Source organism: Atractosteus spatula, chromosome 2, assembly GCF_055471065.1.
Source record: "Atractosteus spatula isolate fAtrSpa1 chromosome 2, fAtrSpa1.hap1, whole genome shotgun sequence".
Taxonomy (NCBI): Eukaryota; Metazoa; Chordata; class Actinopteri; order Semionotiformes; family Lepisosteidae; genus Atractosteus; species Atractosteus spatula.
The window spans coordinates 41,307,023-41,451,201 of NC_142707.1; the positions used below are offsets into that span (position 1 = coordinate 41,307,023).

A 144,179-nucleotide genomic window follows, 5' to 3' on the forward strand; every position below is an offset into this window, starting at 1 on the left:
GTCATACTCTAGTTTTGGTCAAAATACAGTGCCTTGCAAATGTATTCAGATATTTCATGTGATGTCCTATTTTGTACATACATATTTAAACATATTTTATTCAAATCCTGAATAATTCTAAGGGTAATAATTCTTCCGTAAAGATAATTGCTATAAGTAAACATTTAGATCTTCATGTTAATTTTAAGTTAAAAAATTTAAATTTAACTTATTCCCATTGACATAACAGATAAAATGGCCATTATTCTATAACTTATTTGAATAATCTATCTGCATTCTTAATGTCAATTTTTGTCATACAATGTTTATTGTATAACTAAATTCAGTTCCCGAAAATAGAATATAATAGTTGGTATCCAAGCAGTAGAAACAGTAGAGTTGTGATATGATAAAGACATATAAAAGCAAGTACCCACACTAACAGAACCTTCGAGAATTTTGAGTGTTTTAGCTCTCTTTTGGACTGATAAGTCAAGTAAAAGCCAGCACACATCATTGTGTAACATACAGTTCTCCAGAACCTTGCCATGGACTGGGATGAACTACCTGTTCCATCTCCAAGATACTCAACACGCCGACTGTTTCAACATTGTTATTATTGGACCGCAACCACAGGAAGGAGAAGGGGTAGGGTCCCGCAGTACATAATCACTTCCAAAAGACTCCAATAAGAATGTTTTCTTTAATATACCCTTACATTTCACTACATAAAATAACACATTTACTGTAGCCCTATTCTTCAACATCCCTGTTCCCAGTAAGAACCACCAGTGTGGAGTCCCGTCTCAAAAGATAACAAACTCAAATTACACTCAGATGTGACTAAACACAAGAGTTACAGTATATCCCATTTTTTTAGTTGCCTTCCCTCCACACAATCTTTATCTCCATATACATACATGTATATATACACATTAGACCAGGATGGCAAGGTGGTGCAGTGGTAGCACTGCTGTCTTCTAGTGCTGTGGTCCTGGGTTCAGTTCCTAAGATCCTATCTGTGTGGAGTTCATATGTTTTCCATGTTTGTGTTGGGTCCCTTCAAGTTCTCCAGTTTTGTCCCACAGTCCAAAAACATACTGGTGGATTAATTGGCTTCTGGGAAAACTAACCCTGGTGTGAATGCGTGTACGTGCCCTGCAATGGACTGGCGTCCCATCCTGGGTGTATCCTTCTTTGCACCTGTTGCTTGCGAGGTAGGCTCTGGCTCTGGCTCCCCCGTGACCCTAAACTGGATAAAGGGGTTAGAAAATGGATGGATGGACATTTATCTAAAAAAAGTACATTGTTCAATATATTAGATTTAATATATATATATTTAAAATATTACTTTATAAAATGTAAATAAATGTAGAAAGAGAAATACATTACAACAAATCTGATAGTGAGGTGTAATTTTGACTCCAACTATAAATATTGATTATTAATATGTAATATGGTATCTTTAATGATTATACAAAGGCAACATTCCTAGACAAAACAACAGATTTTAACTAAGCAAAAGGTAGGATAAATATGAAGCACAGACCCCCCACAGAACTGATTCACGTTGTTGCAGTTTTTGCTTGGGTTCAAAACTGTTCTCGGAACCTCTAACATATGATTTAAAGATTATGTTAACTTTAGATAAAAGAGCTCAACACCCCACCTATAAATATAGTATATTTACTGTTTATAGACAAATGCAAATAAACACAACTCTATTAAGCTTTCATCGTGTCAACTCTATTCTTGCAAGAAAAATATCAGCTCCTGAGGCTAGCACACCAATCTGTCACAAATGTACAGTAAAATACTTTACATATAAATGAAGGTTAATTCTACACTGAAAATCAAAATTTTTCAGATAACCTTGATCTTACTTGTTCCTTTGCAGCCGAACTCACTCACGTTAGATACAGGTTTCAATGTAGGAACATAGATCTAGAAAGGCGTTTTATAAAGTAAGTGACATGTACTACACTTTAAATTGTATCTTAATTGTATTAGTGTAACATTTGAATGTACTTCTTATTGGTAATAATCACAGTATACAGTACAAAACATATTTTTATCCTAAATGATTATGAAGTCATAATGAAATGAAGTAGATGAAAAATACATCACTAAAATAGTGTGACTTGATAATTCCACAAACTGTGTGTGTTGTAGCAAACTGCAAAATTATAAAGCCGAGATGTAGTTTTGATTAAATCTGAGTTAATCGAGTTCTGCCTTCTTGTAATAGAGTACTCTCAAGGTGCACGCACCTGGAATTAACTAAGGGCGCGTCAGTAACAACTGTACTTAGAATGGCGCAATTGTGACTGTTTCGCAAACGTAATAACTTGTAAGAAAATGTTTCTTATCCTACGTGACGCACAATAAATAGCTGTGCCATGAAACTTTTGTTCCGTTGCTGTTTCCGCAAACTCCCCCTTACCTCCTCCTGATGACGTGCCTCCAATGACAAGCCTCTAGACTGCAACCTTAAACAGAATCGCATATTCATTATTTAATCATTATTGCTTATATTATATACAGATAGGAATTGACGTGTCACAGAAAATTCATTTGAGAAGAAAAATGGCATCGGGAAGCACAACCCAGGACCCATGTAAGTTTCTTTTATTGTCTCTGTATCTCTGACATTAAACAAACACAACTAGCAGCCGTCATATTTAACTTGCATTCCCCGGAAAGACGCTGATGTGGTCAGGAAGAAGTTGCATCGTGTAAAATAGTTTCATTTTCTGTTGCGTTGGCTGCTTTCTTTAAATTGTTTATTCACTAGAAATAGTTAACATAAAAACTCCAAAACAGTTACAGTAAATTAGAGTTATTACAGTATGTTGATATTTAAGTGGGAAAACTGCAGTCAGTGCTGAATTTCAGTCTTTAGCATTTACACCATCTGGCGAATTTTACCCCCATTTATGAATTTTTGAATCCACTGCTGTCAATAAAAAGTTTTTCAGTTTACTAACACATATTCAATATGCTAACAAATATGTATAGACTCTATAAAATACAATCAGAGAGGAACTGTTACCACTCCAAAAAATAACCAGAAATTGCAACAGAGTGTCAAACGATAAAAAAATTAACTATTAACATAACTCTGTTAATCCTCTATTTTCCCACTACAATGCTGTGATTTATAGTCAATTTCACATCACTCTTTCGCTTTGCCTGCTTACACACTCTCTCTGCATGGGCTCCTCCATTCTGTCTTTCCCACCTTTCCATTCACGTATGACAGTCTCTTAATAGAGCATTCAATAAACAAGAAAAACTATACCGTCATGGACCAGTTATGTTGCCTGAAAAAAGTGAGTTAAAAATAAGGATACTTTTCAGGTGTAAGAAAATTGGAATGCCATGCAAATAGCATTCATTTTTTTTTTTTGCAGTGTGCTGTCTATGTTAAAACAACATAGTTCTGTTAATGTCTGTACAGGTCCTGTAGACATCTCTGCCACGTAGCAATTTTAAAAGTGCTAAGACCCTTCTTCCTGCACAGTTACTGTACATCCCCCAGAGCCACCAATGTCCCAACAGACAGGACAAGCATGTTCACTAATTGCAGTTTTATTTTTATTTTAATGTGCTACTTGCAATCACCATAAGGTATCACAATACACATGCCAAAACAACCCAAAACAATATCACAGACCAGTTCCCAAATACCTGAAGAAGAAGATAGAAAAATGTCCCATTTTGCACAGTCCCATTTCTTTCTGTGATTTTCCTAAAAAAGCTTCCAACAATATCACTTTCCTGAATCAGCTATTTGGAATCCTGGTGCACGGTCTTCTGCCACACCAAAAGAAGAAATAAAACTCTGCTTATTCCTTTGATTGTGTTTAGCACCCTATTCAGTCCAAACTTAAAAAAAAAACTTGCTCCTTATTCTCCCCTTACCTTGCTTCCTGCAACAAGTGGGTGGGTAAAGAAGACAGAGCATGAGCCCCTGGCCTCCAGTGACTGAGGTATATCTTCCTTCTGGCCAGGACCTCAGTGAGTGTCAGGGATGTTCTGGTGATCACAGTGGTAAGCAGACATAAACAAGTGGGGGCTACCTTAGGAACTGACTGTATGCAGATGACCAGATGTCACAGTGCATACACTGTCTCTTCTTCCATTCCCCTTTGTCTCTTCTCTGTGCCTCTGTGTTCCAGGTCCAGTTTCAGCCTGTCCAGCACTCCCATAATTGAATGTGTCACTTGCAAGTGTGTGGTCACTCTGTGACAAGAATTAATGCTATTTTCCCACCATATACACAAACAGTTGAACATCATAGTTAAAATTCGTTGTGTACTTGTACTTAAGTACAATGTAGTTATGTACTTAAGTAACAGCACTGAACCACTTCTCAAATTAGAAAAAAAAATCTGTCCCCAATTATAAAAGCAGTTTGATTTTCATAAGTGCAGTAATCATGAATAGTGTTGTCCTTAAAAGTTGATTGAAAGCAATTTGTTGCTTCTGCTGTTTAAGAACTGTTTAATATATATAACAATTTCTGATAATCAGAAAAACTTATAAATGTGAAATTCATTGAAACTGAGAGTCAGCCCATACATAAATTCACTAAATGTAAAATATATGAAATCTCACAGTATTGGCTGTGACTGAATTGGAATGATTCCATAATTGGAATGATCACTTCCCATTTGAAAATTAATTTCCATCAAATCACCAAATTTTAAATGTTAAGATTATTCCAAAAAGGTGCTTTTACACATTATAAATAAAATTATGAAGTATTTACTATAATAAAAAGTAATGACAGTAGCTTAAAAAAGAAATAATGTGAAAAGAAATCTTAATTGTGCATTGTACAATTTTAACATACTGTAAGATCATTTTTTAAAACTTTACACTTTTTACTATACTGTATATCCTAACATTTTGTTTGTTTTTTGTTGTTCTTCAAATTGTCTAGAAGATGAAACAATGTGTCAACATTAACAACTTTCTTTTTCATAAGCTTCCATTTCTATCACAGCAGTTCCCATTTACCATGTATCCATAGTTTATGAACAACAATAAATAAATAAATTCTTACACTTATATAGTGCTTTTCTGGACACTACACTCAAAGCACTTTACAGGCAATGGGGACAGTCCTCCACCACCAATGTTTAGGCCCTCACTTGGACGATACAACAGCATCTTAAGTGCGCCAATAAGCTCACCACACATCAGCTATCCGTGTGGAGGAGTACAGGGTAATGAGACCAGTTAATAGTATTGATTATTAGTAGGCCATGATTGATAAAGGCCAGGGGGAAAATTTCACCAGGACACTGGGGTGAACAGCCCAACTCTTTTTGGGAAACGCCCTGGGTTTTTTAATGACCATGGAGTGTCAATACTTTTTTTTCACTCATCTGAAGGATGGAGCCTTTTTTACAGTATAGTGTCTCCTTCACCATACTGGGCTTTAGGACCCCACACAGACTAGCAGGGGTAAGTGCTCCCTACTGGTACCACTAAATAAATAAATATGATTGTGAAGAAAAAAAGATTACATTTGGTCTCACTGTGAACTAATCACAATACTCTGATTTTACATTATTAGCTCTGTTAGGACTTTTTGTCAGCGGATGCTTATGATTCATTCTTTGAGCTTCCACAGAAGAATTGACAAATTCGTCTTGCTCTGGCAGGTGAAAGAATCCAAGGAATGGAAAAAGAGGAAAGTGTTTCAGAGCTGAAGGTTGTTCTGCTGGGATTGAAACAGGCTGGGAAAAGTTCTGCAATAAACACCCTCCTTGGTGGAGAGGGGGTTGAATCAGAGAGAGAAATTGTGGGTGAGAAGAGGCAGGGTAAAATTAGAGATAAACTGGTAACTCTGATCGACACACCAGGATGGGAGTGGGATTCGGAAAAGGTCAATTCAGAGATTAAGGAGGAGATTATGCGCAGTGTATCACTCTGCGCCCCAGGACCACATGCCTTTCTACTGGTAATTCCTGTTGTCTCATTCAAAGACTCACACAGGAAGGCAGTGGAGGAACACATGCATCTTCTCAGTGAACGAGTCTGGACACACACAATAGTTTTATTTACCTATGGGGACAAATTGAGGGACTTAAGCATTGAACAGTATATTATGAAAGAAGGGGAGGGACTCCAGGGGCTTGTTGCAAAATGTGGGAACAGGTATCATGTTCTCAATAATAAGAATATCAGTGATCATGCTCAGGTCACAGTGCTTCTAGAGAAAATAGAGGAGATGGTAGCAGAAAAGGAAGGAGAAGCTTTTATAAGCGAGGAGGTCCTTCAAGAGGTAGAAAGAAAACTGCAACAACAGAAGGAGATGCTGGAACAAAGAAAGGATGAGATGGAAGAGGAAATAAAGCTGAGATATGAAGAAAAACAGAAAGCCATAGAAGAAGAGCTGAGACATAGATATGAGGATGAATTACGAAAGAGAGAAGAGGAGATGAAAAGGAAGTTACAGGAAGAACATGATAGGAAAGAACTTGAATTAAAGGAAAAGATGCTGATGGAAAAGGAACTTGAAAAACAAGTTGAGACATCCAGACATTCTATCAAGGGAAGGAACAGCATGGACAATATTCCCCCTAAAAGTGAGTGTGATTAATTATTTTGTTACTACTGTATGTTGCTGATCTTAGAATGGTGTTCACTTACATAGCTAATTTTGAGTAACCATATTTTGAACCCTAAATTTGTATTTATATTTTCGTGTTTTAGAGGTGGTTAACAGCAAAATAAGAAATTAGTTAAGAAATAATCAAACATTCAGCTCAGCATAATATTAGACCTGACACCAGCTTGAGTACAACTAGTTTGTATCATTACAATAATAACTCATTCCCACCATTCAGGGATACCAAGTAAAGTCACATGGTCTCTTTAATCATACATGAACAATTTGGTGGTGGATAAATAAATAGGCATTATGCATTACGTAAGTATGTAGGCAAAGAACTATTAACAGTTTAAGGGAAGTCTTGTCTCATCACATCACATCCTACATTTCCTCCTACATCCCAACATAAAACTTTTAAAAAGAACAGGTAGGCCTGCTTGCACAATCAACACAGATGAGCCTTCTAAAGCAATCATAAAAGGAAGACAAACTTTAGCCCGTACCAAAAATATATCTAAATAAACAACAACTCTGGGAATAAACAATAAAGAAACTCAGGAAAATCAAAAAAGGAAATAGTTTCACAAATATAAAAACAGCTCCATTCCCTAATAAAGGAACATAAGAATGGTTGCAAGTAAGAGGTTGCCAGTAGCCCATTTTATTATTACCATGACAGTAGCTACTGAGGATAAGACTTTAGCAAAACTCCGACACTATCCTATCAGGAACTCACTGTGGAAAGTCTTCATTCCATCTGATATCAGGAGCTCATCTCAGGCTGCCTCAGCCTCATCCTTAGTCTTAGTCTTAGTCCAGTTCTCTCAGGCTCCACCTGGGAGCTCTGCCTGTAGCTGTGCTACAGTACCTGGAGGCTTCCAGTAGCTGAAAGGGAACCAGAAGACGGGATGGTTGAAATGGTGCTTGGGTCTCCAGTTCATCCGCATCCAATCGTTTCCTCGGAGGAGATGACTCCTCCATACAGAAAGCCTACTGGACAAAGCACAACTGTGGTCGTTGGTGGCTCATCCCTGTCCTGCACCAGGTTTTCCCATGCACATCCTTTCCCTGCGCATCAGTCTGCTACTGTAGTCTGCCTGCCCACACGCTGGGCAATTCTAGAGCGCTGTCCGCCAGCACTGTGTAGCCTCTTTCTTAGGACCTGAGCCTTAGGAATCCATTCTGAAGCCAAGAGAGCAACACCCCAGAGATCCAACCTCCCTGACTGCATTTAGTGGACTTTGGCATACAGATTCTCTTCAGGATGGCGCTGTGTTATGCAAGCCTTTTTTTCTGCTCAAGGTGCAGTGAGCCAGCTTTTCCCTGGATAGTTGGGACTTAGCCTTTTGTTTTGCTTGCTGACTGTCTTGGCCTATCCAAGCTCCATCAGCCAATATGTCATCATTTAATTATCACCTTTTCCCCTTTCACTTTTCCTCAGTTGTCTGAAGTGCTACTGTAGATCCCTGTACAGTAGCGTCTCTTTGGGCTTCTCTAGAACTCTCCAGTCTCTTGCTCTTGGATTCTGACCAATCACACCTGTGGCTGTGCACTTGTGTAGAGCCTATGTAAACTGTTGGCCACCTTTTGGGAAATTACTTTCTGTTAAGTTGTCTTCATTCAATTTGGTATCTGCTTAACAAAGAGCTCAATACTCCCTTCAGCATATTTGAGCCACCCCCAAGCCCCAAGTAAGGGACAACCCCTTTCTAAGACAAAGTGCACTAATTATATAAGTATTTGAAGTCCAATAGCACACAGCAATGTCAGTGGTATCATGCAGTTAACACATGCAATTCATATAAACATGCAGTTTTTCTGACATTTTGCAGTGAGTGGAGATGCAGATCCAGGGAAAAGCACAGAGAAAACCCCAGTCTGTTATGAATCTGAAGATAAGTGAAGTGGCATAGATCAAGAAAAGAACATGGACTCTATTAATGATCTTGCTGAGTTATAGAGGGTCTGAGACACACTGATCAAAGGAATCATCTACTTTACCTTGGATAATTAAGTTTGTAACTCAGTAAGAGTCATCAACTGTCCAGAGAAGACTGTTGAAGGAGAGATGCATAAAAGACAGAGAAGGAGAAAAGATGAACACAGAAATGGGAAAAGGGAGATGACAAGTCCTTGTCCAGATTAACGTTAGGGAACAGAGTATTTGAACTTTCTGTTGTTTATAGGAAAGTCTGCTTTCCTGTACAGAGAATCTCTGAGTAAAAATGGTCTCTCCTGGTTCCTGGATGCATTTTCTACACTAGAAAGGTAGGTTCTCTTTCACTTTGTAGTATTCAGATTTAAGATCTAAGTAAAGAATTTTCTTTCCAGCGTCCGTTCTCTGGAGAACAAGCTGGACTACCTAAGATTGCAAGGGGCTGCTCAGCAAGAGATGAAGGAATGCTGCATCTTTATTTTTACCGAAACATAGCTAAAGGACAATATTTTGGATACAGCCATTCAGCTAGATGGACTGACTTCCACTTGGACAGGAAAGTTTCAGAGACCGGTAAGTCTCTCGGAGGTGGTTTGTGTGTTTATACAAACAAAAAATGGTGCAGAAATGCTGCAGTAGTCTCTAGTTACTGCTCACCGCTAGTGGAATTTATTATGGTTAAGTGTCGGCCCTACTATTTACCAAGGAAATTTACTATGGTTATTTTTGTGGCTGTGTACATCCTGCCCAGCGCAGGAAAAGAGGTGCTAAGAGTCCTTTACGTGGCCATCAGCAATCTGCAAACTGCTCATCCTGACGTCTTTGTCGTTGTTGCCAGTGCCTTCAATCACGCAGATCTTAAGTCAGTTCTCCATAAATTTTATCAATATGTTAACTTTTCAACACTAGACTTAGTTTATACAAACATCCGTGATGCATACAAGGCTGTTCCCCACCCCCACCTGGGCTACTCTGACCACATTTCTGTTATGATAATCCCAGCATACAGACCACTGCTCAATCGTGCCAAACCAGTTGTGAAACAGACCAGAGTATGGCCAGATGGAGCCATCTCAGCATTACAGGACTGTTTTGAGCACACAGACTGGAATATGTTCAGGCAGGCTGCTACCTATGAGCATCTCATCAATTTAGAGGAGTATGCAGCATCTGGGACTGGCTACATCAGTAAGTGTATAGATGATGTCACTATTTCCAAATCCACCATAACATGGGCCAACCAGAAGCCACGGCTGACTGCAGAAGTCTGTGTACTGTTAAGAACCCGTGATGTTGCATTCAGATCAGGTAACAAGGCAGCCCTCAGGACTGTGAGGGCCAACCTGTCCTGTGCCATCAGGGAGGCAAAGCGCACCTATGCACGAAAAATCCATGGCCACTTCCTGGACACCAGAGACACGCGGCACATGTGGCAGGGCATCCAGACCATTACTGATTACAGGACTACCCCACGTGTCAGTGACAGTGATGCCTCCCTCCCAGATGTGCTGAACAACTTCTATGCACGATTTGAAGCAATGAATGTTGTTCCTGTGAGGAAAACCACACTTTCTCCCGACGATCAGGTGCTTTGCCTGTCTGCAGCTGATATAAGGAGGACACTAGCCAAAGTTAATCCACGTAAGGCTGCTTGACCCGATAATATACCTGGTCGTGTGCTCAAGGAATGTGCAGTACAGCTAGCCAACGTCCTCACCGATATTTTTAATATCTCCTTGTGCCAGTCGGTCATTCCCATATGCTTCAATTCCACCACCATTATGCCAGTGCCAAAGAAGTCAGCCGTGTCCTGCCTCAATGACTATCGCCCCGTGGCACTCACTCCAATTATCATGAAGTGCTTCGAGAGACTAGTCATGAGCCACATCAAGTCCAGACTCCCTACCCCTTTGGACCCCTTTCAGTTTGCATATCAGTAATAACATCTCCAGCACCCTCACAATGAGCACTGGAATCCCCCAGGGCTGTGTGCTCAGTCCACTGCTGTTCACATTGATGACTCATGACTGAACTGCCAAGCACAATTCAAACTGCATCATCAAGTTTGCCGATGACACGACAGTGGTGGGTCTCATTAGCAACAACGATGAGTCATCATACAGAGAGGAGGTGGAGCAACTAGTGGACTGGTGCACGAACAACAACCTGTCTCTTAATGTAAACAAAACAAAAGAGATAATCATTGACTTCAGGAGGGCCCACACTGATCAATTTCCACTGTACATCAACTGTACATAACTGTGGAGACAGTTAGAAGCACCAAGTTTCTTGGTGTACACATTACAGATGACATCACTTGGTTCCTCAATACCACCTCCCTAGCCAAAAAAGTACAGCAGCGTCTCTATTTCCTGCAGCGACTGAGGAGGGCAAACCTTCCCCCGCCCATTCTTACCACTTTCTACAGAAGCACCATTGAGAGCACCTTGACCAGCTGGATCACTGTTTGGTTTGGGAATTGCAATGCTTCGGACCGCAAGACCCTGCAATGAATTGTGGAAACAGCTGAAAAGATCATTGGAGCCTGCCTCCCTTCCATTTCTGTCACCTATCACAAACGCTGCTTACACAGGGCGTCCAGTATAGAAGATGACGTCTCCCACCCCTCCCATAAACTCTTTGCCCTCCTACCATCTGGGAAAAGGTATCGCAGTGTACGGGCTAGCTCAGCCAGACTCTGTAACAGCTTCTTCCCACTGGCTGTCAGGCTTCTCAACACCCTGTAATCTACTTGCTCTTGCCCCACTTCCAGAAACAGGGTTTAAATCCCCCCAGTGTTTTGTGTATATTGTATTATTTCCCTAGTAATTTGCATTATCTGCACTTTGCACTATGTGTACTCCATCTACGATGTCTATGTCAGTGTCCTGTCTATCCTGCCTGTATTTGCACCGTGGACGAGGAGGAACGATATTTCGTTCCACTGTATACTTGTACTGTATATGGCTGGAATGACAAATAAACGTGAACCTGAACTTGAACTTGAACTTTGTGGGTGCATTTTTAGAATGGGGAGATAGGCTCTAATTTATTTTATGGCATCTGGGCTTGCAGAGAGATAGATAATAAACTGCAGATTGTATTGCATTTGAAATAGAAGGCAGCTAATCCTTATTGTGACCTGCTGTATGTAAGCAATATTTAAGAGTTGAATACTTGGTAGCAATCTGGGGTTTTTCTGGGTAGTCTAGGCATAAACTTTTGTACAGAGAAACTTGTGTTGTATGTTTGTTTTATATGTTTATGTTGTGTGTAGTGTGTGTCACTGTCATTGTTAAACTGTTAAAACCCCAATACTGTACCTCAATGGTCAGTTCCACCTGGAATGTACGTACGAGCTAGGAGTCAAAAGCCAGAAGGGTTCCAAGGAGGCGAAGTACAAAAACAAAAACGAGAGGCGAAGTCATGGTCTAGAACGAGAGAGAGGAATCAAAAGCCAGAAGAGTAGTAGAAAAAACGCTGGGACAAGTAACAAGTAACAACTGAGCTCAAGGAGGAGACCTCAATAGTGAGCGAGGTAGAAGAGGAGAGTGAAGGTTTAAATAGAGTGTGGTGTTAATTGGTGCGTGGGCGTTTAGAGAGACTAGAGCTCGTGAAAATGCGGGAGCTTGCATGCTTGCGTGCGGTTTGTGACACCAACTCAGCTTGAAATGGTAAGGATCTGATGAACTATAAGAAAAAGGGCCGTGCACAATCTTGGATGAGCTGCCTAAGTACCACCAGGAGGGGAACATTTTCATTGTACATTAAATTATACTTTTAACTTTAATACACACTTGGAGCGGCAATCTTACCAATACTTGATGCTTCATTAAGAGCAAGAGAAAACAAGCTGTCCAGCAGGAATTGCCATTGTTGGTTCTCAGAAAGGCTTGTATCATTAATCACTTGTTTAACACTCAACCCTCAGAAACTGAACCTTATTAGAGTGCTTCAGTGACTCACCAGAGAACACCTGCAGTTTATGCTGGATGGGCACATACATTTTAGAATTGTGCATCACAATGTGTTCTACTACTACCTTTTGCACCTAAGCTGGAGGCAGCAAAACACTGATGACGTACAGTATCAGCGCCCTGAATACATATAGCACCAAAGGTAATGTTCCCATCTGTATTAGTGGGGGACGTTACAGAAACGGAGGAATTGCTCTGGCATTTGCAGTTGATGTCAATTGCTCTGTACTAGGATTTTGATGTTCAGCAAGCTGTTTTAAGACTAGCAGATTCAAGGTGGACTAACATTATAGAAAGTGTCCAGCTCTTCAATTTCAAGTATCTGTCATATCTGCAATTACACGGGCTAAAGCTCTGGCATTACTAGGGCTTGGTAAGACCCTGCTGTTTGCTGCTGAATTGCACTTATCTAACTGAATAAATTTCCAAGTGGGGCCAGAACCATTATGAGCTACTTGTGCTCTAACAGTAATGGTGTCACTGCCACCTCAATTTGACACTTCCTGACAATTTTCCCTGTAAATCCAATTTTATAAATTGTGAATTACAATAAATCAAAGAAAAATTACACAATAGTTCTATGTGTTTTGTTACACAGAGTCATTATGAGTAGGCCTAGTCACTGAACAGAATAATGTACATATAATAATAATAATTCCTTACACTTATGTAGTGTTTTTCTGGACACTCCACTTAAAGCACTTTACAGGTAATGGGGATCCCCTCCAGCATCACCAATATGCAGCATCCACCTGGATGATGCAGTGGCAGCCATAATGAGCCAGAATGCTCACCAGCTCACACCAGCTATCAGTGGGGAGGAGAGCAGAGTGAAGAAGCCAATTCATAGATGAGGATTATTAGGAGGCCATGATTGGTAAAGGCCAATGTGAAATTTGGCCAGGATGCCGGGGTGACACTCCTGCTCTTTTCGAGACACACCCTGAGATTTTTAATGACCACAGAAAGTCAGGACCTCAATTTAACATCTCATCTGAAGGACGGAACCTTTTAACATTATAGTGTCCCCGTCACTATACTGGGGCATTAGGACCCACATAAACCGCAGGTGAGCACCCCCTGCTGGCCCCACTAACACCTCTTCCAGCAGCAACCTTAGTTTTTCCCAGGAGGTCTCTCATCCAGTACTGACCACGCTCACACCTGTTTAGCTTCAGTGGGTTGCCAATTGTGAATTGCGTGGTAATATAGCTCCTGGCATATAAATACTATATATACTAAACCTTTCTACCTTTTACTATTGCACACAACCAAAAAAAAGTCAATTCAGTACGATAGCATAGTTCATTTACTGCAGAATTCCAGATGCACAGAAAGTCCAGGTATCCACCTTTCATGCAATAGCCTCTAATCTTTAATCTTACTTAAGAAAAAGCAAGTAGTAATGTGACAGTCTGGCACTTTCCTTTCTTTTCTAACCTTTGCAGAACAGTTGGTTCTTGCTCCCATGATGATTCTTCAGTCTTGCCTCAACACCTATGAAACAGAATATTATTTAAGCATGCACATGCAGGCTACCAGAGAGAGTTTAAGAAAACTGAGAGAGTTGCTGGTTGCTGCTGCACTCAAGCACCAACCACTCCTTAGTGACTCAGCTACAGAATTAGTGCACTTTACACTGCACCTACAAAATGTATTACCAATAAACAATAACAGCCACCATACAACTTATTTTACATTACTCTAAATATGTATTTCCATTAGTCCTTTTAATTATGTCATTCATATATACAACCCAAAAGAGGTATCTGTGTGTGTAACTAAAGTCGCTGCATTATGCGATAAGAAGAAGCTAAACAAACTGCAATATCCTATTTTAAGAAGAAGAATTCCATACACTTATATTGTGGTTTTCTGGACACTCCACTCAAAGCACTTTACAAATAATGGGGACTCCCCTCCACCACAACCAATGTGCAGCACCCACCTGGATGATGTGATGTGATATAGTGATCCAGTATGCTCACCAGCTATCAGTGGGGAGGATAACCCACTGATGGCTGGTTGATGAAGCCAATTCATAGATGGGGATTTCTAAGAGGCCATCATTGGCAAAGACCAGTGAGACATTTGGCTAGGATGTTGGGGTAAGACCTCTACTCTTTTTTAAAAACACCCTGGGATGTTTAATGACCACAGAGGGACAGGACCTCAGTTTTATGTGTCATTCGAAGGATGGCATCTTTTTACAGTATAGTATCCCTGTCACTATACTGGGACATTAGGATCCACACAGACTGCAGGGTGAGTGCCCCCTACTGGCTCCTAATATCGCTTTCAGCAGCAACCTTAGCTTTCCAAGGAGGTCTCCCATCCAGGTGTCCAGGCTCACATCTACTTAGCTTCAGAGTGTTGCCAGGTGTGAGTTGCAGGGCGATATGGCTGCTGGCCATATCCTCAAAGCATCATTAAAATTTGTTACTGTAACTGCTTACCTCATGCATATACAGGCTACAAGAGAGAGCTTAATAAAATTGGTTGAGTTCCAATTCCTCCTGCACTCTGGCATTCTTGTTTATTCTTGTATATGTATACACTCCCAATATGATTTGAGTCAGTTGTGAAGTCTATCACTGCTGCAAATCAGAGTAGCTTACCCATTACGGCAACACATCTTTTGAAGAAGTACCCTATACTGTACCTGCACATGGGTTACATAAACATGAATAAACATTCATAAACCCTGCCTTAAATCTCTAAATGGTCAGATTGCACTGATTGATAGCAATTATTACCTATCAGAGAAGCAAAATGTTGGTATGAAGACCACAGTTTTTCTTATCTTTCTGTTTTTATTTCTGTATTGTTTGAATACTGTAGCGCATTCGCCTGGTGCTGCGGCCGAAGAGCGCCCGGCTGGGGTACGCGCGAGGGGCAGGACGGGAGTAGTAGTGATCAGGGCGGGGACGAGGAAAGCCGCTGACCAGTGCAGCTGACCCACTGCGAAACAGGTGTACAGTGTGATGAGATCGCCCGCATTCTTGTAAATAGTTCCCTGGTTTCGCACCCCTGTTATACTTGTATCCAATCGCCACCCTATCCCTGTGTAGCTACCCGAATAGACCCCAGTGTGTTGCTCTCTCTCTTGTCTCTTTCTGGTGCTTGCTCGTTCTCTTTCACTGTCAATCTGTCTTTTGCTCTGCATTAGCGGGAGTGCTGTGCTGGCTGTACCGAAGCTCAATTAAAGCGCTGTTTTCTTTACTCAACCAGTGTCTGGGTCACTGAGTCCATCCTCGCCGAACCCAAAACTGTTACAATACAATACTTTGGACATTTCTTTGAATCTTCAAAGTAAGGATGATAGGTTTCTAATACTTCAGCAAGTTTTTGCTTTTGCTTTTATATTTTTCACAATGCAAGCTTAACTTGAGGGTGTTATAACCATGCTGAAATCCCAGACAGATGCTGGCATCCAGAACTTTCAGTAAGGGGTTTAAAAGACGACTTATCTACAGCCATGAAAATAATTCTGCCTTGCTGTATAAACGACAGATTCTGTGCATTTTCAGTAATAGATTGACAACTTTCCTAGAAAGGTCCAGTTTAATCACAAAAGTTTTAGAATAGTTCATTGTGTATTCAAGGAGTTTTAGTTAAGATGTCAATTTAGTTTCAGTCTTATTAAGATTAGAGGGAAATATGTATTTCTAGTAAAATCCTGTTACTAATGGATACTAAACTTAATTGTGATGAAATGTAAGAAATCCATCACATTTTGACTGAAATAAAACAAGCAGTTATGTAATAGCTTAGTTTTAAATTTTGTGACTGTATTCAGAATGTCACCCAACACCATCACTGCTTTACAGTCTGAAAAAAATAATGGAAGAATATTTATAGACTTCAACAGAGAAAACAGATTGATTAGAAAAGCATCTGAAATGGAAACAAATGTTAGTTTGCAGAAGTAGAGGCAGCCACACAATATTTACATTAGTGAGTCTAAAACATATTGCTTCTAAGACCTAGAATCCTTTATCATGGTAGTATTTGTTCCTGCGTAAAATATCAATTGTTCTCACTTACACTATTTACAAATTAACACACAAGTCTATCCCCAGATTGTTACCAAGTATTCAACTCTCATATAATGACTACAAAAGACAAAATAAGAGATAAAGCTACCTTCTAAACCAAACAGAATATGTCCTACAGTTAGATCTCTCTCTCTCTGTAACCTGGATGCTACAAAATCAATGAGAAACTATCTCCCTTTTCTAAAATGCACACACTAACTAGGCCGAGAGGCCATTTTTAACAGAGGGATTCTGTACACAGGAAATCGTAGTTCCTAACAACAACAGAAGAGCAAGGTCTCTTAACAAAGTTCAAATACTTAGCTCCAATCTGGTCTGGTAATCTGGACAAGGAGCTCTCGCTTTCTGCTTTTCTTCTCTTGTCCTCCTCTTTTTTTCTCTCCCTATCTGCCTGTTTTATGCTGTCTTCCTGGACTGTTGAATGACTCTTAATCATTTACACAAAACTTAACTAAAGTAAACCAAGGTGTACTGGCAAAGCTTGTTAATAAGACAGAATTAAGCGTTGCTGTGCTTTCCTAAATGAGGCCCCATCTCTCTCTACCTCATCTCTGTGGTGCAGCCACAGAGAAGCTATTCATGCAGTCTGATTTAAGGTTTTCTTTCTGATAAGGAGCAGCTCCCAAATGGGGATGCACTTAGCCATGCCTGGCCATCATGATCAATGGTGATCCCTGGCACCTATCTGTCTATGGAATTCCTGGGGACATCTGGATTGCAGTCCTAGGTGTCAGGGATCAGTGATTCATGTCTCACCTTGGTCAACCAATCAGGGACTTGCAGGGAGTGACAACACCACGTGGGTCTCTGATGCCCGCCAAACTCTCAACCAATCATCACACATCTGTGTCTTGGTTAAAACGGTGGCACAAGCTCAGGTCTTTGCTCTCCTCGGCCATTTTCGCGTACCCTCAGAGACAATCACGTGACTACCGATTTTGTCTGCACTGGGACTTGGACTTTGTTCTAAACGCAAGGCTGGGGATCCCGTACATACTCAGACAGAATTCCGACCAATGTGAATACTCTGCTTGATCAACGGAAGCCTACAGTTGGACCCTTGTCGACAATCTGGATAGTTTTATTCAGAAGCAGCGCTTGACCGGGAACGAACCAGTCTTCTCCCCGTCTAAAGAGTGACTTGGGAGGACCCACGGTCACCCTCTGTGCATAGAGACTTTCTACTAGTCAGCCAGACTACTAGTAGACCTATGGGAGAAACGACTGCACTGCACGCTGTAGTTAGATTCCTCCCTTCGTCCTACTCTGAGCTGCACCTCGACTGGTTGGCCAGTAGCCAGAGGACGCCGGGACGACGCCTATTGGACGAGCGCTTCGACAGAGCCTGTCAGCTGGTTTTGGTGTTCGTGCCAGGAAATCCAAACCAAATCCAAATCCATACACAGTGGATACCCAATGTAAACCCAATGTTCTACATTACATCTCAAGAATTTAACTGTAACCTTAACACAAGTTGTTATCAATTTAATTCATGAGTAATGTATTTACTTTTAAATTTAGTGAAACAGTGGTTAATGAGACTAATGATATGGTATAGCAGAACGGTATACTAAAGTATATTCTCTGTTGTGTATGTCTTTGTGTTTGAAGCTCTTTATGATTATATACCTGAATTTTTATAAAACTCACAGTAAGATCTGCCACCTGTAACCAGGCAGACTGATATATGTATATGTTTGGCGCACAATTTACGTTCAATAAATGTATCTTGTGTATTGAATCTGTGTGTGTGCGTTGCTGGTTGTTGTGACGATTGATTGTCTAATAGCCATAACGAATCACCTCGTGATTACTGCTACAATTCATAATTGTCCCAGGAAATTCACAAAACTCCTACAAAGGTAAACCTTATGACTGCTTTGAACACTGAATCCACAGACCCATATGTCTCTGCATACATCTCCTTACTTTGCAGCCCACTGAAAACTGGAAATATTGACACCAGTCAGATTATTGACACTATTTTATCAATATCTATTGACACTAATCAGGTTATTGACACTATTATATCTATATTCTTAAAGACACTTCATTATATTATTGATAGTGTATTTCATTTTGTGTTTTTGTTATTAAACAGTACAGGACAGAGTAATGAAATGTTCACTATTTACAAATGATGTACAGTAAAAGTTAATTCTCTCTGATTTATTTACTGGACTGAATATATAGTGTATATACTATAACAGCCATTTATTCTAATTATAAAGTTATAATATGTTTTTTCATTTTTCATTTTCATTCATAATGTATGTTTTCCTTCTCTAAATCATGGACTGCTAGCTGTTGCTACATTGTGTTTCATGCTCAGTACCCTTCTACTCTTAAAAACATCAGTGCATGCACAGAACAGCAACAGATACTGGTATGGATAAAGTGCCTTTTTATTTTCTAGTAGATAATAATATTCAACACTGTCCTCTCAATATCGCAGAGCAGATAAAAAACACAACTCTAAAACACAGACATTCCAGACTGGCCACAAGCACCCCATTAGACCCCAGTTACCCAACAAATGTTCCAAAATACTGCAGTCCTGCATTTCTGTCCCCTATGTAGTGCCTTAGGTGGTTGTTACGTCTCCGGTTTCTCACACGGCCACTTTAAGAAGGTGTAGACTTTTCAGGAATACCTGACCACTCACCTGTCCCATTTAATCAACACACCCTCAGCTCTTCTTGATTTTAGGATGCTCTGGTCATTCATTCTCTGCTCAGTATTTGGAAGCTCACTCCTGATACTCGGTGTTCATCATTTGTCTTGATTCTCACGGTTTTTCGGCTTGTTTTCTCTTTGACCCTTTGGCTTTTGAAATCTCGGACTAGCTTTTGATTTGGCACCCTACTCTGCACAGGATCTCTCTCAACTAATCCGGCAACTGTAACAGTGATTCTTATTCACCTTCTCTGGTCCTGGCCATCCCAAACAATGTGGTTCCCTCATGCTCCAATGGCAGGAGGGAGATGATGCTGGAGCTTTCCTCAGCTGTTCCCTGTAAAGTCCCTAGTGTCAGCATCCTCTCCTAGGTCCAATTCTGTGATCTTTTCTGCAAAACTTTCTTTTTCCTAAGAGTCCCAGTTCTGCTTGAACTGGCTTCTGCCTTAATTTTTCATCACAAAGGCTCTTGACTTTTCTCCTGGGTGGTGGAAACATCTCTACAATGCTTTTTATTGACAGAGCCAACTAACCAGTGCTAATTTAGGTAAATGGCCATACACAGATTGCTAGGTGTAATAATGCATTGTTCCATCTCATCCTTTACAGGTACAATCAAACATGCTTATCAACCCACACATTTTCTATGAAATTGTACTTCTGAATTGCCCTTCACTTATGTTAAGAGGGCCTTTGTTCAGGGCAGGAAAAGCCAAGAACCTAGAGTATCACTTAGGTTCCTCTGACAGGAAGTTCCTTTTTTGTCGCCAGCAATTGTCAACTTCACAGAGCTCAATAATAAATAGTTTGATACCTGGCTCTACCCATAGCCGGGAAACTAGATCTAAAAGAATAAGAAGTGATTGAATTAGCAAAATCTAAGGCAAGAAAAATAGTTTTAAGAGCACAGAGTGATTTTTATTTTCTGTTCTGTAAATATATGTTAAAAATCATTGAAAAGTTTTCTTTCTAGACCAGGCGTGATGGTAATGACAGATAAATAAAGATCATTTGTATTGATTTTGGATTCGTGCATGGATCAATGCATCCAAGATAAAGATGGAAACTTCTAGATGTTGAAAGGCAGATGTACGGAATGAGTTTTTCACTCATGTGTTCAAGGAAAAAGTCAATAACATCCATTGGGCAGCAGAAGAAAGTTCTTTATTATACTGTACAGTATTGACACAGAAGAGGTAAGAATTTTAGGTACTAGAAGGTCTCAAACTACTCAAAAAATTGTAAATGAATCTCCAGGTCCCAGTTGTAGTATTCAAGGAAACTATAGACATTCAGAAGGCAATTGATGCAACTCCTTCAACAGTCTCTTAAGATGGGGACCTGAGGTCTGGAGTAATGTATTATCCATTCAAGAAGTGTGAAACAGCTGAGTCAAGTAATAAAAGAACAATAATTCTTGCTTTGTAATAGAAATGTAATATAAATGATTATATGAACTAAATTAGAGGATTAACTATATGGAAATAATATCCTACGGAACTGTCAAAATGTACTTAGAAAAGGAATTTAGATCTACAGTAACTAACTTGAATTCTTTGAAAATGAAATGACACTAATGGATACATACAGAGCATATGATATGGTACACTAAGCTTTTTAGATAACCTTTAATAAAGTCCTCCATGAATTATTAATTTTCAAATTCTATGTGGTTCACATTTGCATTGAGAATTGGTTAAGTAAATGAAAACAGAAAGCAACAGATGTGTTAATTTTCAAATTGGGGTAATGTAATTGGTAGATCATCACAGAGATCTTTTCTAGGACCACTGCTCTTCCTAATTTATATAAATGATCTTGATGCTGGTATTGTTGGTAAAATAACATTTGAAAATGATATTGCTGCTCTGGACCTTATCCATAGAAGAATAAGTTTTCTTATATTATTAAAATGCCAGATCAGGGTTCTGCACGATTGAGTAATATTACTGTTAGATTACATCACTTTTGTACTCTTCAAACACCTACACATCTGATGTAATCTGCCCTATGATATGACTAATTTTTACTCTTAATGCACTTCTGAAACAATTGGTTTTCTGAGTCAAACTGCGGATGACATACTGTAGACTGACTGCATTACAGTCATAGAAGATATTGTTATGTAGAAGGTCAGTGAGCTGATAGTATTGTGATTTTATTTAAATTCTAATTTTATTTCTTTCAAAAAGTTGTTCAATTCACATTACTTAACAGTAATTAAAATACAGTCATTAATATAAAAATATTATGTTTTTGCCTAAAAGTTTATGTGGTATGATCCTGTTTTTACTTTAGTTACAAATATTTAAATTGTATGAGTATATATCAGATTGGATATTCAACACACTGTGAATAGATAATAAGGTGTTTGGACATTAAGCCTATAGTTTCTGGTGCTTATATGAGCAATAATATTTTTCACAAAGTTCATAGTGTGTACAGATATATGCAGAATCTGTCTGTTACAAGAATGGCATGATCACTTTGGTTTTGACTGGATTGCAAAAACAAGTACTAAGAGATTGAAACAATAGTGATCTGAAAGGCCTGTTAAATTGGCATTTATGATCTTACTAGAACAGTGTACTGTAAAAGGGTTGTAAAATTTCTGATAACAGCTAAACGTGATTATTTGTATACAATTACACTGTACTTATTTATTGGACATATATAATGAGAGTTCATGGATTTAATAACATAAAAAAGCAAGTGGGACCTTTTAAACAAAATAAGTCAATGACAGTTTAACATTCATTAATAAAGGTTTTGTGTTTTATACTGTTGTTTGTATAGGGCTAATGTGATTAAGAGAAAACAATACAGTACTAGCAGACGGTCACTGCTTTATGCTTCAGTACTTCATCAATGAACTGTTCTAAACATTTTCACAAAATTTAAACTGATTAATTTATCTATATAATTTGTGTTATTGAATTAAGTATTGATGAAAGACTCTGTAGCAGACTGGCTTGAGGATGTGGCTTCTGCAACATTGAACATCCCTGGAATAAAGGAATACATTTCACATTAAATATTGGAATTTTAATAGCTGCTATTTAAGGCAGATACAGTACTGAGGTAGTATCAGTATTGTATTGAGTATATATCATTTTTGGTTTTCTTATTTATTTTATCCATAGTAGACTTTGGACCATATTTGTAAAACTTTTACAGTTGTGCTATGTTACAGTAACAGCCTATTATTCCTAGAGAGAAAACGACACCAAGAATCTATAACACAACATGTAAACATTTCAAGAGTATAATATTAGACTGCCTAAAACAATTTTAAAATTTTGTTTTTTCTCCTAAAGTTGAGTATCCACCAAATGTTCATTTTTCAAAGCAGGATGGTAAACATAATGTAACAGTTACTGTATTAAGACAAAAACACCCACATTCTTCACAGTCATCACAACAGATTTCAATACATGTATACTTCAGCTACTTATTACCTGATAATGACTTACAACTCAACGTTTATAATGACCAATGCAAATATCCTGGCAATATTGAATCCTAATGTTTCAGTATTTACATATTGACTGACTTGATGGCACTAAAAGGGTAAAGTGGAATCTCAGAAGCTTCAAATGTCTTCAAACAGCCACTTTTTGAATCATTATAATATACTTCCCTGACAGCGGCAAAACAAGAAATTACTTTTCTTATTTGAAGATAAAATAAATGCCTACTTACTCCTTCTTCGTTTGAATACATTGAATCTGTTTCCACTTGAAGACGTACCACCACTTGTGCTCTGCAACAATACATGACATTTTAGGTAACTTGGCCATCTGCATTTGTGTTGAGCTCCTAAGAAAGGACATTTCCAAGTGCATGACAATGCTTGAGTCTAGCAACTGAATGGCTTTTACCCATGTAAAGTTCTGTTTTCTGCAATTCATTTAGGTTTTGGTGCTATGTTCACAAATCTTCTTACATGAACAACTTTTATCTTTCTTATAAAGTATTTGATTAGTACTGTATATCCAAGTTGACTTATAATGTTTAAAAATTACACTAAGTTTAAATACAGGGACCAATGCTGCAGGTAAAATAAAATAAGTGAATTAATAAAATGATAATTTTGTGAAATTTGATGTAAAATGCATGAAATGTGTGTCTTCAAGATACATAGTGTGAAAGATTAGGGAATTACGATTTATATGAAAGATAATCATTGTTTAAATATTTAAATTTGTAAGACTTGATTAAAATCATATACCGAAGAACAAACTCTTTCGATGTTTACTAAAGCATTTAAAGCATCATAACTCACCCTTGTCTGTTGAGAACCTCTCTGAACGAATGAAAATCTGCGGAAAATGGCTGATCGTATCTGTGGGTGAATTACATAAAAGCATGGAACATAGGCAGTTGATTTACAGTATGTGGTATATTAGAAATGAAAATAGGAGTGCACAGCAACATGTTAACTAAAGAAATAATACTGAAAATTTTAAAAAATTAAATTAAAAATCTATTTAATTTATTAATATAATGTTATAATACAGATAAAATTTAGTATTTAATATGGATAAAAGAAGTGATAATATTTAAATACATTTCAAATAAACTTTAACACAGTTTCATGCAATACTGTATATAGAAAGAAAGACTGCAAGCTTATTTTACATATCAATAAAAAACACTTTTAATAGTCCAAAGCCCTTATAAACACAAATATTCGAGGTCCCTCACTGCATATACTGTATATTTAAAGTAAAGGACAAATTGATAATGCATCAGGCAGAATCAGAACCTTCAACCTGTAGTGAAAAGAAAATCTTAAATACTTACTTTGCTGTCTAGAAGTATTCCAAACACTAAAATAAAGAATCCCTTAAAATAAGAATAGCACAAAACCATTAGGCAGTAGTCTGTACAAAATAAAGATATCAAGAATTATTTAAGATGTTTGCATTCTATTTCTATAGTTGGCTGTATTCTATAGTCTTAAAATTAGCTCTAGGCATTCATCTACAGTTTTAAGAACAAATTATTTCAGATTTTGAAAAATAACTGGATTTTGAAAACCCTAACTTTCTATGCCCATTGTGGTAATTGTGAATTAATCGGTAAAACTATTATAACATCAAAAGCATACAAATATAAGTGTTTACCTGGAATGAGTTGAGGACAGCAAAAACAACATTGAGCCCTACGCTTTCAGGAGAAACCATAAGTCCAATTCCAAACCCCCAAGTAAGACCAAAAAGGGGTGTTAGAATGGCGACGCATCTCACAATCACATGCAGGGCATTTTTTTCATCAGTATGAGAGCCTTCTCCAACTCCCCTTCTCAGCATTTTGAAGATAACCACAAGCAGAATGAGAAAATTAATGGCAACAATGGCTAAGGCAGGAATGACAAAAGCGAGCAGTGCCTTTGTCTCATTCCAGTTAAGCCAACATACATTCTCAACGGTGTAGTGGTTCTGAGGGGCTGTGGCTATGATTGTGGTCATAGCTATGATGAAAGGGCAACCGTATCCTAAGCTGAATGCAATCCCCAACATGGCTGCTTTGGACAAGTGCGAAAAAACCAGCACTGTTCGGTAGAAAAGCAGGAGAGCAGAAGCGAACATCCAAAAGAACAAGGCCAGGTAAAAATAGTGAATAAACCAGGTGGTTGTTCTGCAGGATGGCACAGGTATCACTTCATAGGTGTTAATGGCTGCACCTATCATGAACCAAATGTCCGCAATCAGAAGAGATACAGCAATGTTCACAATTGTTACATGCCGCATATATGATGTGCTGTTTTTAGTCACAAGAGTCCACACAAATGCCTCAATAAGAAGGCACAAGACCAAGCTTAGCATTGATATGCCCACTCCAATATAAGTAATGAAATCTAAAAGTATACGAATTGATTCAGGAAAATTAAAACTAGGTGACATTAAAATTGAAAAAGAGGTCAGATGATTGCAGAGACAGGAGACAGTTCCATCTTTGCTGGTTTGTAATTGACATCCTGTTGAATCCCACCCTCCTGTTTTGTTGAAAAGAAGAAAGTTCCAAAAAACACAGAGAGGATTGTCCAGAGATCTGTTATTTACTTGAAATGTTAAAATAGCTTTGTCTATTGAAACATTGGCATTTTTGTTCTTAACATTTACTGACGTAATATCTGCATTTATAGTCTTGTTTGTATCTTTGCTATTGTTGATGTTTCTTGCTGGTAAGATTTCTGAAAGGGTGAAAAACAGAATGCTGGTAACTGTAGTGTCTGGGGGAAGAACTGTATCTGGAAGCTCTATCTGATTTGATGTATTAGTGAAGGCGGAACTATAAGTGCCATTGTTAATTATTTTGCTCTGCAGGTCAATATTCTTTCTTGTGATGCTGACAGTTGTATTTGAAGAAAGAGATCCTGTGAAACGTTCCACTGAAAACAACAAATTAGAGCTAGAATTCAAAGTTTCATTTTGGTTATTTAAGGAAATCCATGAATTCACTGATTCTGGGGATATGATGACATCCACTGTTGCAATGAAATTCTGAAAATAATAATAAAAAGAAAATTAATTTGATTAATTCATTTATATAATAGAAAAGATTAAATATAAATATAAAATATTACATTGAAGTAATCTGCTGTAACATTTTAACATAAAAGTAAAAATTATTGGTATGAAGCATATTTACATATGTATAAAATGTTTCATCTTGCCATCCTTACAATGGAAGTCACAGAAATTGTTAGAGACAACTTGGGGGTGCAGGGTCAGGTTTTTGTTTGCTGTTTCAACATATTTTATTTTATGCATGCATTTAAACTTATTTTATTTTAAAAGGATTATCACTCATATGAAGCATCCACCATGATTATAGAGTTAAACAATACAGTTTCACAGTTTACATTAGATACTGCTTATGTTTCTAATTTTATAAATTAAAGTGCAAAATGAGTCTAATTTTCTAATTTTGGCTTAAGTTGCTTAGCATTCACAAAATTAGTTTAACAATTACACTGAAACGTACTTAGGCAAAATAGGATTGATCTTTTTTTTTTTGCTAAAGCCACCTGATATGAAATAGCTAATTGTGTGTTTTTCATGTCCACAGCTATGAGGAAGCGTGGGCAGACTCTCCTGACCTTCCTTCCCACTCAGCTTTAAACACATCACAAGCACCACAACCCAGTACCAGGGGTTCAGTGCTGATTGAAGGAGAGTTACATCCCACATCGACAGTACTGCAAGCTCGCCAGTGCCCAGGATGCCACAGGGGGACACTCTATTGCTAAGAGCTGTGAAAGCCCCACTCTACCCACTACAGCCAATTGTGTGCTGTCACTGGGGAAATCTCAGTAGTTGCCTAGATATACTCACAATCACTTAATCTGTGCTCAAACAAGGACAAGCTCATGGAACAGATGAATATTTCAGTATAAATGTAACCATATATCAATTTTCAGTAACCAGTTTAACAAAAAGCTAGTACTGGGTCCCAAAAGCCTTTTCCCAGGTGTAAGTCGAGATTTCATGCTGGATGGGATGGGATCCATCCCTTCACATTTCAGGGCACACACAGTCAATCACATAGGGGACAATTTGGAGATTAATTAACCAATTAACCTAGTAATCTTATTTCTGTACTGCGAGGGGATATCAGAGCATTCAGAGAAAACTCATATAAACACAGAGGAAAAACATGTGAACTTCACTCTGCTACACATCACTCTGCGTCACTGTGCTGCCCTTAAATTCTGATTTGTTGAGTTTTATCCATTGCAATTTGTCATTAATCTTAAAAAGATTAAGATTAGCAAACTTTGGAATAACTTTAAAGGTCTTATGTGAAACCTTCTCAATTTAACTAAAACTACAGCATCCCAGGTTAGAATTATACTCAGAACTCAAGTGCCTCAAGTTAGCAGTTCTAACTACACATCTACAGTATGCTGTCTGACCGACTTTACTTAAAAATCTAAGCCTTTTTATAAAATAAAAAGTGGTGAAATACCAGAGATATTTAATATATAGCAATAGTATTATGTTATTATAATATATGAAAATATTATCAATTGATTTTTCAAAACTCTTAACTGCCCTGTTGTTGACTTGTAATAATGAAATATATATATATATATTTTATTATATTTTATTCTTATCACATTATTCAAGTGTACTAGTCATTGCTGACAACAATCTCTAAACATGATTAAATCTTTTTTCTCACTTTTCTTTCTGGTTATGGCATATACTGTACAAATATCTTGTCTTTTACTGTATACCATTACTCTTAATGCAACATCATTTTACAAAATCACACTATATTTGGTTTTAGTTAAGCCATTTAAATCTCTTTTGAATTTCAGTTTACTGTACCTCCATCACAGTGGCATTAACTGTAGTATTTCCAGAAACAGCTGAAATAGCGCTCAGAATTTTCACAACAGCATTAATTGTCCCAGCTGAATTTGTAATATTTTTTTGTAAACTTGTTGAAGCATTGTTTAGGTCATTCAGAATTTGTGGTATCTTGATTTGTACTAGTGCCGGGTCCTTAAGCAATTGCTGGAAGAAGAAAAATGCGTTTAGTGATAGGCTGTCCAAAAAAAAACATTTTACATGTCAAACAAGGTGATTTATATATACTGTAGGGTTATAATATATAAGATTTATATATAAGATTATAATAGTCAACGTGACTGATACAGGAGTTTCCAGTTTACATTTCTATTTACACTCTCGTAAATATGAAATCTGAAAGTCCTCTTTCCCACACTGTTAAATCCACACTCTCTCCACCTATCCATTTTCTAACCTCTTTATCCAATACAGGATTTCTAAGGAGTTGGAGCCTATCCCAGCAATGCCAGTCCATCACAGGGAAGAGATACACACAAACACAGACACACTCATGTCAGGGCCAATTTTCCTAGAACATAATTAACCTGCCAGTATGTCTTTGGACTGCTGGAAGAAACTGGAGCATCCAGACGAATCACACTCAAACATGAGGAGAACCTGCAAACTCCATGCAGATAGCACCCCAGGTTCGGAACTGAACCCACTGCTGCGTGTACTGCCCTTGATTCCTGACTTGTTCAGGTTTATCCACAACAGTATGTTATGAATCCTAATAAGATTATCTGAAACCTTCTCACCTTAACTAAAACTACAATCTGGTATTGTCTTGAAATATTGGTTAATATTAATACAGTATATTGAAAAAACAAATTTGTCAGAACCAAAACTCGAACCTTAAGAATTTACTTTTGAGTCAGCAAATCACATTTTATCCACTAATATTAAATTAGGGATTCAGCTATAGCCTGCAAATATTTGCTGCTACAAGCAGATACACAGGAGCATGAAACATTTGGTCATATAAAATTCAGCAGTGATCCTAGATTTTTTTCATAGGTCAGTGTTAATTCACTTATGTGCACTTACCAGCGCACCACACAGAACTTCAAGCCCCTACAGTGTTTTATTATGCTGATAAAAATATGAATAAATTCTTTATATTAAAAAGTAGCATCGTAATATTAAAAAACACATACTGTAAGCTGTGAAGTGACAGCAATTTTCTTATTTACTGTTCAGGAAGTAACTGAAAGTAACAGTGTATTAGAAATGCATGTTAAGGTTGCAGGTTATAGTTACAGTAGGTAACTTTTTAATGAAAGAATACAAAATATCAGTAAGTCAATTTCTTTATATTGTCTGCAGATAGATGACCATTACCTCAGAGCTAGTCAGAATTGTATTAATTTTTGCTAATACGCAGTTGTCTTGCAGAGTTCTCCAGTTTCCACTTTCACAGATTGCTTGTAACTGTCCTTGCTGTCCCTCTGGGCAAGCTGCTATGGCGGTACTGCCCTCTGTGCCATTACCATATATAGGGCTAGTACAAAAATCCTTTGTTGCTGGTTACAAAAAAACAACATAGAAATATAATGTCAAAACTAATCTGTAATGACATTTATTAGTAGAACAGTTTTGAGTTTTCGTTTGTTGGGGGGTTTACTTAGCAGAGACAGAAAACAATAAAATCAGTATGAAAGTGAAAATACTGTTTGCTTCTTAAATCATCCAAGTGTATTTAGGAGAGGGAGAAAAGGAAAGGTGAGGTTGTTTTTTCGGTAAACGTAAATGTGTGGAGAGGGGAAAATGTGTGGAGGTGAGTGCATGGAGACAGTAAAAGAGGGTGAAGGAAGTACTATGGTACAGTTTAAAGAGTTGAATGCATATTGTATACTGTATATTGTAGTATAAGGACAGTGAAAACTTACCGGTAAAGTAGATGATAGTAAGGGTACTATTAACAGAGGAAATATTATTATATGTAAAAACCATGCATATAAATTCTTTTGTTTCATCTTGACAGGGCTTCATCGTGTAATTATGCTGAAAGCAATTGCCTATTTTCGCTATATTTGAGAAGACAAAAACAGAATTGGTAAACAGTAAACACATAAGAACAGTCAACATGAGAGAAATTAAATTAAGCAGCAATGCACTACAGTAATTTTTTACAAATAGCAGAAGGCACAGGAGCACAAGTAAAAGATGACATGCCCAACCCACTTGAGATGATGGGAGATGGTCATAGTTTAAATGCTTGTGTACCTACTTTGGAGAGAATACTGATGCTGGTACATCTTTTCTACAACTTGATTGATCAAATCATGTGCAAAAGTCACTTTTCTGGTGAAATTACTTAAATTGTTTTATGGGTTTGTTGTTCTGCCTCATAAAAGCTAGGAATGATGGCAAACCATCAGCTGGTTTCAATTTTGAAGTCACAATCCTTATACTCCCGCTTCTTCAGGTTGCTAAAAGCTACACTTGTAGATTTCAGACAATGGGATTTCCTCATCAATATCAGCCTTTTGTGAAAGGTGACTTCCAAGATACATTCTCCAGTGACACATTGTGAATGTAAACTGATGGTTCCTGGGGCCTATATATTTGTAGCTTGCTGATGGAGGACGAAGATCTCCTGAATGTTATATGTACAGGTAAGTGCCACCTTCTTATATGCCTCAGTAAGTACTGTATGTTAACAATTGCCTGGAGATCCATTTATTTAAGCCATAAACTGCCACAACGAACGAGAGTTTGACAACTGAGGTCAGGGTCATTAGAGATTAAATAATTTACTGTCCGTTTGTTAAGTCAGTTGCACTTAAACAGCAGTCTTGTTTCTAGATCAAATTATCAAAGTGAATAGGACATCGCTATTGAAAAGAAAGCTGGTAACTGACACATTTTTTATGCATGTCAAGACGTCAAAAGGGCTCTGTAGCTGATCTATTAGTAAGGATTACTGCATGCATTTCATAATGAGGAAGGGGAAGGATGGTGACAAATTTTGTAGGACATTCATTCTGCAGGAGGGCCTTTCAGTCTTTTCTATGCACAGAGCAAAATGTCTATGTAAAATGGAGTAACATGAAGTAGAAGGGTAAGCATTGTTCCTGACATTTTTCCTCTAATTGGTGGGCTGTGAAAATCACTTCAGTCATACTCTTTGAGGTACTCAATCCACATTTGGAAACTGTTCAGAAGATGTCTTAATTATCTTCTAATTATCTTGTCCTTCTTTGGTAAAATATCCAAGTATCTTTGTATTTGATTATGGTTTAAGAGCGTTTCTTAAAGCATAGTAAATAAGGCCTCTGGACTGTGGGTGTTGTCAAGATGTTGTCAAGATGTTTTATGTCTGTTTTTCTGGTGGGTACTGGAGATCACAAGCACATCTGTGCATCTGTGCATTTGTTAAAAACAAGAAGAAGAATGCCATTGCAATTGAAATTTCCAACTTCTTTATCTTTCCAGCTGTTCTATTCCAAGAGATTGACGTCTCTTAATTCTGGAGTGGAAGTTTCCAAGTAGAATATTTTCCTCTTTGGGAATCCACAGAGAATTAGTTTTATCCTGGGATGGGATCCTGGGATCCTTTGTTTCATCATCTGAACCTAGAGTAGAAGCATTTGCAGAAAGCATTAACATGTAATAGCTCTCTGCTAAGAGTCATGAAGCGCCTATTTATTCCAAAAAGGAACTTGCAACAGTGGTTGATTATTTCATTCTTGATTGCAAACCCAACTCCATGAATTTGACATTCTCAATCTGATTTTCAATTCCAGAGGAAAGAATGTCCATCTCCCTGTTCTTTGAGGTAAAATTATCCAATTAATCGGATTTCACACATAGAGATAATGTTGTTGCCATATTTTCAGTGCTCTTAATGTTACGGTTCCAACGTCTTGCTAGCATAGGTATCTCAAGCACTGGTTGATGGCCCTCCTGTGCAAAAGGGCTGCATGTAGCGGCAATGCTTATTAATAATACAGGAATTAAGTTTGCTGTCCCCCTGCCAGTCTCTTTCTCTCTCATCTCTGTGGTGCTGGACACAGAGAGGCCATTCTATGTGTTTCATATTAAAGGTGTTTTTCTGTCTGATAGAGTTTCCTGATAAGGATCAACTCCCAGGGTTGAGATTCTCCAGCCACCCTAATAAATGGTCATCTCTGGCGCCTTTCTGTCTGGGAGATTCCAAGGGAGAGTCTCATCCCAAGTTGTTTACAACCCTAAGGTCAGAGAGCGTTGTTACTTATCCTCCACCTTGATCAGCCAATCAGGAACAGGTAGAGTGGGGTAACCCCATATGGGTCTCAAATGCTTGTGAAACTTTCAACCAATGAACGACTATAGTTCCTCCAGATAAAAGAGGCTGCACAGTGCCCAGAATGTGCCCCTCCAGGACGTTCTCAGACTCAGCTCGGACAATCACGTGATGGCCAGTGTGTCTGAGTGCCAGGACTTTACTTTGTTCTAACAGCCTGGACTGGAGGTCACCCGCACGTAACCAAAAGATCCCCGAGCCAGAGGACACGAATTTGATGCAGCAACAGCCTGTCGCTGTTCCTTTGTCTCCGCAGGAGATCTGAATCCACATAAATGGATGAGTATTCAACATTCTACATTGCAGCTCGAGAATTCAATAGTTACCTCAATCCCAGTTGTCAATTTAATTCATATGAGTGATGTACATGCTTTTGAGTATCTAGTTTAGAAGTTGTAATCAAAAAGCTCATTAACGAAATGGTATGCTTAATGGTATACTGAATGTACCTGTATGTACTGTATCTCTTGGTATTTGTAACTCTTCGTGATTGAATATATAACTTTTGTATTCTGCTAACCCTCACTATAAGATCTGTTATGTTTATATGCACATTTTATGTACTGTATTAATAAATGTATTCTCGTGTAATAGTATCCGTGTGTGCATTGCTGAGTTGTTCCGCAAGGTCGATTTTCTAATAGCCATCGAAGAATCATTTTCTGATTTACTGCTACTGTGGTGTCTCCAGGGGAAAGTTTATGTAAATGAAAGTAGTACTCACACCACACTTTTCTTTCCTGAGTTTCGTGACGTTTCTTCCTCCAACTATCTTCCAAATACAGTCCATAATCCGTTCCCTTAATCCTGATCCGATCTGAGTTCCAAAAGTCCGTAATAAAGCCAATCCGCGATGTATCCTTATCCAGTGTCCATAATCCAAAAACCATAAACCTTTTCTCCTTTCAGTAGTCCATTATTCTTTAGCCCGATCTTTAACATACACCTCTTTCCTCTCTTTTCCTCCAAACCGCATTCACTTTATTGGCTTCCGCCCTGTTCACTGCCTCCGGAGCACTTATATTTCGGTTCCTGATGTGGCTCAGCTGTGTCTCATTGTTTCTCAGGGTAGACCCTTTCCATTTACCGGTCAGCTGATTCTTTTTGGCAGCCATTTTGCTACGGTCCATATCTAGTATTTTAAGTAGGTCATTCTGAAAATACCTGTTATGAATGACCCTTCCCCTGGTCATGTTACATACCCTCCCCCTGAGATCAGCCCCGTCCTCGGGCTGTCTAAAAAAAAATAAACAATGCATTCGGGAGAGGGCGTCTACATAACCTTGTTTTTTCCCAGGTCTAAAAACTGTCCGGAACTGAAACCTTTGAAGACTAAGGCCCCATCGGGTGATTCGATCATTTTTGTCCATATTTTTCAACATCCATGTTAATGGTGCATGATCGGTATACAGAACAAACTGTCTTCCCAACAAATAATATCTTAAATAGTCAAGAGCCCATTTTATTGCAAGACATTCTTTTTCTATCGTTGAATAATGTTTTTCTGCGGGGTGTAACTTACGACTAATATATAAAATAGGGTGCTCTAGTCCATCAATTTCTTGTGACAGTATGGCTCCAACCCCAGTATCGGAAGCATCTGTTTGAACCATGAATGTCTTGTTAAAGTCCGGCGCCTGTAAGACCGGTTGAGAAGATAACGTTGCTTTAAAGTCCTGGAAGGCCCTCTCTTCCATTTCTGTCCATTTTACCTTTTCAGGACAGCTTGTTTTGTCAAGTCATGCAGAGGGGCGGCAATGGAGGCAAATCCTGGAATGAAGCGGCGATAATAACTCGCCAGTCCCAAAAATGTTCGTATCTGCTTTTTCGTAGATGGCTGAGGCCAGTTTTTGATTAACTGTACCTTTCGATCTTGAGGCATAATCATTCCCCTCCCAATCGTATAGCCGAGATAATTGGCTTCCCGGGCCCCCAGGCAACATTTATTGGGATTGGCCGTTAATCCTGCATCTCGTAAGGCTCCCGTTACTGCTTCCAGGTGTTTTAGGTGTTGTTCCCAGGTCGTACTATGGATCACAACATCATCTAAGTAGGCGGCCGCAAAATCACGATATGGTCTAAGTATTCGGTCCATTAATCGTTGAAAAGTAGCTGGGGCTCCGTGTAAACCAAACGTTAGGACCCGATATTGGTACAGCCCCTCAGGGGTGGCAAAAGCAGTCTTGGCTTTAGCTTCTTCAGCCAGTGGTACCTGCCAATACCCCTTCATAAGATCCAGCATACTGATATATCGGGCATTACCTAATCGCTCAATTAACTCATCGATACGAGGCATAGGGTATGCATCAAACAGCGCGATCTCGTTTAACCTTTTGAAATTATTACAGAATCTAATAGTCCCGTCCGGCTTGGGTATCAAAACTATAGGACTAGCCCACTTGCTATGGGATTCCTCTATTATTCCCATACTTAACATTTTTAATTAATTTCCTTTTGGCTTCCGGTATTCGATAGGGAGGCAATCTTACCCTTTTCCCTGGTTCTGTAATAATCTTATGCTGGATGAGGTGAGTTCGACCCAGTGTCCTGGAAAAAACATCTTTGTTCTGTGATAGGAATTCTTGTAATTCCTGCTTCTGTGGCGGAGCCAGGTCCCCTACGGTTACAGCACCTGTTTCTTCTTCCAAAGGGTCAGGGGAGAAGTGGGTGAGCAGTACTTCTGCTCCATGCCATTTTTTTAATAAATTGACATGGTAGATCTGGTGCGGACGCCGTTTGTCATGTCGCTTGACTTTGTAGTTGACCGGACCCACCTTTTCAACCACCTCATAAGGTCCCTGCCAGGAGGCCAGGAATTTACATTCCGGGGTCGGAAACAATACTAAAACTTTGTCCCCAGGCTGAAATTCTCGTACAATAGCTCCCCTATTGTAAATCTGCTTTTGCTGGGCCTGGGCTTTTTCCAGGTTTTCTTTCTCAATGGGCACAACAATGTTGATTCTTTCTCTCATTTGTTCGACATGTTCGGTGACAGTCTGGAAAGGTGAAGGCTGATGCTCCCAAGATTCTTTAACCAGATCTAATAGGCCTCGTGGTCTCCGAGCGTATAGTAACTCAAATGGAGAAAACCCGGTCGAGGCCTGCGATACTTCTCGAATCGCGAACATTAGATAAGGGAGCAGTTGATCCCAATTTTTACCATCTTTCTGCATGGCCTTCCTCAGCATGCCTTTGAGGGTCTTATTAAAACGTTCCAGCAGTCCATCCGTTTGTGGGTGATATACCGAGGTTCTGATCTGATGAATTCCCAATAGTTTACTTAAGTCTCGCATGACTTTGGACATAAAAGGAGTTCCCTGATCTGTTAAGATCTCCTTAGGGATTCCCACCCTAGAAAAAACCTGTACTAGCTCCCTAGCTATATTTTTGGCAGTGGCGGCTCTCAAGGGAATGGCTTCGGGGTACCTCATGGCGTAGTCCACTATTACCAGTATATACTGATGTCCTCTGGCGGTTCTGATCAGGGGTCCCACCAAATCCATCCCAATCCGTTCAAATGGAGTTTCAATAATTGGGAGAGGAATCAAAGGATTCCTATAATAAGGTTGCGGGGCAGTTTTCTGACATTCCGGGCATTCCCGACAATATTTCTCGATGGCTTTATATATACCTGGCCAAAAGAAGCGAGCGAGCAGTCTCTCGGTTGTCTTTTTCACCCCCAGGTGTCCTCCCAGGAGGTGGCTATGGGCCAAGTTGAGGAGTTTCGACTGGTAGGCCCGTGGAATCAGAAGTTGTTCTACTTCTTCTTGATCTCTCCTCTGCACCTGATATAGAAGTTTGTTCTTCACCATGAAATATGGGTAACTCAGGGCACCCTTGGTATTACACAGTATTACTACAGTAGTACTACAATTATTAATTGTCCCGGTAAATGCACAAAACCCCTACACTGTGTTAAGCTTTAGCTACTCTGCGACTGCCCAGTGTACCTAGGGCTCCACACTTCCCTTCCTCAGCGCTATATAAACTGTGCTCTCATTCCCTTCAGTGCTCAGTCTCATATACCTGTATTTTGAGCTCTGGACCTTTACATTCCTGAATATTATCCTGCTTCTTTCCTTACTTCTTACTCCTGTCCTTTTTTAGTCCTTGTTCATTCCCTTGTTCTTTTTCACATTATTTTTCTCCTGGTTACTCCTTGTTTCCTTTCCTTTGCTTCTTGTGTTTTCATTTCTTCTTGGGTTGGCTTTCTAGTTCCTGAATTTAGCCTGTTCCTGGACTATGATAAAGGATTTTGTATTATAGTGTTCTTTTAGTGATCCCTGTCTGTAGATACCTACACAGGGTCCTTTCGTCTGAGCACTTGAGATGTCTAGGCAGCTGCTTAAACTTAAGCCATTATTACATTGTGGTCAGTCATTTCAATTAAAGGTTCTTACTATATGTTCCAGGTCCAATATTGTACTGTGTTTTGTGTCTTTCAGTCACAGAAAAATCACATCCATTTGGATGCAGCAATACAGTCAAGAGTAACAAGGCAGACTATGCTGCACACTGGTGGTGGTGGAGGGGAGTCCCCATTACCTGTAAAGCGCTTTGAGTGGAGTGTCCAGAAAAGCGCTATATAAGTGTAAGCAATTTTTGTTTTTATGTTCAGAGCACCTTTTTTATCTCTAACCCTAAAAGTGATAAGAAGAGGAGATCTTATATTTTGAGAGAACACAGCCTTGATCCAATGAAATGATAACATGAAGGATGATCGGAAGTCTCATTTTGCTTCAGCCTTTCTTCACTTGAGCAAAGAGACAATTGAGGTATTTTTTTTGTCCATGTTATATCACTGAAGATTCAGAAGCCAGTTTTGCTGAGTATGTAGAAAGAGAGAGTTTTTATCAAGCTTCCATGGTAATTGACAAAAGGAAAAAAAGGTGTCTTCTTGTACTTCACCCTTTCGATGCTGACTCTACATTTCATGTTGCCCAGTCTGCACTGCAAGAATAAATGTGGGCTTTTGTGCATATGTTATGTCTTTTTGGAATAAATGTTGATTAGCTCTTGTTATTTCTCAATGCTTGAACGGTTGAACTGTAAAGAAACTCTATAAACATGAAGCAGCTGTATGTGTCAGCTACGTTTGACTTAATTTAAATAGTTTTTGATATGTCATCTTGAATTAACTATGAATGATAAGTACAGTATTAATGATATTTTTGTTTTATTTGTGGTACTTTATATTTAACATAATGAAATCATAAGTATCACTGACTAATTAAATTATCAAATTTAGTGATCATAAGTATTGGGACATGTTTATTTTAAGTAAATTTCAGAGTTTAAATGTCATTATTGGGGCATTTAAGGCAATAACTGCATGAAATCTGTGACCTATTGAACTCACCGTCATTTCCGTAATCGGTTAAGATGTTTACTACAGCTACTTTGAGTTCTTCCCTATTCTTGGGGGAGTTATGACTTTTCTTAATCATGTAAAATGCTTACTCTATTTTTCCCCTAACGAACTCAAAGGTTGCACCAGCTATATGTTTTGTGTCATTGTCATGCTACATGATTAAATATCACCCAATGAGTATGAAATAATTGTCTTCTACCTACTGTAAGTAAACAAAATATTTCCAGAAGTTTCAGCATTCATTCATGCTATTCTCATTATTAGTTACATCATCAATGAAGACGAGTGAGCCATCCATAAGTGCATCCATTGCATCCACAGGACCGTCCAAATATCTTCATTCCATTTGCAGTCCATGAGCATTTTAAATGCCATTTATTTTAAATTCTAGTAACATTACATATCTGTATTACAAAGCCTAATGAATACACATGAGACAATGTGTGGCACTACACGGGAGGGGCGTGTTCAGTGTATAGGCGGAGCCCTGGAGGAAGGGTGAGGAGGAAGGTTTTTATTTTTGGCCTTATGCTCCCTTCCTGCTCACCCAGACTGGACCCTGCTAAACAGGGCAAGTCCAGTCTGGGCACCACTCTACATGATGGTGCAGCGCTGCTTCGCATGACACCGCAGTTTTGTATTTTTCCTTTGTGTTTTGTTTTCTTTCCGATTTCGCTAACCTCACACCGGTGCCTCCGCCCCCTCTGACTCACTCATAAGGGTGCTCGCCGCGGCTCCTCCCACTGCGCATTGCTACAGATGTAAGATGAACAGTAGCTGGAAGACTGAGACAATTGCCCAAGCACTTCTATTACTTTTGTCATGCAACTGAGATTGTACAGTGTATATGTAAAAAGTGGGACTTCTCCAATAGAAATATAGTAAATGTATCTTTTACCATGGCATTGTTATTGTTTTCCTGACAACAATAAAATGCAATTTATACATTAAGTACATTTTAATTAACTATACAGTCACTGGTGCTTCTGCACCCTCTACTAATAAGAATATTAGTAATCAAAGTACCTGTTTGTAGTTTATTATTATTTTCTATCCAGACACCTTGAAAGCCTTGATTTTGAACACAGCATTCCAGTTTGGTTACTGTTGTTGTCTGACACAAGACGTTTAATCTTGGATTACTCAGCGTGATTTGGGGCAAAGGATGCACTGTAACTGTTGTTTCGGCACTTTGGATTTGTGCACCAAATAATAGTTCACAACGATAAGTACCTAAAAAATTGTTAAGAAAAGAAATCTTTAAGTATTTATTTAATTCTTACCTGAGATTAAAAAAATAGTTCAAATGCATTAATACTTCAATATATTTTGCATACAAACTACTTTAATCAAGTGAGGAATGATTGAAAGAAAATATGAATTAAAAGCAATCTGCATTGTGTGCTTGTCATATCTTAATCACAATAGTGTCTAAATTAATTTTCTGTAATTGGTTCACTGCATGATATACTGTATATGCTACCTTCTGTGATAGATTGTATACATCACTCAGGATACCCGCCTTTATTTCCTATTAATTAAACACATTTTCACAAGAGTTATATTATTGATATGTACAATTAAAATGGCAATATTGATATTTTTTAAAAATAACTTACCATTAAGTGGAGTTTTTACATTCAAAATTGCATTGTATGCAATTAGGGGTGAAAAATCATTCTGACCATTTTCTTTCAGATACCAATTAACTGAATCAAACTGTGAATCAGAAGTGCAGTTCATGTTGAAGTCGTACCCTTCAGATATGTCGTAAGATTGATAAACGGCATTGTCAATTTTCAATGTCACATTTCCTGAAAAAAAGTAAAATTAATTATGTAGAATACACATGAGCAATATTTATGGAATAATCTTCAATGACAAAATTAATTGTGTATGTAGCATTTTCTGTAGCAAACAAAATATGTTTAAATGGATGTGAACTGGGCAGGACAGTGGTGTGACATTTAACATTGCAGTGTCTCATTATTTCAGTTCTAGATTTACATTTGAATGTCTTACCCATGGACATACATGTTTTTTTACCAAGGCACTCTGTTTTTCTTCTACAGTCCAGTCCATAGAAATGCTTTCTACGTTGATTGGGGTATGTAAATTATCCAGTATGTGTGTATGCCTTATGTTTTACTGGCATCTAGTCAGTAACCTGACTTGTGCCCATTCAATGGTTCACTTCACTTCTGTATAACCAGATTGGTCACGTTTTTCAAAGAAATGAAAAAAGTATCAGAATCGATTGACCTATTAAATCTGATTACATACAGTGTATTTCAAAAGAGTGGTGCAATTGCTTGCATTGCTGCTTGCAGCATTGGGGTTTCTGCATAGTGTTTGTGTGTTATCCTGCATTTGCATGGTTCCTATGGGTGTTTTGTGTTGATCGATGGCAAAAAATCCCATTTAAATTCATTATCATTTTATATTATAACACAATAAAATGTGGAAAAGTCCAAGGGCGACGAATACTTTTGATAGTCACTGCAGCTCTTTCTCTCCATCACTGCTGTGTCCTAAACTAGTTTTAACACTTCAAAATCAGAAGGCGGCTTCACAGCCGAAACGTTGTGTTTTCTCTCTTCTCTTTTCAGCATGGAATAAACTTATTTCTTGTTCCTTTGAAGACTACGCATGCTGACACAGCTACCCACCTGAACTACAACATTAACCATTTCAACCATCTTAATTTCAGCTTCTGTATTACCCATCTCCCCATTTATGTGTGTAAAATCGAAATCAACCAATATACAGTACAGTAACATTACCTTTTTATAATAATATTAATAATTCCCAATCAGTGCATTGGCCTCAGATTCTTACATTCAAATTCTTTTGTTTTTGCATTGAAGTATAAATATTTAAAAAATTAAATAGTGGATTTGTTTTGAATCTGATCTTGGCTTTGCCCAGAAATTTTGTGATCCAAACAGAATTGGCCTGATTTAAGCTCTTTTGCCCCCCTTGTTGCTGATGAGACTGTTTAGAGTGACAATACTTGGAATACTGCCCATGTAGTCTTCAGAAATCCTCCATTCTCATATGTTTTTCTCAATAATGCTTTACATTATTTTTCTATGATTAAATATTTGGTAACACTCATGACAAAAAGCATTTGGGGGTGGTGCTGGCTTTTTTTGCAAACCCATATGACTGGTGGTCTAGTACTATTAAATAAATTGAAGTGGAGAGTCTTAAAGTTTAAGTAATACGGGTTTTATAATTAAGCATGTATTATTGCATACAAAAAAACAAAACAAACCATACTACCCTAATTAGGACTTACCAACTCGGACAAAAATAAGAGTACTGTTCTCCTGGAAGTTGGCTCCATTTCCCGTTGTCACCTCGCAGGTGTAAGTTAATTTACTGCGTGTTTGTCCTTGAGAGCAGTTTCCAGATGTTGGTGTTATTTCATTGATAAAACAGCCTTCAGTTTCATTAAAGGACTTATTTTCTAAAATAATAACAATTGGTTAGTTTTTTTTAGTATTATGGACTGAGCTAGACATTTGTTCTCAAAACATACTGTGACTTTTCATTATTTGAAATTAGCCCTGTTACTAACATTGGACTGTTTTATACAAGGAAATCATTGCTAGATTTTCAGTAAAGAGTTATTTTTGTCTATAAATCACTGATATATTAACATGAAGATTAATACATTTTTTTTAATCTAGTGTTTCTGTTTTAAGTATGCAATCACAATTTTAACCTTGCAATAATTCACAGTGTATAATCTTCTTTCTCCAAACCTAAGTGTTGCATAAAAGTAAAATATGTTCGGAAGCAGTTATATCCACTGTATATTAATTTTTAACATTGTGTTAGAAGTTCTGTCGCAGAGTGAAAAGAATGGGTGTGGGAAGGATCTAGGTGTTAAGGGGTGTATTGATGTTATGTCGCATTAATAAGCCAATGGCACCATGGTGTTGATGCAGTTTCTTGCCTTATCCTCAATGTTTCCCTCCCTGTCCCTTAGAGACCCTGGTCAAAGGTATTCCTAGCACAGACGCCAGGCAATTGGTCAATTAGCACTGTCCACACCTAAAAGCATCACAGGGATGCTCCCACTCCCTGGGGCATACAGTAAGTGAAGAATCCTTGTTGGAAGTGTTTAAAAAGCCCTAGTTGTGAGATAATGTAGACCTTTTTGGAGAAGGAAGGATTACAGGGGAGACTGTAGCAGTTGGACCCGGGAGGACTCGACTTGGACACCAGAGACTGTGTGTCTTTCGGTGTTGATTTTGTATAAATGTGCCCTGGGTTTTGAGTAGACATTGTTACCTGTTGTAATCACTAGAAAATGGGCACTTAAATAACACTAGTGTCTGTTGCTGTTCTGTGTGTGCACTGGTGATTCTGGGAGATGAATAGAACCTATGGCAAATGAAGAGAGGTCCTAGCACCCTTTATAATTGGTAGGTGGTGCAGTCATCTATAAAGTAAAGAAATCCGTGAATTTGGGGTTCACAGCCTGTGACAGTTACTGTTCAGTTTATAAAGCAGTGTCAAATATTTTCTTTTCCTGCTGCTTGTGAAAACATTTCCAGTGCAATTTTTCAGTTAAAAAAATAAGGTTAGAGATACAGTGTGGTAATTTAGATGTGTCAAAGCAAATAGGGAAAAATGTATGCATTCAATTAATTTCTTTTTTTTATTTTTAATTAATTTAGTAAAATGTCTGCATTTTTTTCACTTTGACATTATACAGTACTTTGTGTTAATGAGTGGCAAAAAATCTCAAATACATCATGGTTCCATGCTGTAACACAATAAAATGTGAAAAAGTCCAAGGGGTGTGAATACTTTTGCAAGGCACTGTATGTAGAGAATTTAAAAAAATCTAGCTTCCTAACTACAAAATTGTAGCACAAGAATTAACTGCATTTTTTTATCCTTGAGAAAGGTACATTTTTCTCTGTACTATAGTCTGCCAAACTATAAACTGGTTATACCCTGCAACAACATATCATCACATCCAGGAAGCAACAACTTACATCAGACCTACGTCCTTTAAGTCAAGCCTAAAAAGCTCCCAGAAACTAAAGACTAGTTTGCCTTCAAATGGAATTTGATAAATAAAATAAATAAAAAGACAGCATGTTATCTTATATTATTTTCTTACCATTTACTGTTAACGTTCCTTCCTTGATCCAGCTGACATTAAAGGCTTTGACTGGAACTACACAACACTTAAGTCTGGTTATACCATCACAATAGACATTACCAGGAGAAGTGAGAGTTATAGATGGCTGTTGTTGGATTAGAACTGTTTTATTGCTGACATATTCAATTAAACCATCTTTGAAAATGCACTCATATGTCCCTGAGGAGGTACAATACAGAAACATTTTAAAATTAAATAGCATTCAACAGTAACTTTTGTTTTTGTAAATTGCTGGCATTGTTAAATTAACAGTACCTACTTCCTTAAGAATTTATGGTTTTGAGATAAAGACCTGTACTTGTGACATTTGTAATGCAATGGTCATCTGCCAACTTCAGTTTGAATTTTACGACAAATATAAATTACTATAGCTCAAAGCTTTGTCTATGTTAAATTTAGAAATCTGCTTTAAATGGAAGAGTTCAGATATTTGCAAATGCAGTTCATCCTTTGCTGTTCTATAGACAAATTACAGAAAGCTCTTCAGCTTGAGTGCTTTTATAGCTTAAATCTTTAATCACAGTCAATATCAGAATATTAATTCCACAAATATTTTTAAAATTTGTTTTTCATGTTAGAATATTACCTATGTACAGTAATTTATATTTTGAGAATTTCCTATTTTAAAAAAATGATCAATATCTTTCTTTTAGGATTGATTCAAATACAAAAATACAAAAACAATATGAATCCCTTCCATATCCCATCCTCCTTCCCCTCCTCTACCCAATCAGTGCTTTTACAGTAGTAACACAGCATTCTTAAAGAAGAAAAACAAATGTTTCTTCACAGCCGAAACATTGTGTTTCCTTTTTTTCTCTTTTCAGCATGGGATAAACCTTAGTTTGTTCCTCTGCAGCCTACACATGCTGATGCAGCTACTGTGCCTACTTGAACTACTTCCGTATACAGTATAAAGTTTGGGTGATGTTTCACCAGCTAAGCTACTTTTGGAAATGTTGTCCTGGAGGCATTTCTTTATAAATGTAAATGCTTGCCTTTTCTTATACAGTGTTGTCATATCACGGAAAATCATAGTGCTAGATTTGCCATACAGTATGTAGTTCGTCCTTCTCCCATGCAGCTGTAAGGATTATGATGGTGTCCCTGAATCAAAGCAGCCTGGTCACAATGGCTTGTAGTTTCTTGTACTCTGCAGATCGCTGCTGTAGTGTACAGTTAGCCCTTTCAATGTTGTTAGGCCAGTACCAATCTTCAGTACCAAGCATTTTGGGCAACCCCATCTTTCCTTTCAATACTGTACGGGGAAACTGATCAGGTGTAGATATTTTCACTTGGAATGATTTTCAGGGTCGTTGATCATCTGTTTCAAGAAGTTGATTTCTGCATTGTTGTTCTTATCTTATATCTTATATCTTATATCTTCGATAACTTTACAAATGTCTACCATGGCATCTTCATAGTTCTCCTGTCTTGTTTCAAATTGAGACAAGAATGTCACTCAGGTTCAGAATGTCACTCTGCATTTTCTCCACCAGCTGATTGATTTTGCACAGATGGCTGTTGATCATGTGTTGAATTCTTGCAAAGCCTTTATTTATATCCATTTCTGTGTGAAACCACTAAGGAGGGGAGATATCTGAAAATGGTGGTGCCTCTTGTTTTGCATGCTGTTTGCTTGCCATTTCTTTCATATTCTCAATGTTCTTCTTTAGTGGTATAGGTAAATATGCTGTTTAGTTTTACTTAATCACTTTTGTTAGCAAAAAAACTGCTTAATTGTTTAACCTGTTATACTGGATTAAATCTGAAATCGAGGATCTTGTTGTGGGAGCTAAAGTGTCTTTCGTTCATGCTGCCATAACCAGAAACAGTTCCAAGTTACGCACAATTTAGTTAATTGTGTACTTTTGTTATGAATTTTTACTTAACTCAATAATTTTAAACATAAATGCATTGGTAAGGAGGCTTAAATGGTAAGTTGAATTGATTACCAATCTCTTTCTTCACATTTTTCTTTTGAAATACTCAAGTATTTACTCACCATTGTCATTTCCAGTAACAGAACTCACTTGGACCTTAATGAAGGAAGAGCCGTTGCTTTGTTTAAACCTTTCCCCTTGCAATGGAATATCATTCAGTTCCCATACTGTATTACTGTAAGGCTGATTCAACTCACAGGTTAATTCCATATTGTCCCCAGGGTATAAAATGTCTGGCTTCATTGTAAATGTTGTTTGGTCTTGAAAGAAAAAAGTTAGAATGATAGTATTTTCTCCAATTCCAAGTTCATTTATTTCAATTATAGACAACCAATATAATTAAGAATGTTATGCTTATCAGGAGCTCCAATAAAGATAAAAAATGATTTCATTTACAGTGAAGGTCACTCTGGCAGTACATCTGCTCCAAACCAGAGCAAGGGAACATGATCTTGGCCTGCTAGGAATGGGTGGTATAAGAGAATTTCTGATTGTTGAATGACAGAACTTCCACCATCTGAGACCAAGCTTTTATTTCCATTAAAAAGTCTTGATTACATCCTGTACACATCAGTGTTCTTTAAGTAGGACAGTTCTGTTTTAAACGTTCTGGTGTGGTCTAAAATTAAATCTAAAGAAGTAGTACAAATCAAATGTCCAATCTCCAATGGCTTTAACTACAATATGCCAAAAACAGAAGTTCTACAGTAACTGTGTACAAAAGTTAAAATATAATACTATAAGCATCTTGTGTATACAGTATACTATATAATACACCTGTATAGTATATTTCAAAATGTTCATGATAAGAAGCAACAGTAGCATTGCTTCTAATGTTCTTACCAGTAACACGTGCAGTAAAGGAGTCTTCAATAACTGAATAAGAACTGTTAACAAGGTTTGCCACAAGCTGAGTGTTTGCTTTCTGGATGGCAGAAGAAGATATTCCAAGGGCAGTTACCTCATATTCTGTAATTACACTGCCTTTCCTGTTTGACAGAGAATTTCAATAGAATGTGACTGAGGCAAAATAAACTTATTTTTAAAAATATTCTCTAAATGCTCTATTAAAGCTATTTGATCACTTTTACTTGATCTAATAGTTTGAAAATGTTTTTTACTTGACAGATGCAATATAAGTTAACAATATATACAATATACAGTTTATACCATAAACATATACCAAATATGTCACGCCCAACATCCCTCCCTAGAGGGCGCTCCACTATTCCCATTATTGTTTCTGTGATTAAGCTTCCCAGGTGTACCTTTTTAGGTATTATTTAAAGACTAGCTCCTCCAGTCCTCGGGGCTCATCATTAGGGTAAGGATGTCGTGAGGTCACCTAGCACCAGGAAACCCTACGTCCGTCTCCTGAGGGCATAGGCCTCATCCCCGACACCTCCCGCTTCCTGAGCCCGGGGTCTGGAGGATCTCACCCCGTCACCTTTGGACCTCCATGTTTTGTCTCTCCGTGTGTTCCCCCCTCCCAGAGATTTAAACCTTGTCGCGTCCCAGGATGGATTTCTTGTTGATGGACTCTCGGACTGTGCCCTGACCTGCCTTTGGACCTGTTTGGATTTGGATGCTGTTCTTTGTCTCCCTTGTTCACTGTCTCATGGATTGTCACTATTATTTTGTGCACTATTAAACCCCTGTTTGTTCCCTTTTACCATACCTCCTGTTTTCTCCAGCTCTTACCACATCATATAGGGTCTACTACAAGATCTAACACGGATCTCAGTCCGTGTCCGTGACAAAATATGAATGATTGGAATCCTGACAGGGAAAAAATCCTGACAGGGAAATCACATTTGAATCATTAGAGGCTCAGTGTATGCAGTTTCCAATGAAACTGTAAGTGATATACATGTTTTATTAACCAAAGTAGTATATACATGCGTAAACATAATATCACATCTGTAACCTGGTTAGTATGGACAGGCAGGGTAGCCTGCTTCCCAATAAATTGAATCAGGTACAAAGGTAACAGGTTAACAAAAACAAAAGCCCTGGGACTCTTACAATTCCTGAAAAAAAATATGTAATTATGCTTTTGTCTCAAAAGCACTCTCATGAAAATGACAAGGTGGAAACTTTAGATATAAGGTGGTCCGTAAAATATCATAAACAATACACATAATCAGATGATAAATGTTATTACACATAACCAGTGAAAATGTTGCAAAGATAAAAAAAAATATCCTTTTCAGAGATTATTCACCAATTTTGATTCTATCTAAAGATTCCCAGTTTCAAAGAAGACTTGAAGTTCAGTCTTTGTTCTGAGAGAATAAAGGAAAGAATCTACAAGCAGAGAACAAAAATGGAATATAAAAGGAGAGAAAAAAATGGAAACACCAATGTAAAGTCACTTAAACAGGGAGTTGGAAATTCATGTGTGGCCAGCATGGCCTGTAGGCATTGTGGCATAGAGTTAACCTGAGTCCGGAATTCTGCAGGACTGATGCAGCAGCAATATTCCATGAGAATGTCTACAGGTCCTGCCTGGTCGATGGAGACAGAAAATCCTGTCTCCAGTGCCCTTAAATGCTATATCCCATAAATGCTCAATTGGGTTAATCTCTAGCCATAATTAATTAAAGTAAACCACACATGTCCAGCAATTTTGTACATGTCCCTGTTAATGCTGTGATATTGCTTGTTTAATTAACGCATTAGCAACACCTGCTTTAAAGCCCTTGCTTTCCCATTGAGATTTGTACTGTACCTGATTTACAAGTGTTTCCATTTGTTTTTTGCTCACTACATGTTGATTCATCATAACAATAACTCCTTGAAATTCATACTTACTGATCTAAACAAATAATCAGCATAGTTTTGAAAAAACAAAACATCTTTATTCCTTAGTGATTTTACTTTCATAATAATAATATAATCATTTCAAATGTAACAAGATTTTTGCTACTATAATAATCATAATCAAACAGCAATTCAACTTACATAAAGCCAATGATTTTTACTCCATTGAAGCCATCTATGAATTTCCCATAGCTTTCTGTGATCTGTAAGGAAGAATTGTAGGTTGTAGTGCAGCTAATATGTTGAAAAGCATATCAAAATAAAGACTTGCAGGTTTTCAAAAATATTTAATTAATGATATATAGGAAACCAATATAATATAATTCATAGTGCGTAGCAAACCTTGTCTTAAGAATGTAACAGAAACACATAATATTGTTAATTAGCAAGCTAACAAGTTATTTAAAATGTCTCCTTCTTAATGACATCTGTCAGACTTACAGTATAGGTTATGAGGAAGTGCATCAGCAACATACTGTAATATCTGCTTATAGCATATGCATTTTCAAATTAAAATGAAGGAATTTAACTTGGGCCACAGGAGGATTTGGAGTGCCTTTAATTACCCATTTGTTTAATTTGATTATATTAAGTCTGGATTAAATTCATTAATAAGACAATCCTTTTTAAATAAAATATTCAAGAAATAATTAAGATAAGGAGCTACAGGTACAGTATCAATACAAAATAGATGGGAAAGTAATGACACATCTGTAAAAAAATGAGTTTGTTATGTTCAAACCAATTTAAATTAACACATAAAATGTATTTTACATCCAGTGGACATTTCAAACATTTCAGGATATACAAAAATACAGACAGTTGCTGGAGATATGGCAAATCATCTCACTCACATTTGTTACCTATCCTAAGGATTTAAGTTTTTGGAATGAAATAACTAAAATATTACACCCCCACCCCACCCCCCAAATTATTTAATTGGTGACCTTGTGATTGTAAATGGACATCTGTTCCATTAAAAAAAAAATCATTCTTTTTAGCTGTAGCCAGAAAATTATCTTGGTCATCTGGAGCTATATAGATCCTCTTTTGCTTGCTCTTTGGATTAAGACAATATCAAATAATCTCAGTTTGGAGATATCTCCATTGAAAATGAAAGTAAAATGGTTTTTCAAAAACTGTGAACTATTGCAGCAAATGTTATTGCATGTGTTGCAAGATTCAAATTTAAAAACAAATATCAGAATTTGTATTATATTACTTTTCTTGCTGTATTTATTATATTAAAGGAACATTCCATTTTAAATTAAAGGAATATGCTTATTATGTAAAACTGCAGTAGGTAGAAATCAATTGGTACAATTTTTTAACATTTTCTTTTTTCTTTTTTAATGCAGTTAATTTCAGTTTTACATATCTTTATTATATGTATTAATAAAGTAATATGGCAATTATTTTTACAGTATAAATACAAAACTGATTTTGAAGACAAATAGGAATAAAAGCAATGGGTAATTATTGGAAAGGATCAACTCACTGCCTTTGTAATGTCCGTTACATATGTCTGATACAGGGAAGATGATGTATTTTCAAGTTCTTCATTAAATTCACCATTGATTTTGAAAGACATTAGTATTGCAGAAACTGCAAAATAAGAACACAAGAGTTATTCTTCCAATATTTATGGAACAATATAATTCCCTTTAGTGTATTTTTCACCATGGTCATGCCATTGTGAAGATGGTTACTAAGTAAAGCCAAGGACCTGCTTTTTCACAGTACAGTTTACAGTCAGTCTTAATGTTTCATTAGATATTGTATGTAGTGCTGATTCAGAAATGTAGACTTGGTAATTTTGATAGATACCACAGGATATATTCACTGTGATAGACAGCAATCTTGCAGCACTTTCAGATTTTAATGTTACTTCTAGAGCAGGGATTCCCAACACCAGATCTTGAGTGGCTATGAAACTGCCAGTTTTCTACATTTAAAAAAAATTATTCACATCTTAAATCCACAGAGAAGAGGTCAATGGGCATCTTAAAACTTAAATGGATCAGTGTAACCCTTCTTCTAGGAGCAGAGTTGTTTATAACTTAGTCATAGAAAACCTGCTGGACTCTGGATGAAGAATGTTGACGTTGGTGTCTCCTGTTCTAGACAGCAACTTACAGTAGCAGTAGAACATAGTGGTCTCAATGGAAGTGTAACTGCTTAAAAGTCTTTTCTGTCGAAAGACTGAAATAACTAATGGAAACCTTTGCTTAAACACATATTGTGGGGTCACATTTTATTCCCTTGTTTGATATAACACTTATGTACATATAAATACACTTGTAAAACTGTAACACTTGTAGGAACTATAACAGATCTATAAACTAGACCTATTCACGTATCAAATTGTAATGAGCTCTTTTGCTAAATAAAAAAACTGATTGTTTAATTAAGGGAAAACAAAACAATGAATCCAATATAATAAAAGTTCTATAAAACCTGAAATGACAAAGTTGTCAAGGAGTGAAGAGATATGCCAAACATACTTACACTGCCGTGGCTGGCAGAACAGTCCATCTGGTGGAAGATTTTTAATACATGTACATGTGTTTCCACTTATGTTGCTGCAGGATCCATACTTGGTGCAGTTGTCAAATGACCAGACATAATTATTTTCACATTCACACCTTATTTCATTGCCAGATTGTGTGCACACTGAGGAAAACACAGAATGTTTACATTTCAAAATACGTGTTCTTTTGTGTTTTTGCTTTAAAGTGGGGGATCATTGTAAATAGCTTGTTTGCCCTTTGCAGGAAAAGAGTGCAGTACAAAGCTTAAATGGCATTTTTGTTTCCATTCTTATATATGCAGTATCATTACCATTATTAATTACCATTAATTTAGTTGAGTGACAATTTTATCTAAATCTATTTGTATATTAAGGCCTTTTAGTCGAGCAGTATGAGTACCTTCCTTAAGATTCCAACAGTTGTACCCTTATAATTAAGTATATATACTGTATAGTATATAGAACATAAACACCTTTCTTCACATTTGTCTGAAGCCTCCATCCTCTGCTCCATCTCCACCTTGCTGCTACCCCTTAGTTCACTCCTCTCTAAATGGGGTTTGAGCCTCCTCATTCTATGGTCGGGAGGTTACCCCTTAACCAAGCAGGTAAAATCTTTCTCACCAAATACTGTATTCCAAACACTCACAAAATATTCAATTATTGGATGTTGTTGCCTCTAGTGAACTTACAGTTGCAAACAGACAGAGACCTATAAACATAAAGTTATAATTTCTAAATACTCACCTGTAGTGACATTTGCTCCAGTGATGTTAAAGTTATTAGTAATATGAATTGGAAACAAGGTATTCATGAATGTCATAAGTTGTTCTATTATACTCTTATCTGAAACATTGAGCTCAATATCAACAATGTACTCCAGTGGACTTGCTTGAGAAAAAAGAAAACACATATTAAAATGGTAGTGAATAATTAATTTTTAAAATGTTTAGGAAAATAAACATGACTGAGAATCTCAGGCTATAATTACATGGTATTGAAGTTCAGAGGGATGATCAATTCCACAAGAGGAAGTTATACTGTACATAAAAGTGGAGCACTGGATCCGTTCATGTATTTTATGTATAAAAACACCCTGTCATTGGTTGCTTTAGCTTTCTTGTAATTGCAACATATCATTTAAGTGATAGTACAAACATATGCCAAAAGATTTTTTTTTTGTCTATATGCAAAATGTAAGTTCTGGCAGAAAGTATTAGGTCTCTATTGATAAAGTACAGCCAAGCAGCCGGTGCAGCCAAGCAGCACCTCAAATCCAAAAACCCTCATAATCCAGAATTCACATTATGAGTTAATCAGTCAGTCATTTCCCTGCTCCCGTTTCCTTCTGGTGTAGTGAATAATAGAGGCTCTGCTAGCTAGCAGAAGTTAATGGCCAACCTGGAAACCTCTATTTCCTGGGCCAATTGTCAGGTGACAGTTAAACCCAGGGCAGCTGGTTGTCTACAGCATGTCATAACAGACAGGCATCTTTCATGTATTCACACTAAATGATGCTTTCAAACATAAGTGTTTATAGTTGAACAAATATTATGCATTAGGTTCTAAGGAACATTTTTCCGATCCTATTAAACTGACTATTGTGAACGTTGAAGTTAGTTGTAATTGGATTAGATTTTCAAGTGTTTACCTCAAACCTGATATGTTTGATGACAGCTTTGGGACTAAAATGAAGTTGACCTACTTACTTTCACGTTTCTGCCTGAAATGAGCAGGTGATTTCTCAACACTCTGTTCAGCTTTGTTGGCCTAAGAAAATAAATCATTTTACACATTCAGGTAATGTAGCAATGTTGAAAAACAAAATATTTGGTTCAGCTAAATTTAGTTTGGTGAAAATACATAAAATGCACATACATCCATTCATGAGATAAGTAATAGGTTTATTCCATGCTGAAAAAAAGAAGAAAGAGAACACAACGTTTCGGCCGTGGAGCCTTCTTCAGGTGTGTGACACACCTGAAGAAGGCTCCACGGCCGAAACGTTGTGTTCTCTTTCTTCTTTTTTTCAGCATGGAATAAACCTATTACTTGTTCCTTTGCAGCCTACGCATGCTGACGCAGCTACCCACCTGAACTACATTCATGAGATATTTATATGTAAGAGATAATATCATAGGGTTTAGAAGGATCAAAACGTCTTCATCCCATGTTCATGTGGATTTCCTCCCACAGTTCAAAGACCTACAGTATCGTAGGTTAATTGGCTTCTGAGAAAAATGGCCCTGGTATGAGTGTGTGTATTTATGTCTGTGTGTGCCCTGCGATGGACTGGCATCCCATTGTATACTGCCTTGCGCCTGTTGCTTGCCAGTATAGACTCCAGCAGCCCCGTAATCCTGTATTTGATAAAGTGCTTAGAAAATGAATGGATGTTATTTGATTTTATTTTGAAAACCAGAAAAAGGCATGTTACTATTTATTTACTTGATCCCAGAGCTCCCTCTTGTGTTCTACTGCTGTATTTTAAATTAATGCTAAACATTTTTTGTTTCTTAAAAATTTAGAGTACAATGAGATTTAAATTCTAATACCTATTAACTTTCTGTTAATGTACTGTACAGAGAAGCATCAAAAACTAAACAACATGTGAGCACTGGAACCCATCACATTTGTTGTTATTCTGGTGCTTCTCAGTGTAGTAATTATACTGATAGAAAAATATTCTTCAATTGAAAACAATCTAAATGCCTACGTTTCTACAAAATAAATATCTAAAAAAGACTTACATTTCTAAAAATACATAATTCATATAATATCAACGTTACATTACGTAACATTTAAGTCAAATTTTATACTGTTCCACAGGGAAGTGTTTCCTAACCCTGTTCCTGGAGGGTTGTCTGCTGGTTTTTCTTAAGTTGAGCTCTACATTGTTTAGTGCTAATGGATGACTTAATCGATCTGTTTGCTTGTTTAGACTTCTATTTAACCTGTTTCTTTGGTTAGGCTTTGATTAGGTTAGGGGAGTTAGAAGGTTAGTACTGTACTTCAGGGGTACTGTTTCCTGACAAATTCAGCACAAAGAACTTTAGGTAGCGTCACGATTGTAGTCCCTCCTCCTTAAGGGAGCTCCGGCTCTTTCACTTTGGATTTAATTCTGTGCACCTGACCCCTGTTCCCAGTCCACCTTAAAAGCCAGACGCTGACGTTCATCCGGGCTCTGCATCTGATTTCCGTATCGTGCGAGTCCGGGACCTGGAAGCGCCTGGTCCTGTTCCCTGTCCGCCGGTTTCGACCCGGTTCATGTTTTTAATTCCTTGTTGGATGGATCACCTGGCTATGGACTTATTCTTGTGTTTTTGGATTCCCCCTTTGGATATACGCTTGGATTGTTCGCCCTGGATTCACTTCCCCTGGACACCTACACTCCTCGGACACGCCCCCCGTCTCCAGACCCTTCTCCTGCATGACTATTTTCCCTATTGTATCCTCACAATTCTGGATCGTGTCGTCCGCATAGGGTCCGGAAAGAACTGATCGTTACAGGTAGCCTCTCCTCAACTTGCTGTCCATTTTATTTTCTTTATTTATGATTAAACAACTTCTACAAGGTGATTAATTTGTGAGGAAAATACACGGGTGAGAATGAAAGTAACAATGGTCCCACGCATGAATTAGGGTAGATCTGAAACTCGGAACAGAATACAGGTTTGATGCCAATTAAAAAAAAATCCATTTAGCTTTTTGAAAACTAAAAGCAATTTACAAATTTACCCCCATTTGAAAAATGAAATATATTAGCCTGTGACTATGAACTCAGCTGGAGCAAAAAATAAGAAATCGCTGCCCTAAAGAAAAGTATCTGATTAGCATTGTATAGTATTTGAGAATTTGCTGTATAACATCTCCACCTATCCATTTTCTAACACTTTATCCAACTGAGGGTCACACAGAAGCTGGAACCTGTCTTGGAGAGCAACAGGCACAAGGTGGGACACACCCTGGACAGGATGCTAGTCCATTGCACACACAGATGCAAAAACTCAGACTCATGCCAGTGCAAGTTTTCCCAGAATCCAGTTAATCTACCAGTAAGTCTTTGGACTGTGGGAGGAAACTGAAGCACCCAAAGAAAAGCCACACGAGCAGAGGGAGAACATTTGATTTCCATGCAGACAGCACTCCAGGTCTGGAATTTTGCCAGGTCCCTAGCGCTGTGCAGCAATACTAACCACTGCGATACCATCCCACTCTTGTATACTAATAATGTATGTAAGACAGAAAACAACAGACATTAAATTGTCAGTAATATATTATCTCAAATAAATAAATAAAACAGAAATATTTCATACTTACAAATTGTTAGCTTTGTGAGAGCATGATAATAAAGTACTGTATGAGAGTGGATCAAAAATGAATCACTGAATACTAAAGCAAAAGTTTTTTGCAGCAATTTATAAAACTTGACAGTTGTATTTTGTGATGCAAAATTTGAAAAAATAAAGAAGATGCATACATTATATGTAAATAAAATGTGTATATGCAGATTCTTTGAATAGCATATTCCTAAACATCCTTCTTACCTGAAAAGAGTACCATCCTGGAATTTTGAACCAATGTTGTGCTGTCGAAATCTCACAGGCTAATAGCAGAACTACAGAATAGAGCAGAATCTTTGGTATTGCCATTCCGTCCTTTAAAAAAAAAATTAAGCCAAAAAACTGAGTTTAAGGAAAATATACACCCTCATCTGGTTTTACAGCAGGTACATTTTCCAAAAATGTCTGGTTTGGACATCAGTCTTTTCAGAACTCAGTGGATAAGTCATGCTAGTTTTGTGTATGTTTACTATGTTTGTTCTGTGGGATTTCATGAATAACTGTAATTGTAACCTTTCTGGTGTTATATAGTGTATCAGCTGGCCCTTTTGTTCAAATCTACATTTTTCTGTTAAAACATGTTAAACCACATGAAACGCATAAAGCATATGCTTAGTATTTTCTTTGCTGTCCTATTTTTATTTTAATAATGTCATTAAAATATAAATAATTCTAAAAATTAATGGACACATTTTGTAAAATTAGGTTTTAGGTAGAACATGATTTTGTCTGGACCATTTGAGTGTAAAACGTGTGTAATTTCAAGCTTGAGGACTGAAAAAGCAGAAAACCCAATTCACTGTTTGAAGATTAGAAAGGGTGATCAACACAGAACATCAATAAAAATCACAATTTTCTTAATGTATTACATTATTAAATTTACTAATGTGGAATTATTTCATCGTTCACAACTTTCTAAAGTCAGTGGAGTTCTATAAATATTATTCATTTTAAAAATAAATTTTTCAGATATCAAATTAAAGCTCCTTATTTTCTGAGGTACAGTATATACAGTAGGCCTTTTAACTGTGATTTCTGATAAAATATCACTCCAATGTTTTTTTAGTAAATTTTGAGGGAGAAATACTATAATATATGTACCAGTATCCAAACACGGATCCAATTCTGAATCTCTGTTCCTAGATAGAACATCATTACTCATTTTAAAAAGTGTTAGTTTTGTAATCTTTAACAGCCTCGTGTGCAGACGTAAGTTGAGCAAGACATTGTTGATATCATAATAGTAATTCAACACTTCTTTGTAGGCACATGATGATAAAGTGAAACATTGGCTAATAAAACATAAATACAATAGATAGTGGTACAGTTCTTGTTTGCTTTACTAGAGACCTGGGTTTGACCTACAGGTATGTTAAATATTAAAATAACCTTTAGTTGTTTTTTTATGCAGAGTGAATTTCAGTGTCTCATTGTCTGATAATGGGTAACATTAGGTTTATTTGTGATTTCTTTGTTTAATTTATCTATCATTTGTTTAATGATTTCACCTTTTATATATGCTAAGATAGAATAAACCTACTCATCTAGGTTAACTGTAGATAAGAGTTACTTTAGCACCAGGTAAAAAGATAACATAAAGCATCATTCATACTAACATACACAATTAGTATAAAACTCCTTCTAACTTCCATTACTTCTGGACACTTTTGCATTTGTCTAATCCCATCACTTTTGATTTCTACTCTAATTTAAAATGCGGGAGGTGTCAGGCGTTGCATTGCAACAAACACTGCAGCATGACGAACAGCACCGTATCTCACCATTTTTATTTTTTCAAATAATCGAACGCAGGACTGCACTACTCTAAAATTTAGCTGCGTATGGTTGTCAATGTTATTTTAATAGTAAAAATTAAATGTTTATTAACCCATTTGTCTTTCCTGTACCAATCATGCTATACAGTACTAATACTTTACTAGTGACAATTTCATTAAATACAATGATTTCACACAACTCTAAATAAAATAATACATGTCACAATGCTATATAACTAATGTAACTTATTTTCAATGTCATGCAGTATACTGAATTATTAGTCATTCTGTATACTTTGTGTACTTTTTCTTTCACTTTCCACTTTGGGTTTGTTTCATTTTGCTTGCTCTGCAAGCAGGGACTCTTGCAGTTTTAATTTTGTATATCCAATCACAGTGATGCATTGGCATTTCAGTGGTACAGGTCTTGCTTGCCACACAGGAGACCTGAGTTTAACCTACAGTATGTTAAATATTAAAATATTAATAATAAATTAAGTAATAACTTGAATGATCCACAGTAGTGTTGAGTGAGCAAACATGTGGCAAACAGGGGCAGTAAAGAAAACCAGTTTTATTGGTCATTTGACTACAAAACCAATAATCTCCAGGGTGCTTGGAGAGAGTAAAGGTATTTTAAGATGCCCTTAAACAGAAATCACAATTGAGCTCACAGAAGCTTTCCACGCTATTGTGCATTGCCATTTTCATTTGAGACATTCTGTATAAGATATTACACTCAGAAGAATATATTTTTTGTTACAATTCATCAGATATTTACAATGCATTGTGTTGAACAAACTCACTTTAAAAAGCCAGAAGAATGTCCTGATTTGGGACACAGCACACACGCACTCATACCGCATAGGAGGGTGGAGGGAAGGATAACACACGCTACGTATTAACTCCACACACTCACCAATTTCTCACTCCAGTTATTAAATCTAGGTAACAAAATAAAATAATTTATGGCATTGCAAAATTTTACAAATTCTGAATTAAACACAAAATCGTAAACTTTGTGAAAGCACTGTATAGTTGCTATTGTAGCGGAGCTAGTGTGGTGACGACAGCGCCCTCACTGCGCGTATCAGGGTCCTCAGCTGCCTGGGCTGAGGGAGGTCTCCTTTAGCTCTAGCGGTTGGTGCCATGTTGCGTTACGCCGGAGACCCGGGTTCGTGCCCCAGGTGTGGGGGCCAGAACGGGCGGCGGGGGGCACGACCCCGCACGGAACCATAACTGTCACACTATGTTGTCAAGAGTTTACGGGAGCAATGACATGAAGCCGCACTTCCCGCTCACTAATTACTGTAATGATTAATGTAATATGATGCATGAGGAAATAAGTACAGGTTGTGCTGCAGTCACCATAAAAACATTCCAACATGATCTGCATGCAGAGTTTCGACATCGACATTGATGAGTTGCATTTTACTTTTTATTGTGGTTTGAAATGCACTCATCAATGTCGATTTTTTCTAGCCCTGAAATATAAAAATTGCATTGCTATACCTCTTTCAGTGTTTGAAGACAGCTTTCAGTTTGTTTTTCTCTAGCTGACCTAGAGACTAGAGAATTGACAATTAGTTTAGTTTTCCATTAGACCTTAAAGTGGGATTAAAAAGACAACAAAAATAAAGATTTAAGATTAGTGATGTTATGAAATCAAATAAAAATGCATTCACATCTCTCCCTCTTCCACCTTCTATCCTTTGAGAATGAGGAGGCTGAGACCCATGCAGAGTGAAAAATGACCAAGAGGTATCTGCACAGATGAAATGTGAAAAAGTGGGATTTGATATCATTTGAAATTCAGTGAGACAAGTCATGCTGCAGTATGAGTAAAACTTCACCTGACCATCATGTTCTTAAGCATAAATATACATTTGCATTTTTAATATAAAGCTTAAACTTGAACATCAGGATAAACTACAAATGGGTGAACAAATAAAGCATAAAAACAGTGGGATCTGGTGGTAAATTAAAATTAAATAACAATAATAAAAATAAAATATTAATTGTATTTATATTAATTCGATAATAACTTATTGATATTAATTCCATAATAATAAGTTTTGGAATTAAATTAAAAAAACAAAAAACTTTTAATTAAATAAAATTTAATGTAAAAACATGCTTTAACATAAACCTTTTTTAACCACGATTGTTAGCTCTGTTCGACAATGTCGTAATGCCACAAGGAAAAAATAAATGAGTATTCCTAATTAGTATTTTTATCTCATAAATTGGGATTTCATAAACTCATACGTTGGACATTTTTTCTTCTATGCAGGACTTTTGATACTCCTCTGTATATGGCATACTGTACATATGATATATTTGCCCAGCCCAGTAAGTACAGTAGCATAAATGCATAAATGTGTTGTGGTGAGAGGCGACTTTCCAAAACTATTGTTTTTGAAAGTAGTTTGGAAAGTAACCTCTCGCCACAAAAGGACATTGCCATACAGCATAATACTACTACTACTACTACTACTACTAATAATAATAATAATAATCAACTTTATTTTATATAGCACCTTTAAAGGTGGCTTCTCAAAGCATTTTACAGGATGACAACAACAATAAATAAGAAGAATACACAAGATAAAACACAATTACAATATATAGAGGAGACCGTGGATGGTGGTACTAGGAAAAGCAGAGGGGTAAAGAGTGGAACCAGTTAAGTAAAGGCTTTTCTGAAGAAGACGGTTTTGAGTCTGGATTTGAAGGAGTTTAGAGAAGGTGACTCTCTGATATCCTTGGGGAGAGAGTTCCAGAGCTTGGAGGCATAACAGGAGAAGGCCCTGTCACCCATACAATGTAGACGGGCTTGGGGGACGGTAAGGAGAGCAGAATTAGAAGAGCGAAGGTTGCGAGGTGGGGGAGTAGGGCGATAATAGTTCAGACAGGTACTGAGGTGCCAAGCCATGCAGGGCCTTATAGGTGAGCATGAGGATTTTAAAGTCTACACAGAATTTGACCAGAAGCCAGTACAAGGACTCCAGGATAGGAGTGATGTGATCACTTGGACTAGACCTGGTCAGGATTCTGGCTACTGAATTTTGGACATACTGCAGTTTGTTCAGAGTAGATTTAGATACCCCAGCGAGTAGAGCATTACAGTAGTCAATTCGAGAGAACACAAATGTGTTGATCAGCTTTTCAGCCACAGTTAAAGATAGCATAGGACGTAGTCTATCGATATTTCTAAGGTGAAAAAATATGTTTTGACAGTATGCTGCACATGGGGGTAGAATGTTAAGCCAGAATCGAATATAACCCCAAGGTTTTTCAATTTTGATTGAAGCTGAAGTACAGAACCATCTACAGATAGGGTTACAGGACTGGCTTTACGAAGTTGATGGGGGGTGCCAATGAGGATGACTTCAGTCTTGTCGCAGTTAAGATGAAGGAAGTTTTGAGTCATCCAAATTTTTATGCCAGAGATGCAATTAGATAGAATAGAGACAGCCACATCAGTGTCAGGTTTGGTATGGATGTATATTTGAGTATCGTCAGCGTAAAAATGAAAGCTAAGGCCATGTGATCTTAAAAGCTGACCAAGTGGGAACATGTAAATGCTGAAGAGCAAGGGGCCCAATATTGAGCCCTGAGGAACACCAGACTTAACAAGACCAATTTCAGACCTGTACCCATTAAGAGAGACAAAGCGACAGCGATCAGTGAGGTAAGATTTGAACCATCTGAGAGCAGTGTCAGAAACTCCAAACACAGTCTCAAGACGAGAAAGTAAGATGTTATGGTCAACAGTGTCAAAAGCAGCACTGAGATCAAGAAAGATGAGTATAGAAAGAGAACCAGAATCAGAAGCTATTAGAAGATCATTAGTGACTTTGATCAGGGCAGTTTCTGTGCTGTGAAGTTGACGGAAGCCAGATTGGAGGGGTTCAAAAAGGTTGTTTGTCATGAGGTGGTTATGTAACAAGTGTGACAGCACATTCTAGAATTTTAGCAAGAAAGGGTAAGTTGGAGATGGGGCAAAAATTGTTAAGATGTCAAGAGCCATGTTAGGCTTTTTTGGCACAGGGGTAATGGCAGCAGTTTTGAGGACCGTTGGTACAATGCCAGTGCTCATGGATTCATGTATAATATTGAAGACAATGGGACAGAGAGAAGAGAAACAGGACTGAAATAAAGTGGTGGGAATGGGATCTAAAATAGAAGTGGTGGGTTTCATGCGTGTAACTAGTTTATTGAGGGATGCTGAGTCAAGAAGAGAGAAGCTGGCGAAAAGGGAACCAGAGAAGTTGGATGAGGAGGGAAATGATATGTGTAGTAGATAGAATGTGATACCGGATGTTGTCAATCTTAGAACTAAAGAAATCTAAGAATGTTTTGTAAAGTTGTGATGAGGCAGGTTATGTGGTGTGGCAGTTTGGCTTGAGCAGTCTGTTGATGGTGGAGAAAAGATGTTGTTTTGGTGATTTTCAATGATGTGAGTGAAGTAGGTGGATCTAGCAGACTCTATAGTAACCTTATATTCAGATAAGTAATCTCTCCAAGCCTGATAATGTACATTTAGGCCAGAAAGACGCCACCTACGCTCAAGTTTGTGGGAGGCTGCCTTCATAGATTGCAGATCTATGGTCGTTGTACCAGGAGGCAGGGTGAGAGAAGGAGATGGTTCGATTTTTTAAAGGAGCAAAGGTGTCAAGGGTAGATAAAAGAGCACCGTCAAGAAACTGTATTTTTTCCTCTAGAGGGTCAGAGGAAGAGAAACAAGAGAAGGAGGACAGAGCAGAATTTGCAAACCTTGGGTGATCAATTGATCGCCAGTTGCAGAAATTTACAGAGCTTGAGGGGGAAGTGTTAGAAACAGGTAATTCCAGATTGAAGAGAATGGCTAAGTGGTCAGAGATGCCTAGATCAAGGGAAGAACAGTGGGAGACAAAAGAGTCATTGACAATGATTAAATCTAGGGTGTGTCCTTTGTTATGTGTAGGGGTACAAACAAACTGAGTAAGATCAAAGCATCCCAAAAGAGAAAGGAAGTCTTTAGCCAGGCCGGAAGAGCTTGAATAGATGTGTATATTAAAGTCTCCCTAGAATAAGGATCCTTTTAAACTTAAGGCATAAGAATGAGAGAAAATCAGCAAACTCACTTAAGAAGGCTCCACTGGGTTTGGTGTTGTGGCGAGAGGTTACTTTCCAGAAGTATTTTGCATACAAACACAATTGATATTGTTTTTAACAATTATAATATCAAAACCTTCATTTGAATAGCACTTAGCTTGGTATAGTGTAAACCACATGCATTTCATTAACTTAGTTAACTCCAAACGAAAAAAGATGGTGCATCTCTTTAAGAGAAATGCATTTGCCATATATAATTGGTTTCCCTTGATTTCAGCAGTGAAACATTTTGTAATTGTTGTAAGAGGTACAGTATCAGAAATATTTTAGTAGGGGAATGCATGCATCAGACTATGATATGCCAAGTTCTTGGCAGGTGACTGCGAAGCTCTGTGCTTAAAGTTGCTTTGTCAAATTGCAACACTCTCAACAGAATTTTTTTTTGCTGCAACTATATTGGGAATACTGTTTGTTTTATTGGCTTCCATCCAGATAATTTACCTTGAAAACCTATGTATAGCCCCATTAATACATACCGTATGCCATAAGGTTTCAGTTTGTCATAGCTGTACATATACTACAGATAATCTAGTTCAAAGTTGTAATACACTCTCTGAATTGTATGTTGCTGGCATTGATCAACCTCATTGCAGTCAATAACAATTAAAATTTGTCTAACCGTTCTTAAGTCACTACTAATCCATTCTAAATACACTTGATATCATTGTATCCATATAATCTGCAGATAGTTTGCTTTTCCTGCAGCAAGAATAATGTATTTACTAAATAGTATTTACGGCAAAATAAACGTGAACATTTTGAGGTCCATTTTAATGTTCTCATACTGATTGCTGTTATACTAATTGCAGATCAAGTCTTATGAATGTCCTGGTAACTAAGACCAATTTATAAATAAACACAATCTCTTCCATCATGTCATGCACTTAACTGACCCATCACAATCATTGGACAATACACAAGCAAATCCTACAGAGGAAATAAAATGTCCTATTTAGGAGTTTATAAAGTCCTACAAAGGAGATAAAAATTCCTAATTAGGAGAAAGAATGTCCATTGTATGAGTTTTCATTTTTTATTTTTTCCCCATGGCCACAGTAGTCTGCCTACGCTCAAGATACAGCATTTTTCTTACATCACTGCTCTGATTTCTCACATCTCTGTTCGTGATCCTGCGTTGTGACATTCTTGAGGTCAGCATTTCTGGTGATTCTGTATTTTTTTTTATTCTAAATTCTCTTGATTAAAGTTCTCAGTCTCTGAGTAAGCTTTGTGAGATGGTTTGCTACACTTTCTAAATCTTTTTGATTTAGGGGATTCTACTGACTCTCCAGTGCTTATGTGCATCTTTTTCTAATTAATTCCAACTATTGGGATAACACCTCTGATTTTTATGATATTCCATACTTTATATATCATATATATATACATAATATCCTAAACATATATGTGTATACTGTATATCTCTAACTACAGTATATATGATATTAGGGTTTTTACTGATTTTGTAAAATCGGTAAGTGTGTTTTGTGGGTTGATGTGGTTTCTCAATAGTGATCTTCAAGTGATCTTCAATAATATCTTCAAGAATTCCTGGTGAATTTTCTAGGCCTTTATCTTTTATGGTAGTAAAGGGTAACTGAGGGGAGAAAGACAAAAGAGAAATACAGTATATACAATACTTTTGCATTGGAGTGGTATTAATTAATTTTACTTTTAAAGCTATTATTAATATCACTATTGTAGTTTTTGTAATAGCACATATTGTAGATTTTAGCTAGGTATGCAAGCCAAAAACCCAGACACCAAAAACTACATTTTCTGACATTCCACACAGAAGCACAAAAAACTGTGAATATCCACAGACATCTATACTGCTTATCAACAACTGCAACTACTGCTGTTCATGTACATTGCCTAGATCATTTAGACACGGTAATTTACACATTTACAACTGTATAATGGCAAGTTGCAATATTAACTATTTCAGTTGTTCTAACTAGGTTATAGTCACTTCCTGAAATTTCTTGTTTTCTGGGAAATTCAGGCACAGACATATTAAAAAAATCAAAGTCTGATCCAAGCTCTGTTCATGCAATGTAACACCTTTTCAGAAAAAAAAACATACTGTAAAGCCACATTCCAATTGAAATGGTTGTTAGGCTATGTATTTTACACTGTATGTTTATACTGCAAATACAATGTAATATTTTCAAGACATACTGTATGATTATTAGAATAATAAAAGCACAGATTAAATTAAGCTGCCATTTCAGTAACATCTAACACAACACAAGTGCCACCTATTGATCTGTTTTGAGAAGTTAAAGGCTGATTGTGGCACACCAGCCAAAACAGTGATATAATGCGCTATGCTTACTGTTAACATAAGAATGATGTGCATTATAGATGGCTGCATCTGTATGTATAGTGAGAGCACAGCTTTGTAGGGCCACATTCCCCCAGAAGAATCTGGGGAATGAGCTGCTGCTCTGTGCCTTGACCAATTGCAGGAAGCCAATTGGTCAGGTAAATCATTAAAAAAAAGCAAGAAGAGGAAGCTTCCAGGGTCAGTCACCGAGTAGAATGATGTGTGTCGTGTGGAGGACAGAAAGAAAGACCAGGAACTAGAGAAACCTTGTTGGGTTCTGTGAAAGAAACTGAGTTTTGTGAATTTTTTGGGAAATTTTTTGAGGAGTCTTCTCCTTCTTCAACCTTCTTTGAAAGTTGTTTTATTTAGTGGACGGAAAGCATTTCAGCTTCTTGGCCTATATTAAACATGCATTTCATGAATAAGATTAAGCAAGAGTTCAATGCACAGCTTAGGCTTTTCTTCTGTTATTTGTTTATGGTTTATGGGAGGAAATCGGAGCACCCAGAAAAAACATGTGAGCACGAGGGAAAACATACTGTATACATATTTTACTGTACATTTCAGTCTGGATTTGAATTCAGGCTCAAAGAGCTGTGAGACATCAGCATGCCTCATCCTACTGTATATAATTTCAAAGAATTATTCAGATTATAAGAAACATTCAGGGTAATCATAATCACTGCCAAACAAGCTCTACCGGTTTCATCTACTTGGCCAGTAACCTACTTTTATTACCTTAACCTGTCTATGATAATCACAATGCACCCTCATGTTGTGTCTGAAAAGCAAGGTCTAGTGATCAAACATATTTGATCCTGCAGTGTGACATTCTTGAGCTCAGCATTTCTAGTGATTCTGTATTTTTTATTATAATTTTTCTCACTTAAGTTCTCAGTCTCTAAGATTAAGATTTGTGAGATGTTTTCTTATACTTTCTAAATCTTTTTAATTTAGGTGATTCTGCTGACAATCCAGTGCTTATGTGAATCTTTGCCCTTGCCTGCAGTGTCCTTATCCTTTGGCACCTAGTGATTTTCTTTTTCCTCCTTTATATTGTCATTGAGACCACAGTTATTAATTTAATTGTTATAGTAACCAGAACCCAAATTTTGTTGATTCAAATTGATCTAATACTTTAATAATACAATTTCGTATAATTCTGGAGAATCAACATTTTTTAGGAAGCATAATGTCAGGCTAATACTAGATAGGTGCATAAATTTCTAAATATTTACTTAAAAATCATACCTACAGAAACATTAGTTTGATATTGGCTTTGCATTTATTTAAACTCTTTTCAACCTCTACAGCTTATACAGTAGATAGAGTTTGCATTACTATGAATTGTTAATGATAAGCTTTAAGTTATCTAAATTTGATATTGGTTTACTGCTGTGAAGATACATATGTGGTACATATGAGTTTTGTGATACCAGCAATAACAGTTAAAAATTATTCAATTTTATAAAGATAAAATAAAAAAATAAAAGTGAACAATGACAGAAGTTAGAGTTAAATAATATGATAACACTAAATATAAAGATAATTTTAATTCACTTTCAAGTACTACAGTCATATCATGTCATAAATGTCTTCAGCACTGCAATCATAAATGTCTACATAGATTATCCTTCCCTGCACTCCTAGTACACGTGTTGAAGATAATATCTGAAGCGAAACCCAGTGACACGTGACCCTCTGACGTTAAATGTATAAAGCCTAAATACCTTGCTGATGAAAATAAGTGTTAAGTTCCTTGAGAAACCTGTTTTAAATGCTCCAGCTTTGGCATAGTTTAAATAAATGGTTAAAAAAAATAGACAGTATAGGCTTTTCACACTGTGTAAGCACTCATTGTAGTTGGAAATGTACTGTATAAGCATTCATATTTGGTCCTCATGTCAAAACCATGTATTGTATCAGTACATTATGCATTTTCACAAAATCTGTAGCCACAAACAAGTTAGAAATAACCTGTAGTCTTCCAGTAACCAAATCCAAACTTAGTCTTAAACCTATATTGAAAAAGTTCTTTACGTCTCAAAATAACTTAGACTGGCCTTTACAGTTTTACTTGTCCAATCAGTGGTATCAGGACACTGAGCAAGATACCTGTACAATATGTGCTACTAGAAACTTGTTTCCCTTAATAGTATTTGCTAAATTATACTTACAGTATGCCAGAATAGAACATGTTTCCTGAAGTAGACATGGATTATAATTTGAAATATCTTCAGGAAACAATTTGCATTTAGATACAGGGGACTCTGTGAGTATACAGTACAGTAAGTTTATAATTCATGTAACATTTCAGGACAGTGACTTACACTTACAAGTTACTATATATTCTTCTCTCACGTCATAATTTAGGATCCACTACTTTGTCTGTACATCTCGTTTTCTACATTTACTCTTTCTTACAGAATTATTTAATGCAAGTAAAAACCTAGCATTGCGTGTGACAAGATTTTCACCCATTTGTAAGCATTCCAGGAACATGAGGCTTGAACATTATCACAAAAATGCCTTGCTCGATAACATTCTCTGATTAATTTAATAAAGTGGTGGTGTATGCTAGTCTTAAGTATAACAGTCTATTATTGAAAAGTGACTGATCATTTTTTAACTGCTGTTCTTGTCTTTTTGGAATTCACACCCAAAATGTTAGAATTTTGACTTCCTCACAAATAGGGAGCCACAATATTGCATTTGGATTCCCAGCTTGTCATGACATGCCATACAGACGATAGATCAGAAAGTGTGCAGTCACTAATAATACTTTAATACTTTCCTCAATGACAGAAAGTAAGATATTTGTTTCATTTTCATATTTTCTCCATGCTCTCTAAGTACGCATACCATGAACTACATACCAGGTATGTTGAAAATGTACGCCTGGATGTTATGACATAATACATGTAGGGTCTGTCTGATTGATCTGATCTTAATGGTGATGCAGAGATATTTTTCTTCTGTTTGTCATACAAAAGAAATGTCTTCACCTATAGGATTACAGTGAGGCTTTAACAAAAGCCACTGTCACAAAAGGTTGTGAAAAGCAGGGTGACAGTTAGGTTTCTATTAATTTACTTAATTATATTAATTTTTTTTAAAGAAAATGATTTTTTTGTGTCTTTCATAATGAAAAAAACTGCATCTAACTCTGTTACTTCTGAACTGAGTGCCTTCAACTTTAGAACTGAAATGATTTCTAAGGTTCTTAGTGGGAAATGTATCATTTAATGCCAGAAACACTGACTAAAACTTTAGAAAGGTAAAAAGTCTAGCTGTCCTAAAAAATTAAATTAAAAACCTTATCAGAGCTGTAGCAGAATTCATGGTACACATCAAGGCAACATTACAATGAACATGCTGATGCATCTTCAAATGCCTTGGTGGAGTACTTGCACTGAAACCAAAGCAAAATGATTCACTTCTATTCAAGCGAGCAGGGTTATGATGTTTTCTGAGACTTCATATGCCTTTGATACCATTGGACATTCACCTAGGCTGTCCCCTGAACAATCAGAGTTTCTAAATGCTTCTATACCTCAGCAGGAGTTAAAAGCAGCTGTTTCATTCATGTGCAAGTAGAATTCTCTTATCTTAGATGGAATGTGATCTGAGCTGTTACTGGCATTGCAAAAGTCCGGGAAATCTTTTCTGCAGATTTAACATTGGAGACTGGTTCTCTTGATGACTTCTTAACCTCCACTGTTAAACTCAATTATAAAACTGTTTGCAAAGCTTCCTTCTGAGTGGATGGAAGGATACAGCACATGTGACTTTAAAAAACATCATAAACAGACAGCTTTTTTGAAGAGGTTGATGTAATATATGGTGTATTTTCCTTATCTGCTAGCCTGTTTTCACTGCTTCCTTTAGGTGCACTACTTCAATACTCCAAACCTGGGAATGCACACAGTGGTTTGCTTCTGAGCTGTATATTTAAAATAATCATTAACTGAACTACCAAGTTGTTTAGTTATAATTTTGTTTCCACTCTGAGACTGGAGATCCTGAATAACCTATGATACATAAAACTTAAAAAGAAACCTACTACATATTGAAGACTTTAAAACAATCAAAGAGTTCAAATTAAATCTATAAGATGGTCAGTTAAGATTTCAGTTATTTACAGTAATTGAGTGTCCATGTGGAATGAAAAACAGCAGGTGTGTGGGGCCTCAGAGCCAGGGATCTCTGGGTTCTTGTTTGAATAATTTCTTATGCATACATAATACATATTCTTCAGCTAAAAATTTAGCACACTCTCAAATCCAAAATTTGCATAGAAGGTAGGCAAAACAAGTGGTTCCAGAAGAGGATTCCTCTATGGGCATGAGTGGTACCTTTTTAAATCCCGTGCGAATGGATCCTTCACTGATACTACTCAGTAAAAGAGAATAAAGGAAAACCATAACACTAATGCAGAACATACATGATTTTATAAAATGGTGTGATGACTTCTTTGTGAAGATAAATGTTTTTGAAAAGGATCGGGTCATTAATTATAGGAAAAATGCAGTATCCCTCCAACCCACTGTAATTACTGGTCAGACTGTAAAGGATTTCAATGACAGCAAGTATGACTGGTGGTCATAGACAAAAACTTAAGATAAGACAAATGATGTGACACCATTGACAAAAAAGGATAACAGATACTTTTTTTTCCTCTCTGGAAAATCAGCTATTTTAAGGTACTGTGGATATCATACTATTTATTGAAAGTGTAATAGACTGTCTCACTTGTAGGTATGGCAACATCAGAACAGTTTATTGTAATAAGTTGGGAACATTAGTGAAAATAAGTAGCAAAAATAATTGGGGCAAATCAAAACAAGTTACATATCCTCTTCTTGTAAAGAAGGCCAAGAGTATTGTGGAGTGTGTATCTCATCCCCTAAAAGTAAAAGTGTAAAAGTAACGGACTCGGGAATATGTAATATGACTCTTAAACAATGTAAAGTAAGTCTTTTATCTCCTGTAACACTATTGTATTATGTTCTCTGTTGGTAATATTTGTCTATCCTTGTTGTGTTGTTGTATTGGACCATGCCGCAAAACAATTTTTTCCCAGGGGATAATCAATAAAGAGCCTATGGTACGCAAGCTTTTGGTTGATCAGGTCAGTTTGGATACATGCAGGGTCAGTGACACTGATCTAGGGTGTGATAGTAGAAAATGCAATAATGGGTTGTGGAACAAGCGATGCCGACCATAAAAGGGTAACATAAGAACTATTGGTGCTGAGATCAAGTTTGGTTAGGCTGATGATGAGGTGGTGTAGAAACCAATAGCATATAACTGTTTGCTGATACTTGATTGTGAACAGGTGGAATGGCTGACTGAGAAAAACAAAGGGAGTGATTAGAATAAAAAGACATGGAGGGTTAATAGTAGAATCAAGCTTGAAGTATATAAATACCTTTACCTGACTGTCTGAGGTCTGTTTGCTTAATCTGAAAGACTGAGGATAGATTCCAGGTGTAACCCCCAAAAATGCTGGCTACATTGATGGTTTTTGATGGCAAGTGGGAGATCAGTATCCCTGGACTGCTAGTGGAAGTGTTTAGTGGGGGGTGGGAATCAGGGGCCAACACCGTACATGGTTGGCTGCTTCCTGGGTACAGGGTATGGTGCGAGTTGTGAATGAAGACCCAGAACCAGATGTAGACTGGTACAGTGAACATGCTTGGTACAGCAAATGGGCCAGCAGGAAAGGAGAATCAGGGTAAGAGAACAATAAAACACTGATAGATAGGCTGGGGTTTAACGGGTGTATGTGCAGTTTTGAAATCTGGCAGAACGAGGGACTGAGAAAAGGGGAATTTAGGAGAAGAGAGGGGATAATGGAGCATGGTTGTGTCAAGGCTCCAGAAAAGAGTAACGACATCAGCAGAAGTCGGAAAGGAAGAGTAGACATGATGACAACTGTGACATGGCAGAAAATCCAGCAAGCACAAGGCGATGTTGGGGTGGGAGCCAAGCAACATGCATGAGGATGTGCAGAAACAATGAAGGATTAAAGCTGAAGCTAGTGAACAGGAAGATAGGGTCGAGATAGTGCGAGAACAGAAGCATAAAAGGGGTGCTCAGGAGGCAAGACATTTGTGTGTAAGACAGCAAAAGTAAAGTTTGATCTCCCCCCAAACCTCCATTTGGTTGAATAACTCGAATAACTAGGAAGCTAGGCCTATGTGCTCTTTTTGTTGAAGCCATGTAACATGATAAGGCTTATAAATTGTTGTAGTTGTTGCAAAAACAAAATGTATCTCTGCAAAGGTGAAATGTACATACGCACAAATCCAGACAAAGAGGTAGGATTTTTTCCCGTGATTATATAAAATATCCTTGCCTTCATTTTAAACTATATTAATATGGAAAGAGCTTTTTTACGCTCATATCTTCGATAAAAAAACATTACATTTTCTATGTTATATACGTAAAATACCCGTACAAAAGAACTACCTGTCTTTAAATCACATATTATAAGTAATGAAACTGTTTTATGAAGGACAAAAAAACAAGGAACTAATATATTACTGCAATCTTCAAACATGCCTCGTCAGTTAGATAATTAAGAGTATGAATTACCGAGGTTTATAGACTTTCATGTTGTTTTATCCAGGAAGATGCAGGTGGGTCATAAGAATTTTGTATTCTTAAAAAGTAAAGACCCAAAACATATTTCCAATAAATATAACTTATTATTGAATACATTTTTCAATGATTTTGAAAATAATGAGCAGTTTCTGTTATAACTTGTTACATCAATTTATCAGCCTTGACAACTTTAAATCAAAACCTGCATCTCTCATCTCTGAGTTTTCAGGGCTCAGTCTTCAGCCCTTATTTTTCAGTACTGCAATATTTAGACCAGATTATCAGAAACAAAAAGGTTGACTTCCACTATTATGATGATTATACTCAGTTCTACCTACATACATGACTGAATCCTTAAATTGTTCCATCAACACTGTACTGTTAAGAACAACACTATTCAGAACTGTACTGCTTGAGTGCTGACCAAGTCTGACTGTAATTCTCCTGTGCTGAAAAAGCTGCACTGTCTGCCAGTCTCTTACAAGATTGAGACTGTCTCGTTGACCCACAGGGTGCTTGGTCTTGTCATGCCTGACATCCCTCCCTAGAGGGCGCTCCACTACTCCTGTTATTGTTCTTGTGATTAAGCTCCCCAAGTGTACCGTTTTAGGTGTATTATTTAAAGACTAGCTCCTCCAGTCCTCGGGGCTCATCATTAGGGTAAGGATGTCGTGAGGCCCGCCTGGCACCAGGAAACCCTACGTCCGTTTCCTGAGGGCATAGGCCTCATCCCCGACACCTCCCGCTTCCCGAGCCCGGGGTCTGGAGGATCTCACCCCGTCACCTTTGGACCTCCATGTTTTGTCTGTCCATGTGTTCCCCCCTCCCGGGGATTTAAACCTTGTCACGTCTCAGGATGGATTTCTCACTGATGGACTTTCGAACTGTGTCCTGACCTGCCTTTGGACCTGTTTGGATTTGGATGCTGTTTTTTGTCTCCCCCGTTCACTGTCTCACGGATTGTCACTATTATTTTGTGCACTATTAAACCCCTGTGTGTTCCCTTTTACCACGCCTCCTGTTTTCTCCAGCTCTTACCACATTGCATAGGGTCTACTACAAGACCTGACACGGATCTTAGTCCGTGTCTGTAACAGATCTGTCTTCTATATTCCTTCAAGAGTTACTATCCTCACACGTCTCATTTTACTCATTTTGTTTCACTGGTTCTATGCTTCTCAGTGTTTCAAGGACCTCACATTGTCCATTAGGTGACTTAGCCTTTTCAGTGGTATTCTTCTGTCTTTGGAATACTCTTCCTGACAGTATTAAAAACGCGCTATCTTTGATCTTTTTAAATCAACTTAAAACTTCATTGTTTTTGATGGCCTTTATCTTTTAACTTAATTTCATGTTTATACATTTTTCATGTATTTTACTGTACATTCTATTATGTATTTCCTTGATTATGCTCTGGATTGAAAAGCACACTATAAGAATAAAAGTTATTACGATTATATAATTAAAAATTATTTTTGCGTACAAAGCTCAATAAATGAAAAGTATTGACGTGCCTTCATATATTTGTAGTACAGGCACTTCTATCAGTAAAAAACATACACTGATGTACAAAAACATTAGACATCTAATATATCAGGAGTCAAAATATAAGTATGTAGTGAGCAGAAACATTCACACTTTTTATATCATAACAACTTTGACTATTATTAATAGAGTTCTTGGAAGAATCTTCACATTGAGCACAATCTTCAAAAATGTGATGACAACTCTACAAATTAAAAGTAATCTGAAATGCTATTTTAACTATTCCATCACACTTGCCAGTTTAATTTAGTAGTATGACCAATTAAATGTAGTATTTCAGTCCCCAAAATGATAAGCCAAAATACAAGGAGGTATTAAAATGCAAGTAATGCTATTGGTTCCAGTACTTAGTTGTTTCATTTTATTTTTTCTTAGTGTCTCATACTGTGTCTTAAACCTAATTCACAGAAGTTATGCTTATTGCTTTAAGGTTCACATTACCATTCGGTATCACATTGAAAATGTTGTCTTAATATAAACAATATACTGTACTGGAATTTAAAAACAAATTTAGAATTCACAATTGTTAAGATTGTGGAGGAATTAAGAGTACAACATATTCATAAAGTGAAACTAATTCCTGAAAACATTCTGTCTCTACTACATTAATGCCAGTATCATACAAACACAAGTCTGCATTTAGGTTAATATGAGAAATTCTTTGTGAAAGAAATTGACTTATCTTACCTGCCTGAAATGTTTTTTATTTCCTTGGCAGAACTTTCTTCTATGTGCCTATAAATTATTTGATTCCAAGAACCACCAGGAGACAAGGCATGTTCATTTGTCTGGCAGCGATGTCTTTGGTTCAGAACAGTGTTTCTTTGAAAAGCAAGTTCATCTGCATCATGTTGAGTCCAGTGTTAGACACACCTAGTTTCCGGGGGTGTCTGGTGTTAGACCCACCTCCATTGTAATAAAAAACACGTCTTCCTGAAACAGAGTATGAAGAGTTCAGCACACACTTGTCCAACAGGTTCATTTTTCTTTCATTTGCTTCCTCATATCTTCACTTTCAGCTTGGTAAACAAAAAAAAGGAATCTTCAGTTAATGAGTGTATCCCATTAAATGAGAAACAAATTCATTACTGTAGCCAGTAAAACAACAGAAGAGACTCATCATTTCCATTGGAAAGGTAGCACTACTGATCACAATTTAATCAAAAGATTTAATTAAAAAACTACACTATTTGAATCTATCAGAAGTTTAGGAACGATCTGTCAAATGTACAAATGTTGACAACTTGATACCCCATACTTTTGCTATATCAATCATCAAATCACAATTAAGCTGTAGGTGGTCAGAATCCAGATCATAGACCAGTGCAATGTAATTGCTGTCACATCTCACTTTAAAGAATCTTTCAGTACTTATCATGTGTTTTCAAACAGTTGAAATGAACCTGTTATATAATACATTTTTAAAAGATACTACAACACCGTGGTGGTAGTAGTAGGCATATCCAGGAAACTGAAGATGCATTTATGACATCACATTCTTCCTACCATCTCTGCTTCTTGAACAGTTTTCTCTCAAAACCGTTCAAAGGGGTTTTATGGTAGTAACAAATCAGATAATCGTTTTTGCGTAACTGCATTATACTGCTCAGTAGCACAGCATTTGCCATTTCCATAGGTGAAAATACTTGAAAACATAACAGGAGAGTGAAAATGTGCAAAGTATTTGCAGATGCACATTACAACCCATTCATTTTACCCCTCTCTGCTGTCAATACCTTCTTGGAGTTTCCTCCTTATTACATACAATGGGCACAAACATGTATTGTGACACTGTGCTATCTGCTGGTTTTCAAACCAAGCATGATGTATTGGTGAATTCTCCAATAAACTAACCAAATGTCAATTATAGTACATCCTGCACTACCAATTGGAAACTGTACTAATTACTGAAAATATAATGCCAGTGGTTGCTCTTTTTCAATGAGTGCTTGTAATCCCCAGTGTCTTCCAGCGATATATACAACTCTATTGTAACATTTTCCTGTAACAGCAAGGAATACTATTACACTTAGAATTAAGTGTTATTAAATATTTCTAATAATATTTCTGTTGCCTTGGCAAAGCAACTTGGGCCTCTGTGTAAAACAGAGGAAAGTAGCTAACAGGGTCACTTCTGATAAGAAACTTCTCCCAGGACTGCAAACCAGACCAGAACATTGTAAAGTTCTGTCCATTCTGAAACATTCTAATGATATGTGGTGCAGCTCAGCTCCAATCAGTCTGCTATTCGCTTCCTGCCAGGACAATGGGCAAGAGATCATGGTACTGTACATTACCTAAAGGATTGTCTTGCCTTGAGGGATCTGCAAGGTGGATACAGGAGATCAGGATTAAACATGATAACATCCTAACAAAACATCAATTGTGATGTCATACGTTAAATGCTAGCACCCACCTCAATTTCTGTGGTTAACTTACTGTATCCTCCTCTCTCTCCAACTGACCTGGCACACTGACTTATCCAATCTTGTGACTGCAATCAGGACTAAATTTTATTCCAGGATGCCAGGCAAAGAGAGTAAATCAGTAATAAACCCTCTCTCTGCACCGGGGCACTCCCAGCACAGAGCAAACAGCTGATGGAATTGGATCAGAGACAACTCTGCTCCACTCCTTCCAGCAAGAAGTTAAAACTCATCAAGAAATGTTTGGCCAATGGATCTTTTTGGCATTAAACATCTTTATTCAGATTATAATGATCGAGAGTTGAACTATCATTTCAAACTATCATCTTAGATAATTTCATAGTTTCAAAAAAACTGAAATTGCTACACTCCTCTTCGTAATTCAAACTGTAAAATTGGCAAAAGGAGCACATCTTTGGGCATGACAAATAGAGCATAAGAAGTACAGTAGTTTCTGTGGCATAAGAAAACCCAAAGAAAAACTCTTCCACTTCAATATTGTCCTTACAATATACAGTCTATATACAAGTATACTGTATATACAAATATACAATATTCACTTCATGTATATACTGTGCTTTGTAAATACAATATAATATGATATCATACCTTGAGGGCATTTGAATCATTGTATCATGGAATTGATACAGATGGAAAATCTGCTTGTAACCAGAGTGTTCTACATTTTTAAAGTAGGAGACGTTCAGTGAATATTGAGCTTTTCATCCTCTGCAAAGTTGATACCTGCTTCCAAGTGTTTACCCAGTCTTGAAATTTGACTTGTTGCGCTTCCTTTGCATTATTCAAATAATTTATTGTGACACTGTAATTGTGATAACGTAGAGAAGAATCTCCTTAAAGCAAACATGTTATAAAAATATTATTTTAAATTATGAAATATTTCTTGCAAAAAAAAGAATGCCTTTTGTACAAACTGACCACAACCTTACTGCTTGATGAGTCAAGTTCTTTAGTTAATGCTTCCAGGGCTTGTTAATGAGTGGGGCACTCATACTAGCATACTTAATGCGTTTTGATTTTGACAGTGCTACATTTAATGCCAAAATTACATTTGTGTTCACATTTCTGTTTCTTGTGCATCACTACATTTGTTTATACTTTAAACAACTTAATTCAAGTGACCACCAAGGGAAATATTTAATTTTAAATGAGATCAACAATTATCCAGACTGAGAGTTGTTGCAAACATGGAATTGTGTAGCTCAATCTAGAACTTTTGATCACAATCTGCAATTGAGATTTATCTTTAAGAAATTGTAGAACAAACAGAATTAGGAAGGTTTTTCAATGCATTTTAAAGGCACACTTCACATTGGAAATGACTGGAATTCTGCTGAAAGAGGCAAAAGAGTGTAAGGAGCCAAATGAGCCTATATCACTCCTCAGAATAAAACACAGACCACATTTTCAACCGTAAAACAATGCTTGAGAAATATGGCTTGAAAAAGTGTTCCCTAAAATGCGATTTCACAGTGTGACAGAATTGGGAGTAGGATAGCAGGATGGATGTTATATTTACTGAATTATGCACACAATGGGACAAACTTTTCTTAGGAATGATGTGTTTGTTTTATCTCTTTCATGTCTTCTAACCTTTCCTTTTTATGTCAAGATACCTTGCATTTAAAACACAGTCCATGTGACACATTAAATGTGTTTATGATTGCCTACCATTGTGATCTGCCTGACAGTCTTGTCCACTATTCACATCCTGGAGTTCTGGCCAGAAAGAAAACAAGTAAGCCTCAAAAAGTAAGCCTCAAACTGTGCAGATAGGTGGACTTATTTGTGTTCTGCTTCCCTTATTCTGTTTCTTTTTGCAGACCGCCAGTCTAAGAGCAGGCATAATGGAACATATGGCTCTGAGGCTATCAAGACAAGGAAGATGCTAGTAAGGCAAGGAAGGGACTGCCATGAAACAGGGAGTTGTTTTTTTACATCAGTACAGCTGACCTCATGGGAGGTACAGACAGCGACAGCATGGAAGGGAATCCAGGTGTGGGAGATGTTGCCGTTTTGATTTGAAGATTTTTTTGGAATGTGGCAAAGAACAGAGTAAGACTGTGCAACATTTTTCTTTTTTTTGGTACTATCATGCTATTTTTTGCATATACCTTGTCAATAACATCTTGTTTTATGTTCCTTTTTTGAAGCAGAGAGAGAGATAATTACTATATAATAATTGTTAGAGGAAGAAAACTGCACTGGTCTTGGGGTTCTTTAAAGGATCCTTTAAAATGGTTAGGTTGGCTAGTCTCCTATAGTACCTGCATATGGTCTACTATGATAATCACTCTTAATCTTTTACAAGCACTTATGTCTTTCATTTCTGACTTAAGTCAGAGATATCAATAACACAACATAAGGTCAAGAAGGGGGATTTGAAGAAATTCTCATTTAGGGTCATTAAATCATAATACTGCAAGTAGGTTACTATTGGTCTTGTCGGCAAGCATATCAGTAAAATATTAAATTATAAAAGTGAAATATCTGACCTTGCTTCCTCTAATACTGTGTAGGATTATTGCTGCATAAGAAATTATCAAATGTATGAGGAAAACAAGCATATTTTAAGAGAACGTTGTGTAGAAAAGACTTTGTTGGAAGAAAAATTTAAGTGGTGAATTTAAAACCATTGAAACAAGTTTCACATGCCTTGAAAAAGTGCTGAAGAATTCAAAAGTATTCTATAAAAAAAATTCCAACCAGAATTGTGCATTATATACCTGAGTTTTATTACCATCAAACCTGTGATTTCTACAAAATACAAAAAAATGCATGTCAGGTTAATTTAAAGTGACAGTTTAAAAAGCATTATTTGACTTTAATACTTTTACCTTACTATATTAAATATAATTTATTTAATGATATTCTGAAGTCTATTATTTTAGTAGAAACCAGTAAGTAAGACACCATTCTAATCTAGATATAATGAAGGCATGTATTGATATTTAAGTGTCAGATGTGGAAGAACAGGTCACAAGTGTCTTAACAAAGTAATGTTATATGTTAACATACTCTTATACAGTACCTTTTATGTCTTATATCTTTAGTTGGTATCTTTAGGACTGTTTACTGAAACCTTGGTGTTATTAGTGAGCCTGTGTTGTCACAAAAGCTCACTAAAGAACATCTCACAAACATAAAAGTGTTGTCTTATTGTTTATATAAAATAGATTTTGTCCACACTGACTCAAAAATAGAGTCAGAAGCTACAAGCTATTATTAGTATCTATAGTGACAAAACCGGAAGTTATTGAAAGCAGGTGTAGTAGACATAATTCTTTATGAGAATGGTTTTACACTTTTCAATTACTATTACACATTACTGTACTTGTGCTTAAGCAATATACTCCATAATTATACTTTAAGTAAAAGTAAAGCTGTGGCTCATGAGCAACATTACCAGCATGCCTTCTAAATGTGAATTTATTTTAATGTACATTTTTAAAGAGTTTCATTGTTACAAAAGAGGTTTTACTGATGGGTTATTTAAAAAAAATGTATTTGTTGTATTTAGGCCTATACTGTACATAAAGTGTTATTTTCTTAATTGAACACAAAAGTTTGAGATGGTGTGTTGGTTGATATCAAGTTATGTCAAATGGAATCTAGTCATGTTAACCATGACGTAAAACCGAGGTCCTGACTCTCTGTGGTCATTAAAAATCCCAGGGCGTTTCTCGAAAAGAGTAGGGGTGTAACCCCGGTGTCCTGGCCAAATTTCCCATTGGCCCTTACCAATCATGGCCTCCTAATAATCCCCATCTATGAATTGGCTTCATTACTCTGCTCTCCTCCCCACTGATAGCTGATGTGTGGTGAGTGTTCTGGCACACTATGGCTGCCGTCACATCATCCAAGTGGATGCTGCACATTGGTGGTGGTGGAGGGGGGTCCCCATTACCTGTAAAGCGCTTTGAGTGGAGTGTCCAGAAAAGCTATATAAGTGTAAGCAATTATTATTATTATTATAATTACATGATGTTCTCACCTGGCTTCCCCTTTTTAATATCTTTGGGTATCACAATGCAAGGCTTCTATCCAGATATTCTTTGTTCATCTTGTTGGTCAACGGTCAAGAGAAAACCTGGAAGATTTTTCTGTAGCATGAATGTCCTCCACAATTTGTCAGCATCCTCTGTTTCATCTCGATGTGTGTGAAATAATCAGTCCAAAAAAATCTGTACTTGAGTCAAACAAAAGAGGGTCATTCCTATTTTATTTTCAACATTTCTAAGTCCCATCTCCAATTGACTACATATAAGCTTCCTGCTGGAATGCACCTGACACATAGTACCAAATGACCATGTAGTCCACATAAGAGTAAATTATTTAATTTCCAATGACTTCACTCCACTGCTAAAGCCTCCCTAAACCCAACCATTAAATTCTCGTTGATACATGATGTTGCACTATGTAATCTGAAAGAAATAGACAACTGGAGCTTGACTTGAGCAGATAGAGGAAGTATGTCTGGGAAGGAGCAAAAAATGTCAGAACGAGGAAGAACAGCAAGAGCTGAACACTATTTTGAAACAAATCATGACTCACAGGGTTCTTCCTTAAACTGTTTGGAATAATAAAAAGACAACTGTAGGAGCTGGCTCTTCAGCTCTATTATTCATCAAAAGAGAAGGAAACAAAAATTGGAACAGCTGACAAACGAATACACAGACCCAGAAAATAATTTCAGAGACAACACATGAACCAATGAAATTTACACTCAGTTGTCTAAGAACCAATCAGAACCCCAAAAATAGTTAAATACTAAATAAATACTACATAGATTTGTATTTTAGTATTTAGTATAGTAAATGAAAAATTGAGAATGTGATTTATACATTTTAAATATATAAATATTTTGAAACAAGCAGTAAGTCTGGGAAGCTATTGGCTTATAGATTTCAAAGACAAAAGCGTCATATTTCTCACTAGCAGTACTGTCAAAGGATAATCAGATAAAGAAAAACCCACAGAAAATTAATGAAAAACGTTCTACGAACTGCTTTACATATTTGAAATCATCCCATCTGCAAAAAGACTAGGTTATTTGAAACTCGTGGGTGAGGAAAGAAAAAGGCTTGATTGTAATATCTTATGCCTGGTAGTCGTTCAGACAATTCAGTGTCTAGCAAAAGGAAAGTCCTCTAGAGATGCAGCATTAAATTATTTTTTTAATTTGCACTACAATTTAGGGAAACTGAGGAGGAAGCTGGGCTGGGAACCTGCTGTTTAAACTCACTAAAAATCCCCTTGAATGTGGGAGTTATAGATGTGATAACCACAGTCACAAAAAATTTGCATGTGTTCTATCTTGGCTATTAGAAGCAGTCAATCTGATATGCCAAGATGAAACAAGATTTGTTAAACACAGGCAGATAGCAGGCAATGTGAAAAAATGGTAGATATTGTCATGACCCAGGGTGTGTGTGGAAAGTCTAACATTTGTTGTTCACTTGTTGATTGCACTACTCAAGGCCTTATTCTGAAACCTTAAAACAGTGGATATTATTTAATTACCTGCATATTTTGTAGGAACAGGATTAACTTCAGCCATTTTAAAGGTTATTGGTACCACTCTGGTGATCAAAAATTCATTTAATAATGTGCAGGCTAAGGTTGGTGCCAATAAAAGTGTCTAAGAATCTAGATAAAATGCGTAAAACCTGGCAGTTAAGTTCTGGGAAAATGATTGTGTCAATCAACAGTCCTGGAACACACCATATACAGTACGGAAAAGAGGGTCAAATTACACAAGATAGAGGAGACAGAAACAGACAGAACATGAAGCCTGTACTAGATAAGAGTCTCTTTTTCATGATCATCTAAACAACCCAAATGGAGCTAAGTATTTGAATCTTGCTGACAGCTTGCTATTGTAAATCTTTTAGGGAACTTGAAGTTCCTGAGTAAAGAATGCTTTGTTTTAATACTGCCTCTCCTCCTTCGTGGATATCCTTATATCCTTATAAGGATAATAAGGAGATAGGCTCCCATTTATTCTGTGGCATCCAGTTTAGAGAGAGGGTGATTTAATTGTAGTTTGTATTCAATTTTAATTCAGAAGACAACTTATATCTTCTTTGGACCCTGTAAGCATTATTTAAGAGTCAAGTAGAGTCAAGACTCAAGAAACTCAAAAGAAGAATGCAGAGGTACAGTACCCAGATGCAGAAAAGAGAATTGTAAATAATGATTTGGACACCACCATGGACAGAGTGACGTGATTGCTCAACTAAACCATAACCTGGGGGAACAATCTGGTTAAACAAAATACTGTAATTGTGTCCGTGCCAGGTTTCAATAAAGCATTGAAAGTTGAAAGTTGAGCTTTTTGTTTGTGATGAAGTTGTTTAATAAGACTGCCTTTTTACAGATCGGATGTTTTGGATGATTTGGCCAGTCATGGTGATCTGGAGGGTTTGACGAGATTCAGAGTTTGTCCCCGATGTGGAAAGCAGTATAAAATGTTCAATTCTGCACAAGAGCGGGACATTTTAGTTATCTGGCACTGAAAAACAGGCACTGTAACACCACTTGAAGAGGTTGGAAGAAAATGTTGTCTAGAGCTTATTGATTCCAAAATCCCAATATCCTGGCAATACTCAAAGGCAGATTTGATAAGGAAATTATTCAATTTAAGATGTAGTAATTGTGAGAAGGTGTACCTTACAAGTATTGTAGTGGAGTCTGGGAGGATGCACCAAAACTGGGAAAAATCTGAAACCAGGAGATTACAGGTAGTTTGAAGAGCACCTCGAATCAGCAGCACAGCAGGTCAGCAGCAGAAATCAGAATAGCCGTGGTAGTCTGATTTGCAGAGAAAGGGCAATGAAAGTAAAAGTTTAGTGGTTACAAAAGAAGAAAAAACTACATGTACAGTATACAGATAACAAAATTAAAAATGAAACTGGTAAGAGGAGCAGCAGCAAAATGCATCTGGAAACTCCCTCAACTGGATCTAGAGGAGTTGTTGACTTATACTCAGTTGGATCAAGGTTAGATCCTATGGCTGACTGAAGGAGAAGAAAATGCACCTGTTAGGCATAGATCCACTGGTTTTAAAAGAATTGGCTTGAAGGGAATCCTGCAATGTGTACGTCTTCTGGTAATAAGACAAGGGGTAGCCAGGGAACATGCCAGGAACTGGAGCTGAGTAAGAGATTGCTCCTGGAATGTGGCCTGGGAAAAACAACTACTATATACATGTAAGGGCAGAAACTGAGTCCTCAGTAAGGGAAATAAGATAATCAATGATCCTGCAGGGTGTTACGGAGAGAGAAAATAAAACTTAGTAACCAATGACACAATAAGTTATGGTTATGATGAGATGAAAACTCAAGAGAAGAGAGAACCTAGTGAAGCTCGGGGGGTCTGGTTCTTGAGGTAGCACGAATCTACAGCTTGGCTTTGGATTATAGTTTCCTGGAGCATCAACGCCCCAGGTCTGTGTAAGAAGAAATTGAGCTGCTGGTTAGATAAAACGCTACAAAGAAAATTTGCACAGTTGGAACATAGCTTTGATACTGCAAGTTGCCAATGATTACTGACAGGTGGACATTTGCCGTGGTGCTCACTCAGTGAAGATTGACTTTGCACATTTATATTGGCTATGTCTGTTTTATCTTTGTGGTTTTATACCTACTGTTTGAATAAAAGCCAGGTACCAACTGTAGCCAGGTAATTGTTTTGTTTGTTTTTGGAAGACTTTCCTGTGTATCATTTACAGCCTTGTGAAATTCCTGGATTAAGGCCAAAGATGCAAGCCGTTAGAAGTAACGGCAATTCACTAGGAAAATGGAATACTTAAATTCAGAACTCTAGCTTTAACTGAAAAATTATTTTAAAAAATGAAATAAAGAACATCTGGCTTGCCTATGTGCCATAGTAAGTGGGGTGAAGACGTTGCTTTTGTTTATTGCTTTTGTTTGATCTCAACTTCATCTTTCAGACATCTTCCAGTCCCAAGAAGCCACACAGAAAAGAGCCAAATGCTTATCATGTGACACAGTGGGTTTGCAATGTTTTTTGAGCTCCAGAGGGTGACATTGCCATTGCTACAGATGCAGAAGTAGGATGTGAGAGGTTGGAGAAAGTGGGACCTTGTTAGCATGTACCAATGAGAAAATGTTAGTTTTTCTGTTACCAGCAGGTACCAGATAGAGTAGCTCTATTTTAGATATAAATTGTAACCAAGTAATTCTCAAACATTAAAAAATGAAAATGAAATGGTTAAATTTGATCCTATTTTTCTGTATCTTTTAAATCACGTAGAATAGAATTTCTTGTTTCTTTGTTATTGTATAGTTTATTTATTGCACTTCATTTCATTTATGCACATATCATTTTTAAGGAAGAAAACAGAGAAATAGTAAGCAATATATTTTTTAAAACATTACTTAAACTTTAATTAATTAGTATCGAAAGTTTATTGATAGTTACACAAATAAATGTAATTTTTAATAGGATTATGTGTTTTCCCTGCATTCTTCTCACCCTGCTTTCCCATATTATTTTAAGGGCACTTGTTTTCCCTAAAACCACGAATTAAAGGGAGCAGGGCCTTGAAAATATAAGGCTATAAGAGAAATATACAGTAGTGCTATAGTGGTTGAGTAGCTCAAATATTTAGAGTATTAGCAGCCTGGGAATACCTGTCACCCGTCATTTAAGGACAAGCCTAGATGAAAATAAAATAATTCTCTGTATGCTATTCCTAAGGTCTGATTAATATATATATCAGTCCACAGTTTTCATTTTGTCCACAATTTTCATTTTGTATAATCTAATAAAATGTGATGAATAAAGTGTAAAATACAAATCAAAACATTCACCTTTAGAGATATCTTTCAGAAGAAAATACTTAATTTACATTTAAAGGGAAATATCTATCCCATTATTTTATGTAATTTTATATTGTTAGTTTGGCACTTTGACTGTCACAGTGGTCTGGTTTGTTTTTCAGCATGATAATAATATCATCTAGAGATAAAATAAGAAACCATTATATTTAAACTGCTGAAATAGTATTATGACCTTGGCACAACTAAATAATCTTTCATACTAATTTGTGAAAATTAATGAAAGACTTGAAAAGAAAACGAAAAAGAAGCATTTATTATTCTTGAGGCAGATTAGGGCTGAGCCGGCATTAATGCATGTTGTTATACTGCTCACATTGTCTGACCAAATACATATCATACACACAGTAATAATTAGGAGCAAGCAAGAACAGTCTACAAAGAAGCTCTGCATTATGACACTTGAAAACCATATTGTCTGTTTTATTGTCTTTAAGAACCTTAATATAATTGAATGTAAATTAGAAAAAGTATAAATACCAAGTTCTGTTACACATTATACAGTATCACCCATAAAATACTCTAACAAACTGTCCTGGAACCTTCTTCTACTTCATTTGTGCTTTCAGTGTTCTGAAAATCTGAAAATGTAGAATCTAGGTTTAGAATCTAGGAAAAAGAATCTAGGTTTTGTTCTACTGATAATTTATACGTTTTGTAAAAAATAATTTCTGGAAAAATATTTATTTTTATATTTTAGTAGAAGCTGCTGCAAACAAGAACACATTTGCTATACGAATGAGTTTTTATTTTTTTCTAGTTTTTGTCTGAAAGCAAATCATTTAATAAAGATGCAGATGATTAACAAAGACGGATCTGTACAAACCAGCTTTAATAAGAAAGGCATGCTTAATTGTAAATAAGATCCTTATTGTACCAGTAACCATAAAGCCCTTAATGACTATTTAAATGCCACATTATCAGCAGTTAACAAACTAGTTTGACTAGCTTGAAATGAAAGTAACTTTCTGACTTCTGTTTCTCATTTTTAGAAAGAGTTGATCTCCTTTCCAGCTACTGTTAGTAATTTTCCTCAGGATGTGTTGTAGTGTAAAATGTTTAAGTGTATAACAACACGGAACAAAATATTTCAGGTCAAAATATTTCTATGCCAGAGTTTTTCTACCACATTGGGATAAACCTGACCATGTGCTTAAACTAGTACTAGCCTGCTTTAGATTATTTAAAAATTAAAAAGCTAGAAATGTCCTACTTCTATTTTAATCCTGTAAATAAGAAAACTGAAATATAGGTGGGATCATGTTTAAGTTATTCAAAGAAAAAAGTCTGTATCTGTATGAAAGTAAATAAATACATTCTGTCCCTTGATAAAGTACAGGTTTCGAGCTTAGTTTTTCCATTTGCTTCTCCCTCCTTAGCTATTGTGTTTTCTTTGTTTAGTCAGACTTACTTTGATCTTTCTGATATCCATAGATCTTTTGTTGTCTGTCTGCCAGATACTGAACTCACAGGCTTCTCTGATTTTGGTTAGGGAAATGCCATCTTGAACAAAGGCACTACAAAAAGTTTTTGTTCATCAAAAGAAAATAAATAGGCTTTTGGTGTCCAGTCATTATCTGTGTGTGTATGCCAACAAAGCATGAAATGTTTTTTTATTAACAAAAAATGTATACAGTCTTGAGAGGAAAATCACTTCACAGAGTTAAATTTAATACTGATACCAGGTTAGGAGTCATAAAGAGGTCTTTAACCGCAATAAATTGTGTAACTAGAAGCTGAAAAATATTGAGGGGGTTAATCTGTAGAAAATATTGTAAGAGTGAATTTGATTTGTGAAAGTACATTTTTATTCAATATGTCATTATGTTGATGGTAAAAGTATACTGTAAGTTACAATGAAGACAAGATATTGATCCTCAATAAACTATGCCCTTTCATTAAATTATGCTTTCGAGTTCTTTCCGCTGGCTACATGCAGATGGTTCAATTTAATGCTGGTGCATTTTATGGTTTTCTTGGCACATCTGTATACACGGACACTACAGTGCTGCTCTAGGGATCAACCAAAGTGACAAAGTACAGTTTTCCTTTTGCAATGGAATGACAGACATCCGTGGTGAACTGGGCCGGACACTTTATATTTGCTATTAAGACAACACCTCCTTTCATGGTTATTTTGTTGAATAGCTCAAATCACCTCAAGTCTTGAATTTGAAAGTCTTGACAGCAACTTAGGCTCCATAATTATTGTGTAACTTTAAAACAGGTCAGAGTTTTAAGTTTAATTTCAGGGAAACATAATAAATGATAGCACTTTAGGTTTTACCACTACCCTTCTATCCATTTCAGTTTGCTTGTCCTGGTGATGTTTGGGTAAGAAGGAGAAGACATTTATTTCCTTTGTTAAAGATTTCAGCTCCTCTTGGGGGAATTCCTAATCTCCAGGCCAGCCAAGAGATATACAGTAGTCCCTCTAAATGTCCTGGGCTATTTGCAACAGCGTCCCATTGGGTCTCTTTGCCAGGTGCTCGAAACACCTCACCTGACTTTGGTTTATCATGAGAGTCGCAGTGGATTGCTAAGCTTCTTACCATGTGATTCAATTTCTTAATTGTGATTCAATATGGTGCAGGTGATTGGAACGTAAGCCCCACAGCCCTGTAAATAAACCTAGTATCAACTATTTGTGCTTACAATTTTTTATCATTATCCAGAATTTATGACCATTATTTTCGTGACCATACAGTAGGTGAAGATGATAAATTGACTAGCAAACTAAAATCTTCATTCAATAACCCAGCTACTGCATTATCACTGTAGAACATCATTATATCCACAACTTTGCAGATACTGCAGTATTCTGCCAGCACACCACTTCCTCTTTTAATTCTTCCACTATTAACAGCCGCTCCATTATCAACTGGAGGGGGAAAATCAGATTTAGAGGTACAGTACTGATTGTCCTTTAGCGTTTCTCATTCAGTAACACAGTATTTGAATGTGCATTAGCACATTTAGAAAGCATGAAATGGGGAACCTCAAGATTTTATAGATTATTCACATTTTTTGAATTTGCAATTGTGTTTTAAGTACTGCATTTACTTATTTGTATCTTATACAGTAACATGTCTATTTATACTTTCTCATTGTCAGCAAATAGAAACCAAGGAAATACATGTAAATAGTTTTCATTCCTAAACTATAGTCTTAATTTGTTCCAAGATTACTTTTACCTATACATTAATAAAATACTACGGGACATTCACCACTGTGTTATTACAACATCGTGTCTTTGAACATCAAAAACAGGATAGACAACTAGACACATCTTGTGTGTAAGGCCACCTTTATCAAACTTGTTTAGTGCTAAAGAATACAAACACAGATGTCACTCCAAGAATAGAGAGAATAGAGGGATTCTATTCCAGGCACTGCCATCTGTATGGAGGACATGTCCAACACATGAAGGAGCTCCACAAAATGCATCTTCCACCTCTGCTGTCTGTACCTGGTGCATTAAATGACTTTCCAAAATAATTTAAGGCTGTCTGGTAGTCATGTTAAATGACCTTTCTATACTCCACCCAGACTCTGTGTTTTGCTCTAGTAACTGCTGTGACACAACCCTGCTGGCCAATGGATACCAGCTAGCCAAATTAGAAAAACTATGCTTAAGAATTGCTTGAAAGCCCCTGACAATTTGGAATTTAGAATTACAGAGAGGATAGTGGCATTCTAATAAACACCATCTTCATGACGGTTAACTAATTGAGCTGCTGTTAGGCGCTTACTGTGTCACACTCCGGTACATTCCTGCAGGCCCACTCTGGAGTAGAAAGCTAAATTTGAGAATAGAGGCTGTATCGTTTCTGCTGGAATAGCACATTCACATTCAAAGTCACATTCCACATCCCAATACCTAGTTTCAATTGTCATTGAAACATAAGAATAAGAATAACACAATAAATATTTTTTCATTATTTATACAGTATATTTAATTTTGCAAATTGAAAGATCCCTGAATAAATAGTTGTAGTAGTACTAATAATAATAATCTGTAATGTCTTACAATTACCCACGACAAGCCCTTTTTATACAGCAGTAAATGATTAATGTCAATCCTATACAACAAGGTTTATATCCACCTTTCTGAAGTCAAACTTGTATGACTGTTGTATTCAGAGCCATTTACTGGTATTCCAGAAATCTTTGCCATTCACTTTCTTGCTGAACCAGTCTTGCAATCAAGGGACTTTCTAAAGTGTACACAGACCAACTACTGGGTATGCCAGGAAAAATGACAGATAAACAATAGAAAGCATTTGGAGCAGAAAGTTCTCTAAAATAAAAGATAATGACCTTTGCTGTGATCATGGAGACATAAAGATTCACAATACCCATTTGAGTAATTTCTATACAGTACTCTGTATATAAATTATAGAGTATAGAGTTAATTATACTACATATTCATATAAAATACACTGTATAGAGTATATTAATTACTCTCTTGTATTATACAAGTTATTAGATCATTTATATAATTCCTCTAGTTTTTTTTTCGTTTTTATGTACTTTAATCTGTCTTCAAAGAGCTGACACATCAAGATATCAGCTACTGAAATGATGCCTTTGACTTTGATTCTGTAAAACCCAGAAGAATGAACAAGATACTTTTTTTTCCTCTTCAGTGGAGTTATTGATAGTATTTCTATTTTATCTCTTTACATTTTTATTTATTTTTTTAATAAAAAATATTATTAATATAAAAAAGAATTGTATTTTATTTTTATTACAATGTTATTCATACATATAAGGAATATGATATTCATAAGGAATTGTATAATTCCACAAATGTACAGTACTGTACAACACAAATAACACAGATTTACAATTATTGACATAGAAATTAGAAAAGTGCAAGGTAAATAAGAAGTGAGTGTGATATAAAATATAAAAGTGCTATATTCTCATTTAGAAGTGTGTCTGGTGAACTGTATATCCTCATCTGGTTCCTTTAATAGTTTTATATTATTTTCTATTGAAGACACAAATCACTTGTTGCAAGGAAGGCAAAACACAGTGCCAGAATGTGAAAGACAAATATTTATTTTAGTACATTAATAAAGTTCTTTATTGTGTACTTCAATTGCTTCAGGCCATCTTGTGTTTGTGCAATATATACTTTAGTTATACAATGTCTTGTAAAATTATTCTGAACCTTGCTTAGTTTCTATCAATCTATCAAAGAGACTTTGAAATAGCAATTAATATTGGTTATATACAGGTTTGTGACTCTCCATGTCCCTGCTGTGATTTGACACTCTCTAGATTTCAACGGAGGGTTGGGGCTATGTTACTTTTGCAACTCACTTAATACACAAAATCCTCAAATACACAACCAACTCTACGTATTCAAAGAAAAAAAAATCAAATGTATAATTAACATGAAATAAAAAAGGAAAATGCACAATTACAGTTAAGTAGGCTCTGTATGTGTGCAGTAATAGCGGTTAACATGATTTCAGAATATATACACCTCTCTTTGTACTGTAGATCCCTTAGCTAGGTAGTGAATTTCAGGTGATTTCAAAGAAACTCAGGGATAAAGTTATACGAAGGCACAGATCAGAAGTCAGTCATTAACAAGCGAAAGGCTCCCAGGCAATGCCTAAATTAGGTTGTCCCTAAAAACTGAGCAGATAGGCAAGAAGGAATCTGATGAGGAATAATAATAATAATGAATAATTCCTCACACTTATATAGCGCTTTTCTAGACACTCCACTCAAAGCGCTTTACAGGTAATGGGGACTCCCCTCCACCACCACCAATGTGCAGCCCCCACCTGGATGATGCAACGGCAGCAATAGTACACCAGAACGCTCACCACACATCAGCTATTAGTGGGAAGGATAACATAGTGATGAAGCCAATTCAAAGATGGGGATTATTAAGAGGCCATGATTGATAAGGGCCAATGGGAAATTTGGACAGGATGCCGGAAAGCCAGTGTCTTTGAAAGAGTTACAGAGATCAGTGACTAAGATGGGAGAAAATGTCCCTGGATGAACAATATCCCTGTTGCATGTATGGACCTCCACAATGTTGCATATATGGAACTAAAACATATCAATCTCAAATCCCACGTGGGGTTTGCAACAAAGCACCTAATTCGTATTGCAAACAAGGCAAAATATTTTGTTGTCAGACATTATGAATAAATTATAACTTTTTTGTCTAAATGCTCAGGATTGGGAAGCTTCTCAAAACAGATGAGAACATACTGTAGATGGAACACAGTACTGGCTCCAAACCTTTGACAAAATTTCAAAGCACAAGGCAAAAGTTACACTGGAGTAGTTTAAGAATGCGAAATTGAATAAGAAGTGAAAATCCTTGAGTGGCACAGTCAACGTTCTCCCTTGAATCCTATTGGGGATCTATGGAAAGCTGCTGTCTGTAAGAGATTCCTATGCAACCTGACAGAGCCTAACTGTCACACCCTGTACACCTAGAGGGAGCTCTACTTCTGTCCTGTTCCTAGTTCCCTGTGATTATTCATGTCTTTCCGGTGTGTCTTGTTGTGTAGCCTATTAACTTCCTGTGTCTCCTCTGCTCCTGGCTCAGCATTGAGGGTACGGATGTCCTGAGACCCGCCTAGCACCAGGTCATCTCCTCCATGGCCTGAGGGCATAGGTTTCTACCCAACATCGTCTAACCTCTTGAACCTGGGCTAACCCCCCTGTTTTGCTGCTATGCATAGGGACTTTTTTTCCCTTTCTGACATCCGTAGCACATTTGACAAGAGGAAATAGCAAATATTTCACCCAGCAGGTGTGCAAAGTTGGCATACTGACCCAAAAAGATTTGAGCTGCAGTTGCTGGCAAAACTGATAATTAAACTCACAGGTCAGAATACTTAAGAATACTTATCAACATACTGTACTTTAATTTTAAAAAAATCCTGACATTTACTGTGACCTATCATACCCTTAAAAGAGTTTGAGCATTCAGGTTTTGAATAACAATTTAAGCTTAAAATATGTTCACAGAATTTTGTAATTTTACAAATTAAAACTTATAAATACCTTTGCAAAGCACTATGTGAACTCTAAGCTATTTTGAACTAATAATCATATTCTTTTGAAAGAGAAAACATGCCAATAAAGAACTGCATTTTTGTTTTTTAGCATTCTTTTCAAAAGTCAACTGATAAGTCCACAAATAAGAATATTTTCTTTGTAAAGAATATTTTTGGTTATTGTCAGTCCTCTAACACACTGTAGAAAGAACCCTTTGCCATTTTGCAAGTCCAACAGTGCCTCACAGAAGAGTTAAGACCACCTAGAGGAGAGATGTTTGTCTTCATGACAACCCTGCAGGATCAAAGGCATCCAGAAATTCAGAGAAGCTTAAGTGTCAGATTTGTCAGAAAACCTCTGAGTCATTTTAAAGTAGCAACTCAGAAATCTAAATAAAATTATTTGGCACACAATAATGAATCTACATTATTATGGCGATTGTATTGTTTCCATTGTGATACTTTGAGTGAGGATGGACGAGCATTAAATGAGGAAAAACTTATATGGAGGTTTGGAATGTAGCTAACAGATGAATATTTTTTTCTATACTTTTGCTATGAGGTGTATATAACTGATCAATGTCTGATCTGGTCAGGAGAGTAAAATGCAAATTACATTTAATAAATCAGTATTAACAGACTTTTATCTTCATCATTTCCTTTTCTTGGTTTATTGCACATTGTAGCCTTATTTAATAGGTCTAATTTCTTAACATATTTCCGCACATTAAGGATATCAACATCATCATTAGTACTGTACTTTCCAATTGAGCCCTACAGTCACAAAACCTTTAAACAATTCAACTCTATTTAGTTTTGAAATGCATCCAGTACCAATTGTCATTGCCTGATCACTGCCCAGATCCTGAGCATGTGTATCATAACCATCCAATGGGATCCTACTTTGTTTTATACTCCCACTGCCAGGATTCTTCCAATTCCCCTCCCCTTTTTCCACCATTACTGTGGTTCATTACAGAATTTCTTGGAGAAAAGCTGGCTTTCAGGTCTCTTCTTTACAAATACCAAGAGTGTTTTCTAGTCCAAAGAATGTTGCTGTCAGCTATGCTGAGAGTGCCTTATTTACTGATACCCACCCAGAAAGCCTACTGCACTCAGGGCACAGATAATTAATTGATTCATTACAGATAATTCATTACACCGAAGGCATCAACCGCATCTCATGGGATATAGGTTTTATTTTTTCACATATTTGAATTGACTTTGATTTTAGCTGTGATTTTTGAATGCTTAATTTTGCACCATCTGACTGACCTCATATTAACAAGACTGGGAAAAAATTCGAGGAGGGCTGTGAACAGGAGAGGAAGCAGTCCGTCTTCATGAATTGCTCTATTTATTAACAGTACCACTCCCTGTAACAAGGGCAACACATACATTCTGACTCTTTTCCGGTAACAGTTGATGAGCTTTCTGAGCAACCACCTGGGCTTGAAGCTCATGACAATCACACCCTAACTAGTAATGAGTGCTGACTCAAAGAAAAAATGTTTTCTTGGGAAAAATAACTACCTAAGAACAAGTGCCAGGGGCATGTCTTTTTGTTAAACAATCTAACTGCTAAGAATGAACTCTAAAAACTTGCTTGAAATTTCCCAGGGGCTATGAGGGAAGCAATCAAGTGTACTTACTGAATTGGGAGGATGATATGTTTTATGTTTTTAGAATCTACAGTGGATATAAAAAGTCTACACACTCTTATTGAAATTGCAGGTTTTTCTGATGTAAAGCCAGAAATCAAGATAAATCATGTCAGTTATGTTTCCATCTTTAATGTGACCTTGCAACCAACAAAATTCAAGAGAAAAACAAATAGATAATTATTAGGAAAAATAATTGAAATTAAAAACCCTACAACACCCTGGTTGCATAAGTGTGCACACCCTTTTATAATGGGGGCTGTAGCTGTGTTCAGAGTTAACCAATCACATTCAAAATCATGTCCAAAGATAAGTAGCATACACCTGCCATCAATGAAAGTGATTCTGATTAACCCCAAATAAAAATCAGCTGTTCCTGTAGGATTTCTTGATACTTTTGTGGTTGCATCCTACTGGGATAGCCATGGTCCGCAAGTAGCTAACAAAACATCTACGGGATCTTATTGTTGAAAGGTACCGATCAGGAGAGGGGTATAAAAGAATATCAAAGGCTTTGGATGTACCATGGAGCACTGTGAAGACTATCATCAATAAGTGGAGAAAATGTGGCACCACAGGGACATTGACAAGATCAGGATGACCCTCCAGGACAAGGAGAAATCTTATCAGGGAGGCTACCAAGAGGCCTACAGCAACATTAAAGGAGCTGCAGGAATTTCTGGCAGGTACTTGTCACTCCTTGCATGTGATAACAATCTCCCGTATTCTGCACACATCTGGGTTACGGGGTAGGGTGGCAAGATGGAAGCCATTTCTCACAAAAAAAAGAACATCCAAACCGGTCTAAATTTTGCAAAAAAAGAGTGAACTTTTTGGCCTTAATTCTAAAAGATATCTTTGGTGCAAAGACAACACAGCTCATCATCCAAAGAACACCATGCTTCTGTGAAGCATGGTGGTGGAAGCATCATGTTTTGGGGCTGCTTCTCTTCAGATGGGACAGGGGATCTAGTCAAGATAGAAGGGATAATGACTAGCTCCAAATATCAGATATTTTGGCACAAAACCTGCTGGCCTCTGTCAGAAAGCTGAAGATGAAGAAGAATTTCACCTTCCAACATGATAACGACCCAAACAACACATCCAAGTCAACCAAGGAATGGCTTTGGATACTGCACATTGATGGTGGTGGAGGGGAGTCCCCATTACACGTAAAGCTTTTTGAGTGGAGTGTCCAGAAAAACGCTATATAAGTGTAAGCAATTATTATTATTATTATTAGGATGGAAAATGTCTGACATGATTTATCTTGATTTCTGGCTTTACATCAGAAAAACCTACAATTTCAATAAGGGTGTGTAGACTTTTTATATCCACTGTATGGCCTATTATTATTAAAGATGTAAGTAAAATGTTTTTTACATATGGTTTCAATTCTATTACCTGCCATCAGTGGTATGCAAATAAAACACTTCCTGTTCTGAAGAGGCAGCAACACTATGAGGCTAACTCTTTTGTGTTGCAGTACACAGGCACAGTACTGTAATTGTACTTCTGTCAAAGCCAAACTTATAAAGGTCAAACTTACAAAGCAATTTGAACTCCTAGAAGAATTAAAAAATTCTTATAATATAGTTAATTTACTCTGTAAAATAATTTATAAATTCCTTACAAGTTAAAATCATACATGACTAAGACACCTGTCATATGGGTAAATGTTCAATTGCTGCCATAATATTAGAAAATTAGCTAGTGGTGTCTTTTAATTTCATATATATTTTAACTTGCAATTTTTTGTGCCTTGAAATAAACAAAATGACTGAAAATAAGGCCTAAGCTTTGTGAGGACAGTATATGATGAATTAATGGCAGGAATATTTTCAAACTTTTTAAACAGAAGTGTGACTAGTCAAGTTTAGTAACTGCAACTTAAACATACTGTACAAAATCCTTTATGTTGTCTATTTTCCTTCTGTACTATTCTGTTTGTTTTAGTACTTTTTTTCTAAAAATGAAGCAATGAAATACATTCATTTTAGAGATCCCTGTAACAAATGATTACAGAAATTTGGCATTTTGGACAAAAAATAGGCTTTTCGATCTGTGTGGATTTTCCAACTCTCCATCTATCCGTTTCTTCCAGTTCACAGTGGAGTTGGAGCCTATCCGGCAAGCAGAGGGCTCAAGGCAGGATGCACCCCTTATTGGACGCCCGTCCATATATTTCCCAGCGAATGCTATTTAGTACATTATGCCATCATTTAAGGATTTATTGAAGTCTGTTTCTCATACACATCTATATTAAAAATCACAAAACAAATGTCTCAATGGGACTTTGTAAGCCAGTAGTTTCAATCAGCCAGGTAAACCGCTTAAACAAACAGATGATAGATGTACCTTTTAGTGGAACATTTAGAAATGCATATAGTATGTTGGCTTTTTAGAAAAACAGTTTGCAAAGTCAGATACATGCCTCCTCTTTAGAGCCAGTGAGGACTTGAAGTGCGCGAGTATTTGAGGGGCACCGCTAAAAGGCTATTGGGACACCCTCGCTGACGTCACCCGCTGGTTTCACAGCTCACGGTGAATATGCTTCCTGTTGTTGTTCTCTTCCAGCGGCTAAGTGCATGTCGGCAGTTATTTTCTTTATATATATTTTTTTTCATTCTTGCAGTTTGATTAAATTGAATTTCATCTCGTCTATGCCTGCACAAAAGTAGTTTCCAATTATATTGAGCAGGCTCGACTCAAATGGCCGAAGTAATCTAAACTTAATCTTGGTTTAATCAAAGCTTTATACTACTAAATACATTTCATCTCGTCTTTCTCTGTAAATAAAAAAGACAGTAAGAGGAACATAACTCGGTCATTCAAAGTAAACTAAATAAGGTAAACCTCAAAGCTTTGTACTATGAAATATTTGTATATTAAATATTCTACAGGTATGTACAAAATACACGACAGGTAAACGATTGTTCATCAGTGAATTGGGTTGACGTAATAAAAGCTTTATATCAAAACTTTGTTCCTAGAATACAGTATGAATCTAAAGTAGCCTAATTAAATTTTGTTTTTACATAAAATATATGTAAAAGAGTTTTAAAACTGTAAAAATGTTAAATGGTACTAACACGTGAATATTTTATTCTCTGTGGTAACTTTCTCCACTTTGATAGGCTAGAACATGAAACGTCACCATTCCGCAAAGAAATTCCGAGGTTTGATGTGGACTTCAGAGAAGGGCGCATTAAGGGCAATAGTGAGCTCCCTTGTGAAACACAAATTTAGAAATGGGACACCCTAAGCCCTTGCAGACTTGAGCGGGGACGCGCATATGAAGGGCGCAAAACCGCAAGTGTGCATATTGACACACGGTCCGTGATGCACTTGCACAGAAACCAATCGGATATTTTTTCTTAAAATACTGATTTTGGCACGGTCAAAGGTTAACAAATTCATCTACCAATGCCAAAGTTGAAACTACATAATAAATAATCCAGGGTCTTAGACCACTAAACAGATTTTTCTTAAATTTTGATTATTAAAATTATTAATTTATAGTAATGATAAATGTAACAATTACATGATTTTGAACTGTTTTGGCTACAAAAATACTAGATACAACTGTTCTCAAATACTTGCAAGATATCAATGGAAATTATCTTATAAACTGCTAGTGTGTCAGAGAAAAGCCAATTTAAACGAACAGTACTATTACTATTCCCTGATGTGATATGCAATGGAAATTTTTTAAACATTTTTCCTTGGTGAAACTGACACAGAGGATGGATGATAGAAAAACTTCTCCTTCTTTAATGTGGTCCTTAAAACCTCCACACAATATATACATGCATACCATTTGCATTGATGAAGTATAAGGAGTCGCCAGAACTATTATGACAAAAGTTTGACCTTTAATTGGTTTGATGTAACATGTTACAATAATAATCTCATTATCTGTTACAAGGGTTAAGTATTAAAAGAATATATGGTGCAAACCAATCCTCAGTAAGAAACACTTCTCACACATACTTCAATAAACTCATAATAGGCTAGAAAGCAAATCTATATTTCTCTTCAGTGAGTTCAAGAGTAATTTGTTTTTGCCCCTGAGGGCAAATTAATGAAGTCAGTAATATCTCAAGTCATCATACCATTCCTATAGTTTCAAGAGTAAGACTGGTTTACCTTGATATACAGTATGACTGGTTCTACAGAATGAAACTCGTATCATCAATATCTTCACCAGAAGCAGGCATTTTTAAACACTGACCTGCAACATTTTATATTTCAATACTAAATACTTCTTGATGCCTTTTGAAGTGTGATAAGGAAAGATATCAGGTGTACCTTTTTTTGAACAGTAAAGTAATACAATGCAAAAGTGTGCTAGTCTAATTCAAGTAGTGTATCTTGAATGAGAACCTTTTGTTATATTAAATTATTAACCCAAGAAGTAATCATCTTGAATGCCCATCAGATTTTGTGAAACATTGCGCTGTACAACATACATGTATAAACTACAAGAATAAAAAAAAGATAATACAAAATGAACAAATATGACATTAGTGAACAGCACTTCAAGGAAACACTGGCAACTGAAGCAGAGTTGACCAGAGTACCTTAATATTTTAAACATTTTTAAAAGTGAGTGCATAAATTATTTTACATATCATTAGTCTTAAACAATAACATATATATTTAAATGTAGACCTTGTCTACATTTGTCTGAAGAATGAGAACACTAATAAAATGTACAGTAGGAGAACACTTTGTCAAAGCTACATTGATGCAAGTGCAAGGTATATTTTAATGTGCACATTAAGAAGTAATTGCCCCAAGAAAAAAAACCTTCAGGCTGTCACATGTTCCAGGCTGTACTTGCACATGCAATATTGCCTTTTATAACCTCACCAGCTTGGGATAAGAACAGGACAGGAGTTCTCTGGCCATGCGCCTACAGGAGGTCAGGCAGATGGCTATACACAGAGTCTAAAAGCTTTTGGCTGGCCTCCTGGCTCTTGACACCAGCGATCTCAAAGAGTTTATCCAGCTTGTCCTCAGCTGATGGAATCTCCTCAATTATGTGCAGCTCCTCCGGGTTCAGAATATGCAGCATGTCATCAAAGATGGGCTGTAGGTCACATGGGTCCAGGCGGATTTGGCGCAGCACTGTGTCCTTCTTTTCTGGAGGTAGAGAAATGCACACGAGATCAGGATGGGAAAGAAAAAAAAACTAAGTCCTACAAGTTACCACCATCCTGTTAATTCCCTAAACAGCAAACCTCATTAGAAATGTGCCTCCAATCAAAATACTGCTGTAAAACTTTCTTTCCCTATAGTATTGTACTGCTACCATATTGAAATCGGTCTTTTGCCATTTAAAGAACTCTATGATGTGGCGAAATTTAGAACCCTGTACATTAGTTTCTTTTTATTTCCACTGGATTTGTTTTCCACTGGAACATATTAACTGTCACCTGCTATAATGAAAGTACAGCTTAATCCCTTTATGTTAAAAAATCAGTCAGATAAAAGCAGGCAACCGATCTGTTGTTTGAAAGTGACTAGATCAACTCATGGAATGAATTTGTGATATTCCCCAACAGATGGACATTAGAATATCTGATTGGTACTTCTGTTCTTATACTGTGTATGGGTATGTATGCCCTTTCACATTCTGTGGTTAAATATATGTTCTATGCTTGTATTGACATTTATGGAACCATAACAGATTAAGCAGTGCCATAAAGCCCCGCAAAAATGACTACATTTACAGCATAGCAGAAGATAAGATTTTTTTTCTCTCCAGAAAGGACTAATATGAGAATTTAAAAAAATCACTGAACTGAGATGTAACTTCAAGAAAAATTACTGAATAATGTTTCAGGTCTAGAGTGCCAGTGTCGATGTCTGCAATGGGATACAGTTTATTGTTGCCCAAATTGCAAACAATTAATAGTAAAGACTGTACAAATATGGTTAGCACCAACATTGCTCCATATAGTAAATAATTAAAATAATACAAAGAAGAATTAAAATACTTACAATTATATAATATTACAATTATATAATTAACTATAATATAATTAAGTGTGTTTATAACTAGAGGGCTTTAACAATGTATATTTTTTCAATACACATCTTTTATTTCAATAACTTTTAAATACTGTTTTACTACTGTTTTATTTTTAGAAACGTAAAAGCAGAACATGCATTTCTATTGTGCAAATTTCACCTTTCAATGCCTTCAAAAGCTGACACAATTGAATAAAATGTGCTCTGAAGCTCAGTCTTTAATGACTCATTTGAGTCAAAATGACACTTTGACTGTAAGCAGTGTAATAATGTGCTGAGAAATCGTGTTATACTTCTGAGGTGAAAATTACTATAATAAAAGAACAGTAATTATTACTATTATTCTTTTTAATTCTTTTTTTTTTTGGGGGGGGGGATTAAAAATACAGTGTGCAGTGTCATGAGAGTGATGTCACTTGTATTATCACTTTGCATGCTGATCTGATTAATGCTGGGATACGAATCCCCCAAGGAAAATGTGTTTGCTGCTGTAAGCAGTGCTCGTGATCCAGTAGATGGCATTCTTCCCACTTGGCCATACTTTCCAGACCAATGCCCCAGTAATGCATCAGTAACATTCCACTGTCCTTCATATACAGCATGAAACTGATGTCTTGACTACTTGGTCAATGCCAATGCTCTTTTTGAAAGAGTACAGTTGGTAACCCTTATCTCCTGGATAAATTATACTTTGAGCCTAAGCAATTTGACCTTCCTAAAGTTAACTTATTAATTTAATTCAATGTGTGAAGTGCTTTCTAATTTCTCTACCTGAACACTGAAACCCCTGCAGTACAGTGGGGCTGCTGGCACATAACGGATGCCATATCACCCAGATGGTAAACGGTGAATGAAAGAGTCCTCTCCTATATGTAAAATAGTTTGGGATCATGTGGCATGTAAAGCACAATACAAATGGAATTAATATGAATGTTACTGAGTTCAATTTATAATAGGAAAGGACTGCATGAGCAAAGTAAATGTGCATTACCCAACTTTTACCCAACTCTTTTGTATTAATTAATCATTAAAAATTTAAGCTTCTGAATATAACAAAGAAAATAAGTAGCAATACATTGAATTCATAATAAAGAGATGGTTTGGCTTGTACTGTAGTAATAATTGAGGTTTTATGTTAATCATGCTCAGTACCTAAATAAAAATCCCTACATGCCTATAGAGGGCACTAATTCCTTGGGAACCCAACAGAAAAAATTGCTACTGAAAAATGCCATAGATACACGGTAATTGGTATGACGTCTAAATACTAAAATCAATGATGTCTTTGTGAAATACTGCAATTCCTAGACTAATGAGTTAAATATTTTGTTATACAAGCAGTATTATATGACATGTAGTCTGCTAATGGATTTACTTCAACAAAGTATCCAGAAGACATTATTCTGGTGAAAAAAGTTTGATTCCTAAAATCACCCCGCCACAATGTGTATGACTTGAACAAGTCACATGTGTCTTGCAGATAAAGCAGGCATGACATTAAACCGGAAGGTCGTGGGTTCAAAACCAAAGTGGTGCATTGCTCTTGCATTATTGATCAAGGTTATTCACTTAGATTGCTTCAGTAAAATATCCAGCTGTATAAATGAGTACAAATGTAACTTGCTTAACATAAAAGCAACAACCAAAACAAATAGTTATAATTTTTTATTGATTCTCCATTTTTGAATTAGTCTTGTCCATATAGGACTTTCCACCTTTACTAATTTGTTCATTATATTTTTAAAATTTCAACCTAAGAACATAAAATTAGAAACAGAAATTACTCATTATTAAAAAAAAACACTCTTCAGTAATTTACAGAGATTGCTTAATATGACTTCTATGTGGACTATAAATACATTTCTTTACCCAGATGCTATTTACACACTTTTCACAATATTTTAATTTTTTACAGTAGTTTATGTAAAAACTCAATTAATCATAGTGAATATACTGCAAAGGAAGCTAATCAGTATTAATCTAATAAAAATATAAAAAAGAAGATTAAAAAATATTTTCTCGGCACAGAATATTGTTCAGGATTATGGGTTTCTTCACCTCAAAAAGGCTTTAATAAATCAGGATTTTCTGTGTCATAAGCACTGTGTTCAATAGTTTCAATATTGGAAGGCAGTCAGAATTCCCTTTACGCATGACACTAAACACAATTGGCTGTGATAAGCTGACCACTGTCATGTATACAGTATATTAATGAAACATCACATACAATGATTCAATGATCATGGCTGCTTTGTTATTGTAAAAAACAAAAAAGGGTATAATTACTATATATACTATATACTATATTCTTCCTTATGGGAATCGGCAAAAGGAACTCCTCTTTATTTCAGTGCTGGTGTGTTTGACTGTATTAATAGTAACAGAAATCTGGTGATGCCATTTAAGCAATTTTATTTTATGAATTTTAAAAATATAACAACCTTCAAGTTTTCTGTGTAAGAAACCATATAATTCCACATTATCACCATTTGTAAACGTATTTTAATTTGCATACCTTTGATTATGAAATCAGTCAGTTAGAAACAATGTGCATATGTAAAGAAGTGGCAATCAGCTGTTTACTATCAATAGTATGGGGAGCTCTGTAATATTTTAGTGATAAGGAATTCTAATTGTGTGTATTGAACAACAGGTTACTCACATACCTTTGGTTATGAAAGAACCTGTTCTGCTGAGGGCTGAGTTGTTGCTTGAAGTGGAGTCACAGCGCAGAAGAGGTTCGGATTCGTCAACAAAGAATCCCTTGGTCCTGTCCACAGGAGAGTGCTCCACTACAACACCCATGGACTCTGAAGGCTTGTGGGTAGGGCTGGGGCATTGGGCTACATTCACAGAGGTCATCAGATGGTTCAGATCAAACTGAAAAAAAAGCACAGAATGCAGGGAGAAACGAAATCACCTTAAAATGTAAAGTTTTAAAATAACCCAATTTATAAACCACAGGGATCTTTTATTTATGGGACACCATGTTAAGGAGCCCTGAACCACCGACAGCTATGCCCTCAATTTTCTCCATTTTACGTCAACATGTTATACAAGCAAAATCTATGAAAGAGCTCTGTAGATTTACAGAGGAAGAGAATGTGCCACCCACATGCCACATGGCTTGTATCAAACTCCCACATGTTCTAATATTATGCATAACTGTAATCTAAATTGAGTTAATTGTAATAATTGGGCAGTGTAAAGGGCAAAAGATTACTAAAAAATAAGAACTGAAACAGAAAAAATTCTATTTCTTTACTCGAGTAAGCTATCTTATTAGAGACATACTGGTATCGATGTGTAAAATTCACTCTGATTTCTGTGTCTCATACACCGCAGCCAGAGGTTATTGCTGTAGCCTGTCAAAGCAGACTCCACAGAGTATCACTTAATTTAAAAGGTTTATGTCAAAGGAAAGGCCTTGTTATCTGATTGTTTAATCAGAGGTATGCAAACTAAAATTAAGTCATCTTATTAACACATAGAAACATTATGTGGATATGTAAAGCAATGGCACTTTTCTACCAATACTATGGGGAGATTTGCAAATTTTTAATTATATGAAGTTACTATTTTACCATCGGTAATAATAGGACAGGGAGACTTACTCCTCTTTTGTCTTTTCATCAGGGCCCTGTTATTTCTGCCTTTTTTTCTTTTTTAATCTGTTTTAGTTTGTTCAAATACTGTGTTTTTTATTTGTATTGTTATATACGGAAAATTATTTAATCCTAAAGTGGTCATAGTTGTATGTTTAGTTTAAAGTTCCAACTCTACATAATCTCAAAATTATGTATAAATGACATAAAGGCAATTGCAAAGTGATGTACACCTTGATAGTCATGGCTATTTTTATTTAATTTCAAACTTTAACTAATATGATCTTTATACATTCATACAATACTTAAAGTCAAGGAGAATGTGTATATATATTTTATTTCTTACTATGTTGTAAATGTATAGTAGAATATTAAACAGTACATCTGGAAAATTAAATAAAGCATGTATCTGATTCCATTAGTGCGACAAAATGCAAAGCTGTACTTAAATGTACCCTAGAAACAATAGCGTACGACAAGAAAATGACCACTCATAAAAATAATGACCAATACTCATAAAAATGATTCAGGATGTCCATACAACATGAAGTCATCTAATATCATCATAGGTCATCTATAAATATTAACAAAGGCATGTTCTATAGATGACTCTAGTGGCTAAGAATGCAACACATTTTTAAAGGTCAGAACCACTGAACAGTAGAGAAACTCCAGTACAATTAGCTGAAAAAAAATGTAAGCAATATCCTAAATACTGAAAACCCTAAAAACAAGAACAGACTCAAACTGAATAATCCTGCCAACAAATATGGCTCATTTAGTTATGCATGTTAGGCAAGGCTAAAACTGACCTATCAAGCATCAGCCACTAATGCAAAACAAAAAAGCTTTACAATGATTTTCTGTGGTTTCCCACGGAGACTGTCACTGTATTTTACCATGGTGAGGCAGCAGTGGCAGATGAATTAATTGGATAAGTGTTGAAAGGTTACAAGATACATTCACACATGACTGTGATTAAAGGAACTTTGGTATATAAAAGGCTTTATGCCATTAGGTAGTGGTTGGCCTTTAGAAGAGTAATACCATACAACTGACTGGACCTTAGCTGTGGACCCCTGGTTGTGGTGTTTGTATTGCAAGGAACTGACTCATTACTGGGTGGAGTAAACTGATAAAGATCTAGATTGGTGAGGTTGCTGTGTGGAATTTACACATCACTTGCTCAACTGCCTCAATCCAATAGATCCCAATACACATGCCTCACTAAGCAGGGAAGTGCCTATGATAAGACCAGAGTGGCCCATGACTGTTTTGGGGGTAGCAGAGGAGGTCCCGGGAGGAAAAGGGGTAGGAAATCCAAGATTGGAGACCAGATACTTGTTATTACCAAAGTACGGGGGGAGCACACACTAATCCCAGTGTGCGCTGAGCTTGAGTAAGCTTGAGTATGGTCATTTCGATTATTTGTGCTCAGACAACCTATTAGGGTTATAAAAGTATAACCCGCTTTATTACACTTTACAAAAAGAGAGACTTTAGTCTCCTCCACTCTTCCCCAGAACAGTCACCAGGTTAAGAAAGGTTCCAGGGATTCCAAGGAGAAATCCAGGCGTGTTTAAAGGAGTTGGCATCAAGACACTTTTCAGATACATTTTACCATCTTGGGGACTGCTTCATCTCTGTTTCAATACAAAAGTGTTAAAGTGTATACAGTAGGTGGCTGTTTGTTCTACAGTATGCATGGTTAGCTACTCTGCTCCTGCCAAAATGAAATATTAATCATATGTATTTGCTAAAAAAATGCTTTATCAGTTGCTGATTTTCCTCTCTTTCTCACACCCAAAGGAGGCTCCACAGCTGAAATGTTGTGTTTCTCTTCTTCTCTTTTCAGCATGTAATACACCTTTACTTGTTCCTTTGCAGCCTGTGCATGCAGAAACACCTACCTTTTACTAACATGAACAGTTTTGAATATTATGTTAAAGTTCACAAAAAGACGTAAATAAAACTAAGAGTAAAGTAGTAACTTTGTTTTTATTTTTATTGTATGTGCAATTACATTAAAAAAGCCAAATGCAAATAAGGAAAATGTCTATGTTTAGGATGTCCTTCCATGATGCATTTGCTTCTGTCTTTAGGGTAATGGTCATGAAATAAACTAAAGCAAGGTATTGTAAACGCTGTTCCTTAGATACACTTCTTTTTTAACTTTCCTTATGTGTCAGCAGGCTGGAGACTTTGTTTACATCAATGTTAATTCTATTACAAAAAGGAGTCTTACGCTGACTCATTGAAAGAACAGGTTATTACAATGATCAGCTAAGCAGTAGGGAACATGCTAAGCCAATTAAGGACATCTTAACAAAGGCATATTCTTTCTGACTTGTATCAGAGTGGTATTCTAGTAGTACCTAGAAGGATCAGATACTTAAATGATTATATACTTAAAAGTGCTTCCCAAGTTCAATAACTTATTAGCATTCTATAATTGTTTAGTGTAATTGTGTAAAAATTGCCAGTTATTGTAAGGTTCCAGCACTTTTCACCCTGTATTACAAAAAATATTTTAAATTATGATCAACTGTGAATATCTGCAGCACCACGTGGTACTCAGTCTAGATTTATAGTCACATTGCCTAGTACAATGCACAAAATACTGCTCTAATTACTGTATTTTGTAATTGAAATAAAAAAGAAAAAAGCTTTGATAAGTATTTACAAAGAAAGATTACAGACACTTAATCTTTTAAGTAAACATGAAAAATAAATAATGTTGAACCCTTTTGCAATATTTTGTTTTGTAAACTTCAAACTCAAATGTTCAAACTTTTATGAGTAAAAGAAGTTAAATCTGTTTTCACCCCCATTACTACGGCAAACCTAAATTACTTTAGGTGTGCAAAATGTCTTTGTCAAGTTGCATAATTTATTGAACTCCATCTGTGAAATAATAGTAGTTCAAATGATTTTGGTACAAATATGCCTGTCTCTATAATGGTCTCTCGGCCAGGTAGTAAATTTCAAGCAAAGATTAAATTATAAAGAACAAATAGCTGTCAAAACAACTCAGGGATAATATTGTAGAAAGCAAAGATCAGGAGAAGGGTTTAAATAATTTCAAATAGCCTGGTCATACCTCTGAGTACACTGAAATGGATCATTAAGTAGTGTAAGGTGTATCATACCATCCAGATGCTGCCTAGATCAGGCTATCCCTCTAAACTGAGCAGCTGAGAGAGGACAAAACTAGTTAAATCTCCATTAGGCCAACAGTAACTAGATGAGATGGGAGTAATGTCCATCAGTCAACAATATCACTCCATGAAGGTGATTTAGTAGAGTGGTAAATTCATCTCAAATTAAACATGAAGTTTGCAAGAAAGCATTTAAGAGATACAACAAACAAATGACAACATGTTTTGTTTTAAAATTGGAACTTTCTGGTCTAAATGCAAACAGGTACATCTGGGACATTCCCGCTGGTATATTCCTGCTGTCAAGCATGGTGGCAGCAACATTGTGTTTTTGAGCTGCTTCAAATATTGGTCAAGACAGAAGAAAATGAAGCAAAGTCCTTTCACCCTGAATATTGACTCAAGGAGGTGATGTCATGTTCCACATTCCTTCTCTAGAGGGCACTCCTACCCTTTTCTGTTATCAATTAGGTTCTATTATTTCCCGGTGTGTCTTGTTTGTATTTTATAAGCCTAGCGTCTCCGCAGTTCCTGGCTCAGCTTTGGAAGACGGACGTCTGAAGGCCTGCCTACCACCAGGCATGGAGGAAGCCTGAGGGCATAGGCCTTCATCCCTGACGTCCTAACCTCTGAGCCCAGGGCTCGGAGCGCCTGGTCCCGTTATGCTTTTATCTCACTGTGTTCCTGGTCTTGGTTCCCCTTCCTGGGGATTTTAATCTTGGATGGATCTCCCAGCTTTTGGATTATGGACTGCACCCTGACTACCCCTTTTGGACTTCCCTGGATTTGGTTGCCTTAGCACCGGGCACCGGATCACCACAGTCACCACCCCTTGTCAGTCATCCCGTCCTAACCCTGCTGTGTCTTCCCTGATGTTCTATTCCAGTCACTTCCGGATAATACTATCTCGCATAGGGTCTTAAACTACGCATTTCACGGGAGTCAGAACAGGCTCCCGTGACAGGTGAATACTTATGCAATCAACATATTTTAGTTTTCGACTTCAGTTTGAGCACTCACGTTTTACAGAAGAATATTCACTATACATCATTTATAATTCAACAAAATGTGGCATCACTAGGTGGTGGTGAATACCTTTAATAAAAGGCATTATATTTATAAGTACTTCTACTTATCTACTATCTATTAGATCTGGTTGATAAAAAGTAAATAAGACAGATGTGTTGAAAATCTGATTCTAGAATTAGAACTTATAACACTGCCAAGGATGTATGACTCCTCCACATATAAATGTAAAATTCACACTAAAATACTTCTAAAATGGCAGTGGCAGCCATAGGCGCATGTGAAAGGAAGCAGAAAAGGAGTTTCAAAACTTCTTCCAAATATACTAAAATGGCTACACCAATTTCTTTTTTCAAGTCTACTCTCTTCAACTTGAAGCAGTCTTCCTCTCACCTCTGATGACAAGTGAGGTTTTTAAAGCTGATCTCAATATTCAATTATTTAATTTGCTTCACTCTGTACAAGACACAAGAGAGGGAAATCTCCAATTACAGTACACTGTGAAAACATCAAATCAATAATAATGTGAATCTGATAGGAGGCTAAAGAGCACTACAATAATGCCAGGATATAAATCGTGTATATTTCTATAGATTTATAATTGATATAGGTTTAGAGTATTGCAATTTCATCTGGGTCACTTCCATTTATATATCAATTTAATAGGAACAAGTAAAGGTTTATTACAAGCTGAAAAGAGAAGAAAAGAAACAACGTTTCGGCTGTGGAGCCTTCTTTGGGTGCCTTCTTGAACTATTGTATATCAACGTAATTGTTTATAAACCACTATTCTGTCAAGCTTTGTAACTTCCATCATTAAGAATGTGTAAGATTCTAACAGATTAATTACTTATAATTAATAATGTAAAAAAGTTGTTATAAGAAAGTACTAAAAGAACATAGACAGGGTCTCATTATGGTTTTTTTTGGAGATCGAAGTTAGCATTGGGACATACAAGTTTTATCTAGCCAGCACATTTTTTGAATACTTGAGTACAACATGTACCCTTTATACTGTAATGTGCTGCCTTCAATATCCAGTCCAATAATTGGCATCCATGTTTATTTACAGTGATCCATTACAAGTACGGACAGCAAGTCTATTAGTGATTTCATAAAGATAAAGTCATTATTAAGAGGTGCTGACAAGCACGCTCTGTGTCAGTGTAGTATTATTAAGTGAAATGAGAATCCCAAGTAAAAACAATGAGGCTTTAATATATAACCTTGTAGAAATAAGGACACTCTGAAATATTATCTCATGTCTAGATGAGAATAAAAAAGAACAACTTGCTCTTCAAACACTATTGGAGAAGAATGATCTACCTGTATTTTTATGGCAGATAGAGTACATACAGTAAGACATTATGCAGAACATCACTATTCTCTGAGGCAACACTACAACTAAACTGATATTAAACAGGTTTTTATATTTTGGAGTTGTTACGACTGATAGAGTAATCTGCTCACAGACATTTAATATATTAATGGAGTATTATTAAATGACAGCATTAAACATCATGCTTATACAAGTGGTGTTAACATGCAAATTACATGATCAAAAGCACCTGACTTGCACGAACTCAGAAGGATTAATTAAAGACAGTATTAATAAAAACTACCCAAAAAGCAATCAGTAAACACAGGATTCACATAGGTTTGTGCTTTCTAGTATGCAATGAGGTATAGACAGAACTGGCTTGCTCAGAGATAAGCTAATGACCGACTTGTAGCAAAGGTAGCCATTCTCTGCAATCCTGGTGACCCCCAGTCAACTGTGGAGACAGCCACTGAAACAAGATGGTGTGGCCAACAGCCTTTCTTCAACTTTCTAAAGAACTAACTGTGGGACAGGATTATATTTAATTTAGCCAAATTTACTAATTAGTGTATCAGGTCAGGCCTGAGCTTGATTTTGTGCAAAATGCTATTTTCATATTTCAATATGAAATAATTGACTAAATATTGCTCCATTACTGAAATGTGAGCTCCTTCATAGTTATTTTCTTAGATCCACACTGCTCATGCATCCATAAATATAGAAGAGAATGAATAGCAGAGATCAATGAACTACAATGGACCAAGCACCAACATAAACTATTTTGCAGAGAATATGAATTCAGTTCAGAGATTAGGTCAATCTTGATGCTTACCTGAGGATTATCTTCCATCACGCCCCGGATCTTTTCCACCACATCATTGCGCCGGTGCCTTCGAAGGGCATTAATAAGTTTGGCGAGATTGGCATCAGCATCTCTGATAGTCCAGTGTTGCAAAGCAGCATAGGCCCGCTCGTGGTCTGCAGTGTACCCATTAGAGAATGCTGCCACCTCCCGCTCAGTTGCGTTTGCCAGATATTGGTACATGTCAATCCACTGGCTACCCATTTGCGCCGACACCAATTTAAGGATATCCACACCTGGAAATGGACAGCATGATCATAATGACATACTTGTTTATTTGTTTAAGAAAAAAATACACAGCAAAAAATATTGCACTGTCCATAGTATAACATATACAACATACTTCATGGGAGGCAAAAATTTCTGCTTGACACTACAGGACACAAGAACACTGAATAGCCAATAAAATATGTGTCTACTTTGCCACTTTCTCTTTTCTCTTGTGCTGGATATTTGACCTGATTTTCATCAATTAAAGGTTTCTTTTTTGGATATTTTCTCCTCTCTACCTATTGATGCAGATTTAAAATTTTCTGGCATGGTCTTTCAGCTATCAAAAAAGTGGTTCCAGGATTCTTGCTCATTTAGAGGCTTTGCAGTCATGACTATTATAAAAGTGAACTGTCCTGCAACAATGACTGAGAGAACCATGCTGGTAAATGAACAAGACATCTCTGTTCATCTTTAGATATCTTTTTGTAATACAGCACAATTCCTTGTAACAGTTTCATATGCTCTTTGTTTGACTGCATCATTTTTTTCACAGAAACTCCATTCATTCTGCATCTACTCAATGTCTCAGTAATGACCTATTCTTGTGCACCTATCGCAGAAAACACATAATAATGTAAAGTCAGTCTGAGGGGAGGGTTGTGCTATTTTTCCATTTTCTGGACCATGCTCAATTTTAAAATGGTGATGTATATGTCTTTCTCTGCATAAACTGAACCTTTTTTCAATATTGTGCATAGTTCTATGCAGTCACAGCATATGCATGGGTGATATATGGTAATGAAATGAATCTAGATACAATGGGTAACACCTGGCTAGTGCCGATATTTCCAGCTTCAAAGCAAGGAGGAGTTTGCTGAGATGTAGTGCTCCCAGATTCAGTGATCAAATCATAAAGTCTATGTTGGTTTAGCTTAATTAAGTTCTGGGTAAATGATTAAGTGTCAAGTAAAAACAAAAAACCTCCTTGTTGCTGATCATGCATAAATACCAGACTGGAGATAAGTATTTGAACCTTGTTAAGAGAGTTTGCTCATTTTTAGGGAACTCTGGATTTCTTTGTGAAGAAGCCCCTGGTTAAAAACAGCCTCTCCTGGTTAGTGAATGGATTTTTAGAATAGGGAGATAGGTTCCCATTCATTTTGTGGCATCCAGGTATGCAGAGAGAGTTTTAACCGCAGGTGGTATTCTGTTTGGTTTAGAGGCAGCTTTCTCTTTTTTGGCCTTGTGTGTTGTTTAGTGTGGGTATTCATTGTTAATAAATATCTAACCCAGTGTGCCTGAATTATTACTATTTTCACCTAGGCTGTGCCAGAAAATGAAGAACTCACGTGCCTCTAACTACACAAACCGCTTGGGTATATTCCTGGCAAAGATACAGTATTTGCAAGTTCGCGGTTTAAATATGATTATTTAATTTACGTATTGATATATCCATTCTGCTAATTTCTGATTTTCTCCATTCTCATACCCAACTATTTGTAACAATATAGATTTGCAAAATTAAACAATTAATTGAGCACAACACAGCTGCAGCTGCTTCCAAAGCCTGAAAACTATGGAATTGTGTATTCATTTGTAAACAAAAAGAAAATCACCTTCCCATACTGCATCTGCTCACCATATCAGTCCCTTTCAAACACAATGCTCTAAGCCACCTGTTACACCACGCCCCCCAGGAGCGCTCCTGGGTTCCTGAGAAGGACATTTTGGATCCTCAATTGATTACCGATTTCCGCCGGCGTCTCTCCAATCGATCCTCTAGGGCGCCAGGAGCCACCAATGGGGAGGGGGGTAATGTTACACCACGCCCCCAGAGGACTCGTCATTCCACCTTGCATTCCAGCACGGTTTCCAATTAGCCTTTTACCCCCGCCTATTTAATGCTGCTTCACACTCTCACCTGTGCTCAGTATTAGGTTTTCCTGGCTAGAGCTACCCCCGGCTTCCTGCGATTAATTACGTCTTGGTTTTTGTCTTCCTGACCCTGGTTTGTTCTCCGACTACGTCTCCTGGTTTTGTTTTGGTACTTTGACTATTGTTCTGGCTTAGACTCTCAGCTTCCTCACGGCTTATGGCTCCGCTTCTGATTTTGTACTTTCACACCGGTTTGTTTCCCTTCGGCTTTCAGACCTCAGACTGTTTAATCGGCTAGGCCTCTGAAGTTCGTCCTGATTATTCTGCATAGGGTCCTCATTAATATTCCATAACACCACCTGAGAGTATCAGGGGTTTAGTGATATGAAATTTACACAAAAAAACCTCTTTTGTTTAACATAATATTCTAGTTCTCTTGAAATAATAACATGTGTTAACAAGACCTAACGTCACCTACCTGTAGATTTTATTTAGATTCTGTCAGAGACCAGAGATATTATTCTATACTGTAATTTAATGATATAGTGGTTTAGCAGGGAATTTATTTTGGGGCAGTTTCAAACCTTTAATTACAATTTAGAGCAATGCATGAATGTGATGTTTATTTTTTTGTATTATTGTTTCATTCAAAGTATTATTTGGCAAACTATTTTTAAATTTGAGGACATTTTCTTCTACATTCTGCTCAAATGCCCTATGGTGAGTTAAAAATTATTATTTAATTTTCCTGGACATTTCTTTTGCCATGCTTATAATACCTGATGAGCCACACAGCTCATTTCCCTGATGATGTGGCCGTTCTGGGCTAAAATAGCTGTGATTTGACTGGACAGGAAAAGTAGGTCATGGGTAAATTACCTTAACCAACCAAAAACTAATAAATGATAATCATCATCATCATCATCATCATCTATCCAAAACCACACCCAGCTAACAGTAAATGCCCTTATTCCAACACACTCTTTTTTAGGAGCTTTGAAGGAAGTGGAAATTTCTAAACTGCAAGGCTGGGTATCAACTACATTATGAAGAAATGCGTCACAAGACCTATGTAGGTCAACAAACCATTTTGAACAGTATGGGAGTTTTGCCTGCTATTTGTCACAGCTCATTATATTACAGAAAAGGGAGATGAAAGCACACAGGCAGGGGTCTAAAGAGGCTACTCACTATGTTTCCCTCAGAATGCAGTTCTCTGAAGCTAAAAGAAGCCTACATGAAAAACTGGTACTTTACAATACCGTTTGAAAAAAAGATGTTTCAAAACACAATTATTTCCAATTTGAAGTCAATGTAATTCAGTAAAATTCAATTTTACATCTGAAAAACAATGCTGCTGAATGATTAATTTTTCTTGTTATTTTTAATTATTAGAATAAAATATTAAAGCATCATAAAAGTAATAGTTTTTATTTCAAATATTGAAGACAACTAATGATTTTTTAAAATAGAATCTGTTAGATACACAACTCTGTTGCAACTGGTGGTGATCATCAGACATACATCTGGATAACATAAAAAACCTCCATCCACAGGAAAACTGCAAGCTGAAAGCTCCATGCTTGTTGATGTGATTCCAGCGGTTAGAAAGAAGCAGCTTATGGCAAACAAAAACATGCCATCTAATACTGGGGCTTTAACTTGTTATACTGTAGGTGGGAGAATTTTGATTTTCTTCATAAACTTTGATTGCATCTAGGTCATTTATACTGTTGCAGAACACTACTAATTAATTACTTTACTTAATTTTAATTTACCTTTGTACACATCTAGACAGCTGGGCATTTTATTGGAGCTATGCAGGTGAAGAACCTTGCTCAAGGGTACAGGCGTCTCACCAGGGATTTGAACCAACAATGGTCCAGTCAAGTCCAGAACCCTAGCCTCTACTCCAAATGGCTGCTCGAATACACACTAGAGCTAGTAATAAGACTGATGACAGCTGATAAGCTAGGATTTAAACAAGGAGAATGTGAGTGGCCCAAAGTGCAGGCATGCACTGCAGGAAGATCTAAGATTTAAGGCTTAAAAAGAATACAAAATCTACAATAATATTTTATATTACAGTGGTGTGAAAAAGTGTTTGCCCCCTTCCTGATTTCTTATTTTTGCATGTTTGTCACACTGAAATGTTTCAGATCATCAAACAAATTGAAATATTAGACAAAGATAACACAAGTAAACACAAAATGCAGTTTTTAAATGAAGGTTTTTATTATTAAGGGAAAAAAAAAATCCAAACCTACATGGCCCTGTGTGAAAAAGTGATTGCCCCCTAAACCTAATAACTGGTTGGGCCACCCTTAGCAGCAACAACTGCAATCAAGTGTTTGCGATAACTGGCAATGAGTCTTTTACAGCTCTGTGGAGGAATTTTGGCCCACTCATCTTTGCAGAAGTGTTGTAATTCAGCCACATTGGAGGGTTTTCGAGCCTTAACCGCTTTTTTAAGGTCATGCCACAACATCTCAATCGGATTCAGGTCAGGACTTTGACTAGGCCACTCCAAAGTCTTCATTTTGTTTTTCTTAAGCCATTCAGAGGTGGACTTGCTGGTGTGTTTTGGATCATTGTCCTGCTGCAGAACCCAAGTGCGCTTCAGCTTGAGGTCACGAACAGATGGCCGGACATTCTCCTTCAGGATTTTTTGGTAGACAGCAGAATTCATGGTTCCATTTACCACAGCAAGTCTTCCAGGTCCTGAAGCAGCAAAACAGCCCCAGACCATCACACTACCACCACCATATTTTACTGTTGGTATGATGTTCCTTTTCTGAAATGCTGTGTTACTTTTACGCCAGATGTAATGGGACACACACCTTCCAAAAAGTTCAACTTTTGTCTCGTCAGTCCACAGAGTATTTTCCCAAAAGTCTTGGGGATCATCAAGATGCTTTCTGGCAAAACTGAGACGAGCCTTTATGTTCCTTTTGTTCAGCAGTGGTTTTCGTCTTGGAACTCTGCCATGCAGGCCATTTTTGCCCAGTCTCTTTCTTATGGTGGAGTCATGAACACTGACCTTAACTGAGACAAGTGAAGCCTGCAGTTCTTTGGATGTTGTTGTGGGGTGTTTTCTGACCTCTTGGATGAGTCGTCTCTGCGCTCTTGGGGTTATTTTGGTCGGCCGGCCACTCCTGGGAAGGTTCACCACTGTTCCATGTTTTTGCCATTTGTGGATAATGGCTCTCACTGTGGTTTGCTGGAGTCCCAAAGCTTTAGAAATGGCTTTATAACCTTTTCCAGACTGATAAATCTCAATTACTCTGTTTCTCATTTGTTCCTGAATTTCTTTGGATCACAGCATGATGTCTAGCTTTTGAGGATCTTTTGGTCTACTTCACTTTGTCAGGCAGGTCCTATTTAAGTGATTTCTTGATTGAGAACAGGTGTGGCAGTAATCATGCTTGGGTGTGGCTAGAGAAATTGAACTCAGCTTTCCAAAAATGTGATAAACCACAGTTGATTTATGTGTTAACAGGGGGGGCAATCACTTTTTCACACAGGGCCATGTAGGTTTGGATTTTTTTTTTCCCTTAATAATAAAAACCTTCATTTTAAAACTGCATTTTGTGTTTACGTGTGTTATCTTTGTCTAATATTTCAATTTGTTTGATGATCTGAAACATTTCAGTGTGACAAACATGCAAAAAAATAAGAAATCAGGAAGGGGGCAAACACTTTTTCACACCACTGTATTTCCAACTATAGCTTCATTAAGAAAACAATGCATTGAAGGTGTGGATACAAAAGAGTGAATAAGTGCTAATAGCAAGTTTCTTTAAGTTTGAGATATAAAGTAAGATATACGGAAAGATCTACAGTAGCTCAGTTAATTGATCACCAACTGTGTGTAAGAAGATGAGTCAGGATATCCTGATATTTATAGACTGAAGTAACAAAAATATTTCATTTGTCTCCTAAGGAAAATAGCAACATTGAAAAATAACAATGCTCATTTGACTCTGTATTTTTTTTAGAACATCTTAAATTACTGAACGGCTGTAAATGACACTACTCTCTAAAATAAATTCATCTAGAATAGGTAAAGATTTTTATCTTGATAAAATCCAAAAAGCCGAGTAGAGAGGAGTTTTGCTATAGCTGAAAGTACGCCATGTGCAAGGGAGTTTCTACAATAGCCTCTGAGACTAGATCCTCCTATGGCCTTTGTGCAAGTGCTATTTTATTTTCATGCAGTAATCCTAGTCAGGCACCAAACCAGCTGCAACAGGTTCTGAAAACAAATCCTTTCACTGTGAGCAGAAATGTCCCCTTTCTTCTCTGGTCTTTATTACAGCAGAAAAAAATACCATTCAGTTCAAATGGCGTCAACATAAGGTGTGTGTTCAGTGTAATCATCTGAGATTTGCAAACAATTAAACAAATATTTAGATACAATGCCTGCTCATCCACTGGTGATGTGACTTCTTACATTGTTACTTCTGACTCTATGGACATCATAGAGCAAAGTAATGTCAAAACCTCTGTTTTAAAGAATTAAAGAACTTCACTTCACATCACTTCATTCCATATCCAATTTTCATTTGCTGTTATTCTAGCACACTGTTATCAAAGAGTATCAATCATTTGACAGAACAGTATGACAAATATATGCAATTAATATATCTATTACAGATTATATATTATATAAAATCATATATCAAATCTATAATTTAATCATTATACAGGATATTCTTACAACTCAAAACATGCAAAATGAATAGAAACACAAGTACTTGTAGGTGTCAGAAATGTGATAACTGTGAAGGAATTGTAAAAAAAGACTAGTTAGTGAAAAACAATAGAAAAAAAATCACCAGGATAAAGCTACAATAATAGGTTTTGTCTATTGGCTTACCATGGTTATAACATGGTAAATTGTAGAATACAATATTTATGATTACACCATACATAGTTACACATTTATTTTAAACTTAATTTCAGTTTTATTTACTACACTTTATTCTGCTTTTTTCATGCAGTACCACCCTAAACTTTCATAATTTAAGTAATGGGTATGGTTGTAAAAAATAACACCCATTGTGAATTAAGACAGAGTATCACAAACATTCTTCTATGGATGTGTTTCTCTTGCAACATGTCTATTACTGAAGGTCATGATGCCCTCATGGTTGAACAAGTCTGAGTTTAATAAGTAAAATGAGTTTCAGTGCCCTAGGTGTTGCTCACTTAAACACCCTGAATTGATAAAAACAGTATTTTGTTTACGAAACTCCAAATAGCTGAGTTTTACCTGGATATTTCTATGTACATACAGTAAACGCTGCCAAAGCAAAACTGCATATCCATTCAACTAAAAATTGTGTAGCTTTTGCTTAAAAACAGTAAATGCTGTTGTTCTTTAAAGTCTAAAAAGAATTAAACTTGAAAAATCCCAACCCATAACAACAAACTTCTGACATTATACTACATGATTGGAAATGTTAACTTTCCTTTGATTTTTAAATTCTCTCACTACACGTGTAGTTCCCCAAATTGAAATTATTTTATTAACTTAAAATTAGGATTGTGAATTAAAAATATCTTTATATTATTAAATTCTTTAAATATTCTTTATATATTATAAACTCTATATCTTTAAAATATCTTAATTCTTTGTATTCTTTTCAGGGCCCCAAAATTTAAATACAGCATCTGTCCTGTTGTAATCATAATGGATAAGACGTAAAGTAATCATATTTGGCTGAAATGAATTGTGAGGAATTTTCTAATCTAAAAGTATTTTCAAAATACAATCAAAAATCAAAAAGAGATTCAATATTCTTAATGAACTGAAATATAGTTACAATGACTCTGACCAAAAAACAAACAAAACATTTCAGCAGTGAAAAAAAAACAGGCAGTACAACAATATCTTAGTTTAAATAATGAATTTCTATAAGCACAACACACAAAAAACAGACTGCTTTGGATACATATATTTACTCATAATAATTTAAGTGTTATGAGTCAATTTCACTTCTAGTGTTGACAGTTTTGCTCTGCGTAGTTTCCTTAGTTGTAGACACAGACTTCAATGAGACACTAAAGTGTGGGAGCCTGTTTCTAGATCGCATGCATTGGAACAATGATAAACTTTACTGACACTGTAAAGTCCACTCAGAACTGGATTAATCTGGTTCAAACTGCACAAGGTTGGAGCTCGCAAAACCGGATATCTGAAGCTGAAATCTAGAAGCTTAACACTGCAGTACTTAAGTTTCGGTACAGTAACCTAGCAGCTGGCAGCTGCACTTCCCATTACAATAAGACAGCTCAGACAGCCACCTTACTTAAATCTTTTTATCTATGTACAGTACTTACAGAAGGTTTTGCAAAGTTTTTAACAAATAATACACATTACAGCAGTGATTGTGCAATTTCATAATGTAATTTATTAAATTTATTGTATTTGGTTCCCATACGCATAGAGTATATGTAAATAATACAATCCTGTATGTGAGTAGTAGTATATTGTAGAACACTAGTAGTATATTGCAGAGTATATAGTATACTATATATTATATACTACTATATATAGCAGTATATTGCAGAGTGTTTTCAAAATTAGACCATAAACGGTTTGCAGAAAATACAGTATCTTTAAATATACTGACCACTTTCAATTTTTAGCTGTAAAAAATTATAGGGGATGCTTAGTTTTGAGCAAACCTTTTTTGATTTTTGGAAAATTTGTTCAGAATGAATAGCTGGGTCATATCACATGATTTAGCTAGAGCAAGGGCAAACTCATTAGTGAGGACAGGAGTCAGTTTAATTGCTGGACATATAGCAGTAGTGAACTCCATAGTAATACTTTCCCAAGAATGGCCTGAAATGGAATATTTCAAATACACTACTAATCTTTGCAAAAAAAAACTTTGACAATGAATCTTCCCTCTTAGTATATGCATTCCATTAAAGATTGTAATGATAAAAAAATCTATAGAAAAAAATAACATATATTGTAATACATACAAAAAACATATCCAGAAGTATCTGATATCTTGGTCTTGCACATCATAAAGCACCTAAAGAAGGGATTCATACAAAAGGTTGATTTTCATGCCACTGGTGCAATAATACAGTATGTGGGAAAATCGGCATGTAATTCTCTAATGGAAAAATACTACTACTGTACTTTTGCATACTTACTTGGATGACACTGTAAAAAATAAGCTCTGTGGGGAGTATGGTCTTTACTTACCTTGTCCACTGGAATAGTATATCCACTTCTCTTTATTTGGAGTCGGCACAGCAGGTTTCTTTTGGATTGCCTTTTCCATGATACTGCTTGGGTCCTGTCTGGGCCCTTTCTTCAGCACCCTGGAGCTCCTCTTCACACTGCAGACCACAATAATCACCAGCACCAGCAGGATAAAAAGGACAATCATCCAGGGTAGGTGCTCATTGATGTCAAAGTGTTTGTGTGCACCGGGTCTGGGGGATCCCCTCCTAGTGGGCTTGTAGCCCAGTTTCTGGACCCTACTGTCCTCCAAGGTTTCCATCACTGGCTGTAATTTTGTAGTAGACTGATGACTGTGGTAGTCCCTGTGATGTTTGTGATGCCTCCTTGGTGATTCAGTAGCCTTGTCTTGCTTTGTGGCTAGGGATCCGACATGTTGTGAGTCATTGTCTGATGTGCTCACAGTTGTGTCACTTGGTTCTGTCACTGTGCTGGTCAACAAGCTTTCTGAAGTGCTGTCCTGACCACCTGTTGTTGAGTTAAAGATATCTAACACAGCACACACACACAAAAAAAAAGAATACTAGACTTAGTCCAAAGACAGGAGCAACCCAGACAGCAAAACAGACAGAAGAAATTCTAAAACTTTAATCCACTAACAACTAATCACAGAATACCCTCATTGGCACTGTAGCAACTGTGCAGCATCTTTTAATCTGACATTGAATCTAAAAGCATTTGGCCAGACATGTTCTGAAAATGATTTTGTGGACCTCATTTTCTTAGAATTTATAAAATTTTATAAAGAACATACAACTATTTGAATTAAAATAAAAGAATAAGTATTATTTAATTTTGCATTTCTAGCATATCATTCACGTATGCCTGCACTTGAGAGAATAGCATTCTCTAACAATTTAGCAAATGAGGACAAATATCCCCCCACTTGTATAGAGTTACGTTTTACAGTTTCCATTGTTGGAGCTCTTTCACGACTAATGTATAGATGTTCCTAAATCTTTTTCCATTCAATTTAGACACTTTGGACACACAGCTCCTGAACCCATTTAATTTAAGGAAAACATGCTTACAACGCATCAAGTCATCAATTGACCACTGAAAACAACACCGGTGGCATCAATGGGCAGTTAAGAGGGAGATGGTGTTCAGATTATAAAAAAGAACTAAGTTCATAAGTGATAACCAGCTAGCAATACAATTTAATACTGCACTTTCTAGCATAATTAATGAGTACCACATTTCAGTGTTAAATTCCCATACTATAATCTAAAATTATACATGCATATTATGTATATGCATTACTTCTTTTGAGCCTATTGTTAAAATTAAATATGAAAATTAATAAAGGACATAATAACTTTCTGTGTTCTGACTTATATCCATCATTCTATAAATTATTATGTACAAAATATATAAGAACCTTACATTTTCAACTTGTTTTATTGTAGTTTCTGACGCCCATGACCCTATTATGACTCATGTCAGGAGGACACAATGAAATATGAAGCTTCTATAGCCCATTGCAGTATTATTTCTTCTACAGCCCATTATCTTCTTTAAAGTTCCCACCAAAGAACATGTTATTCTTTGGAGAAAGACAAATAATCTTACAATTTGTTCCCATAAGCCTTATTACACAAAGGCTATAAACTAAAGTGTTACATAAAAACAGGCTGAGAAGTTCAAACAAACTACATCAATGCAATCCCATCTACATTAGTACTAATTTAGATATTCTTTACATTTTGACTGTTTTACATGAATTTATCTAACCAATATTTTATCAACCATCCTTTCTCTCCCACTTATAACATCCTCTATTTTAGGACAACATAAGGTCGTCCTAATGTTGTTTTTAGCAGATACTGTACATTTTATCATTTAAGCCTGACTGTAATTGAGTGGTTTTAGAAAGTTTACATTTTTATTATATTGTATATAGTACATCCTGGCTTAACCAAGATATTCACAGCAGAGGAGGGCTGAACAAATCTTCCAAATACGTGGTCAACAAAAAATTGTAAAAAAACAAAAAAAACAAAAGTGTAACATGGGAGATTATGGCCATGGCCCAACCAGAAAGAGACCAACACTTTAAGATCTCAAGATATTACATGGAAGAAAAGTGAAAATGTTGAAAAGTTCATAACGTTTGGATTGCAGAGAACACATATTTAGTATATTAGTACAACATTTGTGCATTCTGCTTGAGAACATGTGGATCTCAAAATGGCTTTATCAGTCACCACAGGGTTGATAGAAGACAACTATCGTAAACAGCGAGTAATAGTTCATGAACAAATATCATGTACTATATACAGCCATTTTGGAAGGGTTATAAGAAAAATTAGAACGGATTTTTATTAATATTTCTCATCAGTCATGGTCAGTGTAGAGAAAAAGAAAATAAACTATCAAACAAAACCATAAAAACATTAGTCTTCTATTAACTCTAACTCTCAACATTTCCCAACAAAGACACCCAGATATGTGAGGTAATTTGGCCACTATTTAACTTTTAAGATATAAAAGTTCCCAAATGTATTACAACTAAATACAGGTAAGAAATTGGTATTATGTACATTTTATGATCTTGCTTGAAAATTTTTAAAAAGCTTTCTGATTAAAGGTAGAATGTTACCCAGAATATTACTGTTCAGGTGAGTTATGAAGTACAAAAAATTGGCCAAAAATTAACATCTTTTTAGCTTTGAGCTGGTGACAGGAAATTGACACCAGTGTTGACACTACTGTCTTTAGTTAATGTACACCACTGGCAGTTGTCCACCCTGTCAATCTTTACCTTTTTGTGCAAAGTCCGCAGATGAGGCTTCCAAAAAAGCAGAACTCACTGGAGCCAGACTGGTGAAGGAGTGTGAGGGAGGAGCACCACAGCTGTTATCAGTCTCTCTCGTTCCTGGAAAGATGATTGCCAGTCCCTGGGCTGTGCAGTTCGTATGAGTCCGGCACTTTAACACACTGGAAGACACATCAGAGAAGGTACCCCGGGGACACAGTCTGCATTTGACATCTTCTACCTGACTACCCTTTCTCCTGACACCCCAGCCCTTTGAACACTGTGAGTGGGGTCTGCAGGTTTTGTTATCTATGAAGAAACCAGGGGAGCAAGTGCACTCGCGGTCAGACAAGGCTGTACAGGGTCTCTTCTCAATAAAAGGTCCGCGACATGGTTCCTGACAGCGGTGGCATCGCTCTATTCCATTCACACGCTTGGTGTAGGTACCGTTCTGGCAGGGACTGCACTCCCTCAGGTTCGTATCGGTGCAATGTTTGGAAACATAGGTCCCTGCAGGGCATTTGTCACATGTCACAGTAATGCCTGTTCTGTGGTCAGTGTAGTTATAGGTCTCAGCAAGAGGGACGTCTACAGCAGGATTGGACGTCCATTTAACCTGAGCAGAATCACCACTGGTGAACAGGAACAGCAGCTGAAAACAAACAAGCACACAACAGTTATTTAAATGTGTACTTGGCACTCAACGCACCAATGTAACAAAAGCATTTAAAAAGACTAAACAGACAATGACACAAAATCGTTCAAAACTACTGAATTGTTCAGTCATCACAGGAAAGTCATTAAGAAAAAAATATCTGAGGTTAATACAACACCTTTGAAACCATACCATGGTTGACCCAAGCTGGACTGAATTGTTATGTCATTATGAAACAGATGACTTACATCTTACATCACAAACATGACTACATTACTCTTTGCTTTATAGGCATTTACAGTAACTAGGCAATAAATATAAAAGATAATTACTAACTAATGTTCTTACTAATTTAACAAGAGATTACAGTAATTTAATTTTTAAATAGCAGTTTATCAGTGTGATAAACAACGTTCAATAGCCCATTGAATATACTGTATAATAAAACCATTTTCAAAACAGTTGACTGTTGGTTGCAAATAAAGCAAAGGGTGATGAGAACTTATGAATCAGACAAGAATTTCATATCCATTTATGAAAGTCCTTTTTTGTGCTCCCTGGAATCATTACTCTGCAATATTGGCAGATGGTACAAATAGCTGCATCATCAGCTTTTTTAGCCCAGCTTATTTCATTTTTGGTAAAATTAAGTCAAAGTAATAACTTTTTCCCTTTGAATCTCACTTTCAAAGGGATTCTATTAAAAATGTATCTGAACATGTTACTGTACATGTAGGAGGAAAATCCACATTTATTGCCAAGGTATAAAAACTATCACTTAAAAATAGTTACATACAGTAGACTATGTATGTAACATCATATAAAGACGAGCTGTCTAAATTACTGTTATTATCATTAGGTATTTAAGAATATAAGGTACTTTTCAAATGCAATTATCTCAGAATCTGATTTACTAAAGCTGCATGCTTTATTGTACACAGATGAAAGTGACTGAATCAGTTTCAGTATTTTCAGGGACTCAAGTCTACCACACATGAATAGTGATTAGACAAAATTGGGCTTTCGAATGGAGCAGCCATCTACCCACCAGTTCTGAAGTGAAGGAGACTGGAATACAGAACAAAAGTTCCTATTTTTTAATTTGTAAAGGCATCCTAAGCAAGTTAACATCAAATATTTTACAAATATTTTTTTCTTCAAAAGGGTCTTATATAGCACCATAAAGATGCAAGAGTTGAGTATTAAACAAATGTAATTATTATAATTCCTTTAATTTTTTCAGAAACTCATTTGTGTTTAACTGTTCCTTGTATAAAGACTGAGCTGTGAGTGAAGAGAGGGGGGCTAGATGTGTGTATGGAGGTCACAGATTTCTCACCTATCCCTCAGCAACACTTTTTGAGAAGTAAATTTGTACAACAATGATTATTCCGAATGGCAAATAAAGTGCTAGACATTAGGCAATAGTCTAAAACCACTGAATATACATCTAAGAAATATAAATAAACATAACTGCAGAAAATGCAGATAAAAAGTTCAATATGTTTAAAAAAAAACACACTTACTCTCTTTACAACATTATATGTATTGTAACCTTTTTTTAAAAATGTTTGAAATCTTTATAAAAACACAAGGGCAATGGGATGCAATTACCATAGCTACAAGACAGGCAAGTTTAAGATCACATGTATCACAGGAAATGTCTTGAAGGGGAAGATTTATCATCTTCCTGAAAAATCCTATGTAAGGTATATACTATATAGTAAGTCATACTGTTGCCTTTGCAGCTCAGTTAAACATATGCGACATTGACATGTTTCAAGAAACATGGTGCGGCTCAGGAAGCCTTTCAGAATGTGAAAGGGTGAAGTGGTTAGGAACTTCACACTAGGAACAAAGATACTGTATCCAGAGATTTACCATCTTTCAAAACATACATTAGAAGATAAAGACACGACAGCGACATCCCTCAGGAGTTTTTTTGCAATCATATGACCTGCAGAAAACCTGGGGGGACCCGTCCATTTTGTCTATCTACTGTAGTTACTGGTAGTTTGAAGATACAAGATACAAAATCCTGGTCATGCTCTTTGTCGAGGATTTTACAGAGTCAGCAACCACAACAAGCTGCGTCAATGTGTTCCTCATATTAACACTTCCCTGCAGGAATAAGTGCCTCCTTCTTGCTGATCTGAATCTACTTCAAATGCACAGAAATATGAATGAGGTAACATGAGTTTAAAATAACACCAGCACATTCTGGGTTGCATCATTCATCTTCATTTCAGTTCACAGATTAAATTAATCAATTTATTGTTGTTACACAGCAACCGTAGCATAAGAAACATTTGCATTTCCTGCCGTGGGGAAGTTTAGTTTCTACTGATGAAAAAAAAAAACATTTTGATTTGTTTTTTCAAAAATGTCATGGAAACCAATGATGTCAGATTCTAAACTGACAAAGTAAGGTGCACCAGTGTTTTATCAGGGTAGCTCACTGAAACCAATGAAAATGACACAGCATAACTTTACACATGGAAACTGATATGATGTGCAATACTGTATGTTACAGGAACTGTTACTGCACTGTAGAGATCCAGTTCCGCACACACAAATCCAGTTAAACCCACTGAGTCTTTACTGAATTGTAGCTGTGTAAATCTATACCCAGCATCAGAAGACACATAGCACTCATATTTACAACAAATATTGCACTATGATAATGTCAAAAACATTATGATTATTTGTAGCAGAATTACAGGAATTTTATTTAACAGAAATTAAATGTGCCACTTTACATGTGGGATCCCTGTCCCACATCATCTCAGCAGATCCCACAAATTTCCAATGGGGCACAAGTCGGACATGTAGAGCCCCCTCGGTATAATTATCACATTTTAATCTTGCAAGAAAGCCAACGCATAACAAGTAGCATGAGGACATATATTGTCCTACTAGAAGGATGTCACACCAGGATGAGCTTGCAAGAAGGACATGTGGGCAAGTGATGTTCCAGGACTTGACAAAATTTGTATATTGAATTTCCCTAAGAATCACATGGATCAATAGAGTGCTAAGTTTGTTCTGATACATAGTATAGTTGGTAAATGTTGTAGCTGCTATGTTTCAGTGAACATTAATCTACCTATTTGGCTGAAGAACAAAACACATTAATTTTGTAAATGAATATTTTGACAGCCATCTCTTTGTGTTTAAAGCAACAGATTGTTTTGGGAATAAGCCTTTCAGTGCTAGACATAAAGTATTAAACATTGTGGGTTTGATATTGTGAAAGAACAGAAGGTTACTTTGATAATATAAGTTCAAAATTTTTCAATTTCAAAATCCTTCAAATATTTTACCTTCTTCTAAAACATAAAATGATAGCATAATAATTGATGCAGAATTAAGTCATTGTAGCACGCCTAAACAAAATGGCCTCAGTTATTTAAAAAAATATTTCTAACTCTTAAAATTCTATAATTAAATACTGAAACACTGCAGCTAGCCTCAGGATTTTGGTACAAGCTAGTCTTTTTTTTATTTGGTATATATACAGTACATAACACCTGCTGCATCTTGTCTTGTTCCCCTTCACTGAAAAATAAAACAAACAAGGTGTTTCAATCTGGCTTAAGGAAAATGCTTTACCTGATTTCTCTTTAACAATTGCAAGTAAGGTTGTCTTTTTAAAAAATAAACAACAAAAAAGTTAGTCTATGCCATATGAAGTACAATGCAAACCATGCTTTAATGATTCTGTATTAAATCCCCACCCAGAGTTAGTTTGGTGGAGCTTAACATGTTTTCATCCCAAATTGCTATTTTGTGTTTTTAATATGCCTTTATTGTTTTAGCAATCCACAATTTTGCTACATACTTATATATACATGCTGAATAACAATTCTGAACAAAATGATTAATTGTACTGTAATTCAATACAATACAATGTATACAATGCTGTCATCTACATTGTTTTAATATAACTTACATTCATATTTTAATAAAAATGTAAGTATATCAAAGCTGAAATATCAGATATATACAGAATTATATTATAATATTGTTAGGTATTAAAAAATATGTACATTTGTAACTAAATTTGGAAGTATTATAAGGTATTTTTAAAGCGGGTTTGACTAGATTTTCTTTTATAAGTAGTACATGTTAAATGTGATACAGAGGTCAAACACTAAAATATTTTCAACAGTAGCTAGCTTTACACTATAGCCTACCTCATCAGAATTTGGGACATAGGCTACAATTTTACAATTTAGGATCTCTTTTAAACAAACAAGTTATCACATATAGTAAAAAGTCCTTCATGCCAATATTGTTGCTCCTTACAAAACTAATTCAAATTGGAAATAAAAGTGCATTCTTAAAAAATATGTTTTGGCACTGTTCTATTATGATATATAATGAAAAATTCTCACTGTAAAAATAATGACCATTGGTTTTCACCAGCTTTTATTTTCTTTTATTTTTTTATTTTTACTTTACTGTTGAATAATTATTTGTACTCCATTTTGCCAGTGTGCATGAACTAGTACTGTATTTAACTGTATCAGCTATTACAGTTGTTATTCACACCTTTCCATAGTTCTTCAGTTAGGTTATCTTACCTGACACATTCAATAAAGACAATCACAGACCTAATCTCTGATAAAGTCTTTAAGTGCTCTCAGCATGCACTTTGTTCTTATGTAAAAAGGAACAAGTAATAGGTTTATTCCATGCTGAAAAAAAGAAGAAAGAGAACACAACGTTTCGGCCGTGGAGCCTTCTTCAGGTGTCAACTGAAGGTGCACACCTGAAGAAGGCTCCACGGCCGAAACGTTGTGTTCTCTTTCTTCTTTTTTTCAGCATGGAATAAACCTATTACTTGTTCCTTTGCAGCCTACGCATGCTGACGCAGCTACCCACCTGAACTACTTATGTAAAAAGTATGTTTTGGTCTGAAACACCTGAGAAACACCAAATTACTCTCTGTGATGTATCAGTCACATCTTGTTTATACTTACAAAACAATAGCGCTTTACAAATTGAAGGCATAATCTCATTCTGTAGATCATAGACATATTTGACCCTGGTTATAAATGACATTTTATTCCATTCTATTCCTAAATCCTGAATCATTCAATTGCTTTTTATTTCTGTCAGGAACCATTTTTATTCTGATTATTTCGAACGGGAGACTAAAAATAATCCATAAGGATTAAGAAATATGTGACATATCTAGAAAGAAATGCTAAACTAATAATAATTAAGATTCTCCATAGATGAATTAAAACAACTCACCATCAATTAACTTCCATTTAAACAGCAGCATCACAAAGCAAACGCAAAAACACACACTGTCACTTTAAAACGTTTATAAAGAACCTTAAGAAACCTGCGGGGAAAAACTGATGATGAGAAGCCGAGTTGAACAAAATTATTATTCATCGGAATTCTAATACTCACCATCAGAAAAATTGAAATCCTTGACATTTTCCAAACCATTTTACAAAATAAATACACGGGTTCAAAATATGCCCATTTTTAGGACTGCAGCTAATATCTCTCATATATGTGGCACATCTTCCCCGCATCAAGGAGGAACCACGTTACAATTACACTTAATACTGATATTTATTCCAGCGCCAGTCTTTTAAAGTCATTGTATCAAAATGAACTGGTTTAAGATAATATGGGATAAGAGCTTGGTTTTGGAAGAAAGGTATAATTCCCATAGCGATTCCGGAGTGCGAATTCATACGTATGTTTGCCTATTCTTCTATGCTGAGTACCCTCTCTGCAGCAAAGCTTTAGCACTGTGGTGGGCGGGTATCAGCAGAATGACGTCATAATGAAATTCATAGGGATGAACACACTGCCCCTCAGTGCTGGCACAGAAAGTACCGGATTTTCATGTTTGTTTCCGGGGAGAAATATTCTACTGTTTGTGACGGTAATTAATATATACCGTAAATCAAAAATGTATTTTTCATTTATTTTCAAAATACATAAAGTAGCTGTGCAGAGTAATAAAAAGCAGTGGTCTCAGTAAAGATCACTGTGGTAGTTCACCCCAAAAATCAAAAACACTAATTTGTTTTGTCATTGACACCTCTTACACAATTAAGAGATCCTAGTCTTCTTTAAAGCCAGATGAAATAATCAAGTTAAATATGCCCTTTTGTATTAAAAAAACAATTCCGAAACTACATCTCTACCTACATGTATTATAACTGTTGATTATATTTAGATGTATAAGAGTTGTCCATAGCATTGAATATATATTAACCTTCAAGAGCTAGAGCAAACTGCAAGTGAAATCGTGGCAAATAAGACTCAAAGAAATAGCTGAATATGAATAGTCATCTGTTTTTCAGCTTCTTCAGTAGTGCACCTTATAGTCTTCAGAGTTAAAACCAGATCCCATGTGTATTAAAGTTATTGAAAAGGACATGACAGGTCTTTTAACTACCTACCGTCATGTAATAAAACACACAATTGTAATTGCATTACATTCTCTGTGATACAAAGGCTAGGTAACTAGAATGAGATAATTCTGATTCTATGTCCGATAATGCATTTTGCAATGATAATGGTTTTTGATGCACTTTGAGCATTACAATGTTCCTTACTACATTAGTAATTAGAAGAAATTAAAATGAAAAGAAAATGTGAAGATTGAGCCCTCTTTATCTTTACTGGGGGGATCTTATTCTTGTCTGTTTCTGCTTTAGTTAAGTAGACTAGACCATCTACACAGCTCTTTCCTCCACCATCAGCCCAAACCGGAGGTCTAATTAGTCACAGGCTTCATATGAATGGAGTGAAGAAAAGTCAGAATCCAGTGATGCCAGATAGAGAAAGTGGAGTCTCCCAGAAAAGCACTAATACTGCTTCTCAGCCACACAGATCCTTTTTTGATGTTGTGAAAGACCAATATTGGAGTCATGATTTAAAAAGAGAACCAGGTGAAAGACAGGAATATCCCCATCTTCAATAGTGAATATAGACGAAGACATGCATCTTCAAAATCCAGCCACATCTACACATTTCTAAAGCATCTATAAAATGCTATAGTGACCCATTATTTGATAGCATCTCTGAGGGGTCATGTTTGCTGTGTAAGGCAAATGTAAGTGAATCTTTAGGCTTTTCAGAATTTTAATTAGGATTGTTAGATGAATTTGTGTTATCCAAATATTCTCCCAGATGATTTATTTTCATCCCTTGGTAACAGGCATTGTTAATCTTGTTGAGTAGTAAGAATAAATTATGTTTTAGGATATAAAAGTTGAAAATTACTAATAGTGCTAAAAGAAAAACAAACTTATTTTAAAGAAGTTTCTGAAATATCATGCATAAAGGATACATGCATATAATGTTGACATGTGAATGTCTATTTTCACTTTCAGTGTTTCAGACTAAAATACTGATGTGAATATTCACAGCAAAAATGATCTGATTTCTGAGAAAAATCTGCACATTAGCAAGTGAACAGGGATTTCCCAAAGAAAGCGCACAGCTGGTTCAAACAAGATGGCGGTCTTCTTGGATTACACTCCCCCGAAAACTTTGTTCTCTTCCCCTGCTGCTGCAGCTGCTGCCTCAGTCACCTGACCAGATGAAGGAAGGCAATTGGTGAGGTGATTGTTTAAAACCCAGAAAGTGGCATTTTTTGGGGGTCAGTTGGTGGATTTGTTATGTGTTGCACTCTGTGTGTGTGTTACTTGCTGGAGAGGGAAGATCTCACTGTTTAACTGAAGTTTTGATAAGAGTCTTGGTGACTGACTCTACTGCTTAGCTCCCCAGGATGATAGACATGGACTTAGTGAAGTTTAATCAGGAGCTCAAAAAGGATCTTAGAATTTTTGTTTTGATGTTTTGATTTACGGGGAGTCTTTTGATTTTTCCTCACTGCACTGTAAATAAAGAGCACTATTTTTAATCTTACAGCTGTGTATATGTGTGTCTGGTATCCTAGACCTGCCTATTTTCAAGATCCTGTCATGGCATGCCCAAGCAGTGTCAACCACATTAAAGTTCTGTAAATTAGCCTGTACCAGTGTTCCAGGTGCCTAGTCTGAAGAGGTGTCTAATTTACTGAAGTATAAGGGATGTGCAGACAAAATTGGTCAGAAGCTTTTAAACAAATCTAGTAGATTAAGCTACTAGATTAATAAAATATTAAGTCATGTCACTAGTCAGCCGTGATATAATTTCACAAAGCAACAGGGCACAATTAATAAAGCTCTACCTGAGATAGGATTGGGGAGTTCTACTGTAGTCTGATGGTGAAACTCCCATGATTTCCCTGGTAACTGCAGCAAAGTCAGAAATGACGGTAAAAAATAGGCTTCTCCTCCTACCCCTTCCGGGTAGAGCAGGAGTCCCCGGTCCTGGTCCTGGGGGGGCCTGTGTGCTGCAAGTTTTCCAGGCCTTTTAAAAATGCCAGCACGTGGGCAGTATTAAACTGCTCCAATTAAGTCAATAATACGTTGTTTCAGATTAAGACTCAGCTGGACTGCAAACCTATTAACACACCAGCCCTCCAGGACCCCTGCTGTAGATAATGCAGCTTACCAAAAGATCAACAGGTCAAGCAGGGACAGATCAGGGGAGCTTATCTGTCCATCCTCCTTTTTCTGTGTAGTCCAGAAGTTGCCTCTGTTAGCCGAAACATGAAGGAAACATTTTGCAGTTTCATACTGGATCTGCATCTAAGCTGTAGTATTTATTAGATAATATTTTTTGTGTAAGACAAAGACACACAGCTATGTTCACCAGAACGTGTTTTATCTTTGACTATTTGCTCCTATATCTGGGAAACAAATTATTGTTTTAATCAATGACTGACATGGTTAATATGATGAATTGATTCCAATCTCATACGGGAGCTGATGTCTCTTAAGTATACAGTGCCTATAGAAAGTCTACACCCACCTTGGACGTTTTCACATTTTATTGTGTTACAGCATGGAACCATTATGTATTTAACTGAGAAATATTTCCACTCATCAACACAAAGTACTAAGTGGAGAAGCTCCCAGACACAGGTGTTTCTGAAATCACAGGTAATTCTGAAATCATGTGAAACACCTTAACTGCACACAGGTGGATGCCAGTCAAGTACAGTAATGATGTGACTTGGAGAAGAAAGTTGGTTACTTCAGAGGTAATTTAGGTGTGTCAAAGCAAGGGGGTGAATACTTATGCATTTAATTATTTTCTGTTTTTTATTTTTAATTAATTAAGTAAAATGTCTGGATATTTTTTACTTTGAAATTATAGAGTACTTTGTGTTGATGAGTGGCAAAAATTCCCAGTTAAATATATCATGGTTCCATGCTGTAAAAAAAAATGTGAAAAAGTCCAAGGAGGGTGTAGACTTTCTATAGGCACTGTAGACAATCATTGGCTCACTGACACAGAATCTGAACAGAATACTTCTGGCATTTTGGGAATTACAACGGATAGGAATTACACCATCTGGCATGCATATGCAGCTGGAGATAAAGGGATAGTACTGGGAAACACACTCACGTGTATCAGAGAGTACCTTCTGCTCTGGGAAATCCTAAAATTCTAATCCTAAGAAGCAGTGTGACTCAGGCCTAGAAGGGCTTAGAATAACTGTTCCACTTTTATAGGTCTCTGTAGTAAAGCTGTAAAATTAGATCCTAAAATTGCATCTTCTTGTCTTTTTGTGAATATCTAGATCGATGTCAGTTCACAAAAAATTATGTAGTTCAGAGTATTTTTAAGCAGAATAAGATTAGAGTGTATATATATTATCTGTATTGAAATACAGCAAAAATAAAACTAATATATATTGTAATTAGTGTTGAAAATGAGTATTACTAGTATTAAGACAATGCACAAATGCACAAGATTCTAATCCAGTGTGTAAATGGAAACAAGATGGAGTATGTAGCAATAATACATGGGTTTTGTTTATGAAAATAACTGACTAGTTAGAAAATACACACAATACTAATTCCAGCATACACAAATTATTAATGAAAAAAACTGTCAGCTATGAAAAGTAATGTAAATATGCTAAAATGGATGAAGACTACAAAATGACAATCGAATTAGAAAGTACTATACTTTCAAATTTAGTGCATGATGACTTAAATCAGTTTTTTAAAATAAAAATCTACATATCATAAGGTAAAGGAAATGGTAGAAAGGATTGTAAACAATTACATATCATAATAAAGTTTCACCTGCTTATTTTGACTAATTTTTGATTTGTCCTCTTCATAGAATGCTTCCTCTCTTCGCTCTCCCCACGTAGAAGTAGATGTTTTTTTATCGCAGGAACTGGATAAACACTCAATACTGTCAGTCATGATTATGGCTACACTTGAATATGTACTGGAATACAATTAAAAATGGAAGAATTACGATAGAATTAAATTCAAAGCTAATTGAGAGCGAGGTAGTAATTAACCTTACTTAATTAGCTTACTTTTAAAAACCCTATATTTTAAGATCTCTTTCTGTTTTTGAGAAGGTTATGAATTGACCTCTCAGTACGTCACTGTCAGAAAGGGTGGCCTCTGCCGGTCAATATGAGAAACTACAGTAAAATAAAAGTTTTGGATAAGAAATCTGATGTATTAAGATAACCAGCAGAGAACATTTATTTTGTGTGCAGTTACTGTAACTATTTCTTTTTGGACTTTTGGATTTGGATGTGTGTTTTGAATCTTTTGAATGTCCAACTTCAGTCAAACTTGAAATTTTGGCAGAGAGGATCAGTTGTGTGATCAAAATGGCCTTGTATTTGTGAGAAGACAAGATTTCCTATATTTTATCAATGGTTTCAGGACTTGTAGATGAAAAACAACCTTAAAACATATAAGACCTCATCCCAAATTTTCACATTGGGCATAAGTATCTTCTCAACATGAGTTTTGCCTTTTATAAGTCAAACATAGCAATACAGAGAATTGAAAGAGTTAAGGAAGGTAAAGCAGTAACAGGGTCAAATTTAGATATATGGTACACATTCATTACTGTACTTGTTTCAGAAAAAATAAACTAGTACTGGGTAAAAGAGAGCTAACAGATAGTTTTATGTATCCAAGCATTAGTCAAAGAATCAACGTCATAGAAACTAAAAAACTACTGAATATGTGGCTTACCCTTTATCTACCCTGAAAAACATAATTTTACTTCTATGTGTTACGACCCCAAGTGTCTAGGGGAAAAGAGGTGTAACATTTAGGATAATTCTTTTGGAAGCAGGGGGGGTTTTGGTGAAGGACTAGGAAGCGTGATAACAAGGGTAAGGAACTAGAGTGGTGCCAAAGGAAAGAAAATAACAAACAAAAATGGAGCTGGCTAGGACAGTGAGGGAAAGCTAATCTGACTACAAAAGAAAACCCGAAACACACAGTCTTCGGCGTCTTCAACACCCTAGCTAACCTGCACTGACTACCCAAAACCATACAAGACAAATGGCACTCACCCGTACTAACCTAGTGTACTAATACAAAATCAACTAAGTGTGTAAGTGTACTCAACAACCTGAACTAACCTTATATACAAAAGTTCACACAAAAACACAAGTGAACCAGGAAGACAAATAAGGGAAAACAAGAGTAATAAACAGGAGCAGGGTACAAAAGAACACAAAAGTTGATCATGTAACACTGGGGCAAGGTAGTGACAAAACAAGGATGAACACACAAACAAACAAAAAATAACAACAAAACAACAAAGCCGAAGCTATACGAAAATACACAAACACAAAGCAAAACAAACCAACAAACGAAGCCGAAGCAATAACAAGAAGCGAAGCGAAGCGAAGCGAAAAACCGAACGGGACCGAAGTCAAACGAAAGGCCTCTTCTTGCTGAAAACCTCCATGTTATATGCTGAATAAGATGTGTTCTGATTGGCTGAGAGCTAATTGATGATGACGTCATACTGAAAGTGTGGTGTAATGGTGGGCCAATGGGGAAGGGAGAACAATCAAGGGTCAACAGTGTGGACATAATAGAAAAAACACACACAGAACACACACTGGGACGTGACACTATGTAAGCCACTGAAAACGTGCATTCTCTAGATATCTCCTCCAGTGGCACCAACGTGTTTTCAAATGTTTAGGTTTGGATACAATTCTACTATTCAGTAATTTCTCAAAGCGAAGCCTGGTGGGTGACAGTCAATTGAGCTGTCTCTGAAATGGCTGCAGTAAATACAACTGAAAAGTTCCCATATTCCTATTGTCCTGAGAGTCTTTTTTACCACTATATTTTGGAACTGCATTTAGGGTTCATGCAAAGGGACCATGAGAAAGACCACAGGAGGGTAGGTATGTTTTATTTACAACCCTATACTGTAGATAGGGTCTAGCATAAAGGAATTAGGACAAAGGAACTGATTCATGAGACATTATAATCACATGCTTAATGCTTTATAGGGACATGCACAAATGACATAGTGTATGCATAAGAGGCCATGACATTTGTTCTAGTATCATTTCTAGTGCTTGGTACAAATGTAATTAAATGTTTAATAAAGAAAAATGAGCGAAAGTGAAACAAAGTAAGTGAGAGAAGGACTACTTTATTCAGACGCATAATGAGAGATGTGATGGGAGAATGGAGATCTTGGAGGACTCCTAAGAGCTAAAATGTGGTTAGAAAGAACTTTTTAAGAACAGTAAATTTGTCTTCAGTGGAAACATGAATAAAGAAAATATATTTTTGAAGTAACATGTTTTGTGCCCTAATAGACAAGTATCAAGACACATTAAATCTGAGTTTATTTTACGTATAGTTACACATTGTAACACATAACATAATTACTAATTGGATAACAGCCCTAAGTCAGTACTTAGTGAAATTAATATTTGGAAATTGGAACGATATGGCCACACACAATTTTTTGGAAAGACCCAAGTTGGCAGTACAATTACAGCAAGTACAGCAAGTTAAGCCAATGTTTAACCCTAACTTTAACCCTAACAGAGTTAAAGATTACAGTACCTAGTGGTAGCATGAGTCTACTTTTGATAAAAGATTTACTGTAATTGGACTGGGATATTATGTCTAATTTTTGTCACCACATTAAAGAAAAGATTAATCTAGACAAGAGCAACCTGCTAGATCCTCAGACTTAAGGAAATACTCTTTACTGACAGGCTGAAAGAACTGATTATTTTTAGCCTTGAACAGAAAAGGTCATGAGGGGACCTAATAATAAGATTTCAAAAGAAATGACAAAGTGACCCCAGTGGATTTCTTCAGTGAACAGTGAACATTCAATTGCCAAGTCTTTGGATGAGCATTTTAAAACTGAGAAAAGAAGCCTTTAGATATACTTTGCATATAAGCTAGTGAAAACATGCATTCTGAGCTACTGTATCTCCTGCAAGGGCTCCTGTCACGATCGCTACTCCTCCTCTTAAGGGCGCTCCAGCCCTTCCTTGTTCTACCTCATTCCCCACACCTGTTCCTTAGTCCAGCCCCTCTTTAGTTCCACCTTAAAAGCCAGACGTAGACGTCACCCGAGGTTCCTCATTGAATTCCGCTTCGTGAGAGCCCGGGGTCCTGCTCCGGCTGCTCCGGCTGCTCCGCTTTGGTTTTAAACTTCTGTTCCTGATTCCCCGACCCGGTTCATAGTTTTAATTCCCTGGATGGATACCCTGGCCTTGGACTCTACCTTCTGTTTTGGATACCCATTTGGATTTACTCATGGATTGTTTGCCCCGGATTCACTCTCCCTGGACACCTGCACCCCTTGGACACGCCCCCTGTCTCCATACCCTCTCCTGCATGACTTTTCCCCCAGTGTTTCTTCACAATTCCAGATCGTGTCTTCTGTATAGGGCCCGGAAAGAACTGCTCGTGACAGCTCCAAAGTGTTTTTACATTTTAAGAATTCTACTAAATGATAATCTCTCCAAGTGAAACTTTACGGGTGAAACCCAGTCTCTAAAACAGTCACAGTAAATAAAATTGAACATTTTTCATATTCTTATTGTCATTTTCTCCAATATAAGAAAGCTCAATTTTTGTTTCATCTAACCACAGCATTAAACACCTTTCCTATTGTCATTAAATTGTAGTTAAACTAATCAGAGTCACCTCTATGTGTAGTTTGCCCTTCCTTCCATCCCAGCTATGAATCCCACATTGAATGGCGATTTTTGACACTTTAGATCCTGAACATGCTTGTTTGTATTAGAAATCTCCAGCTGCTAGTTTTAGTGTTGCATGCTGAACTACTTGTCTCCTTGTCTGTAGTGGCAAGAAACGGTTGTGTATTTTTTCTGGCAGGGTCACCATTATGGCAGTAAACATAAATCTCTTAATAATGGACACTACAGTGGAAAGTAATAGATTCAGTGTTTTATGGCTATAGCCATCCCCCATCTTCGAGGTCAATGACCATTTAGTTTAGCTCTCTAACCTCAAACATGATGATTTCTGATCTTAATGCATTTATACCTCAGGGAAACAGAAAACACTCAATAGTTTCAGAAGTCTTTATGTGCCACTGGTAGTTTCTAACAAATTGATTTGCAATTTCAGTTTGGGCGGAGCGGTGGCACTGTGGCTAAGGATCTGTCCCTGTGGCTGGAAAGTTGCTGGTTCAAATCCCATGGATTTGTGGAATCCTGCTCTGTTGGACCCCTGAGTATGGCCCTTAACCCCAGCTGCTCCAGGGGCACCATATAAATGGCTGACCCTGTGCTTTGACCCCAAGCTTCTCTCTCCCTGTCTGTGTGCTCATGGAGAGCAAGCTGGGGTATGTGAAAAGACAAATTCCTAATACAAGAAATTGTATATGGCCAATAAAGTGATCTTATCTTCATGTAAATCTGGTTTTGAAAGAAGCCAGGGTAATGGCTTTAACAACATGGCTAGGCAACTGGTACCTTACTCCCCCAAGAGCGTGCATGAATAAGTGCTTCCTCTTCTCCATATGGGTTCCAACAACGGTATTTTATTTTATATGTTAATAGGGCAGCTGGATATGGAGTGTCTGATTAGGGGTTATGACACCAGAGGGCGCTGGTGCTGGCCTCAACTGTGAGAACTCCTTATATAAAGTTAAGTGAGTAAACAGTCTTGGCCGACTCAGGGGAGTCGGCCGCTTGCTGTCAGGTGTGTCAGAGTACAGGGGGAGCTAGACCCTCACTGTGAAGGGGGGCAGGGAGAGACAGGGTCTTGCAGTGAGACGCTGGGCAAGCGAGTTCTTCACTGGCAGGTGTGACAGTGAGCTACAGGCCCTAGCAGTGAGATTCCAACATACATCTAAAACCCCACAATGGGCAGGTTCCAGCTCAGCCCAAGAGGGGATTGAGCAATGCTACAGGCAATGGGTTATAAGGGGGGGCAAGACAGACACTCACAGTGAGACCATGTTCACTTAGTTCGAGCAAGACATGGTTAGTAGTGAAAGCCCCCAATGTTTGGAGTGAACTGTCTGGGAGTAGGAAAAACCCTGGACATGTATGGCTACTGAAGCACTCACAAAGTAGCAGCCCTGGTTGATTGTGTGTCAGCTGCTGGTAAATAAAAAAGCAGTTCTAAAGCGGCCTGGCCTAAGTGGAATCAACCGGATTGAGATGACTTTTAATGCTTCTCAATTGTAAACAAGGTTACCACAGGTAAACAGTCTAAGGACCATGAGAGCTTTAAAATGGTTAAAATTTAAGCAAATAAATGCAGATGCCATGCGGGTTAATGTGACAGATTTCCCTCCATGCTCATCTGCCATGAAAGGGAATCTGCTACTATGTTTATTCTAAAGAAGTCCACTGGATGGACTTTTTAAATATGCTTGAGGATTGTGAATACTTGGATCAGACTCCCACATAGTCTTCACTGTTCAAAACTAACTAGATTTACTGCCTTCATCCTGTCAGTGTAGGATATTCAGCTAAGGCCATGGAATTAATCTTGTTGCTCTTCTGTGGATTGATTCCAAAATACCATTACCTTTTTTATAACGTGATGACCAAAAATTTACACAATATTGAAAATAAGGTTGTGAGAGGGTAGCTAAAGAAAGATATAATTCCAACAGACCTGCCCCTCTACATGGCTTCTAATCTGTGTGAATAGCCACAATGGATCCATTAATTATTGGTCAACTGTTAAAGATTTTACAATACAATTGTATTTACTTATGGTTTTATATGTGCAGTCCCTTGAGATGAGGCCCTGTCTGAGGCCTTACTATTGCATTGTTGTTAGGAATAAGTAGAGAGGACCCTATGCAGAAAACCAGGGCGATCTCCAAAGGTGTAGTCGATAGAACAATCCGAGGTCCGAAAGCCGAAGATTAACAAGCCGGTGCAAAAGTACAAAAACGAGAAGCAGAGCCGTAAGCAGCGAGGAAGCCGAGAGTCAAAACCAGAACAAGAACTAAAAGTACCAAAACCAAAACCAGGAGACGTAGTAAGAAAACAAACCAGAGTTGGGAAGCCAAAAACTAAGTACTACGTATTTAACGAGATTCGGAGTAGCTCTAGCCAGGAAAAACCCTAATACTGAGCACAGGGGAGAGTGTGTAGCAGAATTAAATAGGCTGGGGTAAATGGGCTAATTGGGAACAGTATTGGAATGCGAGGTGGAATTACGAGTCCTCTGGGGGCGTGGCGTTACAATAGTACAATTTTAAAATCATTAACACAACAATTTTGTGCTTCTAAATGTACAGTATATCATGCTATCAAGCTACAATATAGCGTTGTGTTTGCCTTTTTTATTGCTTTGCCATAATGTCTATATGTAATGTAAATGATAGGTAAAGATACAGTAAATACATTTTTTTGTAAATAGCTTCTTCAAGCCTACTCCTTCTTTGTATTTAGTTTTTCTAATCTACACGTTACAAATATTACAGGCAATTCTGAAAGAGGAGAACTTTAGATTAAATTTATATCCAAATTAATTCTGAAAATTTAAAAAAAATCATTTTTTGCTTATTAACATGCTTGGAAGATTTCAAATGTTGATAGATACAATATTATCATATAATGTGATGTGATAATTGCTTTGTTAGCTTCAAAAGCAAAAATAACATTTTATCTGAAAGCACAATTCAAGCATTTAAAAGTTTATAATTTCATCTGTGATTTAATATGTAACACAGTTCCTTTCAAGTAGTACTAAAAAAAGACTAAATCCTAAAGGCCATTTCTGTTTGTACAATATTTGTTTTTGTATTATTGTTACAAAAGACAAAAAACACTTAAGCTCTTAAAATCTCTTAAGCTTACTTTAAAAGTACAATCATACACTGAATATTGGCACAATGGACAAAGTATATCTACTGGTGGACCAATTTCAAATTGGGTAATAAAAAACTCAAATGCATAGGCATATATTAAAAATGAACTTGCTTTTTTTTAAAACTAAAAGCGTATATCTAATATTGGCCAAATATCATTACAAAGTAAATAGTTGTCCAGTGTGAGAAGAATTCACATTCCAATAGCATGTATCATGAGAATTTTCTCCCATCCAGACACAGTGGGGGAGGATGTGAAAGCACAAGGAAGTGAGTGGTACTTTCGAGTCTAGCATACAAAAACCTAATTCTTAGCACCAAACAAAAGAAGTACATGTGCTTCATTTGGGGGTGTACATCCTGGATTTACTTTGTTTTTTTTTATACTACTCTTTTGGATTGCCAAGTTTTTTTTCCTAGGGGCTCAAGGAGCATGTTCTGAGTGAATAGCAGAGGGAAAACTCTTTTATTTTTTTCACGACCGCAATAGAATTTCCTGTCATCTGATTGGACAGGCCAGTCTGAGAAAAATACCAGCATTAATGCCTTGAGGTTCCAAAAACATATACTAATAAGAAGAAGGAAAAACAACAATGCAAACAGACTGGGAGATCAGAGACTACATTTGATTTCACTATGCTTTTATTGTTCACATGGACATAAGTAATCCAACAGAAAAGCAAACAAGACATTACATTCTAATTAAACAGAAAAAGAGATTACTGAAAAACTACAGGTACTGTACTATTAATACTAACTACATACTGTAATCTCAAACAATCTAAACTTTGTTTTCAAACTTCCAAGTCGGAGAGCAGCACAGTTTTCCACAGACCTTTACTCTCTTAGTGTCTTTTACTTTTTTCTTAATTTATTTTTAAAAGACAAGACTTCCAAAGAAGCTTTCAAACTAAAGACCTAAAGCTGTGCTTGTCACAACCTACCTAATACTTGGTGAGGCTGTTTAATTACCAACATTTAAACCCCATCACACAGGAAATAAGCAAATCATTTTTTGCCTGCCAGAAGATTTGGTTTTCTCATAGGAAGAGGGCAGAGGGCAGAGGAAACTACAAATCTTAGCATACAGTGTTCTAGGGGGTAAAGACTTCTGCAAACTCTTGGCCCAAAATGTACTTCCTCTATGTGCCAGTCCCACATTTTGTTACAGTGTATGAGGATAAATATGCAAAGATGTTACATACAGTATGAAAATATTCAATACAGTACATGGATTTTACAGAACATATCTTTTGCCGCACTGAGAGCAGAAAAAGGAATTCAATATTTCCATAAATAGAAGGCCCAAAGTACCAGACGTCTGTCCAGAAAAAGATGGCACCAAGTCACATTGAGAAGCTGCTTTTGTTGTTGACAGTATAGCAGGAAGTTAGTAAAGTTGTTTGTAAGTATGCTGTTTAACTTAGTTACACAATAGTTTTATTTCACGTGCATAGTACTGTGTCCTTGTATTGTTGAGTCCCTTTTGTGTTATTTCTATTTCCGGTTAAGACTGGAGAGAAGAGAGAGTATGGTGTAAGATTGACCAGCCTTTTGGGTATTGGTAGTACACATACAGTATACTGTATGCCATGTTCTTGGCATAATAAACACTTGTTCACTCCTAAATATGGATCTTGTTGCCTTCAACAGTATTCATACTTACAGAAGTAGAGAGAAAGAGTATCTTCATGACCAAACCCCTGATATCCTGAGATGATCATCTTTCACGTAGGTTTCTGCATATGTGTATATGTGGCTTACAATACCACCATTTTTGAGTTTTTCTTTTTTGTATTGAACTGAACAATTTTTAAGATGCTCATTCTATAATCTAAAAGGTTATACTTAACCCTGTGATGTGTAACAACATTACCATTAACAACATTTTACACATTGAAGTGAGGTTGTGTAAAATGGTCTAGAGTCAGTCTAATTCCATGCTGTATGATTTCAACATAAATACAATAGATATAAATCTTCTTATGCTTCTGAAGATAACAATCACAAAAACAACTGTTGGCCATTCAGACTACCTGACTCATCTTGTAAAGTTAATCATCCATTAAAAGAGCCCATGGTTTGGGCCTCAGCCACCTGTCTGGAAGGTCTTTTCCTGATGCCCACAAGCCGTGTGTAAAAAAACATTTCCTATTGTCTGCCTAAACTGCATTATATTTTAGTTTCCTATTCTAACTCCCTATTTCACTACAGAGTGAAAACTAGTCCCCAAAGCTGACTCTGTCTATACCATTTAGTATTTTATAGGCAGTTGGTTAAAATGTGTTCTGAATCGCTTGTTTTCTAGACTGAAGAGATTTATATTCTTTAACGCATATACAGTATGACAGTTCCCTTCGATTATTTTCACTGCTGTTCTTTGCACTCTATCTGAGGCTATAATTTCTTATGGTGACCAAAACTGCACACAATATTTTAAATGAAGTCTCACTAGTGGGTTGTAAAGCTTAAGAATTACTTCCCCAGTTATAAATTCCATACTTTTTAATTTGTTTTTTGCTTCCTTAAATTGTTTTGATGAGGACATAATGTTAAGGATTCGGTAAGAGAAACCGAAACCAGTGAATGAACCCACTTGCAGGAGCTGATAAAGCCTAGCCGTGATCCAAAGAAAGCCGTAGTCGAGGAAACGAGCCGAGAGTCCAGGGGAAGCCAGAGATCCAAATAGGGAACGAGTTACCGAAGCCAAAGCGTGATCCGAAACCGTAGACAATAGAGCAATCCGAGAGTCCAGGGGAAGCCAGAGATCCAAAACTGAGTGTAAGTACCGAAGCCAAGCCGTGATCCGAAAAACTGTCGTCAAAGGGGGAAAATCCGTAATCCGAAAACCGAGAATGATACAAGACAGAAGAAGGAGTAGCGCAACCAGGAAGCTCGAAAGGAAAACCAATACTGAGCAAGGAGGTAGGGAAAGACAGGTGTTTAAGTACAGGATGAGACGGGGGTGTGGTGGTGAATAAGAAAACTGATAGGTAAACTGATGGAGTAAGGCTACGCCTTCTTCTGCCTCTTCCATTGCTGGGAAGCAGGGATCGTAACATTACCCATCCCTCTACGGGCGGCTCCTGACGCCCTAGCGGGACAATCAGGGAAGTTGAGGTGGAAGTCTCGGATGAGGTTGGGATCCAGAATATCCTTCTCCGGAACCCACGAACGCTCCTCTGGACTGTAGACTTCCCAATCGACTAGATATTGCAGGGATCCACAAGACCATCGGGAATCCAGGATCTTATTGACAGTGTAAGCAAGGAGTCCATCAATTACTCGAGGCTGTGGGGTTTTTTGTTGCGGTTTAGACAGGGTGGATCTGTGAAAGGGCTTAAGGAGGGAAACATGGAAAGTAGGGTGGATCCGAAGGGTAGGAGGCAAGGCCAGCCGATAAGTTACTGGGGTAATCTGGGTGAGGACACAAAAAGGACTAATGTCCCTGGGAGCAAGCTTGCCAGAAGGTTGCTTTAGAGGAAGGTTACGGGTAGACAACCAAACAAATTGACCACGTCGAAATCTGGGTGGGATTCGACGGCGCCGATCAGTCACCTTCTTCTGCTGAGCTACGGTGCGAAGAAGGGTGGCTTTGGCCTTTCTCCAGAAGGTCTGCAGGTTTGTGATATAGTCCTGAACAGATGGGACCTCCGTGTCGGGATGGGAGTCTGGGAGAAGAGGAGGCTGATAACCTAAGGCACACTTAAAGGGAGACATGCCAGTAGATGCAGTATACAACGAATTGTGTGCATACTCTGCCCATGGAAGCAAGGACACCCAATTATCATGGATAGAGGAGATATAGGTCCGTAAGTAGGTCAGCAGTTCCTGATTCATGTGTTCCGTCTGACCGTTGGCCTGAGGGTGAAGTAAGTGAAACTGAAGCGCCCAGCCACTTACAGAAGGCCTTCCAAAATCGGGAGACAAACTGAGGGCCCCTATCCAAAACAATATCTTTAGGGATGCCATGCAGACGGAAGATATGCAGTACGAACAATTCTGCTAGTTCTCGAGCCGTAGGTAAAGAAGGCAGGGGAATAAAATGAGCAGATTTGGAGAAGCGGTCTACCACTACCATAATAGTCGTGTGTCCATGGCTAGGTGGAAGGTCAGTAATAAAATCAACTGAGAGGTGGGTCCAGGGACGGTCAGGGATGGGTAAGGGTTGAAGAAGGCCTGCCGCCCTCATCCGGGAAGACTTCATTTGAGAACAGATAGAGCAGGCCTGGACATACTCCTTGACATCTTTGGCCATAGTTGGCCACCAGAAGTCTCTGGAGATGAAATCCAAGGTACGTTGGAATCCAGGGTGTCCAGTGAAACGGGAGTCATGTCCCCATTGTAAAACTGCAGATCTGACTGGATTAGAGACAAATAATTTGTCCTGAGGGCACTGAGGAGGTACCGTCTGTCCTTCCAAGGCTCGTCGAACAATTACCTCAATGTCCCATCTTACAGCTGCCAGGAACTTACCAGAAGGGATGATGGGTTCAGGAATCAATTCGGCCTCAGGAGGGTCGTGGATCCGTGAGAGAGCATCTGCTTTGATGTTCTTAGAGCCTGGAGTGTAGGTGATAAGGAATTAAACCTGGTAAAAAAAAGGGACCATCTGGCCTGGCGAGGACAAAGACGTTTGGCCGATTGCAAATACTCCAGGTTTTTGTGATCAGTGTAAATCAAAAATGGATGATGAACACCCTCTAGCCAGTGCCTCCATTCCTCCAATGCCAGCTTAATGGCCAAGAGCTCATGGTTACCAACATCATAGTTCATCTGTGCAGGGGATAACTTCTTAGAGAAGAAGGCACAGGGGTGAAGAATCTGTTTTTCTCCATGACTTTGAGAGAGAACAGCACCCACACCATGGCCAGAAGCATCCACTTCGACCACAAATGGCAAAGAAGGATCAGGGTGTTTTAGGATGGGGGCTGTTGTGAAAAGGTGTTTCAGGTGCTGAAATGCTTCTTCTGCTTGAGGGGTCCATTTACCTTGTCTTGGTCCTTTTCGAGTTAAAGAGGTTATAGGAGCGACCACCGAGCTGAAGTTTCAAATAAACTTCCTGTAAACGTTAGCAAAGCCGAGAAATCGTTGTATGTGTTTGAGATTCTTGGGTGTGGGCCAATCAGTAATCACGGAGACTTTATTCGAATCCATTTCCACCCCCTCTGGAGAGATGACGTAACCTAAAAAATGAATCTTAGAAGCATGGAAGGTGCACTTCTCCAGTTTGACATAAAGTTTATTCTTAATGAGCCGGGAGAGTACTTCTCTGACTTGGAGAACATGATCCTGGAAGGAATTAGAAAAAATTAGAATGTCATCCAAATAAACCAAGACAAATCTTTGTAGCAGATCACAAAAAATGTCATTAATAAAAGACTGAAACACTGCTGGGGCATTAACCAAACCAAAAGGCATGACCAAATATTCGTAATGTCCATGGGTAGTCATGAATGCCATCTTCCACTCATCCCCTTCCCGAATGCGGATTAGATTATAGGCCCCTCGTAAATCCAGTTTGGTGAAGATCTTGGCCCCATGCACAGACTCAAGTGCTGCTGGAATTAGAGGCAAAGGGTACCGATTCTTGATTGTGATCTCGTTGAGGCCACGATAATCAATGCAGGGACAGAGCCCACCATCCTTCTTTTCCACAAAAAAAAAACTGGCACATGCAGGTGAAGTGGATGGACGTATAAGTCCAGCCTTCAGAGAATCTTGTATGTAAACTTTCAGGGCCTCAGATTCAGAATTAGAGAGTGGAAATATACGACCTTTAGGAGGGATAGTACCTGGCAAAAGGTCAATTGCACAATCATATGGTCGATGAGGTGGGAGGGCCAAGGCCTCCTGCTCATTAAATGCTTCCTGTAGATCAGAATATTGAGGGGGTATGGTAAGAACACCAGAAGGGGACATCGCCGTGAGTGTAATCCTTATGGGTAGATGACAGCAATTCCTAATACATCTGGGTCCCCAGGTTAAAATTTCTTTACGGGACCATGAAATGTTAGGGTCATGCTGTTGTAGCCAAGGAAAGCTAAGTACAAGGGGATGTGTTGGGGTCTCAAGGAGATAAAACCAGATGTCTTCCACATGGGTGGAGCCAATCTGCAAGCTTATAGTATCTGTTTGCCACCTAATAAGTCCTGGAGATACTGGGGAACCATCAATAGATTGAACACGAAGTGGTGGAGTCACCAGGGGCAAGTGTAAGTTCCAAGTTCGAGCGATGGAGGCGTCTATAAAGTTTTCTGCTGCCCCTGAGTCAATAAAAGCAAGAAGAGGCTTCCGTTGATTACCCCAGAATAGTGTAGATAGAATAGAAAATCCTGAGGAAAACTGAGGGGATTGAGTTATCTCACTCACCTTAGGATCTTGAGAAGGTGGGCGGCGCCTCAAGGATGAGTATAAAGCAGGGCAGTCAGCTTTAAAGTGTCCTAATTTTCCACAGTACATGCAGCGACCCTCTCGGTGGCGTCTCTCTCTTTCTTCAGGGGTTAACCGGGTGCGGGCAATTTCCATAGGTTGTTCTGAGTCTAAAATTCTGGTAGGTGATGGCCGAGGAGCCTCTAGTATTGGTGTCCGGGATCTTTCTGTACTCCTATGATGAATTCTAAGCTCTAATTCCAACACCTGGG

The 144,179-nt window shown here is 36.9% G+C and overlaps 3 protein-coding genes across 3 annotated transcripts; 1 reads left to right on the forward strand and 2 right to left on the reverse strand.

The window, feature by feature from the left end:
* The first annotated feature begins 2,523 nt into the window (after positions 1-2,523).
* On the forward strand, positions 2,524-8,991 carry LOC148839685 (GTPase IMAP family member 7-like). The gene is made up of 3 exons (XM_088905919.1): positions 2,524-2,596; positions 5,655-6,581; positions 8,440-8,991. Exons 1-3 carry the CDS (start codon positions 2,566-2,568, stop codon positions 8,508-8,510), a joined length of 1,029 nt encoding a protein of 342 aa, XP_088762045.1. The 5' UTR covers positions 2,524-2,565; the 3' UTR covers positions 8,511-8,991.
* Positions 8,992-20,398: 11,407 nt separating this feature from the next.
* LOC148839686 (adhesion G protein-coupled receptor F5-like) lies at positions 20,399-72,413 on the reverse strand. The gene is made up of 21 exons (XM_088933551.1): positions 72,209-72,413; positions 54,308-54,418; positions 51,470-51,530; positions 50,508-50,651; positions 49,739-49,903; positions 48,729-48,835; positions 47,372-47,433; positions 45,251-45,396; positions 44,470-44,667; positions 42,423-42,623; positions 40,581-40,751; positions 38,899-39,093; positions 38,306-38,512; positions 29,510-29,647; positions 28,962-29,143; positions 27,597-27,785; positions 24,384-25,763; positions 24,061-24,102; positions 23,540-23,599; positions 22,957-23,017; positions 20,399-22,259 (listed from the first exon to the last, which is right to left on the reverse strand). Exons 2-21 carry the CDS (start codon positions 54,410-54,412, stop codon positions 22,192-22,194), a joined length of 3,882 nt encoding a protein of 1,293 aa, XP_088789677.1. The 5' UTR covers positions 54,413-54,418; positions 72,209-72,413; the 3' UTR covers positions 20,399-22,191.
* A 22,975-nt stretch (positions 72,414-95,388) lies between these two features.
* Positions 95,389-126,093, reverse strand: tnfrsf21 (tumor necrosis factor receptor superfamily, member 21). Its single transcript, XM_088939206.1, has 6 exons — positions 125,740-126,093; positions 119,664-120,309; positions 116,861-117,388; positions 107,515-107,780; positions 100,239-100,452; positions 95,389-96,681 (listed from the first exon to the last, which is right to left on the reverse strand). The coding sequence occupies exons 1-6, from the start codon at positions 125,776-125,778 to the stop codon at positions 96,452-96,454; spliced, it is 1,923 nt and encodes a 640-aa protein (XP_088795332.1). The 5' UTR covers positions 125,779-126,093; the 3' UTR covers positions 95,389-96,451.
* Positions 126,094-144,179: the final 18,086 nt, after the last annotated feature.

Excerpts from the sequence above, each read along its gene's own strand:
- LOC148839685 (XM_088905919.1), top strand. The coding sequence starts at position 2,566 with ATGGCATCGGGAAGCACAACCCAGGACCCAT. Across the intron at positions 2,597-5,654 it reads AAGCACAACCCAGGACCCAT|GTGAAAGAATCCAAGGAATG; the intron begins GTAAGTTTCTTT and ends TTGCTCTGGCAG. Across the intron at positions 6,582-8,439 it reads GGACAATATTCCCCCTAAAA|TGAGTGGAGATGCAGATCCA; the intron begins GTGAGTGTGATT and ends GACATTTTGCAG.
- LOC148839686 (XM_088933551.1), bottom strand. The coding sequence starts at position 54,412 with ATGGCAATACCAAAGATTCTGCTCTATTCTGTAGTTCTGCTATTAGCC. Across the intron at positions 24,103-24,383 it reads CTGTCCTCAACTCATTCCAG|GGATTCTTTATTTTAGTGTT; the intron begins GTAAACACTTAT and ends TCTTATTTTAAG. Across the intron at positions 22,260-22,956 it reads TGTATTCAAACGAAGAAGGA|GGATGTTCAATGTTGCAGAA; the intron begins GTAAGTAGGCAT and ends CCTTTATTCCAG.
- tnfrsf21 (XM_088939206.1), bottom strand. The coding sequence starts at position 125,778 with ATGGTTTGGAAAATGTCAAGGATTTCAATTTTTCTGATG. Across the intron at positions 107,781-116,860 it reads ATACTATTCCAGTGGACAAG|GTGTGGATATCCTTAAATTG; the intron begins GTAAGTAAAGAC and ends GTCCATTTCCAG. Across the intron at positions 96,682-100,238 it reads AGGTTCTTTCATAACCAAAG|AAAAGAAGGACACAGTGCTG; the intron begins GTATGTGAGTAA and ends CTCTACCTCCAG.